The sequence below is a fragment of the Archocentrus centrarchus genome, chromosome 19 (genome assembly GCF_007364275.1).
Source record: "Archocentrus centrarchus isolate MPI-CPG fArcCen1 chromosome 19, fArcCen1, whole genome shotgun sequence".
In the NCBI taxonomy this organism is placed as follows: Eukaryota; Metazoa; Chordata; class Actinopteri; order Cichliformes; family Cichlidae; genus Archocentrus; species Archocentrus centrarchus.
This window is the reverse complement of record NC_044364.1, coordinates 21037904-21169837: the sequence shown is the minus strand read 5'-3', so window position 1 is coordinate 21169837 and position 131934 is coordinate 21037904. Positions and strand designations below refer to the sequence as shown.

The following is a 131934-nucleotide window of genomic DNA, read 5'->3' as shown; positions in this document are numbered from 1 at the left end:
TGAGCAGGTCTCATTGATCTGGGATTAGAGGACCTGATTTCACAGACAGAGCCTGCAGACGTCCTCGAGTGTTTAATCAGGAATCAGGACAGACTGGGGAGGTTTCAGGGGCTCGTTTCCACCTCTGAGTGTTTGTTACCTGGATGTTTCCACCATCAGTTCCACCTGCTCTTCCTTAAAGGAACTTTAAATCTGTCCATTTCTACTGACATTTTTTCCTCAGCCCAGACACCCGAATGCTATTTCTTTCTGAAGTTCTAGGATAAGAAGGGAGAACATTTCTTTTTTAAATAAAGTTCAGTAGGATTTTATAGATCATAACACAGAAAAAGCACTCCATAACAGGCAGCGTTAGAAAGACAAATCATGGTCTGTACATCACGTTTGAATCTGTCAGTGACGTCTAAAGTTTTTAACTGAACGTCTAAATTTCAGCAGGTCTAGATGGTTCTGTTCGTTCTGGAAGCTCCATCAGCTCCAGTTCTTTCCTAATCTGGAATTCCACAGTTGTCCATTTGTGTTTCTTTCCCATTTTTATTTATACAGAGGTGCTAATATCATTTTCTATGCAGATGACTCAGTTATGTTTCTCTTCTGACACTACTGACACCAATCAGTGAACAACTTCCACCTGTGCACATATCAATACCTCATATTATTTCCAGTTTTATCCAAGCTTTGTTTCCACTCATAAATATAAGCAATATCTGCAAACACATTATATGAAGCCAGCATTGCATATTTATGTAGAGATTTTTCTGCAATGTTGCATTAATGTTATTACATTTTACCTTTTTTCAACTTAAATCTGATTGAGACTTTGTTTTTAATGTTGCGCGGTCTTCTTTTTATGCTGCTGTCATGTGATGTCAGATATTAGGTAAACATAATGGACCAATTTGTACACATAAGACTTCTGATTACTGGAGCCTTCCACTTTCTGTGTGTAGTCTGAGCTGACCAACCAGCTTTCAGCACACTTTTGGTGCTCGGACATGATTGAGAGCAGAGGAGAAACCAAAAGATTAGGGTTAGGCTTATCTGCCAACTTGAAACCTGCAGTTTATACAACGAGCCGGTGATGGAACAGGAAGTCTCAGCCTGGACATCCACTGGTTGCTCTGGAAAAACCCTAAAATTATCTGTTAAGCTCATTCAGGAGAACCTCATGGGCTCACAGATCGTCTCTCACGTAAGATTGTTAGTTCCTGTAGAAAACTAATGCCAGACACTTTTATTCCAACCAAATTAAACAGAAATTCCAACATCAGACCTCAGGAACAGTCATCCGTACAGTCACCTGTTTCCTGTTACTCTAACACACTGATCTCCACCTTCACACAACTCAACCCCAGCAAACCTCAGCTGATTCACACAACGTGTAACGACTGGTAACAAACACCATTACAGTTCACCGGGAGTCAGCGCTTACTGTGGGCTTCATCTCCTTCAACAATGGTTTATTCTCTATTTCAGGCTGCAGACAGTTAAAAAAAGTCAAATCCAGGGTTCCTCCAGATGAAGAGAAAGAAGCTCCGCGTGAACAAATCAGAGTTTCATCTAAGCTGACCAGTCTGCTCAGGTCTGAAATCAGTTCAGTGTTGATGACAGCGTTACTGAAACAGCTCTGCTCACAGTCAGGAGTAAAATTCAGTTTGAAAATCTGAATCAAACCAACAGAAAGAATAAAATCAGCCTGAAATCACGAGAGCACACCTTAAATTGGATGAGTTTTAAATCAAGTCTTGTGTGATGTCTCAGCTGATTCAGTCAACCAGAGTCTCAGCTGTCAATCAAACTGCTGACTGCATCTGATTGGATGATGGCTGACAGTTCTCCTTTAGGTCCTCAGCTGCGGTCTACTGACTTCTACTTGACTCCACTGAGTGTCCTGTCATCACTGATGTTAACCCTTTCAGTTTTATTCTTTTATCCTTTGTTTCAGGTTTAATTTTGGGTTTATTTTCACTCTGGCTGAACTCTCCTCTTTCTGCTCTGCTTTATTTCCTCCTCATTGTGTTTCACCTCTCTGCTTTGCTTCTCCTTTCTCCTCACGTCTCTGCGCTGTGTTTTATTTGAATGTGTCTCTATTGTTTGATTCCCCTGCAGGTACTGAGGGAGTCAGACAAAAAGAGGACAAAACAGACGAGAGGCCAGAAAAATGGAAATAAAACGAGAGGAAACAAAGCGCTCGACCTTCAGCTGCAAACAGAAAAACACTATGTGTGTGTGTGTGTGTGTGCGTGCGCTGCTGAGGGATTTCCAGGCGTCCCAGTTCAGGGAATTCCCTCCATCCCAGCAGAGAGTCGGGCGAGCAAGGAAAGAGCGACACCAAAAGGATGGAGAGAGAGAGAGAGATCAGTTTCAGTTTTATTGAGTCTGATAATAAATTAAATGATTCAGCTTCAGGATAAAAGTCAGGAGGTCTGAGTGAAGATGTTTTATTTCTTTAAACTGCAGAAATAAAATCAGAGAAAGTGACAAATGCCGCAAAATGAGGTTTTAATGGGGAAATAACCACACACTGGCAAAGATTTAAAATCATCATCATTAGTTTGTGAGGAAGACTCGTGCTGGTTTTCAGCTGATGAGGAAAAAAAACTGGAGAAAAGAAGCTGAAGCTTCAGAGTGACAACAGGAAAACAGGAAACCCTGACTCAAACATCGAGACGAGACCATTCCCGACATGTTATCAATAAGATCATTGATTCATTTATTGAGTTTAGATAATCAGTCAAACTTTATTCACACAGGATATCAAATTAACCAGAAAATTCTTACATTTTAGACTGCAAAGAAAACCAAAATAACAAGATGACATAAAAAATAATAAAACCACAGGAATCGGGCTGAATGTGATGATGCTAAAGATGCTGCAATCAAACCAGGGGGACACATTCAGCCTCAAACAACAGAAAGAGGCTTCATGCAGAAGAAATATATGAAAACACGGGAATAAAATCAGATTTTTAAACCTGTTTCTTTAAAATGAGTTTAAAAATAATCACCAATCAAACTGTGGAATCATTCAATCATTTGTTTTGTTCAGTGACGTGCGGTGAGGGTCGTGACTGGTGAGGCACTGACGTCATCACATCAGATTTACAAACATATAGCTTATTCACCATTTGATTGGCAACAGTTGTTTTGTTTAACATTAACATAGTCTGAAGCAAACCTTTTAGCTCCGGTGTTGGTCTTCCTTTAATTATTATCTTCTGCTTCGATTGAAAGTCCAGTTTAGAAAATTCTTTCAGTTGAGTTATGTAATCTTCCATGTTGAACATAAGGCCAAGCAACAGGAAAAACTAACTGGCCATGCTACCTGTTTATGGTAGCTTGCCGCTGAGGAGTCGTAGAGTCCCTGGGATCACCAGCGCCCCCTACCATGAGGCACGAGAACTGCGTGCCTCACCTAGTGTCTCTTCGCAGCAGTTTCATGATCGCTCAACACAAGAATGCATTACACACATACAGTTGTTAATGAAAAAAACAACAAAAAAAAACTGTGCATTATATACACCAGCTAAAATATAGAAATTTAGTTCATATAGTAAAAGTGTTAGAACATTTTAATAGCCACATGCAAAGGGAAAGTAATCCGGTCTCACTGCATAGCATGCCAGCACAGTTAGTAGTCATTGGCAATGACTATACTGAGCGGCACCACGGATTGCGCAATCCGTGGTGCGGCTCGCCGGGCTGGTGCCTCACCGTTCGTCTCTTAGTATTTGCAAATTTAAATGCAAAAATTCAGCGATTTTGAAAAAACGAATCTAAAAATGGTGTAGTTAAATGGAAAAGAACTTTAAAATACAAATCACTGAATGAATATAACCATTTAATTTATTTTTTAATTTTATATTTCCACGATGACAGGTGAGGCCGTGCCTCACCTGCCTCCCCTGACTGCACGTCACTGGTTTTGTTCATTTTGATCCTAAATTAGCTGAAAATGTCTCTGAGACGTCACTTTGTTAAAGATTATCAGACTGAAACTTTTAATCATCTCATTTTGCAAAAAAAATGAAACTCAGAAACAATCAAACATGTTTAGTTTTTGTTGTTTTATTTGTGCATTTGTTTGTTTTTGCTCTAAAATCCTGGAAAATATTTTATTAAACACTTAACCAGTATGTGAATGGGATTTAGATCCAGGATGGTGCAAATACGAGCTATTTATTATCATTATTATTACTATATTAATAGTAATAATTATTGAAGGAATTACAAAGGGCTGCAGGGTCCTGGGTTCAAGGCTAAAATGCCCAAGATGTTAAAAAGATTTTTTTTTAAATAGTTGTTTTTGATTTCAAAAACCTAAAACCAAATAAAATATAATTTATTTATAACAATATAATGTGCTCACTCAACATATAAACTAATGGCAAATAGTGATAAAAGAATAGTAATAATATAATAATAATAACATGTTAAAGCTAAAATATGTGTGTTGTATGAACTTCCTGCCAGATTGTTCATTTTATTCAGGTGGTTAAAGATCTCAGCAATACTTTATAATAACCATGGTTAATAAACTATAAATATATATATATATATATATATATATATATATATATATATATATATATATATATATATATATATATATATATATATATATATATATATATATATATATATATATATATATATATATAACTATAAATATATAAATATAACTTAGTATGAGGACATTCAATGTTCACCATTTAAAAGTGAGCAAGAAAAACTGTAACCAACAAACTGCGTCCAGATCCACTTCAGACATGATGTCCTAGTAAATGCAGGAGTCTCACAGAGGAGGAAAATGAGCTGCAAACATGAACACTTTAAACCTGTGGTTCCCAAAGTGTGGGCTAGGCCCCCCCTGGTGGGCCGCAAAGGTACTGCAGGTAGGCCGCAGCGATAACAGAAATTCAGATTGAAATTACAAATATGCATAGTTACATATTCAGATAAATGTATTTGTTTATATAAAAAGTGAATTAAAACGTAATAGGAGGTGTTGTTTTGTGATATTATTCATTATTCTGACCTAAATTTACTGCTCTTGTACTGAAGTTTGGGTCCTTTAGCACTTTACACTGGGCAGCATGACCAATATATAGGCAACAGCTTGTGTTGTTTATGTTTTTTGAATACAATTTTCACTTTCTCTTGTATTTTGATTAGAGTGAAGATTTAAGATGGTGGGCCCACGGGAATTTTCTGGTTTTTAAGTGGGCCGCAGCACTCTTTGACTTTTGGAGTGGCTGCTTTAAACCATGAACCGAATCATCTGGAGTCTCACAGAGGAGGGAGAGGAGCTGCAAACATGAAGAACACTTTAAACCATGAACAGGATCATCTGATGGTTGGCGGGATGAAGAGCAGCAGAAGTGAGGTTCCCGTTTGTTTCCAGTTTTTTCTGGAAAGATTAAACTTGGTGAAACAGATTTAATTAAATCACTGATGTTGGAGAATGTGCTGTTAGATTTTAGTGGTTTTTGGTTTTGCTGTTTCTTCTTCTTGCGCATGAAACAAATGACTGATTTTGATGAAGACTTTCTCTCCAGCCTTCACGGTGAGTTTTTTCCTCTCGTTCTCTCGGTGAAGTCTGATTTTTATCACACTCTTCTTCATGTTTTAAAATGGTTAGTTTCAAACTTTTGCACTGAAAGCGTGAGAACGTTTGTTCGTGTTTTTTCTGCATCGACATAAAAGTGCTGAAAGAACAGATTCATACAAAACAAAGATTTAGAAATATAACCACATTGAATCTGGAAACATCTGTTTCCTGCACTTTTCCTGAATAAACAGATCAGTCTACAAGAATAAATTGTCAGTTTCAAAGTTTGAAGCTGACAGTTTCTAATCATGTGATCAGCTTCAGGAGCCAGTCACTTCCTCTTTTCTTCTTCACCTGAGAACATGAAAAGCTAATCATCTGACAACAGTGATTATTGTTTTCAGCAGTTTAAAAGTCAGTAAAAGTTTCCCCCTTCACAATAAAAGCCCTTCTCTCTACCCTGATGAAGCGGACGAGGAGACGTTCAAAGGACGAGTCAGCAGATTACAACCTGAGGACGCTCTGGTTTGGACATCTGGAGCCGCCAGTCACAGCTGTATTCATTAACCTCGCTGTTTATTAATTAAAGACACGTCAGCTTCTATTAGCAGCAATTAAAGCGCTTCGTATGCTTTAATCAACCCTGATGGGCCCCCACAGCATGCCTGTTAGACCAGACTGAGGGATCAGTGACCTGTTAGACCAAGTGGAGGTAATTTAAAAAAAATTAAAGTTATTTTTTTAATGACTTTTAGATTTTTGGTTCTTTGTGTTTTTAACTTCAGACTCTCTGAGGCCTAAACAATAACAACAATAATTATTATTATTTAAAGATTTTGCTATGGAGCATTTAAAGGTGTTGTGAGTGGTGTTTGTGTGGAGACATTACGCCCCCTGCTTGACAAAAACTATATTTCTTCTTCCCCAACATAGGTGAAAAAGATTAAACATGCATTTAAATAAAATATTTACATAAAAATTTCTCAAATTTTTATTGTTAAATTCAACACAGGATGTAAAACTGGAGAAATTTAGTGTTTAAATAAGGTAAGCCTTTAAATAAAGTTTGTGTTTAAATAAAGTTAGGAAACAGTCTGATTGTAACACATTGTTTATGTGAATCCTTCAACCGTCAGATGAACCAGTGTAGAACTCCAGATTATTAGATCCGGTTTATCACACTGCTCTGAAAAATTAAAGGAAAACTTTGAAAACATCCCCTCCGCAAATGGTCACCTTAACGTGGTGGAGGGGTTTGTGTGTCCCAGGGATCCCAGGGACTATGCTGTCCAGGGGCTTTGCCCCCTGGTAGGGTCTCCCAAGGCAAACTGGTCCTGGGTGAGGGGCCAGACAAAAAGTGATTCCAATGACCCTTATAGCAGAAAAACCAAGGGAACAGTTTACCCTGCCTGGATAGGGTTACCGGGGTCCAACCCTGGAGCCAGGCCTGGGGAAAGTGCTCGAGGGCTTGGCGCAGCCTGAAGAATAAACGCTGGCCTGCCCTCCTGTAAGTCCACCACCCGCAGGAGGCACCATAGTGGTCAGGCGCAGTCTGTGTTGGCCAGAAGCCCTGGCAGACCGACCTCCAGCCATCAAGGCTGGCTACTGGGACATGGGACGTCACCTCTCTGGTTATAGAAGGAGCCTGAGTTAGTGCATGAGGTTGAGAGATATCACCTAGATATATTCGAGCTCACCTCAATGCATGGCCTGGGCTCTGGAACCAGTCTCCTGGAGAGGGCCTGGATTCTGTTCCAGTCTGGAGTTGCCCTTGGTGAGAGGCGACAAGCCAAGGTGTGCATCCTTTTAGCTTGCTGCCTATACATCGGAGTTTTTAACCGGGACGAGAGGGTTGCTTCCCTCTGCCTTCAGGCCAGGGAACGAGTTCTGGCTGTTGTTTGCACTTATCCATCAAATGACATTTCAGAGAACCCAGCCTTCTTAGATTTGGGGTGCTCAAGGGTGCTCCATCCGGTGAATCCATCTCCTACTGGGAGATTTCAAAGCCCATGTGGACAGTGAGACCTGGAGGGGCGTGATTAGGAGGAATGGCCTGAACCCAAGTGGTGTTTTGTTATTAGACTTCCACAGTTTGTCCATAATGAACACTATGTTTGAACATAAGGATGTCCACGTGGCACCAGGACATCATAGGTCCCAGGTCGATGATTGAATTTGTAATCATATCATCAGATCTGCAGTTGTATATTCTGGACTCTCGGGTGAAGAGAGGAGCTGAGCTGTCAGCTGATCACCACTTGGTAGTGAATTGAATCAGGTGGAAGGGGGGGGGGGGTCCTGGACAGACCTGGCACACCTAAACGTATAGAGAGGATCAGCTAGGAACACCTGGCAAAGACCCCCAGTCAACTCCCACCTCCAGCAGAACTTTGACAGCATTCAAAGGCTGCCCCTGCAACCCAGCCCCAGATAACGAGAAGAAAATGGATGGACTTTGAAAACATTTCAGTTCTCAATGGAAAAATCATGCTGGATATCTATACTGATATGAACTGGATAATGTGTTAGGAATGAAAGGATGGCACAGCATTTGATGGAAATGAAAATTATCAACCTACAAAGGCTGAATTCAATCCAAAAATCAAAGTGAAAAAATGATACAGCAGACTAGAACATTTTGCCGAAATTTGAATGCTTAACGTCGGATAGACCAAAACATAATGTCCCAGAGGATTTAGGTCAAGTCAATGTGGGGTCCAGTCGGTGATATCAATTCCTTCATCCTCCAGGAACTGCCTGCATACTCTCACCACATGAGGTGGGGCATTGTCATGCACCTGGAGAAAACCAGGACCCACTGCACCAGTGTAGGGTCTGACAGTGGGTCCAAGAATTTCATCCTGATACCTGATGGCAGTCAGGGTGCTGTTGCCTAGCCTGTAGAGGTCTGTGCATTCCTCCATGAATATGCTTCCCCAGACCATCACTGACCCACCATCAAAGCAGTCATGCTGAACGGCATTACAGGTAGCATAACGTTCTCCACAGCTTCATCAGACCCTTTCACGTCTGTCACATGTGCTCAGGGTGAACCTGCTCTCATCTGTGAAAAAACACAGAGTGGCAGTGGTGGACCTGCCAATTCTGGTATTCTATGGCAAATGCCAGACGGGCTCTACAGTGCCGGGCAGTGAGCACAGGGCCCACTAGAGCATGTCGGGCTCTCAGTCCACCCTTGTGAAGTCTGTTTCTGTTTAGTCAGAGACATTCACACCAGTGGAGGTCATTTTGTACCTCTGGCAGTACTCATCCTGTTCCTCCTTGCACAGAGGAGCAGATACCGGTCCTGCTGATGGGTTAAGGACCTTCTATGGCCCTGTCCAGCTCTCCTAGAGTACCTGCCTGTCTCCTGAAACCTCCTCCATGCTCTTGAGACTGTGCTGAGAGACACAGCAAATTTTCTGACAGTGGCATGTATTGATGTGCCATCCTGGAGGAGTTGGACTACCTGTGCAACCTCTGTGGGGTCCAGGTATGGCCTCATGTTACCAGCACTGATACTGACCCTAGCCAAATGCAAAACTAGTGAAAACACAGTCAGAAAAGATGAGGACGGAAAAATGTGAGTGGCCTTCACCTGTAAAACCCTTCCTGTTTTGGGGGTTGTCTCATTGTTACTCCTCTAGTGCACCTGCTGTTAATTTCACTAACACCAAAGAAGCTGAAACTGATTAACAACCCCCTCTGCTACTTACCTGACCAGATCAATATCCCAGACGTTTAACTGACTTGATGCTTAACTCCAACTAAAAAGTGTTCCTTTAATTTTTTCTTTTTTTGAGCAGTATATATGCTAAGCTTCTTTTTGATGATGACTGTTAGCACACCTGATGTTTTCAGGCTGAGTTCAAACCGTCTTATGGACTCTGTCTCCATCTAGTGGACAGAGGAATAATTACAAGGGGAGTACAGACAGAGACGTCATTAAAACTGGTTTCTAAAGCAGAACGCATTACAGACATGAAACAATATATGCAATAGAGTGACAGAAAACACAATTAAAATAAATATGAAGAGGAGAAATATTCATATAAGACTATGAATGACACCTACATCATAGTGTTGTAGTACTCGAGATCGGTCTTGGTCTCGAGACCGATCTCGAGACCGCTTTTTGATGGTCTCGGTCTTGTCATGGACTCGACCGCATTTGGTCTCGGTCTTGTCATGGACTCGGACCTTGCGGACTCGGGATTTTATTTCAAGACCAGTCAAGACCACAGCTGTGGAAATATCCCTAAATTGCCAGAATACTGTCCAATTTATTTGTTAACATCTTTGCTTTTATTGGATGCAAAACGTACTGATTCAAATCCCACAAAGATTGCGCTCCTCTGCCTCTCAAAGGAGCGCACCTCACAGACTCCGCCCCGGCTAGGTCGCTGCTATTATCGCTGCTTACGCCTGTATCATTTCACCGCGGTTTGCAATCTACCACAGAGCACGGACAGTTTCATTCACAGTGTGTACGTTTGATCTCACTATGGTCACGCGTGTGCTGCATAAATCGAAATAACAACCGGCATGAACACGAAGAGAAGTAAGAGGGAAAATGAAGATCAAAGGAAAATTTCAGGCTTCCGATTCAACAAAAAAATCCCAGCATGAAAGGTAAATACCAACCTTCATGTATTTTGATACACAAACTAAAAATTTAATGCAAGTTTTAGGGCTGCAACGATTCTTGGAATAACGCAATTCGATTATTAAAAATCCTCGACACAAATTTGTTGCTTTGATGTTTGGTTTCAGCTCTGCAGCTCAGGTGTCTCTGTGTAAGCGGAGCATTTCCCAAAAAACAAAAACGAGCCTTTAACGCGAGTGGATCGCTGAGATGTTTTTTCACGCCCCCACTTCTCTGTGCTGTGAGTGCGCATGTTTGAATGTGCGCGTGTTGTGCAGAGGATGTCAGCTGTTATTTTTTTCTTTACGTCAGCTGTAGCCACCAGAACAGATCTATAACCACAGTGTACTGGGGAAAGGGGGGCTGCCATTAGCACTAGCAATCGTTCGGTGCCCCCCCACCCCCTTCAGTACAGAGGGGATCCGTCAAAATGTTTTTATCAACCACCTGATCAGTAACATGAAGAACAGAGAACTTTGTAGCTGCTCCATCCACCCTGTTTGTTTCACACAGAGAAACATCTGCAGTACGGAAGTTAAAATATGCTGATGAATTGTTAAAATGAAAAATTATTTCTTATCCAATTACTTGATTAATTGACGGAGTAATCAATTGAATACTTGTTTACTAAAATAATTGATAGTTGCAGCCCTACTTGTATTCAGAAAGCCATAGTCAAACATTAGTTTTCAGCACCAGTAGAGCTATGAGAGGCCTTCAAGAATAAAATACTACAGTTCCCAGCAAGATGATGTCACTTCCTATTGTTGCATTAAAAAAGTGATAGTTTATGCTCACAATATAGAATAGAATAGAATAGAATGCCTTTATTGTCATTATACAGGATGTACAATGAGATTGGAGATATGGTGGCTGATATTCAAATGTAGGAAATGCTATTAGCAGCCGAGGAATCTGGATTATGTTTTTGTTGTATATTTTTTTATGTGATTTCTGCAAACACAGTGGAAGGAAACGGCACTCTGGGACACATTAAATGCTTGTTGTATAAATGTAACTTTTCTGGATTATATGCAAAAATGATCATTCTATCGATCTAATAAGGCCTGATTTAGAGTTCTGCATTGATCCTTTGTGTATAACTGAAAATCCTCTTGAAGCAAACCTGACATGCACCTCAAGAAATGTAACTACACGTCCAAAAAAACTGATTACTGCTTTCTGGTTATGTCTTAGGCCCCATCACTCAATTAACAAGTGGGAGCGGCATTTGGTGGTTAGTATTAGCTTACTAATTAGCATTAGCATTAGTGCTGGGGTGAGGAATATTTCTTGCTAGAACCCGGAAGTTACCATGGCCACCACCAATGGTAACAGCAGAGAAGTAAGTAAGTTGTTTCTCCGCCATTAGTACATTGAGCTAGTGGTGGGCAGATTGATCCTAATATCGATAATATGGATGCCAACGTTGTATTGGTATTGATCAATATCAGTGTGATGAGATCGATACTTTGGCTTCAGTTTCTCTCCTGTATGCAGTGCTGCGGTTTCATCAAAGATGCGAGCTGACTGTCTAAGTGTCGCTCCTGTCACAGCACAGAGCACTTTGCTCCTCCCCTCCCCACAGTGTTTTGTTATACTGTCATGTGATGTATAACATATTTTATTTGGGGAAAAAAAAGGATTTTGCTATGAAACATTTAAATCAATTTAAATGTAAATTTGTAGAAAATTAGTGAATGAAGGGACATTTTTTATTAAATTTTTTTATTATACTTTCTGAAAAATCTACCTGGAAAAAAGTTTGCATTTGTTCTTGAGTGATGATTTTGTACACTTAATTTATGAAAAAAAAAATCCAGACATCAATTTATGGGGAAAATTGTTTTATTCTATTGTTTCAGAACAATAACTTTTATTTTGATAAAGTATTTTCTACTTACATATAAACTTTGCCCAATTCTATTCTGGGTTTTAACTAATTAATGATCCAAAGGAAAAAAATCTCAAACCAGTTAAACTTCATGGAAATTCTTCATAATTATTAAAAAGTATTGGTATCAGTATCGGTGATAATGGCCCTGTGTTTACTTGGCATAGGATCGATACCAAATCTTGAAGTGTTGCACACAACTACATTGAGCAGCATACACCAGGAGTGATTGACAGTGCTAAGACCCTCCTCCTGGCTCTGACTGGTTGTTTTTGACTGGGAGCGGTTCAGGGAGGAGGTGGAGGAGCTCCATTTTTTTCGCAGATTATCGGTCTCATACTGTCTGACATGGTGACAGTTTTAACAAATATGTAAAAACCAGATTTTTTATAAAAGTTACATCCTGCAGCTTTAATCTGTATAAGATTAAAGGCTTTAGTTCTTACTGTTGATGAGTGTTTGCCATTTTTTCAGTTTTACACATTTAGCTATGTGGTTTTGAAAAAGCACCCATTTTTACAAAGGTTGTTGGTTTAAAAACAACACAACTTTATGCATAGTTTATGAAAGGCAGAGAAAAGTTAAGACTATTGTGATGAACTATGAATAATTGTTTTACATTCTGTGATAAATGATGGAAGTCACCCAGGAGTATTAAATAAAGATGGTTATATTTATTTGAGCTGTGAGTTTTTAATATCAGGGTAATTTTATGGGAATGCGGATCTTTCAGATCAATTTGAGAAGTGATTTTGATCATGTTTCACATTTTATTGTGTCATGTAGTGTCAGGCACTGGTCTTGGTCTTGTCTCGGTCTCGCCCCCCCTCGGTCTTGGTCTCGACTGGTCTCGGACCCTAAAAGTCTTGGTCTTGTCTCGGTCTCGATACCCTCTGGTCTTGGTCTTGTCTCGGTCTCGGGTTAGGTGGTCTTGACTACAACACTACTACATCATGACTGTGATTAAGAGAGTGTCAAATATGAAGGCTAAAAACAAAAACAGAGCTCAGAGCCCTGCATATGAAGCAACCTCAGCATACCCAGGATAGCTCTCTGTTATCTGGATTAATTTAAACTAACATCAACTCGCTAAGTTAACCCAGGTTCACACGAAAGGGGTGGAGCTGGCAGCATCTGTCCAATCACAAACATGTACAGCTCCATCATTCATGACAGAGGAGAATCTGATGGATTATAACAGAGTATTTCATTAAATTCATGTTCAAAGACAGTTTTAGTGTCTATTGTCTCAGCTGCAGCCTTGGTGGAGTTTATCGCTCTGAGAGGAAAGAATAAAAACAGAATTCAAACATAGGATTAGGCCACCTGCAGATTTGATCTGAGGTCAGCAAGTGTAAACAGCTGCTCTGTCTTAAGATCAGATATTACTGCTTATAGAACAATAAAAGTGTAAAATTGTTTGCAGCCAATGGAGAAAAACTCTATTAATGAAGAAGAATCTATATTTCTTACTGATCATTGGTGAAACACAAAGACTTCAGACACCTTCAAACTCCCCTCCTGTCCACATGCAGAGCTGTGAGGGATCATCCAGGAACGGGGACACTATTTTCCGAGTGGTACCTTGCCTACCTCTGAGTGGAAACATGACTGTGAGAAGTTCAATCTTTCTTCCTCATGATGGAGATGCTAAAGGAGGAAGAAGAGGAGATGAGCGGCTCACCCACACCGAGCTGACACCTCAGCTCAGCGTGACATCACCATCACAGAACTTCCTGTCTGCATCTCACATGGGAAAGCTCACTCAGACAACAAACTTCTTGGTTCTTATATTGTAAGGTAAAGACCCTACAATAATACAGAGAAGACCCAACTGTCAAGACGATCCCCTGTGAGCAAGCACTTGGTGACAGTGGGAAGGAAAAACTCCCCTTTGAACAGGAAGAAACCTCCAGCAGTGGTTTGAACCCTTTAATATCTATGCCATGCTCTAATGTCTGCAATAAAATATTATGGTCAGCAGTATTGAACGCTGCACTGAGGTCTAGCAGGACAAGCACAGAGATGACTGTCAGAGGCCATAAGAAGGTTATTAGTAACCTTCAAACCAAACTAACATTAAAAATAGAAACCAGAGGATGCGTGCAGGACAAAGCTGATCCAGCTTCCCTTGACTGACCTGCACCTCACTTCACCTTCATCGTCTTTTTTTTTTTTTTTTGGTGAACAAACTTTCCTCTCCCCACAGCAGAGGGCGCACACTGCACATGCAAAGTAGTGCAAAGTAGAACAACCCTAATGACATGTTTTGTAATGTGCAGTATTATTTGATGTTTACTTTTTATATTTTAATACATCGCAGGAATTACAGATCAGTGCAGGGCAGCCTGGTGGTGCAGTTTTTTAGTTTTTTGCACTGCTGCCTCACAGCAAGAAGGTCCTGGGTTTGATTCCACCAGTAGGCCAAGGCCAGTGTGGAGTTTGATGTTTTCCCTGTTGGGTAGGTTAATTGGTGATTCTAAACTGGCTGTGAATGTGAATGGTTGTCTGTCTCTCTGTGTTAGCCCTGTGATAGACTGGCGACCTGTCCAGGTGTACTCTGCCTCTCACCCCATGACCCTGACCCTGAACTGGATAAGTGGAAGACGATGGATGGGGTGTTACCCTCATTACCTGGACCAAACTATGCCTGTCAACATGACTGTTAAGAATTACTTTCTAAAGGTCTTCATGTCCTAAAATCAGTTGAACTGAAGAGAAACTGAGTACTTTGTTTTGGAGTGTGTGAGTGGAACTGCACTTCCCATGATGCCCCGGTGCACCTCTCCCTGTTTCCCTGCAGAGGGAGGAGAGTGGGAGGAGGAACATGGGGCGGAGAGGGGGCGAAGGGGGAGTTTGGGAAAGAATGTGAGGAATTCATTTCCTGTAGAGCAGCTCTGAGAACGAAGGAGGAGACGAGGAGTTTGAGGAGAAGGAGCACTAACTCCTGCCTCTCCTGCTGGATTACTGACTCCACTCTCCTCCCAGCACCTCCCAACTCAGGAGGAGGAGGAGGAGGAGAGGGAGGTACACCATGGCTGAGCCCCTGCTGAAGAGGACCTTCTCCAGGCTGAGAGGCAAAGACAGAAGCCGCAGGAAGACTGACCCCAAACTAAGCGGTGAGCAGCTGAGTCTCACTTTTACATCACTTACAGGCGTCTGTAAATGCCTCACATTACCTTTAATTTCAGGGTAAAGTTTATGAAGTGAGGGCTGTGAACCCCTCACGATACCTTCAGGTGATGAAGCTGCTGCAGGGTGAGCGTGCTGCTGATCAAACATCTGAGTAACACTAACTGCTTCCTGCTGGAGATTAAAGGAACGTTACGCTGTTTATCTTTAACGTGTCTCTGTGGGCCACGCTCACTCAGAATAAGCTTCCTGCAACAATCCAAAAACCTGATTTTAAAGTTGCACTCATCTCTAAAGCAGACAGGATTCTTTGTATGAAAGATATAATTTAAATAAAGTTCTGCTGTTTGAATCAGCAATTACCTGACGAGCTCAGTGAATCTGAGGTCAGATCTGATTGGTCGAACAGCGTCTCTGAATCAGAGCTGAAGCAGAGGACAGATAGAGTCGTGACCTCTCTGTCGTCCTCGCAGTCACCAGCATGTCACATGACCCTGAGCTTTGTGTTTATATTCCCAGCAGAGGGTGGCGGTCAGTGTGTGGAGTTAGAATGCCACCTGTGGATGTGTGGAGGACACAACAGACCTTCAGAGCTAGGTACTGACACGGTAACGTCCATGCAGAGGGTGAAGTCAGAGTCTACGTCTCTGAGAGCTCGGCAGGAGAGACGTGGACTCCAGCGCAGGGGTCAGGACTCTCTCAGTCAAGAATATCGTGCTTGTTTTATTTCATTCTAATCAATAAAACACTATTTTTAAAAAAATTCAGTCAGCTGATGCTGAGGTTACCTCTCTGACATCAGCCCAACTTTTATTTTGGAACTATTTTTCAGTGAAGAGAAGAGGCGCCTGCTGTTTGCTGCGTTCTTTCAGCGCAGGTTTGATGTCTGCATGCAGGAAACTGTCAGCTTGTGGGAAACAGTTCTGCCAGCCAGAGAGGAGTTTGAAATCATCAAGCTTGTTGTGCTTTGTTGTGTGTTGGAAAGTTTTGCTGAAGCTGGAACTTTAGCTTGATGACCTTTGACCTTTCTAAGAAGGCGGAGCTTGTTTACCTGCTTGTACCATAAGAAACACATAAATGTGCTCTCTGTAAATGATCTGAGCCACTGTGTTCAAACAGCGGAGGTTCGGGCACTCCATAATACAGCCTGAGAAGGTGACGTTACACCTGTAACATCTGTAACATCTGCACGTTTAAGTACACTGCAAACATTCTGCATGAGCGTAGTATCACAGTAAAACATATAAAGAGTTTCAAAGTCTTTTATAGACTTTCTGTTTACATCATTTTTGTCAAAGAAAATTACCAAAAAAAAAATCAGAAAACAGGAACAATTAGAAACCTTTTCCGTGCACCACAGCGTGAATTATTGAGCCAATCAGCTGTCACGTTAAGGCCACGGCTCCTAAATAGGAACCTGGGATTCAAACACACTGAGGGGAATAAGTCAGATCTGATCTCTGAAGGAGAACTGAGAGTTTGGTGTTGCTGTCTTGTTGAAACTTTAACAAAAATGTACATTTTTTTAACTGTTAAGGATAAAATGATCTTGGCCTTGGTGTGTGCGTGTGTGTGTGTGTGTGTGTGTGTGTGTGTGTGTGTGTGTGTGTGTGTGTGTGTGTGTGTGTGTGTGTGTGCAGATCATGAACTGTGTGGCTGCTGAAAGCTTCGAGCTGCTCTGTGTTGCAGGCACTCAGCTCAGAGTTACTGTATGTTTGTATATCAGAGACTGTCGAGAGGAAAAATCTTACCACGTGACCCCGCATCGCTAAGAGACTCCTCACTGTGCCTCTGCACAGTCCAGACTCAGACCTCCTCCTCACTTTATTTTTAGACCAGGTCTGCTCTGGATCAGCACTCCGGGCTCACAGCCGAGCACTCTCAAACGCAGACAAACAGCGGTGACGTCTTCTGTATCTGTAACGACAGCCAATCGACAGCCAGCAGGCTCGTAATGTCACCGTGATGTCACTGCTCAGTGTCAGATGAACACATGACGTCTGAGGTTCAGACTGAAACTGTCTCACAGTTTCCTCTCACTCCCAGACTGACATCCAAGATCAGATCCAGGATCAGAATCATGTTCAGGTTTCTGGGGGGATTCAATTCAATTTAATTCAATTTTTATTTCCATAGCACCAACTCACAGCAGCTGTTGCCTCAAGGCGTTTTATTTTGTACGGTAAAGAGCCTGAAGACTCAGATTCAGGATCAGATTCAGGTCCAGATCTTGGGGACCGTCACACGTGTTTGGTTTCCTGTACAAAAACTGGGTCAGTTTACCACTTCCTGTCATTAGGCCTCCGTGTGTGTGTGCACGTGTGTGTGTACATGTGTGTGCACTTGTATGTGTGTGTGTGTGTTTGTGAGAGAGAGAGAGAGAGAGTGTGGTTTCTTCCTGTTTATCTCTCTCTGGGATGTTGCAGTAAGTTGAGTAAAGATTTCAGATATGAAGCTCAGTGAACATCACAACTTTATTTCATGTTGTTTTAAATTTCTTTAATTATTAGCAGTAACTTCATTTCTATATCACTTTTAAACCCACACAGGTAAAAAGTGCTTCACAGTTTGGACAAACACATTAAAGCAGTGAACTCGTCCCAGCGCACACAGTGATGGGTTCTTCCTTCAGTTCATACAGGCTCACATACAAGGCGGAGGTTTGATGGTTTAAAGCTCGTCCTGTCAGTAGTTGAGTTTTTTAGTTTCTAATGTAAATGCGTAAACATGCATGGGTCAAAGGTCAGGGCTGAAGCAGACAGATTTTCATAGGAGGATTTTCAGGGAACTGTCCCTTTAAAAGCCTTTAAATGAAAGCATCTAAAACACATCAGTTTGTTTAGAGTGTGTGTGTGTGTGTGACAGCAGTCCTTGTATGTACTTTCAGACTGTAATGAATAGTGAATAGACAGCAGTGTGTTTGGTTTTAAACACAGAGACTTCATTCACATCTGCACAGTCACAGCTGTTTATTCACCCCCCCACCCCCACCCCCCGCCTCAACTCCTCCGCCCCCTCCCTCAGCCCCTCCCCTCAGTGATCACTGTTTGTCGGGCTGTTGAAAATGAAAAACAGATGCACTATTATTAGTGCTCACACTCTCCATCCTGCCTCAGCTCCTCTGTGGCCTCACTCTGATGACAGGAAGTGAAGGCCAATCTCTGCAGAGTGTCACTTCCTGTCTGGGCCTGTTCTCAGTCCAAAGTGGCTGACTATGCAGAGATGGTCAGAGACGAGCTAAGAGGAGAACAGGTAGCCTCCGTGTCACTACAGTCGGCTCGTTCTGATTCAGTCACAGTAAGAAGCAGATGAATCCACCTGGCAGGTTTCTTTAAAGTGCAAAATCTTTAACATAAATGGAGTCAAACAGCAACAAAAACATTTAAAGGATCCCACTGCGCATGAGCGTGACAATGTTTTAAACTCTGCAGAGTGAAAAAAGCGACCACAGCACAATGCAGCCTCCAGTGGGGATTTCTCTGTTAATTTTCTTCACAAAGCTGCTTTAGACATGTTCCTGACACCCTTAAGCACGTCCAAACCTTTAGTAGTGACCTTCACTACTTTGTTTAACAACAGTTTAACTACAGGAAACCACACCAACTGATAACTGACCCTCAAGAGCACCATCCAAACCACTTAAAAACAGTTTGAAAGCAGTCTGAGGGTTCCTGAATGCTCCCCTGGTGAAAAGTCATGAGTGCCAGCATGATTGGAGGCTTCAGAGGAGTTCAGTTTCTCTTTGTGGTGGTGCCTTAAAGCAGCCTGAACCCTGCTGCTACAGAGTGGAACACAGGTTAAACTGTTGACTTGACCCATGATGGTGGCATTTATAGCATTCAACAGTTTCACACAAACGAGTTTAATACATGAATTCAGAACAAACGTCACATTTACAGAACGAACGCCAACAGATGCAGAAACACACACACAGAGTCTATTCATGCAGCTCAGACAGACACTGTGCAGACTGTCACGAGGATCACACACACACACAAACACAAAAACACACACAGAGGAACACTCTCAGAAACACACACAGAAACACATGCACAAGGAGAAACACACACATACACATATACTCATTTTGGGCAAAGGGCTGGAAGAGAGAAATCCAGATGTTCAGGATCTGAGAAAAACTTTAAGAAAAGCTTTAATTTTCCACTTTCCTTCAGCAGCTGATGATTACAGACAATCAATAATAAAACTTGCTAAACCTTTGATTATTTATAAAGCTTCAATTCACAACAGCAGTCAGCTCAGTGTGCTTTACATTATAAGGTAAAAACCCTATTAGATCAACATTCAGATGTCCCTGACTGAGCAATACTTAGTGACAGTGGGAAGGAAGAACTCCCTTTTAACAGGAAGAAACCTCCAACAGAACCAGGCTCAGGGAGGGGCAGCCATCTGAGCTGTTTCATCTGATCTGATCTGGACTGATCTGTATGGAAGCTTGTTTCTACGACAGAGTATTAGGGCCACATTTAGAAAAAAATAAATCGTGCATTTTGAGAATAAAGTCAAAATTTCGAGAAAAACGTCGAAATAGTATTTTGAGAATAAAGTCGAAATACTATTTCGAGAAAAAAGTCGAAGTCGTCATTTCAAGTCAAATAATGGCTGCAGCTGCTATACCCTCTACAAAATGAAACAACTTGATCAGCTGTCTTAGGGGCTCTACACACGGGGAGCGACGTTGCTCCCTCTCCATTCATGGAACTTCTGCGAAGCGATTGTGGCATCCTTGCACAAGTTCCATGGGAACTGAATGGAGAGCGAGCGACGTCGCTCCCTGTGAGGCGAGCCCCTTATTGTGACTTGTGATTCTGAAAATCCCCTCTGTACTGCACGAAGGTGCATTCATCGAAATCCTTGCATCTAACCATTGCCAGTTTGTGTGGTTTTCCTTCTGAGCCGATGCAGCTTTCTGCACATCTCATTACCATCCTCATAGTTATCACTCCATTGTGTTTGTGTACTAAAAGAGAAATAAGTTCCGATTCTTAAGTATAGTTTCACTAACTCATAATACAAGACATTCTGGAGGTTATAGTAGACGTTGCATGGCAGGTGTTTGACTTGAAACGACTTAAATCTGCACATTTCGACTTTTTTCTCAAAATTTCAACTTTTTTTCTTGAAATTTTGACTTTATTCTGGAAATTTGACTTTATTCTAGAAATAGTATTTCAACTTTTTTTTCTTGAAATTTTGACTTTTTTTCTCAAAATTTTGACTTTATTCTCGAAATAGATTTTCGACTTTATTCTCGAAATTTTGACTTTATTCTCAAAATGCACAATTCAATTTTTTTTTCTCAATGTGGCCCTAATACTCCTTCGTATGTTTCCGCCACAAAAAAAAAAAAAAAATTGCCATCCATAACTCGAAATTCCGAGTTGTTTTCTCAAAATTTCAAGTCAGTAACTCGAAATTTTGAGTTACATATCTCAAATTTTCACATTAATAACTTGAAATTTTGACTTAACACTGCCAATCAGGAAGCTCCATGATCCGTACATCATTTCCTTGTTAACTGGAAGCAGGAAACTGAAGGTATCAGCTGTCCAACAGATCGACATGAAAACAGTGATTCCTTACCTTTTATGCAGCTGAAGACATTTTGTCCATTGACTGTAAAAAAGTTGCTGACAATTTGTTCATGTTTACTAGAAACTGCTAGCTCACTGATACTGTTGCTACCCCACTTTGAGTGCACATGTGCTGGTGGCCTCTGTTTCTGGGTAACAAGGAAATGACCTCTGTCTCGTAACTTCCTGATTGGTAGCGGTAGGCCGAAATTTCGAGTTATTAACACAAATATTTGAGAGACGTAACTTGAAATTTCGAGAAAAAACTCAAAATTTCAAGTTACGGATGGCGATTATTTTGTTTTTAGTGGTGGAAACAAGCTTCCATAGATCTGTGCAGGAACCGTGAGAGATGAAAAGGTGGCATCAGAGCATGGTTCCATAACCCTGCCTCATCACTTCGATGATGCCAAACACTCTGATCCAGCCCATAATATCAGCTGTTTGTTTACCACAGAAGCTCCGGTCCGGCCTGACACCGCCTTCCAATCTTCTTCATCACCATCATCACCAACACTGACAGACCCTGACCCCCCATCGCCTCCTCGCAACCACATCACAGTGGCCAAGAAACAACAGTGGGCACGTCAGGGGTCTGCAGCTCCACCCCGTTTCCTGACCCCGAGCTCCACCTTCAGATCCTCAGACCAGGAGAGACCCACAGGGATATCCCAGGATGCATTTGGGCAAGCCTGGAGCCAGAGGCTGGTGCAAGACAAGGTAAAGGACGGTGGAGATGTCATAGTAGGTTTCTGACCAAACCTTTACACTGCTCGTCTCCTTCATCCCTCCTTTCCCTGATAGTATAACCTTTACTTTATTTTTGCTTCAATTTTTGTTTTTTCCTACCTCTTTGTTCTTTTCCTGATTGTCGTCTGTTTTTCTTCCCAACCGGGTAGACCCTCCTTTTTTGTTCCCCCTCCTGGCAGACATCAGTCTTGGTCCTCTGGGTAGTCCTCCATCTCTGTCCTGAGCCTAACAGACCTCTATCTTTGTCTCGATCCTGGCAGTCCTAACTCTTTCTTTTTTTTCTTGTTTTGGACCTTTCCTCTGATGTCTCTGGTGGTTGGAGCCCTTGTTCTTGTTCTGCTGCTGGTGACTGAACCCTTTCCTGTGTCCCGATTCAGGTACTTTTTATTAGTACACTGCCACTTATACAAACAGTACACAGTGCATACTTATTTGTGTAGTGCATGGATTTTGTGATTTGGTGCTATATAAATAACATTGAATTGAATTGAATTTTATCAGGGTAGTACTGAACACAGAAAGTCGTGCATTTCCCACAAATAACAGTTGCAAGGATTGTAGACAGAGCCCTTGATTGTGCTGCTGGCAGATGAATACCTCCTTCTCGTTCTGATGATGGTTTGAGTCCTCGCTCTGCTCTGTCTGTCCTTTCAGTGATTTGGCCACTGTTTATTGTCATTGTTTGTAGGTGCAGCAGTGTGCTGACAGGATGTGCACAGCTCTGGCCTGGGATAAGACCAGTACCTCCTGTGTTAGTACAACAATACATCAGGAAGCCTCCCAGACAGTAGGGGGCCCCACTGAGTCTTCCTCCACCTCCGTCAGTGTCAAGCTGTCTGGCCAGCGTGCCTACCTCCAGAGCCTAGATCGCAGCAGCCGAGCCTGGGTGCTGTCCTCAGGAAAGACTACAGATGAGGTGTGCGACCCTCAGGCAGACAGTGGCGGCAACATCTGGTACAACCCGATCCCTGAGGAAGAGGACTCAGGAGGTCCACGTCGGGAAGAGGATGTATGGAAGAGGAGGGCCAAAAAAGATGAGACAGGACCTGGAGCAGATTTTGGAGGAGGTTGTAACAATGACAGTCCACTGGAGGACTGTCATTGTTACAACCTCACCAATCCAAGTGTCAGTCACCATGTCGATGACATCAAAGCAGAAAGTACAGGTAAGACTTCCTGTTTCACTTGGTCATCACATTTCCTCAGGTTTGTCCTTCACTGGCCTTCTCCATCTCATCCTCCTTCAGACTCCCCTCCAGACTCTAGCCCTGCTTCCCAAAAGAAAGGGGGCATGTCCAGCAGTGTGATTGACAGGTTGAGGTCTCCTGGTACGGTGAGAAAACTCTCTCTCAAGATGAAGAAACTTCCTGAGCTGCGCCGCAAACTCAGCCTCCGCTCATCATCTCGGGCTCATCGCCAGGGAAACGACAGTAGAGGGGGCTTAGACGAGTCAATTGTTAAGAACACAGCATCATCATCGGCACTGTCCAACCAGAACGTGATCAGCAAGTATCACCTGGACAGCACCACCTCTCCAGCCCGACCACAGCGGCGCGCATCGAGAGGACGCTCGGCCAGTAAAGGAGGTAAGCCGCTCAGAGAGGGAGAGGAGGGTAGCTCAGATGAAGATTTGAATATTTCAGTGGCTCAGGGTAGAACTTCAAAGAGTAAACTGACAACGGACATGAGCATACAGTAACGACAAAGAGTCTGTGACCTTATTTCACAGTAATATGTGTATTTTCCTGATATTTCAGACTTTCTCAGAACCAAATGTCCATGAATTTTAAAGCAGGGATTCCATCTTCATCTTTTTTCAAAGACTCTGGGGTTGTCAGGGCCTCACAGTGAAGTCCAGTGAAACTACCATAATATAAAATGTCTACCTTCCTGTCAGGACATCTTAGTGACGGGGACTCCCCTGAGCTACTGCCACGACAACAGCCCTCTCAACATGTGACCTCACAGGATGTGCCCTGCAACGTCAGTTCATTCCAGTTGTACGTGGGCTCCGACCCGCCGCGATGCAGCCAGCGGGTGACGGGTTTACTGACAGTCCACTTGCTGGGTCTGGAGGAGATGAAGACCAGCAGGTACAAACATGCCTTCAAGTATTTAATTTGAGAACTGATTGGCTCTCTGATGAGATGCTACAGTTATTCATGGCTGTAGAGTATAAACTGGCAGGTCTGAGTGGAGATCTTTAATTTGAAACATTTTTCATCATCTGATCCTTTGGACATTTTTAATGCAATTATCTGACTAGTAATATGACTGCTTCATTGGACTAACAGTTTGTCCAAGAAGGCTGAGCTCCAGCTGAGCTTTGCTGAAATTCTACGATTTTATTCGGATGTTACTGAGCGCTGATTAGCAGGTATTTGTCTCTGTGTGATGCTCCCATACAATCACTGGCTGCACAATGATAACCAAGCTAACTAGCATTAGCTGATAGCTTAGCACTCCAACCGCTCAGTCACTTCTGGCTCCAGGAAACCAACAAGGTGAGGAAATTATTTGTTTTCAGTGAAATAAGTTTCCGTAATGCTGAAAGGTTTTTACCGGATGTGTTTTTATCTTCACTGGGATCATTCTTCTGTGACCGTTGTGTTCAGGATCATCCTCTGCTGGACGGTTGGGTTCAGTCATAGAGTCATTTTCTCTCCTTGTGTGGATGTCTGGTCTCAGGTCAGAGGGCAGTAAGGAGGTCTTCCTGGCCATACAGATTGATGGGGTAACGAGAGCTAGGACTGCCCTCCTGACGCTGCGAGGCTCCGCCCTCTCCTTAAACCACACCTTCCACCTGGAGCTGGAGAGAGCTCGGCAGCTCCGCATAGTGGTGTTAACACCAGGTAATACACCAAAGCCCCATTCAGGCAGGACTAACATGAAACGGGGAGGTGGGGGTGAAATATTCTCTGTAAAAACGCCTCCACAGTTACAGGAAATGTATTTATTTACTCATTTAGTGGTTCATTTTTAAGACAGGCTGTGTAATGCACATGTGTTTATAAGACTAATCTGATCAGTCCCTTTATGGGCATTAATACACATAACTGTTTAAAGTTAATGTTGTGTCTAATTAGCTAAAGGCTAGTACTCAACATAGAATGTAATAATATACAGTACAGATTTTAACCAGGACTTCACTGCTGTGCAGTGCTTTAACAGTTCTACGGTTATAGCAGTCCTATGTCCATTCATTCTTTCATTTCCATTTTATTTACAGTAATGTAAAAAACTACAAAATCAGAGAGAAAACCTTAACAATGACCCTGGATTCATTAGTTGTGCGTCCAAGATGATTCAAACATGCTGTATGATCTGTAATGCATTATCAGTCTTTGTAGCTGTTCAACCAGTGGACTACATATTTACACAGTGCTATCACCATAAATGTATAGTCCAATCCCTGTGCAGCACTCATAAATCTCATTAAAATATAAGCTAGTAAAGGTCAAAACGTTGAACCTTGTGAAAAACCTACTTTACTTTCAGTACTCTCAGATTTAGAGGGAACAATGATGAGTTTCTGACTCTTATTTCTAATGCAAGAGAGGTTAGATTTAGTTAATTTAGACAACAGTATGTTATAACTGACAGTATGAAAGTGCTTTTTAAAGTCTAAAAAGACTGCACTAAACTAATTTCTCCATCCAAAAACAATGTTTTCAAGCAAATAGTAACTGGTTTAGTGGATTATTTCAGTCTCAAGCCAAATTAGTGGTTCTTCCAAATATATCATTAGTGAAATGTGATGGTTCAAACCATTCAGACCCAGAAAAGAGCTAAACCACCAGGAATCATGATGACGAATCATGATGTCCTCTCCAGAAGATGAACCATGAGGACAGACTGCCTTTCGTGGCTCCCCCTGCTGGCTGTTTGGGTTTCTGTTTAAATCTGACTCATGCTGATGAGACTTCTAGAAACTCCTCAGTCTAACGCTTTTTCCTCTTTTAGTCTGTGCAGCCAATCCTCCAGCAGCAGGTGGAGTCAAACCAGCATTTGAGCAGAGTCCCACTTCAGGTGGTTCAACTAGAAACCGAGTGTGTGGTCTGGGCGGGGTCTCCATCCCTCCGCTCTTTAAAGGTTCATTGCACCAAATGTGCTGATTTATCTGATTATATATTGATGCCTGAATGATGCTGAGGGTGTGTTTGGTTTCTCAGGGAGTCGCAGTCAGCAGCTCTGTGTGAAACTGGAGCCCAGAGGACTTCTTTATATCAAACTGTCTCTGCAGGAGAAATGGGACACGCAGGTACGCAACTCCACTGCTGCTGCTGATACATGGAATAACTAAAACAGAGTTCAATATAACTGGAAGCAGCAGGCACATTAACAGTCTCAGCAGATCACAGGGTTAGGGTCACATATGCGCTTTTATATGGACTCTTTGCCAAATGGCACAACTCAAAAAATTAGAATATAGTGAAAAAGTTTTTTGTATATAATTTAACTGACAAACGTCCGTCCATCCATCCATCCATCCATCCATCCATCCATCCATCCATCCATCCATTTTTTTCCACTTATCTGGGTCCAGGTCATTGGATATTTAGTACTTGCTTTGGGCTCCTTCGCCATGAATTCCTGCTTCAGTGCAGCGTGGCATGGAGGCAATCAACTTGTAGCAGCTGGGGTGTTATTGAAGCCCAGGTTGCCTTGAGCTTTCAGCTTGTCTGGATTATTGGGTTGGGTGTTTCTCATCTTCTGCAGATATGGGGTTCAGGTCAGGTGAACTGGCTTGCCAATCAAGCACATCATGGTCAGTAAACCATCTGGCAGGAGTTCTGGCACTGTGAGGAGGTGCTAAGTCCCACCGAAAAAAAGAAATCAGCATCTCCATAAAGCTTGTCACCACATGGAAGCATGAAGTTCTCTGAAATCTCCTGGCAGACGCTGTGTGAACTTCGGACCACACGGTGGACCAACCACCACCAACACCAGCAGATGACTTCAAACACCTTGGATTCAAGCTCCTCCGTTCTTCCTTCAGACTCAAGAACTTTATATGTACTTTGATCTGAAAAGAGAACTTCAGAACATGGAGCAACAGTCTAGTTATGTTTTTTTTTTTTTGTAGCCCAAGTGAGACGTTCTGAAGACGGCTCTGATTCAGGAGAAATCAGCAGCGTGACAGCAACCTTCACTGTGATGGTGTTTGTGTGTTCTGAACTAAATCAAAACAAATACAGCATTTATAGTGTGTTTGTACTCAAACTACAAATTGAATGTAATAATTTGAGATATTGGATTTCTGATTTTCATGAGCTGTAAGCCATATTCATCAAAAATTAAAACCTGACGATTCAGTTTTGAATATAGAATAGATGGCAGTTTACATTTTAAATTAACTTACAAAAATGCCCCAAATACTTATAAGAGAGTTAATTTGAAAGGAAGCATCTTCTAGTTTCTAAAACTAAAATGCAAGCCTAACCCCTGTAGATGGTAGCAGGTTAATGTCCTTCTCAGATTTAGTGCAATATTTACAACCACAGAAACACTGTTACCTGTTTTCCACCAACAGCGTGGTGGTGCCCAGTCTAGGACAGATTTTCTACCAAAAAAGACACAAATAAGACAGAACTGCCTGCACTGATGGAGAGAGGTACGTACATGTGTTCCTACAGACTGAAAGATGAACTGTCTGTCTGCAGCCCAACAGTGACACAGCCACACCTTCCTCTGTGTTTGGGGTCGAGCTGCACCACCTGGTGGAGAAAGAGGGCTCTGCAACTCCAGTCCCCCTGCTGATCCAGAAAACTGTGGCAGAGATCGAGCGACGAGGACTGAAGGTTAGTGTTCCATTTGGCTGCGACAAACAGGCTGCGGCCTCACCATCAACTGACCGTGTGTGTGTGTTTGTGTGTGTGTGTGTCAGGTGGTGGGTCTGTACAGGCTCTGTGGTTCTGCTGCCGTGAAGAAGGAGCTCAGGGATTGGTTTGAGAGGAACAGTTCAGCAGTGTGTCTGTCTGAGGACCTTTACCCTGACATCAATGTCATCACAGGTGAGCACAGCCAAGAAACCAGAACCTGTACCTGAACCTGCTCCAGAATATGAACCTGACCTTTGACCCCCCTCATACTCATCTTGACTGTACTCACCTGCGTCTCCTCAGGTATTCTGAAGGACTACCTGCGGGAGCTGCCGTCCCCCCTCATCACCAGGACTTTGTACCAGGTGGTCCGGGAGGCCATGACTCTACAACCCCCACCTGTCCCACCTGCGACCCCTGACCCCCAACTGTCCCGGAGCACCATGGAGCTGCTGTCTTGCCTACCACCTCCAGAAAGGGTAACACCTAGTACTCCTGCAGTACCCATGCAGTACTCCTGCAGTACTCTTGTAGTACAGCTTTTTGCAGTGACCTTCTTGTGTATTTCAGACATGTTTCTGTGTTTAGGAAACAGATTTGGAGTTTTATACTTACAGTCAACAAGAACTTGGATCAGTTTGTTTGATGTGACACTGCAGAGATTTGAATCTTTTCGACTGACAGAAACACTTTTCCTCACACTCGCATGCATCTTCTGTCTGCAGGCCTGTTTTTGGTCCTACTTTTTCCCAGTCTTCATTAACCATTTGTCTGTGACCCCTCTGTGACCTTTTTAGTGTAATGAGCAGGTGTGGAGACAGATGATGAGCACTTTCACTCGTACACACAGTTCATTGTTGAGTCAACAAATAAAGGTTTGAGAGTCCAGGACTCGTCTGATCGAGCGCTTCACACTGTGAGATTGGTTCGAGAGGAACAGTTCAGCTGTGTGAACGTAGACTTTATAGATAAGTGGAAAAGTTTCTGGGGAAAACCTGGTTTTGTTAGGGGAGACAGAATCCATCCCACTTTGGGTGGAGCAGCTCTCATTTCTAGAAATCTTGCTGAATTTACACGCCTCTCTGCAGCTTCTCTCCTCCTGCCATCTTCCCAAAACGCCATCCACATATAGCCTGATTATTTCAAACCTTGTATGTAAGATTCAATTCTGGATTTAACAGGGAGCCGGTTATTTTTGCTTCTAAAAACATTCCAGCAGGTGTTATCCACAGATCAACATGAGGTAAATTTCACTTGGAATTTGGTCTGAAAACAACTTCAGAGAAGTTTCTCAAGTTAGTGAAGAAACATCTGCTGAAAGATTAACAGCTGTTGCGGGTCCTAGTGCACTGTGGGTAATGTAGGCAGGAGCTTCTAAACAGGAAGAAGAGTGTGTGAGATAAGAAACCATGCTTTCTGTTTACTCCTCGTATAAACACCTGCTCTTACAGAGGGTCTACAAGCTTCCTTTGTACCGTGACCTTTGACCTCTTGTGATCTGCAACCTTTGAAGTAAAAAAAAAGGGTTTTCAACTTTGAGTTAAATGTGTGGAAAACATTTGAAATCTGACATCAAGTCAGGAGCTGCTCCCTGCTGGTCGGATCGCTGAGTGATTGATTTTCTGATCATTTTTCATGAGTATTGTTTATTATTGATCATTATTGATGGAGAGGCTCTGTTGGATTGTGCGCATTTAACTGTCCTCACCATCTCTCCCTCTCAAGGCCACCCTGTCGCTCCTGCTCGACCATCTCAGCCTCGTGGCGTCTTTCAGTGCCGCCAACAGGATGACGCATCAGAACCTCGCCGTGTGCTTCGGCCCCGTGCTCCTCACGCCAACCCAGGAGGCATGGAGGATGGGAGGAGGAGGAGGAGGAGGAAGATCAGGAAGAGGAACAGCAAAGGGTTTCAGTCACGGCGAGGAAATGGCGAGTGCCGTGGACTTCAAACGGCACATCGAAGCGCTGCACTACCTGCTGCAGCTGTGGCCAGGTGAGACCTGACGCCCCACCCACTCTCGTACCTTACGTTGCCATAGAACCCATCGTGCCTAATTTTTCTTTGTCCTCAGTGCCAACCCATCGAGCGCCAGTCAATGAAAATGCTGATGCCTCCCCTCCCCCTTCCCCGACCCTTGCCCAGCATCCTTTGGGCCAGCAGCATCGGCGTCCTGCGCTGCGACTGGCTCTGCCACAAAGCCCCGAAGAGGAGGTGGTGGTGTCACGACGGGGGCGCGGTGGATTGGCCCGGCTGGAGAGTCCACCACCAATCAACAGGTACGCAGGAGACTGGAGCGTGTGCGGACAAGAGCTTCTGACCGGACAGGATGCCGACTATGACGAGGTGGCAGGAAGTGAGAGTGACGCAGGTAAGGGAACAATTTTCTTTGAAATGAGTCAGCTGATCATCTACCTGTACAGACGGCAGGTGTGTCTCTAACCTTCACAGGTGTTACCTCACTAAACTCACACCAGTTTATTTTCCTGCTGGTTCACATTATGGCCTGACTGTAGAACTGACAGATGTTAGCACATCCTCCTCTTTGACTCCTCCTGCTTGTTCTTGTTGTTTCAGGCAGCGATGATGAAGATGAGGCGGTGAAGAAGGGGGCGTGGCCACCAGGAGGCGGTGGCGCTCTATACATGGATGACTTCCTGGACTTTGATGCTCCGTTTAACTGTCGACTCAGCCTGAAGGACTTTGACACACTCATCCGTGACCTGGACCGCGAGCTCGCCAAACAGATCTGTCTGTAGACGAGGGGAAGGAGGAGGAGGATGTGACTCATCTGATCTGAAATTTATCAGATGAGTTTTAAAATGAAAATGAAACTGTGTGGGAAAGTAGATCAGCTCGTAGTTTGACCTCTGACCTTTCACTCCACAACTGTTTTCAGCAACTTTTCACGGCAACACGGATGAGCAGCATTGCATTAATAATGGAGAGATTAACAAAGCTCAGAGTTCATCAAAGAAACTGAGGGTTTTATTTAAAAATCATTTGTTTTATAATTTTATGATTTAATTTTAAAATGTTATTTAATTTTATGAGAAAACAAAACCTCTTCATCGCATTTATTTTCAGTCTGAAAATTTTTTAGACTGAAAAAATTTAATGTGTGGCAGTGAAACTTTGTTTCACTGCCACACATTTAAAAATGCCAGCGTATTAAAATAAAAAGTTAAAAATTTATTCTAAAAATGAAAGTAAAAGAAAAAACAGCTGTAATCCTCAGTATTGATAAAATATGAATTTTCTATTGATCTTCTTTGGGGATTAAAAAAATTTTTTTTTTAAAAATAAAATAAAATTTGTTATCCTGGAAAAAAGTATTTTCAATTTTTACAATTTTTTTGTTACAAATTTCAAAAAACAAAACAATTAAATTTGTGATCTTAAAGTCATCGAAACTCATACAAACGCTTCTTCTTCTCACCGTCATAATAAAGCTATCCTCATAAGTCATAAAATGATAGAACAGAGTCTTTAAATATGGAGAAACTCATTATAGAGTTTAATATAATCTTGAAAACTGTTTTCCTGCATAAAAACAAAGATGATCAGCACCATGAGGACGAGAAAACTCTTCATCTGATTTGTAACTAAAGTTTTGATCAAAGAAACAAAGATCAGACGTGAGCGCATTTTCATTTGAATCAAACGTTTCTTTGGTGAAGTCTGCAGGTGAGGCTGGCATGTCGCTCTTTAACGTGATGCAATCAGCTGCTCAGGACATCCTGAAGGAAGCGCTGTGATAAAACCAAACACATGAATTTATTCCTCTGATCCAAAGATAGACTCACAGTCAGCTCAGTTTTTTCCTCCGTGCATGAGGGCGTGTCTGAAGCTTTAATTCGAGTCTGGAATTGAAATATTTATTTAAATGTGCTGTATGTAATTTGTAAAGTGAGACCTTCCCTGACCCTTAACAGCCTGTGGACTGTGAAGGACTCAGGACAAGCCTTCCACTAAAATCCAAAGGATGAACCTCAAATCCTTCGTGAGCAACACCAGCTAACGTTAGCTTCACTAATCAGTAAACTCACCAAACGAGCACCACACAGACTCGAACACAAACTCCACATGGGGTTTCAGAAAGGGTGTAGATAGAGCGCGGACTGAAGTTAGAAAGCATGCATGCTGGGGTCATTAATAACAACAGTTCTCTGAGGTCATGGAGCTCCTTTAGGGGTCTGCAGCCAGAGTTAAGGTGTCTGGAGACACAAACTGTCCACATACTTTGGACATGACTGTAGCTTCAGTGTTAAAGACGACGCCTCCAAGGTGTCGCTGTGGAGGAGGTGCAGGAACCTCCCATCACAGCACCTCACGTGTGAGGAGAGCTGGGTTCTGGGTATCAGGGTGGGACCTCGGGGGTCCCGGTGGACCGAGTTGGACTGTTTGCACTGTTGAAGCCATAATTTCTATTTTGATGGTACAGAGTTTCTCACTGTGAGTTTGTGAAGTTTGAAGCTCTTTTCTCTTTGTTGATTATGACAGTATTATTATTATTGTTGTTATTATTGTTGTTGTTACTCTGTTTTGCACATCTTCAATAAGCACTTGTGTTTTTTTTTACTATAAAGACGATGTTTGTCTGCAGATGAAGTAACCAAAGTGATGAAGCACAGTTCCTGTTGGAACAGACCACAGTCTGTATGTCTTATTACCCCAAACAGCTATTAAACACCTTATTAATGAAACAACCTGTCTGTCTCTTGTCATTGCCATAGTCATCTTCATCATAACCATCATCAATATCAGCAGCAGCAGCTCAGAGTTTAGTGTTACAAAGGTTAAACCTACATCACATTTTTCCCTGACTCCTCCTCAGCTGCTTCTTTACAGCACACAAATCATCAGACTTGTTTTCTAAAGCGCCACGTGCTGCCCCTCTGCAAGCTTCCTAAAGTCAGCCAATCAGAACAAAGCTGATTTAAAGGGCATGTATGCCCTTAAAAGGGGAGGGGCTAAAACAGCTTGTTTCAAGGAAAAGATGAGCTGAGGAGATGCACTAAGGCCTAGCATCTGATAAAGATGGATTATTCTGATCTGTGAATCAAATCAAAGCTGCTGCAAGAGAGGCTAAAAGTCTAATCCTCTCCTGAGAGTCTAGCAGAATAAAAACATGGAGCTGAGGATGAGTAAAGAAGGTCAAAGGTCATCAAACAAAATAATGAACAATCAGTCAGTTGATCTGCACATGCTGTGAAACTCCAGGTTGTCTATGAAGCGGCTCAGGATGAAGGTTCCTCTGCATTACCTCTGCAGCCTCTTGTTCACGGTGGGAACATTTGGCCCTCAGTTTGTTTGACAGGACTCATCTTTAAAGCCTTTTTCCTAAGCTCTCTGCAGCCATAACCAGAGCTGGGTGAATTCTCTAAATAATAAGGAAAGGCACTTCAGTGCTTCCTTTATTGCCTCCTTTAGCAAGAGACACTGATGTGGTGAAGTCTGTAGGATGATCTATTTGTAGTCCATCTTCAGAATGCTGTAGTTTCATCACAGCAGCCCCGCAGTCAAACTTCCTCATTCCTATCTATCCATGAAGCCAGATGACACACCAATTATTTCAACTGCAGGAACGTCTTAAAGACATAAAGGCCTGGATGACCTCTAACTTCCTGCTTCTAAATTCAGATAAAACTGAGGATATTGTACTCAGACTTTGGACTTCAGTACTGTCTTGGAGTCCAGGATTTGTCCTTCAATGCACATATTAAACAAATATGTAGGACCGCTTTTTTGCATTTGTGCAATATTTCTAAAATCAGAAACATCCTGTCTCAGAGTGATGCTGAAAAGCTAATTCCTGCATTTATTACTTTGAGGCTGGACTATTGTAATTCCTTATTATCAGGTTGTCCTAAAAGCTCCCTGAAAAGCCTTCAGCTGATCCAAAATGCTGCAGCTAGAGTACTGACAGGGACTAGAAAGAGAGAGCAGATTTCTCCTATATTAGCTTTACTTCATTGGCTTCCTGTTAAATCTAGAATATAATTTAAAATCTTTCTTCTCACATACACAGTTTTGAAAAATCAGGCCTCATCTTATCTTAATGACCTCATAGTACCATATCACCCCAATCGAGCACTTTGCTGTCAGACTGCTGGTTTAGAGTAGAATGGGAGGCAGAGCCTTCAGTTTGGATTCGGGCCACAGACACCCTCTCTATTTTTAAGATTAGGCTTAAAACTTTTCTTTTTATCAAGCCTATAGTTAGGGCTGGATCAGGTGACCCTGAACTGCTGCAATAGGCCTAGGCTGCTGGGGGGGGGGGGGGGGGGGGGGGGGGGGGGGGGGGGTCCCATGATGCACTGAGTGTTTCTTTTTCATTCACCTCTTTTTACTCTGTTTATACACCACACTACATTTAATCATTAGTTATTATAGTTATTATTAATCTCTGGCTCTCTTCCACAGTTTTGTCCTGTCTCTCTCCCCTCACCTCCAACATGTCACGGCAGATCACTGCCATCCCTGAGCCTGGTTCTGCTGGAGGTTTCTTCCTGTTAAAGGGGAGTTTTTCCTTCCCACTGTCGCCAAGCACTTTGCTCATAGGGGGTCATACTGTTTTCTCTGTATTATTGTAGGGTCTTTAATCTACACGGCTGTTTGTTGTTGTGTGGTGCTAATTAAATAAAATTAAATTGAATTCATCACTGACCCTTCGCATCTTTTCTTCGTCATTTCTCATTAACAGTCTCTGGCCAGGATCTGATGTCACAGCTTCAAAAACAGAATAACAAAAAAGAAGACAGAGAAACTGGGGATGTGAACGATCAGGGACACATGAAACAGATCGAAGGAAGAGGAGTCAGAGAGTTTAGTGTTAGGCGGAGGTGGACGCTCTGCTGCACAGCAAAAACACTTTTTTATCTGGTAACCTTTAGAGACAGCGTCTTCTGCTTCAGGCACTTTGAATGTTTTTAAGATAAGATAAGATAAAACTTTAATGATCCCACGACGGGGAAATTTACGCATTACAGCAGCTCAGTACAGAGAAAAAAAGAAAAAGATGAGTAAGAACAAATAACTAAACTAAAATTAAAATAGAATAGAATAGAATAAAATAAAATAGCAAAAAAAAAAACAAACTATACACATATACATAAGCACTATATACATAAATATATATATCAATGTCAATACACACATTTACATATACACACACATCAAAAACACTAGAGACCAATGGATGATGCACAGAAGTGTTTAAAGTAACTATATCAAGAAAAAGTTATTGCGGTGACATTTGTTTTTCACATACGCACAGACAGCATATCTAAATCTGAATATTTTTCCAAACACCTGCATTTCTTCACGTTTATGCGTGAAATAGGTTTCTGCCTGTCAGTCAAACCTCAGGGCACAGTTCGCCTCAGGCTCCTCCTGCACCGCCCCCTGCTACGTCACTGCTAAATCCTCTCTCTCTCTCGCTCTCGTTCGCTCGCTCTCTTTGGCGCCTCTCTGATTGGAGGTCACAGTGACCAGCTGACGGCGCTGAGTGCTGATTGGTTGCTCTCTCTCCACCGTTCTCGGAGAGTCAGGGGGGCGTGTCGGGGCGCGCGGACAGGCAGCGACCGGACTTTAAAATGGCGGAAAAATAAACGAAGAAAAAAGTTAAAAAAAAAAAAAAAAAAAAAAGTCGAAACGGAGGAAAAATCCGCTGCTGCTGTCCGAGGCGGTCTAAACCGGACCAAGTCGGGCCAAGCTGCGGGAGTGTGTCCCATGAACTGCACCAGGTGAGATGTTCAGATATTGAACTGCGCCACAGCCTTCATCCTCCTCCTCATCCTGTGTCTGTGTGAGTTACAGTTTCCATTCAGCGTGCGAGTGATCAATAATTAATAAGTATGCTTGTTGTTACTTGATACACTCTATATCAGCACCTGAAGCATCGATCAGGAAATTTATCACTTTTTCAGGTTGAAACCCGGTGAGTCTGCGGCAGATTGTCAATCAGTCAATCAATCATCAGCTTTGACTCTCCGTAATCACATTACTTTCTCAGCACCCCTCAGGTGTTTGTCCTGCTAGTTCAGGGGAAACCGGAAGCAGAGATAGATGCATATGTGTTTTAAGAAAACTTTTCAGATTAATAAAAGTCAGATGGGAAACACACACACACACACTACTTGAGGTCCTGTCTGTCTATTATTTCCTCCACCGTTACGTGACCGCGCCTAGAGCAAGGTGCGATTTGGTTCGCGGGTTTGGAGTCGATACACCTTGTTTTTTTTTGTTTTTTTTCTTCCAGCAGCGTGACATCTGCAGCCTTTCGATCGATTTCTATTTACAACTTTTATTCTGAAGGAACCTGACAGCATGAAGTTAACCTATTGTTACTGCCACCTGCAGGACGTTTGGAGCACTGACTCAGGTGTGAGGCACTCAGGTGTCTGTCTCTTGACGCAGTTTTAGACGCGTAATGTTTGTGTGTCTGGCTGCTGATTCTGTGGAGAATTCAAAATCTAAGACTGGACTCTTCGATCCACCGTGATCCTCAGTGAACCTCTGACATTTAAATTTGTATCTTTCATTTGCATTCATGATCATGTGAGCTTTTATTCGTGTTTTATTTGTATCTAACAGGACGTTCTGTCTTGGAAAACGTAATGTGTATTAGCCAGAGAAGAGCCTCAGAGGGTCGAGGCTCTGAGCCTTCAGCCCACAGAAGATTTTAACCGGGCAGTAGATGACCTTTTAACCCTTTAGTGGTCCCAAATGGTATTGTATTAGGCGCCACACATCTCTTTCCTCGTTTCCTTGTAACCTAGTAACCACCATCAGCACAGCACAGTGACCAATGAACACAAGAGAAGTACCTCTGTTCACCACCAGAGGCATCTTAGATATTTGGCCTGTGCTTTCTGCTCCTTCTTGCGTTCAGCTGTTTTCCATGGAGGAGTGAGGCCGTTCAGACGCCACTTCTTCTGGAGGGGATGAGGATCCTGCTCGCTCTGCACGCTGACCTCATGGTTGCGTTAGTCGTCGTGCTTCATGCAAACAGGAACATACTTTTCCATGGGTCAGTTTGTTTGCGGCCATTTCTTATTTATTTTTACATAAAAAAATTATTTCCAGGCATCTGATGGTGAGAGGCATTGTTAACCCTGGCAGCGATGCTACGGTGCAAAGAAGCTCAAAGTCCTACGAAGAAAAAATCATCTTGATTGACAAGAAGTGCTGATCAGTTTGTCTCGTCTCGTCCCCGACGTCATTGTCTCTTGGCGCAAACTTGGGGGATATTGTACCACGAGCCCTTGAATCTCCAACTCAGGGTTTATGTGTGTTTTCACTGAGGGGCCTGTTTGAAGTTCAGAGCTACGGTTTAGTGTTACAGAGAATCTGGATCTCTATTTACTTTATTAAACTTAATGCAGTTTTCTGCTTTGGCGCCCTGTCTGAATACTAAACCTTTCTGTTCGTCCTCAGGGTCCTCCACGTCTTGAACCCTCACCCCGGGGGGCCGTCTCCCATCATGCCCGTCGACGTGGCTGTGAGGATCTGCCTGGCCAGCTCGCCTCCTCTGAGCTCCTTCCTCAGGAACTGCAACAAGCGCTCCTCATCCTCAGCCACTCTCCTGCCGCACTGCCAACCGCTACGACCCTGCCTGACGTCTGCCATGGCAACCGCGCCATTAGGGGGCACAGACAGCAGCAGTGGCAGTCCGGCAAGGATGAGGAGGAAGAAGAGGAAGACTGTGGTTTTCGCTGACTCACAGGGTTTTGCACTCACCACCATCCACGTCTATAACGAGTCCGAGGACGAGGGGCTGAGTGAGCTGCTGACCGAGATCGAGGGTGCCGCCGCAGGACTACACCTGGCAGACATCAAAGGTAATGTAGAGGTCATTGATGGAATACTGATTGGTTTGTTGGGTGTTTTATGAATGCATTGTGCTAAAAGCTTCTTTCAGCTGTTCGCTTATTCAAAGCAGTCGCCGCATGTTTTATTTGGCAGATTTTTAAACTCTTCCTACTGCACCCCTGAAACGATTTCTGTTATGTTAAATCGGTAACTGAGTAGAGAAATAATTAGAACATTTAAATGTTTCTTATCCTGAGTGATTTGAGGTGAGCTTCATGTTGTTTCTTCATCTCTTCCTTCCAGATTCGGCAGACTGTGGTTCTGGTCTGATTCTAGACTTCACTCAGCCGGTCGCAGACTATCTGGACCTGAGGAATCGTCTCAAAGCCCAGCACGTGTGCCTGGAGACCTGTTCTGTCCAGGAACGCCTGCTCTCAGGTACTGTCCAGGTCCGAAACATTAGCTTTGAGAAGTCCGTCTGGGTGCGGATCACCTTCGACTCGTGGCGCTCCTTCCAGGATGTTCGCTGTCAGTACCTGAACAACGTCTACGGCTGCCCTGACACCGACACCTTCTCATTCTCCATCGCAGTGCCAGAGCTCCTCGAACCCTCCAGCAAAGTGGAGTTCTGCATCTGGTACCAGACTCAGAACCAGACGTTCTGGGACAATAATCTCGGGAACAACTACCAACTGGCAGTGGTGGATCCAAACAGTCGGAGCCGGGCCATAGAGAGTCCAGCGGGGCTGCTGATCCAGAGAGACCACAGTGGAGAGAAAAGGGATGAGATCCATTTGGATTTTGATCCGTTTGGAAGCCCCCGGACATCGGCAGGTATCTTCCCTGAATGGCAGAGCTGGGGCCACATAGAGACCACCCCCTACTGGTGAGAACACCACAGGACACGTTTTTAGGTCACGCTCACTGGCTTTTATGATATACAAGATCCACTCGAGCACTAAAGAGACACTCTCTCCTCCAGATGTGATCCAGATGTTTGTAGGACACACTGTGCACTTCCTCACTTCCTCACTTTACCTCATAGAAGTTCTCAGATGGATGTTTACCTCTGGATCCAGTCTGTCTCATGCTGTTTTATTGCATGCACCCAAAAACTGAACCTTTAAACCTGGTGGTCCCCACGAAGCCAGCGCTCACCCAGGGCCTCCTTCAAACTTTACCAGCACAGATAAAAAGTCAGGAGGAACCAGGAGTCATAAAGGGCTTTGAACCAGCACCCAAAGGAGACTTTAAGGGTCCATGAGATGAGCTGATGGCTTTAGATTCATAAGTGCTTTCTCAGAAGCTCCCAAAGATCCACAATCAGTTCAGCGCCTTACAGACATTTCTTCTGGTCTACAGAACTACTTCTTCATCTTTAGGGTTTCACAAAAGTTGGATCATCTTCACATCATGAGGCACAGTAGTCTTCATGAGGCCACAGTGACCGGGTCCTCCTTTGGAGGACTCTGAAACATCGGCACGGTTCATGTAAGGGTTCCTGAGGATGTGGTGCAGGTCCCTCTTTATGAGTTTATGTCTCATGCGTTCTTATGACTTGAACTAAATTTGTTTTTGTCCTCAGGAAGCAGCTCTGAGTTAACTCGGTCAAAGAACTCGGTATCACTGTGAGGAGTGATGATGTGCTTAACAGGTCTGTTTAAGGAAAGCGTTTTAACTGTTATCAAAGACAGGTGTATTTATGAGTCACTGCTAGTTGTTATCATGATGATAAGGTTTATGAAGTCAGGGCTGTAGGCCACCTGACCTCCTGGTGGTTTACCTGGTAAATCTGTGGCTGATCTCCTGTCAGACTTGGACTTGTTGTCTCTTATCGGAGACTTGATTTGGACTTGTCGCAGTCGCTCATGGCTGTGTCAACTTAGACTCGTAGTTATGTCGGTGAGTTCAGACTAACCTGATATCTCGCAGTCTGAGTTTGGACTTGTTTTGGTGCAGAAATGTTGCAATAATCTGACCTTTGACCTGTGACTCGGACCCTGCAGGGACTTGGACTTGTGTTGCACTCCTGGACCGGCTTCAGACAGAGCTGTGCCTTCATGTCTCGTGTTGATCCTGAGTCCCTGAAGCTGTTTCACAAGATGTTCTTGAGTGTCTGTGATGTTCAGACTTTAACTCTGCAGTTAGCTTGAGAAGCTAATCCTCAGGCTAAAGTCTCATGACCTCATGCACTTTTTCACGTTAATGAGGTTTAAACAATCAGGTGAAGGTCAGCCTAGAGTCTGAATGACACAAACGTCTCTGATGGGTCGATGTTAGCGCTGTGGCTCATCTGTTACTGGGCAGATTTCAGCCATGTGTTTTTCCTCTTATAGATTTAGCATTAAAAGGTCAAAGGTCAGGAAAACCTTGTCACATTTAGTTGTTAGTTTTACTCTGACCCACTGCAGTGGGCGGAGCCACGTGAACCTTCACTTCCTTTTTGCTCCTGAAGCCTTTACTGAACACTCCAGTGCTCTTACCTGTGTGTGTGTGTGTGTGTGTGTGTCTGTGTCTGTGTGTGTGTGTGTGTGTGTGTGTGTGTGTGTGTGTGTGTGCGCATGTGTGCGTGCAAGCACGCGTGTGTGTATGCACGTGTGTGTCTGTTGCATGCCATGTGACAGGAAGTTGGAGGGAAATGTGTTTAAAGTGAATGTGGATGATGATGTCAACACTGGGACCTGAAATGTTTCCTGAAGGCCCCGTGCTGTGTTCAGGTGCCATCAGTCTTGAAGCTTGGAGCTTTCGCAACTGCCTCGGGGGGGGGCAGAGAAGAGTTCTGATGGCCCCTGAACACAGCACGCCGTCCTCAGCTATGGTATTTAACTTGGTTAGCTCGTGAGCTAACTGGCTGCTGACCTGTAGTGAGGCTGTGATGTGATGTGCAGTGCAACAATGATGTCACAATGTACTGCTTAACCAGGAAGTGATGTAAGCAGGGAGTGTTTGTCTGTTCCTATTTGTGTATCCTTTCATAATAAAAGTGTTACATTTGTAAAGTCTGATTCTCGTTTTTTCTGTTCTGACAAACTGATGTGACACGTGATGATCAAAGATAAATGATCAATAATTCTTTAATATTTGTATATTTTCACTTGTGTGCAACTGTCCTTCTCCAGAAAGCAGGTTCAACAAACTGGGTCAGAGGTTAAAGTAGTTTCATCTCAGGTTCAACAAATTCAGAGTTTTAGTAAACCTGTTTTCTGAAACCGGAGCTGATGACGTTTGTTCAGAGAAATGCTGGAGTAGGAGGAGGAGGCCTCCACACAGCAGTGTTTGGGATGAGAGGAGGAGGCTGGTGTGATGAGATGTGAGCTGACGGCTGCAGAAATGATTAACATTCCTGGTTTTGTCTGATTAGAATCCAGCTGACTGAACAGTCAGGGGGTAGGGTGGAGCGAATCAGCCATCTGATTGATCAGAATAGGATCAATAATCTAATAGGAAGTGGGGCAGATGTTTGTATACGTTAGTAAGTAATAAACTATTGATCCAAAGTGAGTGTGGATAATTTCCCCTGGAGCAGATTTATGCTTATGTAAGTGTGTGTGTGTGTGTGTATGCGCGCTCAGACAGGAAGTTAAATCCGGTGCTGTCTGGTCTGATGCAGATTAAACGGCTGATGTCACATGAACTCTCAGACGTTATGGTGAAGCTGTTTCTGAGCTCTTGGACTCTTTGACTCTCTATGGATCCGGTGTTGTGCCAAAAAGTGATTTTGTGTTTCTGTATGTGTTTGATGTCCAGTATCTTTGCTTATGTAGGTAAATAGACTGTAGTCAGCAGGATTTATGAAAGGCTTCTATATAAAACAAAGAAATGACCCAGAATCTTTATGGCTCTGCGTTATTGGATCTACATTATAATCAATCCAGTCTGTTTTGGCCACTTCAAATATCTTTATAGAGCTGTGATGTTATACTTGTTATTTCAGCAGCTGTCTTTACCAGATCTGTCTTTAAAAAGGCATTTTTAATGTCAGTGATAGTTTTTACCCTGATAAATAAAGAATATATAGAAGTCACTTTGTCAAAAATCATCGCAGCTTCTACCTTGTGAGAGGAATGGTGTTTCCGGCTCGAATGATTTTATGTAATTTATGAAAGATTTGTACATCTCACAGATTATAGGCCAAAAAAAGTAATTTACAACAGTTTAAATGAAGCCAATTTGTTTTTGCATACAATAATTTTTTTGGCACAACACTGGTGTAGCTGCACATCCTCCTCTTCAGCCCGTCTCCACAGGTTTCTGCAGTTAGCTTCAGAGGCTAATCCTCAGGCTTAAGTCACATGACCCATGTTCCTCATCAGTTTAATGAGGTTTAAATAATAAACAGCATAAAGCTCCAGGCGTGGCCTGAAGCAGCGATTAGACTTCATTTAAAGCCTTCTCTCAGCTCAGAGCGGGTTTCCTCGGTTTACTTTGAAAAGTTGTAGCTCTGTGGTGTTTGTGAGGTCTGGACAATGAAACAGCAGATCGAAGCCTCCTCAGGCTGCAGTGGTCTGTAAATTTACTATAAAAAAACATTTACTGTTTTCCCCTCTTTTATCACAGAAACTAAAATGATTTCTATGATTTTTATTCTTAGTTTTAACTGAAAACTGACTGAACCGGTTTTATTTTCGTTTTTAGATCCGGCCTCCTCTGATTGATTAATATCAGTGTTGATGGCACTCATGTTGCTTGACAGATTTCAGCCATGCTGAGCTCTGATGTGTGCCTGTTATAATGCTGCAGTTCGAACCTCACAGTAAACAGATGCTGACCTTCCAGATGTTCCTGGGCTTCTGACTTCAGATTATTCACTTATATAAAAGAGGATTAACCATCGTCATGATTTAGGCATCCGATTGGCTGCATTTTAGATCAGCTGATCTTTTTAAATAAATTGGCTCAATAACAACCAATGATCTGAAGGCATTAAATGGTTTCTGCTCTGTCAGATGTCTTCATCATGAGGTATGGTGCATCAAGGGACAAAAATCATAAAACCACAGAGAGGTGTAAGGAGTCTTGTTTCTGTTCTGAGCTATGAGAGGCCGGCGGTGGGAAGGCATGACTGTGATCAAGATCGATCCATGAACCACATGGTCACTAACCTATGACCTCTGACCTCATGAGACAGTGCAGTACCTCGGGGTGTCACTGCTGCCTCTGAAGTTTAGATATCCTCAATCTGAAACATGGAGCCTTTTCCATTAAAAATCAATGATTATCAATGATTATAGAATATTTCATATTTTTAAGTTTTTATACAATGGCCGATAATCAAGCAAATCAATAAGTCTGTTTGGTGTACCTGACCTTCTCAAGCTTTACCTTCTGTAAATGTTCTCAGTTAAAAACTCATTTTGAGTTTGGCTGTAATGAGATTCACACAGCTGACTGATCCAGCACAGAATCACTGATCAATGAATCTGATCAGCTGGTTTATCTGTGACCTCTGCTGCAACACATTCACCACAGGCTCAGTGAAAAAGAGTTTGTTTTTTTCAGATGTTGATCATTTTACATCAGAACGCGTTCAGACTTTAACAGGTTAATATTTCAAACTCTCACTTTTCTTTCACATTTTATTGATCACTGCAAACAAAATTTGGAGGCTAACGGACAGAAGAAAATACAAACTGATCGTCTGTGTTGTTTCCATGTTCTGGCTTCAATCTCATGAACAGTTGGAAGAATGACTTTCAGCAGGTCTGAGAAGCAGGTTCTGGAGATCCTGCAGCTGAGGCTCCTGGGTAATGTAGGACATTCAGGCTCATCAAAGAAAAACACACACATTCTCAGTAACATCACTTCCTCTTGCTCTGCTCGTGTGAGGAACAGCTTTGTGTTTTGCCAATCCATCACGCCATCCAGAAGGCAGAGACCATCCTGGGGGGGACATACGTGTCTCATGACCAGTGTAAACATGAATTCAGCTGTTCATCCAATAACAGGTGTGTGTGTGTGTGTTACCTGGTTCCTGGTGTATATGTTGCTGCCGTGCTGTGTCAGCAGTTGGATTATTTTTGAATTTGTTCAGTCATGCAGCAGAGTGTCTCCTTCCTGCAACATATCAGACTCCTGTTGTCTGTAGGAGAGCTCCACCTGCTGGAGGGGGAAGCAACTCCAGTCAGTGCTGTGGACTCATCGACACAAATAAGTTAAATGTCTGAATCTGTTGTGAATAAAGTCAGAGAAACATCCTCACATGTCCACAAGTGTGTTGAGCCTCACCTTGTCCTGCATATTAAGCTCTGCCCTGCAGTGAATCAGGTGTTCCACACAGTCCAGGTGATCAGACATGAAGAGGGGTGCTGTTCAGCTGGGGGACGTGTTAAAAAAGGAACACACCTTCATATGGGGACATCGCACAGACATGGCAGGAAACCTGCTATCCTTTATGTCCTGCATGTAGTCTCACCTTGTCTGCAGCAGTGATGTCCGCTCTATGGTTCAACAGCATTTTAAAGACAGACAAAAGAACCAAAAACTTTGAGCGGGTCTGCTTTCTTACCATCATCATCATCCCCTTCTCTTCCTCCCAGCTGATGGAGCTTCAGTCTGACAGAAAAAACAGACTCAGTGTTTCTGGCCTTCGTCACTCACAGATATTTCTTTTTCTTTCTGATGAGCTTTTTGTTTCTGGTCACTGATCATCACAAAGTACATCAATCAATCAATCAATCAATCAATCAATCAAAAACTGATGGTTTGGGGTCATAACTCCATGTTCACAGAAGAAGAACCAGCAAGCGGCACATGATCAGCTCCATTCTCCTTATATAGACACACCAGTGACGTGCGGTGAGGGTCGTGACTGGTGAGGCACTGACGTCATCACATCAGATTTACAAACATATAGCTTATTCACCATTTGATTGGCAACAGTTGTTTTGTTTAACATTAACATAGTCTGAAGCAAACCTTTTAGCTCCGGTGTTGGTCTTCCTTTAATTATTATCTTCTGCTTCGATTGAAAGTCCAGTTTAGAAAATTCTTTCAGTTGAGTTATGTAATCTTCCATGTTGAACATAAGGCCAAGCAACAGGAAAAACTAACTGGCCTTGCTAACTGTTTATGGTAGCTTGCCGCCGAGGAGTCGTAGAGTCCCTGGGATCACCAGCGCCCCCTACCATGAGGCACGAGAACTGCGTGCCTCACCTAGTGTCTCTTCGCAGCAGTTTCATGATCGCTCAACACAAGAATGCATTACACACACATACAGTTGTTAATGAAAAAAACAAAAAATAAACTGTGCATTATATACACCAGCTAAAATATGGAAATTTAGTTCATATAGTAAAAGTGCAGTGAGACCGGAAAGTAATCCGGTCTCACTGCATAGCATGCCAGCACAGTTAGTAGTCATTGGCAATGACTATACTGAGCCGCACCACGGATTGCGCAATCCGTGGTGCGGCTCGCCGGGCTGGTGCCTCACCGTTCGTCTCTTAGTATTTGACCGGCAAATGCGAAAATTCAGCGATTTTGAAAAAACTAATCTAAAAATGGTGTAGTTAAATGGAAAAGAACTTTAAAATACAAATCACTGAATGAATATAACCATTTAATTTATTTTTTAATTTTATATTTCCACGATGACAGGTGAGGCCGTGCCTCACCTGCCTCCCCTGACTGCACGTCACTGAGACACACACACACACTCAGCTTTGACCGTGCTGGTTGAAGTTGCAGGTTGGTGGCAGGTGACCTTGTGATCTTTCAGAAACCAGAAAAGGCAGTGACCTGCCAGCATGAAGGGCGTTAAAGGTTTTGGTTTTTTGTTTGGTCTCTGTGGTGCGTCCTGTCATTCAATCTTCTGTTTCAAAATGTTTATAAAAAATTTAACTTTGAAACAAATGATCTGAGGCTGTCTGTATTGTAGCCTTTCCACTGATTCCCCTGGTTCATTGATACAGCCGATTGATTAGTTTCTGGTAATTTAAGTAAACCGCCTGTCAGTCTTGTCAAGTCTTTGGAAACTGCTGCTCTCTGAACTGTGGTTGGAGGACAGGTTTGTAGCATCAGTCTTTGGAACTTTTTTCAGTTTCATTATTAAGCACTTTTCAACACTTGTGAGAAAAAAAAAACCTCTGAAAAACTGCAACAGGAAGTGATGTCGCACGGCATGGCACATTTTTCTTTGACGATCTTGAATGTCCTAATTACTCATGAGGCCCAGCTGCTGCAGGATCTCCAGAATCTGCATCCACCTGCTCCTCAGACCTGCTGAAAGTTGTTCCTCCAACTTTGATGTGTTCATGAGATTTAAGCTAGAACATGGAAACAACACGACAATCAGTTTATGTCTTATTGATTAGTTTGTATCATTTCCAGAAGGTAAAACTCAAGAAGCTTTTAGCTATTAAAAATAGGAAATTATTTTATAAGTCATCACTGATTTGAAAGGAACAGACTCCATGTTTCATATTAAAGAAATGTAAACTTCAGAGGCAGCAGAGCTACTACCGAGGTCACAGTTTAGCGAACCCACAGTTCGTGGACTGATCATTGCAGTCATCTGACATGGTGATGCCATCAGAGCTTCCTGCTGATGACTTGAAAGATCTCCTTCACGAGATCTTTGTTAAACCTTCAGCAGTGCAAACACAGACAGTGAATCCTCTCCATCAAACCGGACCCTCAACTGAAAGCCTCCAGATTCAAACTGTTACAGACCAACAGTTTTCATCTGCTGAGAAAACTCCTCGGCTTCCAACTGATCAATATATCCAACCATCAAACTTTCTTTCAGCAGCTCCACAAACTGATTTCTCCCTGCCGGACAAAGACAGTGAGTCAAACTTGACTGAAACCTGAAACCCTGACGTCATCTCTCCAGCTAAAAACTGTTCACAACACAATGCTAAAAACTGAACCGGAGATGGACAGATGTTTCCACACCAGTCGAATGAAACCATCTCTCAAAGTGAGAAATGCAGATGTGATTTTTAAAGAGAAGGATTTCAATGCATTTTTTTTTAAAAACAATGACAAATAATATAGTTAGTGCTTAGTTGAGAACAGACAAATGGCTTTCTTGACAAACACAGACCAGTGTTACCAGCCTTTATGTAAAACACTTTTATGGTTTGGTAAATCTAAATTCTATTTCATTTGTAGAACAGTGAACTCACAATTTTCCCTCCCTATCCACGATGTCTGCATCATAAACACCATCATTCTAATCAGTCAGTGCTGTAGGGTTACTGGAGGACCAAGTGTGGGGTCCTGAGTTTGAGTAGAAAATTCTTGAAGACAAACAGGAAAACAATCAGCTGTTTTACAGGGAATAAAACCAGAAGTCACCGGCAGGACATGGCATTGTATTTCAACATTTTATTTATTTTTAAAGTGTCTCCACAACAAACATCATGCCATCAGCATGAAGTCAAATCTGCATAAAACTGACCATCAGTGCACTCTGTAGCATTAGCACGTGGTTGGACAGCTAAGGGTTTTGAGCCAGTTAGCTGGGAGATGTGAAGAACTTCCTTGCCAGCTCAGGTCGACCTCTGAGGACAAAACACACCAACCATGAAGAGAGGTCAAAGAAAAATAAACAGAATAAAGATTTTTGTTTGCAGCATGTAAAAAATTATGAACAACAAGATAACAAAAGCAACAATGATCTCTCTCTGATGTCTAACTGCATTAAAGGGGCAGCAGGTTTGTTCTAATACTAGAACAGATGGAAAAGAAATGTTTACAAGTTTGTCAAACTTCTGAGGAAACAGATGCTTATGATGCAACTTTGGTTCATTTACCAAAAAAAAAAGAAAAACATATAAAGCTTTATTAACAGTTTGTGATGCCTCTATCACATAAATCAGATTTCCACTGTCTTAGAATTATAATTATGAATTTAATTTGTCTAACACACACCATCCCCATCGTCTTCCTCAGTATTTGCTCAGAGTTTGTCTTACATGTTGGCCGCGTTCCTGACTCGGCCTCTCACAGATCTTCTGTTGGTGGTTCGGCAGTAGCTGTTCAACTCTGGAGACGTCAGTGGCTGAAAAAAACGACCTGAAAAGAAAAACCATTTAAGAATAAGTCGACGGGTTTTAGAGGTTCCTCCTCTGTCTAAAGAAAGTCCGGTCCTCCTATGAGAGGAAACTTTCCCATCCGCAGAAACGGACAACCTGAAAGAGTTTTTCTGAGACTGCAGCAGCCAGAAGATTCAAAAGATTCAAAAGATGCAAACTCACAGTTTCCTTCATTCTGGTTGATCTTGCTAGTGGAGGATGAGGAGGGGATTTGGCCCATGAGGATGCCCCTCCAGTAGTCTTCAGGGATGGACAACAGGCGGCAGACGACCTAGCAGGAGAGCAACAAGAATACTCCACATTAGTGGTGTGCAATGCTGCCAGTTTTGGTTATCCGATCCAATACCGAGTAAATGCAGGGCCAGTAATGCCAATACCAACACTTATAAAAAGTGAGAGGAGATTAGTCATCAATTTATCAAATCTGAACACATTTTAATGACCACTAAATCACTGATTTTTACTTTCCACAATAAAACACACCTTTCAGTTTTGTCATACTTTGAAATTGGGTTTTTTGAAAATCTGGAATGCAAATGTGCCTCTTAAAAGCACTTTGGCTGTGGAAATGTACCATATAAATAAAACAGACTTGATAGTCTGGTTATTATATTCAGAGATTTTTCATAGTCAAATCTGAGCCATATTTTTTCAGTTCCAATAAGAAAACTTAAACCAGTTCAGTGAGCTGAACATATCTATAGGTAATCAGTGTGATGAAGTAACAGCTATCACCAGTAACACTAACATGAACTAATGCTGAAGAACTGACAGTCATAATTGAAACATCACTTTCACCACTATGAGCACCCTCATTGTCTTCTGCCTGACTGACAGTAACCTTTGACCTCTGTGTTGGGGTCTGGGTCTGTCTGAGGGATTTCCTTCCTCTTTTTCTTTTGCGGCTCATAACGGACATAACGTGATGTGAACATTATAGAGTTTCACCTTCCCTAAGCCCCCCAACATAAGATTACTTAGGTTATACATTTAGTTTGTTGTTTAGCTTAAAAGGAAATGTGCTAGATTAGTCTATGCTACTACTAACACTAGTACTACAACTATACAGGTCCAGCAAAAGATGGCCACACTGATGTCCATGAAGTTTTATTTCTTTCTCTCCAGAGACTGAAAAAAAATTATAATGTAAATATCTCAGACCTTTCAAAGTCTCATCTTGGCATCCATAAACAGTCTCAAGCTACCACAACAAAAACATGCCAACATTAAAATGACTGAAAATCTCATTGTTCATAATGTCCGAAGGCATGAAACAAGATTACATACAATCATGTGTGCACCTCTTGGGCCACATGGAGAATCAGGTCATCTTTCCTCTGCATCCATGCTAGTTCTGGCCCATAATGCTATGGTAGTGCTCTGAGCTAGACTCTGGTCATGTGACCATTATACTCTGCATTTGCATGAAGGTTTACAGCACCCATTTCCTTAATTCACTGACTGGAGTGAAGACAGTGACCTGGTTCAGCCAAATCACACCAGTCTGGTCATTTGAATCTGTCATTAGCCCGGTTCAGCTCAGTCAGCGGTCTTTCCGGTGGATCTGCTTTCACTCACAAGCCTTTTGTACTTTTAGCAGCAGCAGCTGGTCAGGACTGGCTCTCTTCCACAATGTGTCTTTGTCTCTCGCCCCTCTGCCCCAACAGGTTGTGGCAGATGACTGCCCCCTCCCTGAGCCTGGTTCTGCTGGAGGTTTCTTCCTGTTAAAAGGGAGTTTTTTCTTCCCACTGTCAACAAGTACTTGCTCATAGGGGGTCGTTTTGAATGTGGGGGTTTCTCTGCAATTAATGTAGGGATTTTACCTTACAATATAAAGCACCTTGGGGTGACTTGTGATTTGGCTCTATATAAAAATCAAATTGAACATGATTAGAGTTAACAGAGACTATTGGTTTCACTTCTTCCATACCATTCTACTAGAGGGCTCCACACTTTGATTCTGAATGTCAAGGAAGAAACTATAAGTGGCTTTTCGGCTTTACGAGAACCAAACAAACTCAAGAAGTCAAAATTTAAAACCCCTTATTTAAAATCTAAATTTATTGCCCCAACGTCGCTGTGTATAATCAATAACAACAACAACAAAAACCACAACAGGTCTTTATTGACAATAGACCTCAGATTCGTGATTCATAAATCACTAGGAATATTCGACTCATTAACCCGGTGATTCAGGAACAGACCAGCACTGGCCACTGAGCATGTCATTTTGACCCAAAAGGAATTAATGTTGTAAAATGCTGCGCTCAACATTTGCCTGTCAGGTGATCTAACAAAACTTAATGTTTTCACATATTTTGATATGAAGGCTGCTGTAACATGAGCCAGAGCTAGCTAGATGAGACTGAAAATATATACAGGACTGTAGTTAGATAAAAGATGATTATTCCAGGGACAAACAGGTTGGGGATGGAACACTGAGCTGGGTCAGTGCGGGGTCAGAGCAGCAGTGGAACCACATCTGAACTGAGCAGAGTCCAGAGTGTGGAGAACTAATCAGAGCAAATAAATCCAGTGAAATCCAGAACAGAGCGGCCGAATTGAACGGGTTTCAACCCTGAAGAGCAGAGCTGAGGAGGGCTGCAGGTCCAGCTGTGATACCACACATTATCAAAATTCATTTTTGACTTTTCTATAATGTTGATCTTCAACAACAATTAAATTATCCATAAATGTTAGCTATTGTGTTTGTTGTACCCTTTGTAAAGTTAAAATATATATTAGAATCCAATCTGCAATGAAAAGTTAAATTTGTAAAAAACCTTACTAATTAGAAAAATTAGATGAAAACTACCTTCAAAGAACGAAGTCTTTGCCTTTGCTGCTGTTTCAGGACGGGGTCAAAATAGTGCCCCCTGGCAATTCTAATGTTAATGCAACTTTCAGTCAAGCACGTCCATCTCAGACCTTAATTTCATATTTAGAAAGGCTGACCTTCGGCTGAGTGTTGGTGTCTCTCATGATGGTGCTGGGTGACGGCTCAGACGTTCCATGACCCACTATGGTGGGTCCGAACACCCGGGCCAAGTTATTCTGGTCCATCTGGCACTGAGGACTCCTCATCACCCTCAAAAATTAAGATCAGTACAGTGTATAATTTACTTTAGTGATGCATTTGATACTTGGAGATCACTGGTGGTTGCCTCCAGAGAAAATAAATAAAAAACCCAGAAAAAACCAGAGAGCAAAAAGAAGCACCAAAAAGAAACAGTTTCAAATCAGAGCCTAAATGCTGCTCTTCAGCTCCACAGGAGTTTGTTTCTACGTGGAGACTTCATTGAGCAGCTGAAGGGTCTTACTTGTGTAAATGAATCATGAGGAAGGCAAGTGTGTCTCTGTTGGCCTTTGGCAGCTCTGCTATGGCCTGGTACATGATGGCCAAGCAGTTGTCTTCATCAGCCAGCTCTGAAACACACAGTGATGTTGGGCACTAGACTCAGGTCTGGAATTTAACAATGTGAACATACCTGATGACTCCATGAAGGTCTTGTGCAGCCTGAAGGTGATCACAGGTTCCTTCTGCTTCCTCAAGAAGTCCTTCAGAAGTCCACAGACCACATGGACATCCTGGACTTTACTGAGCATCAGAGCAGGTTTCCCCTGAAGGAAGCAGTCTCTGAGCTCCTTCACCAGACGCTCACCTCCAGGAATTCTGTACAGGCCTCTCTGCAGACACAGGTCACTGTCATTGATTGGATGCGAAGCAAAAGCCAGAAAATTGACACAGGAAGTGTATGCTGGGGAAGGGCTTCCAATTAGGTTTCCTTATCCATATCCCAGCATGCAAATTGTTCCTCTATAGAAGGCTCTTACTCTATTTTATGGCCCGTGTATTGGAGCAAACAGTTCTCTTCATTATTGATCAAAACCAAAGAGTAAACAGGTCAGAGCTCACCTCCTGCAGCCCTCTCCTTTCAATCTCTGCCACACAGTCCACGATCAGCTGAGGCACTCGGGGATGAGTCTGTGGAGCAAAGTCCTCCAACGAGTCCTGAGCAGAAGCAGAGCTTCATTCAGACACGTTGACCAGCTGTTTCTCCTCAGGTTTTCTTCCTGCTGCATTTTAGCAGTTTCTCTCCAACAGTAACACATTAACACCAACTTTAACACACATTCAGTATTAAACCTGTCAGGTTGGTGGTTTAATCTCCAGCTACTCCATATTGTATGAGTAGATGATGCTCTAGGCCTCCAGAGCTACAGCTGACTCCAACTATAACTTGGCTGTAGCTCAGGAGGTAGAGGTGGTCACCTACTGATCGAAAGGTCAGCGGTTCATGCACCCTGGAGCGGCTGCTCCAGGGTGCATGCCAAAGTATCATTGGGCAAGATACTGAACCCCAAGTTGCTCTCCGATGCAAGCGGAGTGTGAATGTGTGTGTGAATGTTAGATAATAAAGGAACTAAGCTTAGTTAATCATTGAAGTGCTTGCATGAATGGGTGTGAAGTGCTTATATAACATGTAAACATGTTGTATAAGTGCTTTCAGTGCTCAGAGTAGGAAAGCGCTATATAAAAACTAGTCCATTTACCATTTACCTGACTTGCCATATATAGGCTACACAGTCTGATCAGGTGTTTATCAATTTAAGCACCATTCTAAACATCAGAACCCCCCCCCCCCCCCCCCAAAAAAAAATCATCATGATGTCACAGTGAAGCCCCTCACCCTGCAGCACTGATACCTTAGCTGCCATTTGAGTTGCACTTCCTGCCATGGTGTTGGAGCCTGAGCAGCCATTGGCAAGCTTCTGTCGGCATTCTGGATGAGCAACTATGCGACAGTTCCTGCACTTCACCACCATCTTCCCAAAGCGGATCCTCTTCCCACATGGCATGCAGGTCTCTGGACGGATAACCTGGAGGAAAGCGATGCATTACTCCATCAGAATGGACATCAGAGCCTGAATGTGAATCTTGGGAAGGTCATACCGTCTTTGACACAAAGATGTGTTTGAAGGTTTTTGGATCTCTGCTGATGTTCACAACTTTCTCCTCGACCAGAGCTTCAGGTTCAGGCTCGACGATGGAGTATTCGCAGGGAAACCACACCGAGGTTTGGTCTGAGGGACAGAATCCAATACAGTCTTTTTACTCACTTAATCTGACAGGCAGGTGACAGAATAAAGGAGCAGACCAACAGAGTGTCTCGGTGAGGTTTTCAAAGCTCCTCTGCATTGATCACCACTCCTCTAAAATGCGTTCCCTCATTTAGTGTTTGGATGATTTAGTGTTTGTCTAACATGTTGCTCCAAGATCTTCCCTAGGCATAAAACTGAAGGTGAGAGCACCTTAATCATCTTCAGTCCATCAGCAAGCTGTCCTACAGATGAAGACAGTACTCCCCATCAGGATGGAAGTGCTTCAGAAGATGAAGAACTACCATTTATTGAGCTGCATTGAACTTTCAAGAATTTTAAAAAATTCCTGAGTTTTTCCAAAGGTTGTGGGCACTCCCATTACCTTGACCGTTTGGTGCACCATCACCAAGAATTTGAATCAAACCCACCTTCTTTCAGTTTTTCCTTCATAAAAGTCCAACAGGTTTAATATCAGAATTTTTATTTATTTTTTGCTTTAGTTGAATCCCGTAAGCACTGTCACTAGCCAATCAGAGGTCAGGTCTCTGAGCCAGCATCGTGTCCATGTTGTAATGTACTGAGCATTCATACAGTGCTTTTCTAGTTTGACTAGACTACACATCGCATTTTAACGACACATTCATGTAACACTTTGTACACTTCAAGCACTTCATTTCCCTCCAATTCAGGATCACCAATTAACATAAAACGCTTCATTCTTCAACAGTTTGTCCTGTCACTCCAGGAGCATGATGGGAAATCTTTCAAAAGCAGTCTTGTTGTAGTGGTGCAAACAAGACCTCGAAAGATCCCTGCTCTTTGTAAAATTTTGAATCTTTGGCACACTGTCAAAGACATAAAAAAGAGCCAGAGTTGAGTTTCTAAGCCTTTTCTAAGAGACGTGGACCTAAACCAGAAGAACAGAGCCAGCAGGTCCCCTCATTGCAGAGAATCAGAGGGTTTTTCTTTAATCTGTCACTGGTCTGTATGCATGTTTGGACTTGATGCTGAAATGAACTGACTGTAGAGCTCACCTCCTCCTGAAACAGTGCACTCCTGGTTGATGGTTTGAGGAGGGTTTTCAGGGGTCTCCTGAGTGATTCCCACCACCATGTGAACCTGACCTCCACTGTCATTAGAAATGATGGATGCCTTCACAATGGTCTCCACCTCCTAAGTCAAACACATAAACATTAACAGTTCTGCTCGAACAAAGTCACTAATGAACATTTTTGTTCATTAGTGACTTTGATTTTGTTATGCTGCAAACATGTTAGTGACTGTATGCATGCAAATCAATGCATTTAGGCATCTAGACATAGACAAGATGCCACTCTGAAGTTCAAACTGAGCATCAGAATAGAATAAGTGATTTAAGTGACTCTGAACTGGTTGTTGGTCTGAATATTTCAGAAACTGCTGATCTGCTGGGAGTTTTCCACACAACCATCTCCAGGTTTTACAGAGAAAGTCTGAAAGAGAGAAAATATCCAGTGAGCAGCAGTTGCCTTGCTGATGTCAGAGGTCAGAAATGAATGACCAGACTGCTTTGAACTGATAAGAAGGCAACAGTAACTCAAATAACCACTCATTACAACCAAGGTATGCAGAAGAGCATCTCTGAACACACAGCACATTGAACCTTGAAAGAGATGGACTACAGCAGCAGCAGAAGACCACACCGGGTGCCACTCCTGTCAGCTAAGAACAGAAAACTGAGGTTCTCTGTTGTAAACAACATGAAAGCATGGATCCATCCTACTTTTTATCAGCAGTTCAGGCTGCTGGTGGTGTGGTGGATATTTTCTTGGCACACTTTGGGTCCCCGTGTACCAACTCTTTCAGCTGCTCCCTTTAGGGGTCTCCACAATAGATCATCTGCCTCTATCTGACCCTATCCCAGCATCCTCCTCTGTCACACCAGCCCTCTGCATGTCCTCCTTCACTACATCTTCTCTGATATCTTCCTCTTTTCCTCCTGCCTGACAGCTCCATCTTCAACATCCTTTGTCCAATATTCACAGTGCCTCCTCTGCACATGTCCAAACCATCTCAGCCTTGCCTCTCCAACTATGAACTGTCCCTCTGATGTCCTCACTTCTAACTCTGTCCATCCTGGTCACTCCCAATGAAGATATGAACATCTTCAGCTCTGCCACCTCCAACTCTGCTCCTGTCTTTTTGTCAGTGCCACCATCTCCAAACCATACATCATAGCAGGTCTCACTACCATCTTGTAAACCTTCCCTTTCAAATCACTCCTGACATTCATCTCCACCCATTCTACCCTGCCTGCACTCATTTTCACTTCTTTTGTGCACTGTCCAGGTATTTAAACTCATCCACCTTCACTCCCTCTGCACCTTATATGTTTACTTTTCCACCTGTCTCCCTCTCATTCACACATGTATTCTGTCCAGCTTCTACTGACTTTCATTCCACTACCAATTATAATTATACCAATTATAATGTCTGCAAAAATCATAGTCCACAGAGACTCCTGCCTGACCTCATCTGTCAGTCTGTCCATCACCACTGCAAACATGAAGGGGCTAAGAGCAGATCCCTGAGGAATTCCCATCGTCACCTTGAACCCATCTGTCACTCCTACTGTACACCTCACCACTGTCTTGCTGTGATAAGGTGTGCAATAGGCCCCATTGGGAAACTTTCAGGGGAAAACCTGGTCTTGTTAGGAGAGATGGCATCTATCCTACTTTGGATGGAGCAGCTCTGATTTCTAGAAATCTGGCCAAATTTTTAACCCCCCCCTAAAATGTAACTACCCAGGGTTAAGACCAGGAAGTGGAGTTGCACTTTTACACACCTCTCTGCAGCTTCTTTTCTCCTGCCATCCCCCCAAAACCCCATCCCCATAGAGATGGTGTTGAATCTGAGTCATGAAAAATTAAAGCAGCTCTGAAGGAAAAAGTGTCCAACCAGGTACTAGCAAGATGTACTGAATGAAGTGTCTAATAAAGGTGAGTGTGTAATATCTCAGTTGCTTTTTCATTTCTCTTTTGTTCACCTTCTCCATGGTTTTCCTTTCCAGAAGCTCTGAAGATATGTTCCCACCTCTGCTTCGCTTCCTGACTGGAGCGCCAACAGGCAGACCCATCGAGGAGCGCTGTGGAGAACCAGCAGAGGAACAAAACCTGAACCCGTCTCATGGACTACTGAAAGGTTCATATGTAGAACTCTGATGGCAATGGGTGATCAGTGCTGAACAAACAGGAACGAATAAAGATGATGGGTGGTCTGACACTCTTACCCTCCTCTCTCTGGCTCGAGATCTCAGTGGTTTGATCACAGTTGTGTCCAAATCCTGAAACACCATGAAAACAAACGGCATTAGTCCTCAGCTCTTTGATACTCGGAGAGAAAACTGACTTTTTACATGTTCTCACAGTGGAGCTCTGTATGTATCATATGTATGGTGTATGTTACTGCTGCCGTCATTAATGTTCGTACCACATCATCATCTGTGCGATCGTAGCTGATGTCAGAGTGAGACAGGAAGGATGACTCGTCGATCACCGACAGCCTGACAGAAAAGATTTTATCAGATTTTTCTTTGATAATGACTCACTTTGAGGAAAACTCATTTTTAAAATCACAGACTTTACAAAGAATGATGCAGCTCCTTTAATCTGCATTCTCTCTAATGTCCAGCAGGGGGCAACTCCTCTGGTCCGATTGTATAGCAGTCTGAGAAAACAAGCCTCGTGCTCAGTGATCTCTGCGTTCATGAGGAGTTTATGTCTCAGTCACTGGTTTTGGGACTTACATCAATACAATTTTGGAAAAGATGGGCCTATTAGAGTCAGAGAGGAGCAGGAAGGATTCAGGACAGGGCTACCTGTGGTTGATAAGTTGCTGCTGTGTGAGAGCGCACGTGTCCTCAGATGGAACTACAGCTCACCACATCTGGTTTCAAAACACTTTTTTTTTTGTTGATGTCAAAAGCACTCAGGTCAAAGACTCAAAAGTGGGGCTTCACAAATCAGTGGGTGATGTTTCTGGTTGCGAGTGTCACAATAGCCACATCCATCTTTGATATACAGTCTGTGGTTTTCATCCTCTATTTGTTCTCAGTGTTGTGTTTTAATGATAAGACTCGTGTACACATTGTGTAAAAACTGGACCTCAGCCTATAAACCTGCAGAACACTCAATGACTGGTCACTAGTGTCTGACCCTTCAGCGAGGGCTGTGATTGGCTGGTGTCTCACCGCCTGTTACTTCTCTGCAGCGTTGTGTTGGCCCCTTTGTGCTCAAACGTGGCTAAGAGAGACTTCTGCTCGTCGTTCAGACAGGCGCTGGATTTACTGTCATGGACGAGGATGTCGCACATCAGCTGCATCTGCCGCTGCTGGAAAAACAAGATACAGGTCTGTGAGCGCCCTCGCATAGGCTGCACAGGTCATTACAAAAAGATGTCAGGTATTGTTCCATCCTAAGGGTGGCACCATGGGACATGAGCAGACTGTACATCACAAAATACTAAATCAGCTGTCTTAATAAATTAATCTTTGTGTTTCAAACACCACATTAACATTTGACTTAAAGTCTGAAGTGAGCATGAAAATAATCTTCATCTGGTGCCATAATTACAATAATCCTGGTCAGGATCATTTTCAGCAGGAAATGCTCTGGTTTAGGTGAGGGGCGGAGCCTGTTGCCTGCTCCATTCAAACTTGAAGTCCCAAGACATCACAGGCCTTGTTCCAAAGATCTGTAGGTTAAATATGTGTCAGCTGACCAGTTTATTTGTACTCAGAGTTCGGCAACAGTTAGGTGCAGACCTGCATACCAATAATTACCCGATCAAACAACGTGGATTGATCAGCTGCAGAAACTGGACGGTTTTATATGAAACACTCACATGTGATGTTACAACCTATAACATAGTATGTGTCACAAAGCTCTGATCTGAATCCTTGTGGTTTTCCTCTCACCAGGTACTGGTAGTCGGCTTCCACCTTGTAGCGTTTCTTCATCTCGACGTCGAGCTGGTTGCGAGCGTGTTTCAGTTTCACTTCCAGAGCAGCTTTGGCCACATCAGACTTCACCAGCAGCTCTTTGTACGTCTTCAGCTCCAGTTCGGCATGCAGCCATTTCTTTCTGACCTCCTCAAAGTTTTTCACCACCTTGATCATCTCTGAAAAGGCAGAGTCAGATTAAAGAACCAGGAAGCAGCATCAGCAGTCAGAGCTCATAGATTCTGGATTAAAACTGAGGAGCTCTTGTTCTTGTTTAGTAACAGGGTCATGTAAGGAGGTCAGAATTACTTCAGTTTAACCAGGTTTACTTCTAGGTTAGTGTTCTGGATATTCTCTTCTATAAAAGCTGTTTTAACAGGGCACTGAGCTCTGGGCTCTTTTCTACCAGTGCTCCAATCTAGAAGCAGTTCAACCCACCTGTCTGTCTCAGAAATGTGACAGCAGCACGTCACCACAAACCTACCCAAAACTGGACCCACTGACCTTGGCAGATGTGGGAGGTGCTACTGCAGGAAACTGAGTGACAGATTCTGATTTAAAAGCAGCGAGGCAGAGCTCAGTGTGTGCTGGAAAGGTGTGAGGAGAAGTAACTTCACCGTCAGCCAATCACATTGCTCCTCTCAGGGCCAGAGACAGTACAGCTGACAAAGGTTTCAGGTTTATCTTGCAATGTATCGTGTGGCCCAACATTGCTCTTGTTGACAAACAGAAAATTAATTTTTAAAGCAGGACACAGAATATCTATGAGGTCATAGATATCTGCACATAGAGTCCTTGTCTGTTGCTGTTCAAAGGTGCAACATATCAGCACTCATACAATTCAGGTGTGTCTGTGGAGGCAGAGGTCTGTACACCTTCCTCAAAAAAAACAACAAAAAAAAACAACTCTGAATTTACAGCTGATTTTCAGTTTGAGCTGTGTTTATGAGGCAGGCTCATTAGCTCAGTTTAAACTACAGCTTTTCATCCCAGCATGGTGTTTGATGCTAAACTGCAGGTGCAGTTTGAGACGATCTGCTGTACAAACTGAGTTAAAGTGACGGACTCCTTCATTTAAACCAGCTCACTGTCAGCATGTGGCACCCTGTAGTTATCAAACATTTAACTTCCATTCAGGATGATCAGAAGCTTCTCTGAAACGAGCAGCACAAAGTCAGATTAAAGGAGGATTACTGACTACGGAAGCAGGTCAGAAGACAGCAGAGAGCGTCTACATTTGATTTATCTATGTTTACGTCACATGATGTTCTGACAGCATACGGGTGGGGTGGTGTGTTCGGCCTCACCCTGCTCAACACTCAGACTGTTTTCCTCCATGGTGATCCTCTGGAGACACAGAGCCAACAGCTCCTCCATGATGACCCGGGACTCCGCCATAAACGTCTGGACCCGACTCCGCCTCCACCTGTCAGAGAGGGTGGGGAGCTTTAATGCAGCAACATGCATCTCAGAGAAAATCAGGAGGAGATCACAGAAAAGATTTGAACCTTTGTTCCCACAAACATCTCACAGGAGATCCCACTGAGTGCAGCATCTTTTCTGGAGACCCGAGCACATCAAAGACAACACGAAGAGCAGCGAAAACAGCGTGAAAGCAAGAAGAACTTCATTCCAGCTCAGGCTCAAAACATGTTTGTGTTCACGTCCTTTGAAACTAAATTATTTCAGCATGAAGAAAACTCCAGATGTTCCAGAGCCTTCAGAGGAACCTGGAAACTGAGCTCTGGAATAACTGAGCTTGGATCTTTATCCAAAGCTAACTGTGTGGATTTGAATGAATCCTGTAAGAGACATGAATGACTGACCTGGATTTACTTCAACCTTCAAAAGAGCAAAGTTTCACTTTGTGGACGTGAAACAGCTGACATGAGACGCTCTGATGAGAAATCATGCTGAGGGTCGTTCCATCTCATTTCAAAGATAAACTTCCCACCCGACCAGAGAGATCACCACCACCTGCTCTTTGCAATAAAGTCAATGTGGATTTGATCCATACCTTAGGAAGGTGAATGAAAATGTGTTTTTAATGTGCGTGAAAGCATTCAGCTGGTTTGGACTGAGACTTGAGTCTGAGATCTCACATCCTTCAAGTCTCAGTCTGTCTGCCGTCACCTCAGACCCTCAGCAGCACAGATTCACCCTCAAACATGTGAAGGCGACCTCGAACAGTTTCTATATAGTAGAATTTAAAAATGGAGCCCTAAAAAAAGGAAGAAAAGAAAAGCCCGAACTTCATCCCTCATAGGATAATTTTAAATAAACTAATGACAGCAGGCAGCTGAAGTGTTTCATAATTCATATTAAAGATTTGAATCTTTCATTTTTTCCAGGCAGGTCTGAGAGGGTGGGAAATTTGTTGTTTGTTTTTTTTTTTTATTAAAGTTGATAAACTTACATGGAGCAAACCCACAGGAGGTGAACTCATGTCCAGAAAAAAACCAAATAACAGATTAAACGGTGATTTCAGAGACTGCTGTGTTTTCCTATCATCACACTCCTGAACTCCTAAGTTTGGAGGAACTTAATGATCATAGTTCATAGATTTTATTCTTAATTATTGATTTTACAGTGAAATGCAGAAGGTGTTAATGTGAGTTTGATTACTTCAGCTTCCTGTCAGCAGGTTCGGAGTCTACACATGAAAACAACCTGAGGAGATCGAAAGAAGCAGAAAAACTGACCTGAGTAGTGGAGCGCTTCATGTCCCACCAACCTCCTGAAGACTCAATCAAACCTGAGTGAACATCAGCTGATCACACCTGAGCGGAGCCCACAGGCCGCCACAGCAGCTGTTTCTGATCGCTAATCAATGACCCCGCCCCCACCTGCAGCAACTTAACCTCCGTCACTGCCTGAACTCACCTGTCTTTTGCTATCTATCATATTTAATTTACATAAACCATACCTTACAAATTTTATTTCATTGTCAATGTCAGAACCCACATCGCCATCAACCGGAAGCTGAACTCACCTGTGCAGCTCCGCGCGTCACACAGGTCCCATATCTCACTCACTTTAAGCCCGGGGACGTGACATCACTCTTGTGCGTTTAAAAAAAAAAAAAAAAAAAAGAAGCTGTATTTATCAATCTGTACAGACTGACAAATACTGCACTTGAAATAATAACTTCAACATTTAAAACCAGATTGAAATAGCTCTAAAATGTTGTGTTGGTCTAAAAAAGGCTTTATGTGAGAAAGGACGACTTTTTATTTTGGATATAAAAGGTAGTTTGGAGATAGGCCTGAAATTAGCCAGAACAGTCTGGTCAAGGCTAGGCTTCTTAAGAAGAGGCTGTATCACCGCATGTTAAAAACTCGCAGGGACATCACCTGACAGCAGGCTACTATTTACAATGGTGAGGATAGAGTGCCCAATACTAGGGAAGACATCCTTATTAAAGTAAGGGGGAATAATATCATGAGGAGAGTCTGATGGTTTCATGTGTTCAACTATGTTTTTTAAAAAGGTCAAATCTACTGGCTGAAACCTATCCGGAATGGCCAAACAGGCAGGGTCACTTTCAGGTAACAAAATAAGAGATCCTAGAGCAGCACAGGCCAGCTGATCACAGGAAAAGTCAGCTGATCACAGCCTGCACACAAAGAGAATCTACTGGAGCTCACAAATGACTTTAAGTTTGATTCTTTTCCCCATGCTGAGCCACTCCAACCAAACCTGCAGGACTGTACTATTGTTTTTTTTTTTTGGTTAGATATGGAGGCAAAGTTAAAAAAAAAATGCATTCCCATGTCTGTAATTATTTGTTATATTGATATAGCACGAGGTTCAGTTAGCTTTGCACAGAAATAGAGGAAATGCCCTTCAAAGAGCTGCTTTTTATTGCCTTAATTTGAGTACATTTCAGAGCCTGAAATGTACTCCAAGTAAAGACGTTCAATGAGTATTACAGTTTTTTACAGAGTATTTTTTTAGTACAGGTATCTGTACCACTTAACTTAAAAATGTGTGTACTTTTGCCCCCTCTGCTGGGCCCTGTGCAGAGTCCTGAGCACTGAGACTGAGACTCTGGATTTCTCCAGTGGAGCGCTTCATTGTTCCAAACTGAACTCTGCGTGGAGCAGCTGACTGCACCACAAACAGGATTTACCATCAGGTCAGAGCTGTCACTGTTACTATGGCGCTGTGCCATGTCGCATTTTTAATAGCACTTTGCAATATTCAGGAATTACTCCAACACAGTAATATGGATTAATTAATAGCTGCATTTTCACAGATATTTCATTTCTATTGGCTCCAGATTCACGTGAGGACTCAGTGCAGCGTTTTAGGACAGAGTTTTGGCTCTGCGCTCTCAGCTTTGAGCCGATTACGCACTCGTTCTGATATCGCCTCCCTCTCCTAAACATAAACTCTGCTAGTAGCAGCTGTCACAGCCTCAGCAGGCAGAAGACATAATACACGCTTTTTTGGCAATCTGCGGTAAACTGCGTACCGCAAACTCTGTAAATCACGTTTGCGTGATTCGTTCAAATATTCTCTTACAAATACATCTGGTGCAAAAATCCTCAAGTCCACAGCATTCAGTCCCAAACTAACACTGAGCCTCTTTAGTGAATCCAGTAGCGGAGGTCACTCGAGGCTGGTTATCAACCAGGTGTGTCCACGTGAAAGGGGCGGAGCTGGCAGCATCTGTCCAATCACAAACATGCACAGGTGTACTGGCAGCAGAGCAGCTGATTTTAAAATTAGGATAGAAAAAAATGAAGAAGTTAAACACACGTGTGTGCTGATATGTGTGTGTAACAGGAAAAGCTACATACAGGAGTTTAGAGCTAAGAGCTGTGGATGAAGGTGTGAGCCCCTTCAGCCAGACTGGAAAAGAGCTGCTATATGAATAAAGTTTAGCCTGTTCGGCTCCGGGATGGAAAGCCAGAGAAGTCTTGACTGTGTGAGTCTAATTAAACTCATATTAAAAGAATGAACCTGATCGATTTATTACAAATTAAGATGAGACCTGTGTCTGTCTCTTTTTTACCTGCTAAATCACCATGGTAACTGATGCTGAACACATCACCTGGTCAGGAGCAGGTGATGTTCAGAGTTTCCTTCTAAAATCGGGTGGAAGCGCCACGATTTCACTGATTCTTTTTGCTGCAGCGTGTTCTCAGTGTGATGCAGACACGTCTGATGTGTGCAGTTTGTTACTAAAACCACTGAATGAAGCCCAGCTGTAAGGTTGTAAAAAAATCACTGCAATTCAAATCTTTATTTTACTGCTCTGTGCGCCAACTCACAGATTAATCAGTTTCTGCAGCATTCATCTCTCAGGTTATTTTACTGTTAGATTTTTATGTTCTTTATAGATCGTATAACCATTTTATCATGATAGTGAGGACTCAGTATCAGATGATGGGATCATTTTGTTTGGAAGAAGAATCACATGACTTGCATATGAGTGTAAATGAGTGTGCTCAGAGGCTGAAGTAGAGAGCCCACCTTAACAGAGAAAGCTGATTAGATTAGATTAAACTTTACTAATACCTTACAAAGATTCCGTCAGGGAAATTAAAGATAACCATCATTGTAATACATGTTATGTCTGACTAGAGTTTTTGGTTTGGTCAAGCCAGCCAACACAAAGAAAGCCTGGCTGTGTTGAAATTGATTCATAGTATATCCCTCTGATCTTAAAATAGAGGTTTGCGATATATATTGTCTATGATAATATCATAATTGTTAATGATGTGCAAGCTGACATTAAAAAAACAAAACAAAACAAAACAAAAACAACAATCAAACGCTTCGGCTCCACGCCTTCACTACTTCATGCTTTAGTATAGGCTGCTGCGCGTGCGCATTGAGAGTGGCCATACTGCGCGCTAGCATAGCTGCTTAAACAACACACCTAAAGCTGGAAATGAGTGAACACACTGCGCCAGGGGAAGAAATTCAGACATCGCCCTCGCAGTCTACCGCCTTAATTCCTAGGCGAGGTGGTGGTTTGCAGTTTGTGGACTTTGTAAGAAAGCAGATAGCTCGAACCTGTTCCATCATCAGGGAGTATGAGGACTAAGAAAAAGATTTTATTTTGCTATAATGTAGTGGGAATCCCCCTGAACAGTCTCTTTATAAAAGAAAAAAAAAATCCCCTTCTGTCAAGTCTTCCGTATTGAGCGATTTCTTTTGAAAAAATCGCCCAAGTTTTTCCTGTTTACATTTGTCATCCCCAGGACACTCCTGACAAAGAGATTTTAATCTCAGTGTGTTTTTCCTGGTTAAATAAAATAATAAATTAACATGTCAAAAACAGTCTTACATTTTACCAGCTTGCACTTCTTGTATGAACACATTTTTAAATATTGCAAAATATAGTTTATTATCGTTATTGAAAAAATTACAGAAAATATCCAGATATTTTTTTTTTTGTCAATATCGCACACCCCTAGTTGGTTCACATGACTTTGACTATAATACTGCAGTCCCAGCAGTATTATAAAGGAGCCCAACAATCCAAGGATCCCCTATGAGGGAGCACTCGGCGACAGTGGGAAGGAAAAACTCCCTTTTGAAAGGAAGAAACCTTCGACAGAACCAGGCTCAGGGAGGGGCAGCCATCTGTCGCGACTGGTTGGGTTAATATACTTGGGGCAATTGCTGTTCTATAAAAACTACATCTTAAAATTGAAATAGATTTTATAACACCAATTATATAAATACAAATTCTTCTGGAGCCAACAATCTCTGGATGAGAGCTGCCCTTCTTTGGCAGGCCATGGAAGAAGGTTGTGGAACTGCAGTCCAGCAGTTGATCCTCAGCCAACAGACAGGACAAGAGCTCTGGCTCCAGAATAAACATTTTAAGGAGCATCTTCCTCAGCTAGATAAGAGAAGACTGAAATATCTCCTCCAAAACTTCTGGGAACAAGCATGTGCTCTGTATTTTCTTGTTCTCCTCTTCTTTGCTGCTTTTTTCTTTTTCCTCCTTTCTTCTTCTGACTTCCATCTGTCAGAGAGACCAGGTTTGGTGTGGTGACCTCGCAGTCAGTATTTCCTTGCTCTCCGCTTTCCATCTTCTTTGTCTTTTTTTGTTTTCTTTTTACTTATTTCCTTTTCTGAAATCCATCAGTCAGAGGGAGCGAGGATGTACTCGTAGAGAGCTCCTGTGTCTCACATTTATTTCTCTCTGTTGCAGAGGTGGGCTGGTCTGCCAGGACCTGTGTTTCTCTCTGCTGTTCCAAGCCTCTGGGTTCAGGTTGATCCTCATGTAACTCAGCTTTAGATGGATCATATTTTACCTGCAATTTTTTTAACAGTTTACGGAAACTGTTATGGGATTTATTGGGAAAGTTGTTGAAGACACTTCACTTAGGAGGACCATCAGGACTTTTCCCAACCAGAAGCCGTGGGTGGATAAATCTGTCCGCGACGCCCTGAGGTCCCGCACCGTTGCCTACAACTCCGGCCTCGCCTCTGGGAACATGGAGGACTACAAGGTTGCATCATACAACGTCCGCAGAGCGGTGAAAGAGGCTAAACATCGCTACGGCCGCAGACTGGAACAGCAACTACAACAGTCTGACCCCAGGGGACTGTGGCAGGGACTACGCACCATCACGGACTACAAAGCACCACACACACACCCGGTCAGTGCCGACGCTTCTCTGGCTGATGAACTCAACATCTTCTTTGCGCGCTTTGAGTCGGGAAGCCGACAGCCCGCTGCGCTCCCGGCCGGAGGGGCGGAGACACTCACTGTGACGGAGCGCGACGTGAGGAGGGCGTTTAGACGTGTAAACACCAGGAAAGCGGCTGGACCAGACGGTATTAGTGGACGTGTCCTTAAGACCTGCGCTGACCAGCTGGCACCTGTGTTTACAGTGATATTCAACCTCTCACTGAAACTGTGTGTGATTCCCACCTGCTTTAAAAAGTCCATCATAGTCCCTGTCCCAAAGAAACCACACCCCAGCAGCCCCAATGACTTCAGGCCCATAGCACTCACCTCTGTGGTGATGAAGTGTTTTGAGAGACTCATCAAGACATTCATCACCTCCTCACTGCCCACCACCCTCGACCCACTACAGTTTGCATACCGGCCAGACAGATCCACAGACGACGCCATATCCTTCCTCCTCCACAAGACCCTTTCACACATAGACACTGGTAAGGGGAACTATGTGAGAGTGCTGTTTGTAGATTACAGCTCAGCATTCAACACCATAGTTCCCGCCAGGCTGGTCTCTAAGCTGCTGGACCTGGGCCTGGGCCCATCCCTGTGCAGGTGGGTTCACAGCTTCCTGACCAGCAGACCACAGGTGGTACGAGTGGGTCACCTCACCTCATCCTCCCTCACCCTCAACACTGGATCCCCCCAAGGCTGTGTGCTCAGCCCTCTGCTGTACTCACTGTACACCCATGACTGCGAGGCCACGTCAGAGTCCAACGTCATCATCAAGTTTGCTGACGACACTGCTGTTGTGGGACTAATCTCTCACAATGAGGAGACAGCCTACAGGAGAGAGGTCTCCCGCCTGGAGAACTGGTGCCAGGAGAACCACCTCCTGCTCAACGTCAACAAAACAAAGGAACTGATCGTGGACTTCAGCAGGAAGCAGCAGAGGGACTACCATCCACTTGTCATCAGTGGTGCTGAGGTGGAAAGAGTGGACACCTTCAAATACCTGGGAGTGACCATCTCACAGGACCTGTCCTGGACTCATCACATAAACATCACTGTGAAGAAGGCCAGACAGCGTCTCTACCTCCTCAGGCGGCTGAGAGACTTCAAGCTCCCACTCAAGGTGCTCAGGAACTTTTACACCTGCACCATCGAGAGCATCATGCGTGGGAGCATCACCACCTGGATGGGAAACTGCACCAAGCAGGACTTCATGGCCCTAAAAAGGGTGGTTCGTTCAGCTGAACGGACCATCAGAACCACCCTCCCCAACCTGCAGGACATTTACACCAAGCAGTGCAGGCTGAGGGCCATGAAGATCCTAAAACAGCCCAGCCACCCTGGACACTCTCTCTTCTCCCTGCTCCCATCAGGCCGGCGTTACCGCTGCCTGAGGACTAAGACTGAAAGGTTGAAGAAGAGTTTTTACCCACAAGCCATCCGTCTGCTCAACTCTGAGCCCTAACTGGACCATTATTGCACAGTGTAAATATTATAATTTAAAAAGTGTGTATAGTGTATAGTATATAGAGTATAGTGTACAGTGTGAATTACTTTTTTTTTTTTATTCTTCTTATTTATATGTGTGTGTTTATTAGGTTGCAGGTACAAAATACATTTCACTGTGCATTGTACTGTGTATAACTGTGCATGTGACAAATAAACACTATCTTATCTTATCTTATCAATAACTCAGAGCTCTAAGTCTTTTGTTATGGAGGGAAAAAGCATTCATTTATTTGAATAAAATGTGCCAGTAGTTTATTTTTGAGCAATTTCTCATGTACATCTACAGCTAAATGTTAATAAAAGTGTCTGTGTGACATTTGGGATGTGTAGCTTTGACTCAGAAGTGCCTTTTTTTTATACCCGTTGGGAAGAAAAATATCAAGATTGTATATCGCCATTCAGCTAAAAAATATTGAGATATTATTTTTGGTCCATGTCGCCCAGCCCAATCTTAACCCATTATTTACCATTACATTACTACGGGAACTCGGCCATAAAAGGTGACAGAAACAGCTGGGACCTGGATCCAAACCAGAGGAAGGCTGAATGCTGTTTGGAAGAGACATGTTTTCTATTTCATTTTAAAATAGAGATCTTAAAACTCTAACATTTTTAATCAGACGTTCCTCATGTGTGGTGATGGGAACACAGCAAGTTTACAGGCTTTAAAACCATGTGCTTAAAAACATGGAGGAGCCAGAAAAAGGAAGCTGAGGATCTTCACTGAAAACTCTGGAAAGCCGAGAGCTAATCTTTTAAGCATTAAAAGAGTTTCTGCTGTTTGCACCTGCTCAGATTCAGTTTTAAAATGGTTACATGGTGAAGATTTACACTCATCACACACAGAAAACAGATGTCTCACTCTGCTCAGTGTTTCTCATACTAATTTATTCATGCAGCTCTCATCACATCTGGAAGAAGTTTTTCATTCGCCAACAAGAACAACAACAACAACAACAACAACAACAGAAACACTGTCGCCATGATGATGCTCACTGTGTACACCGGGAGTTCATGTCCTCCATCTTGGCTCCAGTGCACCTATGAGGATGGAAACATGACCAACTGCAACAGAAACAGATTGCAGGACACAGCCGCCATGTTGGAGCCCAGGCTTTATGCTAAGCTAACAGTTTCCCTCCATTTAAAGGCTTTATAGTAAGCAAACCAGCTGCAGTTCAGATGAGGAAGCAATCTGAACTAGGCAACAACATGTTGTTACCACAGCAGTTGTTCGCCACCAACATGGCCACTGTGGGCTGCATGGACACCCAACTGTGAGCTTGTTGATGCTAACACTGATGCTAACACTTCCAGGATACAAAAAGTGTAAAAAATACAAAATGAACTTTGTACAAGTCACATACACTGTTAAAAATCCGAGGTCATCAAAGGACAAAGGTCAGAGGTCATGGTGGGTATTTACAGCAGGATCTGATCATGGAAATAATGGTAGCTGATGACTGCGCCTGGCCTGGTGTTTGACTCTGTCCAAGAAGGATAAAGGTGTTTATGTGATGTTAAGTCCAATGAAGGAGTCAGAAACTGTACTGAGCATATGCAGTCCATGATCAGATCAGACTGTATTTGTTGTGAAGATATCACGTGTAATTGTGTTAACATCCTATAGGAGGCGGGGCTTTGAAGGGATTGCTACCTGCAGGCTATCTCTGGATTTCTTAGCACCATTCACAGTCAGAGGAGAGAAATCTGAGTGAATCTAAAAAAGTTTTTAATTCTGAGACTTTCAGACCTTCTTTAAATGTAGTAAGTACAAGGGCACTCGATAGCATTTCCAAGGCCAATGTTGTATCTAACAAACAATAGAAGAAAAAGCATTTGACATGGCCAGCTGTTAGAGACAGGTAAGAAAAACATCTGGGAACAACCAGAGGAGGTTCCAGCTGAAACAGAAACCTCATCTGAAAGGAGTCCTGGTGCTACGTCATCAGTTTTTCTAATGATGAAGTGACGTGAACGTGTCCTAATGAAAGCGCACTAAATGAAAGCACAAATGTTTGGTTATACTCCTGCTACTACAACTGACACTACAACTACTGCATTTATCAGAGCTGACAGAACAGGTGGAGTGATGAACAATGAGATGAAGATGAGAATACCAAAAACATTCAGTACCATGTTTGCAGCCTGTAGTACTAGTTACACTAACACTGTAGAGTTTCTAGTTGGAGTTCTACTGTGGAAGGATTCAATAGTTGCTGTAGGTTAAAGTGTTATAGGGTTGTAGTTCTAGGTAAAGTACTGTACGAGCTGTACAGTGTAAAACTAGTCTTACGTAGTTTTAGGGCAAAATACTAACAGCTCTACCACTGATGTGGTATTTAGTAACTGTAGGGTTGTTAATGGGTCAAATACTAGCTAAAGTACAAATGTTATAAAATTTTAGAGCCCACCTTTGATCCCAGGTAGTTTTAGTACTCGTAGAAGTACCATGCAGTCTGGTGTAATACTTGCATCATAACTTGCAGTCTTTGTTGTACTTGGTCTTTTTATATACTGGAGTACTGCTATCTTACACATGTGAAGTAGGTCACTGTAAGCAGGGCACAGTAGTATTTATAGAGTTGTACTAACATTGCTCTACAAGCTGGAATACCATTGCTTTAGAATTTAGTACCATTTGTAGAGGAGATGAGTTTGATACTCATAGACATACAATTACTGAGTCAGATGTTTTTCTTTAAGGATTTATATGTTTTAAGACTAGCTGTAGGGTTGTTCGTAGGATTCAGCACTAGTTAAAGTACTACAGCTGCAGGTTTTTTAGGGTTGCATTGGAGTTTATGATGAAGTTACAGGTTGTAGTACTAATTGTAAGGTTACACTTCAGGACTGTTGGACAGACTCAAAGTGAGGGTTTCATTCTTTCCGTTTTAGGATAATGATGTGATGTTGGATCGTCCACCAGGAGGTGCCACAATCCTTTGAGCAGAGCGACGTGGTATGTGGTCATCAATCTGAGCTCCTGGACAGAAGAAGAGGAAAAGGATTTTACTGTAATTTTAGTGTTATGAAGTCTTATTTTTTTATTTGTATCAATGATATAATGATCAGATTATTGATCAGGAAACTGCAGACATGTTTTTGTTTGCCTACCTGCCAGGGTGAATCCTGATTGGTGAAGATTTCGGGGCCCGGTCAAGGTTTTTGGACAAGAAGGGCCCCTGCTGGTTGGAGTGGGTGGGACTGATTTAGTCATACTGATGACATCATGGACTGGACCATCGTAGTTTCCACGAGGGACACCGCGAGCTTCTGCCATCTGATATGGGAAGAATAAACCTCCAGTTTATTGGCCATATGATAGCTGTTAACCTGCACCTGCAACTAACCCATCTTTAAGTGTGCTATGTGGCTAACCAGCTGCTGACTACCTTGCTGCGGGCTTTGATCCTCTTGTACACAAAGTCAGGAAAGGCCTTTCTGGGAACGAAGCGTCCCGAACCTTCAATCACATTGAGTTTTCCGTCCTCCAGAACAACTCGGCCGCCGCTAATCACCACTGATGCTACACCTCGAAATTCCATACCCTCCAAGATATTGACTTCCAGGTTCTGCACACAGGAAATTGATCACGATCAGGAGTTATGAGGTACTTTGACTATAGATGGTAATGACTGATACAGTGGAAGTGTTGTTACCAGGTTATGAGTCGTTGCTGAAACAGTTCGTGTCTCCTTTGGGTTCCAGATGACAATATCAGCATCAGATCCTACAGCAATCCGTCCTGAACGCACAGAAGCATCATTACTTACATCACAGTTAATGTATGTGGAACAAAGTGCTGCAAGAATTTGTATTATTGTGCTTCAGGACTGCCTGAGTGTTTCATGGTCTAAAGAAACAGTGTTTACCTTTTACACCATGTCAAAGGTAAACACTGGGCTATGTAGTACAGGTCTTTAAGGTGGCAGTAATCAAACCATTACTTAAAAAGCCAGCACTTGACACAGCTGTCTTAGCTAGGCCAATCTCCAACTTTCCTTTTCTCTCAAGGATCCTTGAAAGAGTAGTTGTAAAACAGCTGATTATCTGCAGAGAATTGGTTTATTTGAAGAGTTTCAGTCAGGATTCAGAATTCATCACAGTGCAGAAACATCATTAGTGAAGGCTAAAAATGACCTTCTTATGGCCTCTGTCAGTGGACTCCTCTCTGTGTTTGTCCTGCTAGACCTCAGTGTAGCATTTGAAACTGCTGACTATAATATTTTATTACAGAGATTAGAGCATGCTGTAGGTATTAAAATCATCTATCAACTAGACTCCAAGTTCTTCATGTAAATGGGGAGTCTTCACACTACACTTAATTATGGAGTTCCACAGGGTTCTGTGCTAGGACCAATTTTATTTACACTGTACACGCTTCCCTTAGGCGGTATTATTAGAAAGCATTGCATACATTTTCATTGCTATGCAGATGATACCCAGCTTTATCTATCCATGAAGCCAAATGACACACACCAGCTAGTTAAACTGCAGGAATGTTTTAAAGACTTAAAGGCCTGGATGACCCTTAATTTCCTGCTTCTAAATTCAGATTGTCTTATCTCCCTCCCCTCACCCCAACCGGTCATGGCAGATGTCTGCCCATCCCTGAGCCGGGTGCTGCAAGAGGTTTCTTCCTGTTAAGAGGGAGTTTTTTTTCTTCCCACTGTTACCAAGTGCTTGCTCATAGGGGGTCGTGTGATTGTTGGGGTTTTCTCTGTATTATTGTAGGGTCTTTATTGACAATATAAAGCGCCTTGAGGCAACTGTTGTGATTTGGCACTTAACTTTGTCCAGACCTTTGACTGGTACTGTAAATAAAAGTGATTTGAAATTGAATTGAACCATGTCCCATCATACCTTTCCGTGGATACATGCTGAAGAGCTTGGCAGCGTTGGTGCTTGTTACTGCAACAAACTCATTCTCATCCATCTTCCCTGTGGCCTGAGAGACATACAGTGGAAAAAGCATGAATGTCTTCTGAAATACACTGACATTTACGGTGAAGGGCAGATGGAGATCAGGAGGAAACTCAGGGTAGACATTCAGCACATTCACACTGATACTATAGGACTGACATCTGGGTTAGGGGTCTAAGGTCAGGTTTTCTTACCACAGCTCTGTCCCAGACCACTGACATCCTCTCCTCGATGCCGTTGGTTCCCTCTGGGATCAAAGTGAAGTCGTCTTTACCGACGGCTTTCTGAGCAGTGGAAAAGCTGGCCTGAGCACTAGAAGTCACCTGGAGGTCTCCACTAGAAAACACACAGCAAACACCTTTAAGAGCTACCTGTGACCTCTTGAAGGTCCAGGTGAGGGGCAGTCATGCTCACCATGCTAACAGTGAGGTCAGGTACTGCGGAGTTGAAGGGTCAGGGTTAAGGGGCGGACTCGTGACGAAGGCAGCAGCGGTGGCCCAGTCTTTAGACCAATAGTGGGAGCCGGTGGTGGCTAGGCCGGCTGTGATTGGTTCCCCGTACACCACCATGCCTGTGGACAAAGAGGTTCAACTTACAGGGACCAAGTAACTTTCCAAGTGTCTGTACCTGAGCCTGGTGGTGTTGTTTGCATTGATGAGTTACCCCAGAGCTTTGTAAAGTCTGTCAAAGTCAACTAGTCCCAGCTGAGGGGGGTCACAAAGATGACGTCTACCTCCGTATAACTAGAACATGGTGGTTAGTGCACTGAAGGAAAATCTCAGAGAGCTCTACATCCAGTCCAGAGAAAAATTTAATTTGTTTTCCAACATCTAGCTAAAACAAGGCTACAAATATCTTCTAGTCCCATTGCATGGCTGCTTAATTACTATAAAATCATAGTCATAACACTGTACCAAAGCCCTAAAAAAACTGAACAGCATAGTTCACAAAAAGTTCCCTGGATCAGTTGGTGCTGAGACTAAAGGCTCCCTCTCAGAGACAGAAAGTTAAAAACACCCGAGGTCCAACATACCTGAAGGCCATAAATGCACATAACATTTTCTTGAGTTCACATATTTGTTTAAAATGCAGATTTACACAGAGCTCCTGCCCTGATGATCATCATCCACAGAGACTGGAATCTGATATCTCTAAAGGGAAAAAATTCTGGTTTACTGCCTACCAGCTGAGCTTAGCTTTCACCCTCTTACAGCACAATGAATCTGAAGGCTCTGGACCCCAAATGAAAGGGTTCCTGTCTGAATTAAACCTGCTAAATCTGGATTAAAGGCTGAGGGGACGAGGCTGATATTTTCACCTTTCTTCCTGGCTTTGGCGATGACATCAGCAGCAGATTTGCTCATCACCTTTGTAACATACAGCGGGCAGTTGGCCTGTTTGGCGATGGTGATGGCCCGATACACTGCCTCAGTCTCTACCTGAAGCACACACAGCAGAAATACACAACATGCCAACACATTAGCCACAATCAGCACAGGTGTGTCTCGGGTGTGCATACCTCTTCAGGGTGAGATAAAATATGTCCTTCAGGTCCAGTGATGCCAAGACACAGAAGCTTCTTCTGCTCCTGAAACACAAACCAGTTTACACCAGTTAAAACCTGTTCATAGTAGTGTATACTGGGCACAGTCCTTATCATCCAATTTTGGAAAAGTCAAATGATAAAATCAGAGATTATGTGTCTGTTGTGCTAAAATATATCTCTGCTCTTGCTTTTAACGATAGGCTGTAACATGCTACTACTGCCTGAAGGTGACAGTAGTGCCCAGTGAAAACTGATTAATATGTTTGCTTAAAAACTGTTTTTGCTTTTGACTACAACAATTACAGACCAATCTCAAAGTTACTTTTTACAGCAAAATTTTTGGAGATTACTATTTTTCTGCAACTTCTTGAATCCCTATATCAGAACATATTTTTAAAATGTCAGTCAGGTTTTAGGTAGCATCACAGTGCTGAGATTGTGATTATTAGGGTATCAAATGATATTTGAAGAACTGCGGGTGCTGGTGAATGTTCTGTTCTTTTACTGCTCGATTTTAGTGCAGTTTTTGTATCAGTCAACCATGAAATTTGGATGGAGAGGCTGCAGCTCTGGGTTGGTATATCTGGGACGGCTCTACAATATCTGACCAACTGAATTTTTTTTTTATTATCGTCAAATCCCCATCCTCAGTTTAGACCAGTTTAAATAATTCAAACCAACATGAATTTGTTGCGAAACATCAACTTTCAGTTTTCCGCTGTGTTTATTAAATGAAAAGTCAGAGCTCTGCTCTATTACCTCATCAATGATGTCACCGTTCTCAGCATGGACCTGCGCGATAGCTCCAAGATCCCGAAGGACACTGAACGCCTCGTACAGCTGAAGTCATGACAACGGTAAAATGAAACAACAACAACAACATCTCCAAAAAGAAACAAACAATAATAAGTGATGATTTTTGTGCACCTGGGAGTCCGAGCTTTGATATTTATCTTTGTAGGCCATGAAGAAGAGGAAGGAGTTCACACCTGAAACACAGAGGCCTATAGCTTATACTCAGCAGTACTACAGTTTATACTCAGCAGTATCACAGCTTATACTCAGCAGTACTACAGTTTATACTCAGCAGTACCACAGTTTATACTCAGCAGTACCACAGCTTATACTCAGCAGTACCACAGTTTATACTCAGCAGTGCTACAGTTTATACTCAAAAGTACCACAGTTTAGAATCAGAATTACTATAGTTGTCCTCAGCAATGCTACATTTTATACTGAGCATTACTACAGTATGTATTCGGCAATACTACAGCTTATACTCAACAGAACTACAGTTTATACTCAGAATTACTACAGTTTGTACTCAGCAATACTACAGACAATACTTAGCAGTACTACAGATTGTACTCAGCATTACTACAGTTTGTAATCACCAGTACTAAAATTGTTCTCAGCAGTACTACTGTTTGTACTCAGCAGGACTACAGTTTCTTTTGAGCTGTTCTACAGTTTGTATTCAGGACTACAGTTTATTGATGGGAGAGGGATCAGAGAGGGAAATCTAACCCACGTCATAACCTGATGCCCCAAGAAATGTAACTACAGGCTGGATTGATGCAGCCTGCAATGATTGTGATTGCCATGTTCAGGATCATCAATTCCTCCTGTGCATTTCTGGCTACTTTTATACTGCAGTTTTTTAAATTTAGTTAAAATTCAGTTAAAAAAACTGACCACAACAAAGAGTGAGGACCCAAGAGGGAAAAAGTCACGGTATTTTATTTATTTCTATCAGCTGGCACTGCATGCAAAACACCGGGACATGGTGGGACATGATCACAAGGGAATTAACACATAAATAAACACAAATTTGCTACATAGTGGTATCTGCACCATCCGGTAACACGACCGATCTGTTTAACCAGCTAAAGTTCAAACACTGCAGCCCTGCCAGTATAACCAGTATTTGCTATGTTGGTCTGAATAATTCTGATTTAGCCTGAAGCTGAACATGTTTTCTGTTTGCTCTGGGCTGTAATGGACCAGCCTGACTGGAATGAATTGAACACAAATTTTGAACACATGTACAGGATCTTTCAGGATGTTGCGGCAGTGCAGTGAGCAAATTTATCTGGTCTAAATAACTTGGTCCTATTTCTTCTTAGTATATATAACTTTCTATTCATTTCTATTTAATTTATTATGTTTTTATTTATGTTGTAATTTCTTTACTTTTTTTAATATTTTATATATTCTGTATTTTATTTTCAATTTAGTAGTTGTTTATTTCAAAAAGAGATTGTAGAAGTGCAGTACATGCAGCAGTACTACAGTTTGTCTCATCCATCCATCCATCCATCCATCCATCCATCCATCCATCCATCCATCCATCCATCCATCCATCCATCCATCCATCCATCCATCCATCCATTCTCTTCCGCTTATCCGGGGCCGGGTCGCGGGGGCAGGAGCCTAAGCAGAGAAGCCCAGGCTTTCCTCTCCCCAGCAACCTCCTCCAGCTCATCCGGAGGGACCCCAAGGCCTTCCCAGGCCAGCCGAGAGATATAATCTCTCCAGCGTGTCCTGGGTCTACCACGGGGCCTCCTCCCGGTGGGACATGCCCGGAACACCTCACCCAAGAGGCGGCCAGGAGGCATCCTAATCAGATGCCCGAGCCAACTCAACTGACTCCTTTCGATGTGGAGGAGCAGCGGCTCTACTCTGAGCCCCTCCCAGATGGCCGCACTCCTCACCTTATCTCTAAGGGAGAGGCCAGCCACCCTTCGAAGGAAACTCATTTCTGCCGTTTGTATTCACGATCTTATTCTTTTGGTCACTACCCAAAGCTTGTGACCATAGATGAGGGTAGGAACATAGATCGACCGGTAATTAAGAGCTTCGCTTTTACACTAAGCTCCCTCTTCACCACGACAGACCGGTGCAGCGTCCGCATCACTGCAGAAGCAGCCCCGATCCGTCTGTCGATCTCCCGCTCCCTTCTCCCATCACTCGTGAACAAGACCCCGAGATACTTGAACTCCTCCACTTGGAGCAAGAACTCGTTCCTGAGCCGGAGAGGGCACTCCACCCTTTTCCGGCTGAGGACCATGGCCTCAGACTTAGAGGTGCTGATTCTCATGCCGGTCGCTTCACACTCGGCTGCGAACCGTTCCACTGCGAGCTGGAGGCCACCCCCTGATGAAGCCAACAGGACTGCATCATCTGCAAAGAGCAGAGATAAGACTCTGAGGCCACCAAGGAAGAAGCCTTCCGCCACCTGGCTACACCTAGAAATTCTGTCCATAACAATTATGAACAGAATCAGTGACAAAGGGCAGCCCTGATGGAGTCCAACACCCACAGGAAATGAATCCGACTTATTACCGGCTATATGGACCAAGCTCTCACTGCGGTTGTACAGAGATTGTGAATGGCCTGCAACAACGGGCCAGACACCCCATACTCCAGCAGGACCTCCCAAAGGATACCCCGAGGGACATGGTCGAATGCCTTCTCCAAAGCACATGTAGACTGGTTGGGCAAACTCCCATGCACACTCGAATATCCTTGAGAGGATAAAGAGCTGGTCCAGCGTCCCGCGACCAGGACGAAAACCGCATTGTTCCTCCTGAATCCGAGGTTCAACTAACGGACGGACCCTCCTTTCCAGCACCCTGGCATAGACCTTTCCGGGGAGGCTGAGGAGTGTGATCCCCCGAAAGTTGGAGCACACCCTCCAGTCTCCCTTCTTAAAGATGGGGACCACACCCCGGTCTGCCAATCCAATGGCACTGCCCCAGATCTCCACGCAATGTTGCAGAGGCGTGTCAACCAAGACAGCCCTACAACATCCAGACCCTTCAGGAACTCAGGGCGAATCTCGTCCACCCCAGGGGCCCTGCCACTAAGGAGTTGTTTAACTACCTCAGTGACCTCACCCCCAGTGATGTTCAAGTCATCTCCCTCGTCCCCAGACTCTGCTTCCACTACAGAAGGCGTGTCAGTGGGATTCAAGAGGTCCTTGAAGTATTCCTTCCACCGTCTGACTATAGCCTCAGTTGAAGTCAGCAGCACCCCACCCGCACTCTAAACCGTGTGAGTGAAGCACTGCTTTCCCCTCCTGAGTCGGGTGACGGTTTGCTAGAATCGCTACAATGCCGTCCGAAAGTCTTTTTACATAGCCTCACCGAACTCCTCCCACACCCGGGTTTTTGCTTCGGCCACTGCCTGAGCTGCATTCCGCTTGGCCTGCCGATACCTGTCAGCTGCCTCCGGAGTCCCACAGGCTAACCAAGCCCGATAGGACTCTTTCTTCAGCTTGATGGCTCCCTTCACCTCCGGTAGCCAGCATCTGGTTTGGGGGTTACCACCACGACAGGCACCAACCACCTTGCAGCCACAGCTCTGAGCAGCAGCCTCAACAATGGAGGTGCGGAACATGGTCCATTCGGACTCAATGTCCTCAGCCTCCCTCGGAATGTTGTCGAAGTTCTGCCGGAGGTGGGAGTTGAAGATCTCCCGGATTGGGCCTTCTGCCAGGCGTTCCCAGTGCACCCGAGTGTCCAGAACATATGGCCACAGATCTGATGATACCCAGAGGTGGCAAAAGTACTGACATTCTGTACTTAAGTAGAAGTACAAGTACTTATGTTAAAAAATACTTTAGTAAAAGTCGAAGTACTGGTTCAACTTCTCTACTTAAGTAAAAGTAAAAAAGTACAGGCTCTGAAATGTACTCAAAGTAAGAAAGTAAAAGTAATTCTTTGGAGGATGTTTCTACAAGCTATTTTTGTGTAAAACTAACCGAACCTCATTATATATTATTGTAATAATATAAAATAATATTACATGAGAATACAAACGTTATTCCAATCTAAATTTTAATCCTAATGAATGCACTCAGCTTGAATCTGTTATGTAGGACACAAACTGTTAAAGGGAATTTAAACACAGCTCTATTCTCTGTGTCCTCCATAGTAGAGGGTGACTGTGCCTCCACCTAAACACCAACATGAGGATACTCAGGGGTTACAGTGGGATTCAGAAGGTGGAGGAACCCTAAGATCAGCTGTAGTGGCTCTGCATGGGGAGAAGAATCACAGCTTTCTATTGTAGCTGCAGTAAATGATGTTGGTGTGCAGGCTGTGATCAGCTGACCTGCTGCTGCTGCTCTGAGGTTTACTGCTCTGTGTGGATGAACTGAACTCACAAAGATGTAACCCAGTATTTCACAGCTATCTGAGCTGATCTCCATCCCCTACACTGACAGCATACAGGCTGTAGAAATGTTGGATTCAGTGAATGAATCTCAGCATCAGCAGCTTTGATTCAAACTCATCTCTGCTGCACTGATGTAACCTGTAACTCTGACCATGAACACAAACACTGTGCTCCAGTCCAACACAGAGCTTTACTGTAAATACAGTACAACAAGCTAACCTAAACTGCAGTATTTTCATAGAATCTTTGAATTACACGTCAGCATACTTCAGTTTATTTTCCAGTCCTTTCCTTTAATTCTAACCTCTCTTCTTCCTCTCCTGTCCTCTTTCTCCATCTCTGAGTGAACTTCTCTCTCTTTGCTCTCCCTGAAATACAGCAGCTCTTCTTTTAGCTAGCTGTGTGACAAACTGCACACACTTTGTGTGTTTGCTGATATTTGTTGAGCATTTAGAAACGCTGCATTTACCTGCCACACGTTACTCCCTTCATGCTCGCTCCTCTTCAGTAGCGCTAGCTAAGCTGTTTATGTGCCGCAGCGCAACTTACGGACTCGGTCCGGCCCGCTGTAACCCCTGATTATAGCGCTATAAATGATACATTAATTATATGGGTTTGCGTATTTAATCCCTTTGTACGAGATAAGCCCCGATGATGGAGGATACGCCAGTACGATTGTCTCTTATGTGTTATTATTCCTCCGTTTAGGCTCAGATCGTTTGATGTTTGACGGCGCACTGACCGGAAATGCAAACTTCTCTCTGACGTGTTAAAAAGTAACGAGTCTGTTTGAAAATGTAAGAAGTAGAAAGTACAGATACTTGTGTAAAAATGTAGGGAGTAAAAGTAAAAAGTAGTCAGAAAAATAAATACTTAAGTAAAGTACAGATACCTGAAAAATCTACTTAAGTACAGTAACGAAGTATTTGTACTTCGTTACTTCCCACCTCTGATGATACCATTACAAAATCGATCATCGACCTGTGACCTAGGGTGTCCTGGTGCCATGTGCACTTATAGACATCCTTATGTTTGAACATGGTGTTCGTTATGGACAAACTGTGGTTTGCACAGAAGACCAACAACAAAACACCACTCAGGTTCAGATCGGGCAGGCCGTTCCTCCCAATCACGCCCCTCCAGGTCTCAATGTCATTGCCCACATGAGCGTTGAAGTCTCCCAGCAAGACTATGGAGTCACCAGATGGAGCACTCTCCAGCACCCCACCCAGCAACTCCAAAAAGGGGTGGGTACTCTGAACTGTCATTCGGCGCATAAGCGCAAACAACAGTCAGGACCCGTTCCCCAGCACGAAGGCGCAGGGAAACTACCCTCTCGTCCACCGGTGAAAACTCTGACGTACAGGCAGCAAGCCGGGGGGATACAAGAATACCCACCCCAGCTCACCGCCTCTCACCGAGGGCAACTCCAGACTGGAAAAGAGTCCAGCCCTTCTCCAAAAGACTGGTTCCAGAGCCCAGGCCATGCGTTGAGGTGAGCCCAACTATATCTAGCTGGTATCTCTCAACCTCACGCACTAGCTCAGGCTCCTTCCCCACCAGAGAGGTGACATTCCATGTCCCAATAGCCAGTCTCGATAGCCGGGGATCGGTCCGCCAGGGCCTCCGCCCTTGGCCACCGCCCGACATACATTGCACCCGTTTGTCTCAATGTATTATAATATTTTGCCTAAATGTGTGGCAGTACTCAGTAATAATCTTTTGATTATTGATCAGTGAGGGTAACCTTTGTCTTTGACGAGTGTCTCCAGCTCCTCGTACAGCCCATCATGCCAGCGGGTGATGTCCACATGGAGGGAGAAGTCGCAGCATGCCCTCTGCTCTGCCGTCTCCGTCCACTGGTCGAATGCTGTCAGTAAACTAGTCCCTGGTTCCACCAGTGCGTGGTCAACTGCCAACACAATCAGCTTATCGTTAGGGTGTCACACTCAAGATGGACAATACTGATCGATTATTGGTGATTACTGACTGATAGTGGTGGTTCCTCCGGACAGGGCGGCTCTGGTTCCCTGGTAGAAGTCGTCGGCCGGGTTCATGCCTTTCTGTGGAGCATGCAGGTTGGTGTTGGCGTCAATTCCTCCGGGGATCACCAGCTGACCATATGCATCCACCGTCTTCACACCAGAAGGGACAATCAGGTTCTCGCCGATCTGTCTGATCGGGGACCAACAAAAAGTCTTATGTCTGATACTTTACTCGACTTCTGATTATTGGGGCCACCTGATGAAATGTACTTCACATGGCTGTGCTGAAGCTCAGTGATGACTGCTGAAATACTTAGATTAAACTGTTTTGTATATTCTGATGTTCTGTGAGACGTGTGCCGTTTTTTTAGAAAAATGGATAAAGGAGGTGCTTGGTGTGGATGGCTGATTATTCTGGAGAAAGCACCACATCTGGATGAAGAGAGATGCTTATGCCACACTAAGAAAACTAATTAATTTTCTCAAACACAGGGACAAACTGAAGGTGATCTACTCTCACCACAAGAAGAAACACAAGCACTAACGAGTGAAATTTTACTCAAAAATAACCAAAATTAAATAAAGTTAGAAAATATTTAAAGAGCCGAGCTCTCTGAAGTCCAAACAGCTTGAAACCTGTTTTTTAAAAGCTACCTTTAGAGATCTGTATGAGCTAAAGTAATTTCTTTAACTATCTGCAGCTGAGACATCTCATAAAAGCTCATCAGCATCCTTCACTTCCTGTCCCCACAAACAGCTGCTGAGATGATGCTGACAGAGGAGAGTTTATGAAAGGACATCGGCTCAGAGCTGTTTCCATCAGAGAGGTCACATTAGAAGCTTAATGTATGAAGGAAGATTTGGAAAGTGAAATGTGAGCAGAGCAGTGGAAATCAGCTCATGCTGTGACAGTGAATCCACACTAACACACGATAACTGGTTCATGTGAACATCTGAACCTCCTCCAGGTTCAGAGGTTAGAGTAAAGTTCCAGCAGATACACAGAGAAGATGATCAGAGGCTGAAGAAGATGTTTGAAGTCTGAGAGTCAATCAGAAAAGTTTGTTTTAGACATGAAGATGTTTTGTTCCTCTTCAAATATTTGTTCTTCAGTGACTTTGTGAATTTTGTTTGCCGTGCACAGAACACGAGGAACAATGTGTCATTTTGTTTTGTTCCTCTCAAAATCATAATGATTACATCACTGAAAAAAAGATAATATGTTTACTTTATAGTCCCGTCCTCGACATAGACGTCGGCATAGAACGACTGGTCATCATTGACGATCTTTCCTCCTTTGATGATCAGACGGTCACCCTGGAAACAGACAGAGAGGATGCTGGGTAGATCAGCAGCTCATAACAAAGAAACTTCTAACTGAAACCGAAGATCCAACAGAAGAAATCATTGTTACTCCTTTTTAACCAGAATTATCTTCAAAGAGGGGCACGGCCTCAAAGTTCAACAAAGTGAGGCTTTCTCTGCGTTAGAACCTAACACCCCAGTAGAGACAGGAGGTATCACGACGGTGGTTACGAACTTTCTGCATTAAACTGGATTCTCTCCTTCAGGCTCTGAACATGCTCACATAAAAAGGGGTGTTTCACACATCATGTGACTCTTCTTTCGCACAAAATGATCACTTTGGGTGCTGCCTGCTCCAATCAGAGATGTTATCAGATGATGATGGCAATAATCTGTGAGATGAACGCTGCAGAAACTGGTTAATCTGATGATTTCTGGCATGTTTTCTTTTCCTCATTGTGTCTATCTCCCTGTTGTGCCAAGTCTGTGTTCCTGTCTCTGTGTTCAGCTGCTTCCTGTTTTACTTTCATGGACTTTTGTCTCTTGTGCTTTGTTATTAGTTCCTTGTCTCGTCTTCCGTGATTACTTTCAGCTGTGCTCACCCCTGTTGCCTGTTCCCCAATCATCCCTCTCTGTATTTATTGTCTGTCTTCCTTTTCTCTGTGTGTGTGCCTGCTTATAGTTCTGTTCATGGTCCAGTGTTCCTTTATCCTAGTGTGTGCTCCTAGTTTAGGATTCCTAAAGTTTAGTCTTCAGGATGTTTGTGTTTGGTATTTCTGTCAACCTCAATAAAGGCTTACTTTTCTTTACCCCCCATCTACCTGCCTTGTGTTCTGCATTTGGGTCCTCACTCCTCCCACACTCCTCACTGTCTGCCTCTGTGGACTGTAATGTTTTGTTGAGCTTCTTAGTTTCACTTCCTTCTCTAGTTTTGATTGAGATGGAATTTGATTTTCTGTCCTGAGTTTTCAAGTATTAGTTCGTGATTTTTGGAAGCCACGTTTCTGTTCAGTTTTTATTTGATTCCTGATGTTTTAGTTGATTCCTCCCTTCCCAGTATCCTTTTGTATCTTCTTTTCTAGTCTTTGTGTCTGTTAGGTATTTCTGTTATTTCCTGTTTTGATAGTCTTTTGTCTCTTGTGTCTTGTATTTAGTTTGACTTCCCCTGTCTTGTTACCATTGACTGATTTAATCTGTTTCTTGTTTCCTGTTTCTACTCCCCTCATTACAGCCCTCAGTGTGTCTGTGTGCATAAATGGCTTCACTTTCCCTTTGTCACAGTGTCTGTTGTTATTCGTATCTATTAAGGAATATTGTGGATTTAGTTTTCATTTCATTTTATCGACTTTGTATTTCTGATCTGACTCTATATCCGTTTTATTTATATAGCACCAAATCACAACTGTCGCCTCAAGACCCTCACACTGTCATCTATGAAGGAAAATGTACACTGGGTAAAAGAAGACATATTAAAAACAGTCTTCTGTGTTTAAGATGAACCTCATGGTCTTCTAGATTAAAATGGAGGCTCTGCTCTTTATGTACTCATTGCCATGGTGAATCCTTTCATAAGCAGTAACATTTACTGTCTAAATATATGAAAACTTCCAGATCTTTAATGCGTCTGCTCTGATAATGTCTCTGATTGTAGAAGGTGGAGTTCAGCTGGTCCATTTTGTGTAACTCAAAGAAAGCTCGGATATGTTGAACTTGAACTCTGACTTTAGGAAAATAAAAGTAAAACAGTGTGAGTGTGTGTGAGAGGAAAAGCGCTGTACAGGAGTTTAGTGTGAGCACTTTAAACACTTTGTTCAATCAGACTGGAAAAGAGCTGTTATATTAATAAAGTTTTTTTGAAGCAGGAAAAAAAGCCGGTAAAAATGATGACTGTGAATAAACAGCCTGATCAGTATCACAGCTCTGTCATCCAGACACAGGAGAATCTGATGGATTATAATCGAGTATTTCACTAAGGGATCATTCACATTTATCAACATTTTCCAAAGCGTACAAACTGTACGCCAGGGGGAGGGGGTTAACTGCCAACATACGTTTTTCAAATAGTTAGAAAATGTCAGTCAGAACTATGTAAGCGCTGCTGCCTGACCGCCAATGCCCAAGGCATCCTCTCTCGTTCACTTGTGCACCATTGTGTAGTCTGCAGATATGGCCTGTGGTCTGGCAGATCAGTTCAAAGGCCTCATTGAATTCTCTAAAATAGGCTATCATCGATTCACAATATGACTCTACTGACAATATCAGACAGGAGCAAACTGCGAGTACGGCACAGCAGGTGTGGAAAGCAGCCGGAGATAAATTCAACAAGTGGAAGCATTGTTCCAAAAAGCCGAATCAAAAATGGAAACCGTATGTAGTAAACCACAGAAAATGATAATGGATTTTAGTCAGAAGGTACAATAATTCTACATGTTCTTGGTGTGTTTTCATCTATGCTGGCCTGTATATTTCTGCATAATCTGCCAATTGGCAGCTGGCACTGTTGTCAACTTTTGTGTAAGAAAACTGTCAGCTGTCTCAAAAGTCGCTAGAAGTCACTAAGGACAAATCGAGGTCCGGGGGGGCTGGGCTGGGGTGTCCCCCTCAGTGCCGAAGAGAGGTCCGGCAATGCCATAGCATTATATACTGCAATATCTGCAGCCCTCTTGGCAGATCTCTCGGAAAAAAGACATTTTTAATGTCAATGACAGTTTTTACCCTCATTAATAAAGAATATATGAAAGTCCCTTTGCCAAGAAGTGATTGCAGCTTCTAACTTGTGACAGAAGTGTTGTTTCTCACTCAAAATGACGTAATATCATTTTAATCTAAAAATTAATCTACAGCAATTTAAATACATTTAAATACAATTCATTTTTTTATGGCAAATACTAGAAATCACTTTTTGGCACAACACCAGCATATCTCCAAAATGCTACAAAAGTTGCTGATGTCACTGGAAAAAGTTGCTAACTTTGTTGCTAGTCACTTTTTGGAAAAAGAGGCTAGTGGGTCTGAAAAGACCTAGTCACAAAGTCACTTAGTTGGCAACACTGGCTGCCAATGTTGCCAAAAAGTGATTGCAGCTTCTACCATGTGACAGGAATGTTTTTTATGACTCAAAATAAATTGATATAATTTATGAGAGATAATGTTTGAGATATGCTTGACAGATTATAGGTCCTCAAGTCATTTACAACAATATAAATACCAGCAATAATTCTTTTGGCAAATACCAGAAATCACTTTTTTGCACAAGACCGGCTATTCAGATGATAAACCGCTCCACTGCCACTGTGTACAGTATAGCGGCATGTACATTATGCATACATGCAGTGCAGTACACATTCACATTAAAATTCAAATCAGTTTATTGCACCCTATAAATTCTAATATAGATATAGGTATATCTGTTAATTAGAGGGTGTACTCTGCTTCTCGCCCTATGACAGCTGGGATAGACTCCAACCCTCCCCCGACCCTGAACAGGATAAGCAGAAGAAAATGGATGGATGGATTTTTATTTGTGCAACAATGCAAAGTTTTAATACATAGGAAAGAGTATATTTGCCACCAAGATTTCCTGAATTTTTCAACACCAAGATGTGTTTTTAATACTTCCTATTACATTAAAATACCAAATTAAATGTCATGAAAAAAGATCGACATTTTCTATGTGGGGTGGGGGGCAGGGCTGGACTGTGACAAAAAATCGGCCCTGGCATTTTTGGCTTAGACCGGCCCGCAACTATGTCTTAAAAGCATTTGACACTGTTTTACTCTTATTCAGTGTGGGCATACCTTTTGCTAATAATACTTTTTTTTTTTTTAACTTACTTTAGTAATGCTTAAATTGCAAAGCTTTGACGTATCATTTAGTTTTTTAAAATCTGTTATTTCACTTGCTTGAGGGCTTTTTAAAACATGTTTAACTAGCACAGAGGCTACAAATTCAAACTACTGTGCAGCCTTTCAACACACCTTTAACCTAAATATCTAAAATGCTATGATGCAGCCTAAAGTGGACACTTGCTGCTCATCCAACACTTCTCGGCCTTGACCGTTTGCTATTTTATCAGATTAAGGTGCCATGGCTGCCAGATTTGGGGAAGTATGCAAATGTAAATAAATATTGATATTAATCAATCGCCATTGCGCATCACACTGCTGCTGTCTTCACCTACAGCAGAGTCTGCCCAAGCCTTGAAGGGGACGTAAGCAATATTTGATTTGCGGCCCCCTTCATACCACTTCATTGTCCCCTGAACTTAATTGTTATTAATGCTGGAGGGTTAAAGTTGATTTTTTTTTTTTTTTAGGATATATTACAGTTTCATCCTTTTCAATTCAATTTTTCAATTCAATTACATTTTATTTATACAGTGCCAACTCACAACAAACAGACATCTCAAGGCACTTTATAGTGTAAAGTAAAGACCCCACAATAATTACAGAGAAAACCCACCGTTCATCCTAATCTTAAAAATAGAGAGGGTGTCTGTCTCCTGAATCCAAGCTGGGAGCTGGTTCCACAGAAAAGGGGCCTGAAAGCTGAAGGCTCTGCCTCCCATTCTACTCTTAAGTATCCTAGGAACCACAAGTAAGCCAGCAGTCTAAGAGCAAAGTGCTCTATTGGGGCGATACAGTATTATGAGCCAATGAAGAGAAGCCAATATGGGAGAAATCTGCTCTCTCTTTCTAGTCCCTGTCAGTACTCTAGCTGCAGCATTTTGGATCAGCTGAAGGCTTTTCAGGGAGCTTTTAAGACAGCCTGATAATAATGAATTACAATAGTTAATCCTAGAAGTAACAGATGCATGAATTAGCTTTTTAGCATCAGTCTGAGACAGAAATATTAGAGTGTAGCCTACTCATTAAAGTAGTGTTGTTACAAGTGTACAAATCTGGACAGTTAGAATAGTCTCTTCTTTCTTTTAGGAAAGTGTCATTTGTAAAAAAATTAAAACAAACCAAAAAAGCTTCATGACAAATGTGGGCGAGCTTGGGGGGCCCCTGGTGGTCAGGGGGCCCTATGCAGCCACATATGTCGCCTATGCCTCTGGCCGGCTCTGCCTACAGCCTGCTGTTTGCTGCAGCATTACTGTTACAGAGGACATGGAGGCTACAGCAGTGAACATGTCTGTGATCTTTACACATTTTGTAGCATCTACAGTGACACTCTTTAATTTCTTCGCACGTAACTTCTCTGCACCCCCTTTCTGCCGCTTCGGTTTCTCCATATTACCTCTCCTTTAACACACGCGCTCAACACTGAAACTACTAGCGGGAGTAGTTTCAGTGTTCTGCACCACGCAGAGAAAGGGTGGGGCCACTTTCATCCTATATTCTGATTGGTTCTGTCCTCTGTCTATATTGAAGATGGGCCAATGGGCCGCCCCCTCTAAATTGTGGGCCGGTCTGTTATAAAAAAAAAAAAGGGCTTAAAAAAAAAATCCAACGACATCGGCCCTTGAGGACTGTCGGCCCACCGGGCAAATGCCCGGTACGCCCGATTGCCAGTCCAGCCCGAGTGGGGGGGGGGGGGGTCTTGAAAAGAGTAGTCTTTGTACACTTTGGAAAATGCTGATAATTGTGAATGACCCCTAAATTAATGTTTAAAGACAGTTTTAGCTTTTATTTTCTCAGATGCAGCCTCGGTGGAGTTTAGCACACTGAGAGGAATGAATAAAAACTGAATTCAAACGTAGGATTAGACCACCTGTAGATTTAAAATAAGGTTCACAAGTACAGACAGCTGCTCTGTGTTAGGGTTGTAAAAAAGTCGAAGAATAAAATTTCTGTGAGAATCTATATTTCGTATTGATTGATTTTGTTCTGGTGTGCACATCCAAATGAAAATATGCTGCACGGCTCAAAATAGTGCAACAAAGCTTCTGTATGTCAAAGATGTGAAAAAGGGAAGAAATAAGTTTTTAAAAATGATGTAAATAAAAACATCTGTAAAACATATAAAAATTCTACACATTAGATTTGTATTTTGTAAACTTCGTGACATCAGATAAAGACTTCAAAAGCTCCTAAAAACCTTCAGACCCGCTGATGTTCTCCGGGATTTCAGGAAATGTGATGCTATTTTGCAGACATCTGACTGGTCAGTGGAGGTGATTTCATACTTGTTGGCCTCTAATTTCTGATCTGCTCTGGAGTAGGTTAGGCCTGCAGCATCAGTTACCATGACAATATATTCTGGGTTAACCCCTAAGTTACCTGGACAAGTCCAAATCCTGCCCCTCATACTGACACAGGTGAGCAGGACAGGTGACAGACGCTGTAAACTGTTATTGGAAACATGTTTAAAGCATGCATCTTGTCACACGCTGGTCAGCCGACAGGCAAACTGAAACAAACCGGACTGAAACTGGGTCAGGTTTTAACCCGAGATTTTACTGGCCAGCTCAAACGTCCCAGCTCCCCTGAACGCATCATGCAGCACCGGACCTCTACAAACCGAACCGGGCCGGACCGAGCCGAGCCGGGCGGTACCAGGCGTGTTTGCAGCTGCAGTCTGAGCAGCCCCTCCCCGCCCGGCTTGGCTCCGCGGCCCCCGGCCTCAGTCTGCTTCTGAGTGACAGGCGGAGCCGCAGCATCACCGGCCCTTTTATCATCACCGGCTCAGCCCGATTCGGCCCGGCCCGGACCGGCTGAGCATGACTCGGTTCGGGTGGACCTACCGCGGGTCTTGCGCTGCTCTTCTTGGCCTGGAACGACATCCTGATCGATCTGTGATCAGCTGTTTGATTCGCTCACACACACGCGCACAAACACAACCTGCTATTGTTACACCCGTACACACTGACGTCACGTTTCCGACAACACACCCAAACACAGTTTCCGGTAGGGGCTCCGACGTAAAAGCTCCTGAACGAGTGTAATCCTGTGAACACGCGCTGACATAACAGCCTGAACTTTACAATAAACCTTAAATTAATCTTTTCATCCAAATTTCTCATCGTCCCCATTTTAACAACTTTCAGCTCCTTGAATCCGCACTCAGAGCACATTATTGCACGTGAAACAGGCTTTTATTCTGAAAGAAGATCCTGAAACTGTGTTCTTGTCTTGGCCTCTGATTGGTTTTCAGTGTCAGATTTATTGATCTATTGATGTGAGCTGTTATTGATCCGCTGAGGTCTGAAGGATCTGTTTCTCTTCACATTAATCTTATCCACCAAATAAAAATAATAATAATAATAATAAATTTTATTTATAATCACAATATGGACACAATAATAGCTGGAAAACACCATTGAATTAAAAGTCAATACATCATAAAATTAAAATTCAACAGACTAGGCAATTAAAAAAAAAAAAAAGATGTTTTAAGGCTGGTCGGTCTTGGCGCTTAGGATTTTTTTCCATGAGTCCTTTTTTTTTTTCTCAGTGCACTTGCGTGTCTCTTGTGAAGCCTATTTTCATGAGGCCAAATTTTCCAAGGCAAACCAATGACAAAAGCATAACCATACTCATATGCAAAGCTGTGCTGGAGATTTTGTGCTGGAGAAGATGCCTTTAAAACAAAGATGTTTTGAAATAAAGCAATAAAAGAAAGACAGGTGTCTGCTATTTTATATTATTAATAACAACATAACCCACTACTGACGAGCAGCAGAGATACCTTCTTGTTAATATTTCACAAGTCAACAACAAACATGGTGAGGAATCACTGGCAGGATGGAGCGTGAGACAGAGATCCTCTTCCTGTTAAAATCATGCATATAAATAGCAATTCTATTTATAGCAAAGATTTAGATCTAATGACATCCTTCTGAAACACCAGTCAACATATGCATACTTGAACTGTTTTATGTTGGGAAACATGACTGTGTGTCTGAATGATGTGCTGCTGCCATCAGTCTAATATTTACGTTTCTAGACCAGTAACTCCTCTCTAACACCTAAATAAACCACAATACACCTACTGTAAGTTTACCTGCTGAGGCTTGTTTTACATTCTCACTTCTTTTTGTTCTCATACTCTGTATCATGGGTGTTGATTTTGGAAGGCAGGACACCTCTCCTTAATATTTAAAGCACTCCGCTAAAAGGATGAAAGAAGCAGGGAAATAGTTCAGAAAAATACTTCTACCAATACTCAGGGAGGTATTCTTGCACTACACTCAGTAATCACATTATAGTTACTAATCAAATCTTTAATTATGTGTAATGAGCAGATAGGGGAAAAAAGATACATTTTTTTTAATGAATGAAAGGAAGAGACATAAAGATTAAACTCAAAGTTCAACAAAGCAATGAGCTAATGTTATTATGCACAATCAAAGTTCACACCAACTCCATTAAAGCAGCTCTAGCCTGACTTTCAGCAAGAAAGTCCAGTTGATGTAGTTTAAAAAACAGGACACGGTAGAAAAACCATGTGTTTCCACAGTTAGTCTAGGCACCCCTGATTACTCAGCTTCACCCCCGCCTAGGCACCATGTGACGCCGCTGTATTTTAAAACTAGAGCACCCAAATTACAAAATGCAATGAAATAGCCGTTTGAGACAGAAAAGATCGACAGAGAATCAAATTCAATAAAATATACACATCTGTATCAATTAAGCCATTATTTAAACTTTAACACCCAAAGCTTCACTGCCAAATCTGTGTGTCAGGACAATATAAGTGACAGAAATAAAAAATTAGCAAGCATAACCTTGTTGATACATGCCTGGTCCCTGTTGTTTAATCTTAGCAACAACAATCAACAACAATGCAAATCAAATAGCCATGGGGCGAGCAAAGTCTTATGAACAATGACGAATCTGGTCTTTTTTTCTTCTGTCTTTAAAAGTCTCTAGTACTTGACCAACTGCAGGAGGGCACTCTTTATGACTGCCTCATACAGTTTCTAGGAGATGGGTCTATCTAGTTCACCAGTCTTAGTCTTTAGACAAACCTGGCAACCAAGTCTATGTTCATCTGGCTCCGCCTTGTTGACCCTGCCAGTGACCAACAAGTTCCTAGATACAGTCTCATCCACTGGCAAAACAGTGCCCCCTGGGGCTAAGTTATGTGACACCCACGACCACTTCTGGCACACTTGAAGCTCAGGCAAGTACCCTCTCATCCAACATTTCCAGAAGAGGTCTGCCATGTACTGGACAGTTAGTCTAGTACTGGACACCTTGGGCAAGCATAGAGGTCCTCCTTCTGGAAAAGTCCTAGAAGTAGGGATAGCTTAGTCCTCATCAGTAGAACATGATTTGGGTTGAGCGCCTCAAGGTCAGTGTGGTTGCTAGAAGGCATGGTGATAGGTTGCCCACTGATAATGGACTCAGCTGCACAAATAAAGGTTTGAAGGCTCTCCTCATCCAGACTCTGAGTCTTCAGGGTGGCATTGAGGATTTTTCTGATTGACCTGATTAAACACTCTCACATTCCTCCATGGGGAGAGGCAGATGGGGAACTGAACATCCATTAAATGCCTCAGATCCTCTATTTTGGAGGTGTTCCACTCTTGGATACTCAAAGATGCTTTACAATTTCATGCACACCTCAATCATACCTGGTGGTGGTAAGCTACTAATGTAGCCACAGCTGCCCTGGGGCAGTCTGACAGAGGTGTGGCTGCCTATTTGCGTCTACGCCCCCTCCGACTACCACCAAACACCAACCACACAACCACATTCACACTTAGGCAATGTGAGTTATGTGTCTTGCCCAAGGACACAACGACAGCATGCGCTCAAACGAGTACTCGAGCCAGCGACCCTCCAGTTACGAGGTGAGCATCTACACACTGCGCCACTGCCACTCTCAGTGCACAAAGGAAGATGAAGACTTCCTGGGTGCAAAGGAACACCAAAAGCAATGTGTATAAAATGTAATGTGCAACTCTCTTTTACAGCATACAAGAGCTATTTTGTGAAGTTTCACACTCAGAATGACAGCAATGTCTAACAACATGAGTATCAGCATGGCATGACAATGGGCCATACAAACCTGAGCCTATATCAAATCATATGGAAATATGTTTCAGTTCTTTGTTCAATCATTTGTTGACATTTTTTGAAATACTTCTGGTGTTTTTATTGCTCTGTAACAATTGCCTTATGATCTATGAGTTAATAATTTTCTCTGCAGTTTTATACCATTGTTGCACAATGTTGGGGGGGGGGGGGGGGGGGGGGGGGGGGGGGGGGGGGGGGGGGGGTCTGAAATATAAAAAAAATAGTTTTGGCAATTAAATGGCACAAAGTGAATCAGTAAATGATGTTGAATAATTTTCAGCATGTACCATTACAATGTGTGCAGTATGTTTGGACTGTGGTGATTCTGGTGACTCTGCTGAGAGGGGGGGTATCCTCAAAATCACCACACTGTTAGTTTCTTTATCCTTGTTCTAGTGTCTGGATACTGGGTTCCACTGAGATGCATTTTGCTGCCTTTGAACGAATTTGGATACTGGGAAAGATTGCATGCATGTCCTTACATGTCCGCACAGATGCACACATACATGCACACATGCATACATGCACATACACACAAAAGACTAATGATGTATCAAAAAAAAAATATATATATATATACCAGGTGACAGGTGTCTCAACCAGCTGGTAGCACATATGGTCACTCAGCTTTCTACCTGTTTCATCTACAGGATGAACCTGTCAATTTTAGAAAAGAAAAGAAAAGAAAAGAAAAGAAAAGAAAAGAAAAGAAAAGAAAAGAAAAGAAAAGAAAAGAAAAGAAAAGAAAAAACATGCAGCTATAAGGGCTGAATAGGCATCAGACTGCTGTGGCTGCAGGGAGAATATTAAATATTATGTAAAACATAAACACACCATCTGAAGATCACACAGCTCTAATTTGACAACGAAGTTGTTGATTTTTAAAAAGGTGTTGGAGACTTTTAACCAGAGGTTAAAAGTTAAGTTTGAAAGGGTTAATCAGAACACAGAGATTTTTAAATTCATTAGAAATAATATGAACCTCTCTCTTTCCGTAGCTTTCCCGGGCGAGTCCAGATGGAAACACCACTGTCTGTCCTCCTCCTCCTCTGGTGGCATCACCTCCATCTTGGCTGTGGGCGCGAGTGGTTCTGCGTCGCTGTGTCTGAGGACTGAACGACTCGAAGTTCAGAGTTTTGTTCTCGAACGCTCCCTCAACATTACAAAACATCCCACCATACTTCATCCGAGGGCGAGGAGAGTCAGAGCCAAGCCGTGACAGGAGAGAGGAGCAGTCGTCCTCTGGAGAGCACCTCCTCTCAGACATCATGGAGAGATGTGACCTGATCAGAGATGAGCAGGAGAAGAAAAGGAGGAGGAGGGCAAGGCTGGGAGGATGAAGACCTCAGTCAATAAAGGAAGAGACAGGACGACAGGGGTGGGGGGAGAAAGGAGGCCATGTAATCGTGAGCTTTAACTGAGACTGAGAGGGAGGAAAAGGACAACAGAAGCATTTAACCAATCAGACTCACAGGTTGTTGGTTTGAGTCCTCATTTATTTAATGAGATATTTTTTCCATCAGGTGTTTGTCTTTATTGATCAGCAGACACTCGCACCTCCTCAGTCTGCACTGCTCCACTGATCTCTTATTGATTTTATCACCTTTTAAATTGGATAAAGATTGTGCCGAGGTCAGAGTGAAGTCATGTGACCTCGCAGCAAGCGGCCGACTGCTTCAGCTTCAGTGAACACACACACACACACACACACACACACACACACACACACACACACACACACACACACACACACACACACACACACACACGCACGCACACATTGGTCAGTACTCATTACTGTTGATGCTCTAAAGTTACTGCAATTTGAACTGGATTTCTTTGGCTGTCAGATTTACTCCATCTAATCTCACACACACACACACACACACACACACACACACACACACACACACACACACACACACACACACACACACACACACACACACACACACACACACACACACACAGAGTCAGTTGACTGTAACAAAGTCTAGATTTCATATCTACATGAAGCCTTCATGTTTGAAAATGAAGTCTGAATATACATGTTCATATGTGACAGGATTCAGCCAGCGTTACTGAACTGACCCAAATGTAGGACGACCACAGACAGGCGGGAAGTAAATAAAAGATCTGGATGTACTTAACAAAGAAACAGAAAGCGGTGCAGGTAGGTTACAGGATGATCCAAACAGAGTCGACTAAAACAAAGCACAGATAAACAGAAGACAGAGGGACAAGACACTTCATGTTTAAACTGAGTGAAAGTTTCTGATCGTTCTCAAGAAAATAATCTGCATGACCGAGATCTTCATCAGAATCTGAAATAAGAAACTGACTCTTCTTCATCTTCACAAACAGAAATACAAGAGCTGTTCCTGTTCCTGCAGAAAACATGTGCTGTGGAAATCTGTGTTTACTCAGGTTCCTACAGGGACAGGTACCCGCTGGTCTTTGACAGATCATGCGGGAATCTCCAAAGAGTTTCATAGTAAAACAGCAAAGGAATGATCATCTATGGTGCACATAAAGACAGAGGTCAAACAGAGGCCAGAGGGTGCTTTGACACAGACATGGCATGGTGCTACAGTGGTTAGCACTGCCACCTCATAGCAAGAAGGCTTCATGTTTAAATCCTGGTTGGGTTCTTTTCGTGTGCAGTTTGCATGTTCTCCTTGGGCCTGTGTAGGTTTCCTCTGGGCTCACTGATTATTCCAGATTGGATGTGAGGGAGATGAAATGTATATGACTTGTAGTTAAAAGAGCTTTTAGTTCACATGTGCTCTTTGTCATGGTGTCTGTTGTCCAGTCTGCCTGTGAATAACCCTGTAATCTAGTGGTGGTGAGATGAGGCTTCGAAGCTTTCCATTGAATTGGTGCACTTGTGGGCCGAAGCTTCATTTGCTCTACTGCACCATCAGGTGGACAATAAATATAAAACAGGGAGAGTGATTATAATGACACCGTGTCTTTGCTGTATGAAGCTTTGAATAGAATTAACGAATGATGTTTGTGATCCCAATGCATAAATTCTGAATTTATTAACATGGTGTCCATCTTTATGATACAATAGCAGGTTCAAAAGGGAAAGTGGAAACAAACTGGGGAGAGGGTTGGGAAGTGAATGTGCTTGTGTTACTTATTACTTAATTTATGTACGTTAGGAGATCAGCACAAAATATTTGCAGACAGGTGGAAATCTCTTTTCTCCTCTCCTCTGCTGGTTCCATCACAAAAATATGAAGTCAAGTCAAGTCAAGTCAAGTTTATTTATAAAGCACATTTAAAACAACGACGTTGACCAAAGTGCTGTACAAGATCTGTAACCCCAAGGACTATACTAAATAAAAATAAAAATATATAAATAAATAAATAAAATAAAAATAAATAAATAAAAACATTAAGAACAATAAATAACATAAGAAAATTAAAAATTAAAACGTTTAAAACAAGTACCATAAAATACCATAAAACAATCATCTAAAAGGAGGTAGCACTGCAGCCAAATGCCAAGGAAAAGAAATGTGTTTTTAATAGAGATTTAAATGTGTGTATCGTCTGAGCTGTGCGGATATGGAGAGGTAGATCGTTCCATAGCTTTGGTGCTGCTGCTGCAAAAGCTCGATCACCTCTCTGTTTTAGTCTGGTTTTAGGCCTCTGTAAGAGCAGCTGGTTCGATGACCTCAGAGCTCTTACAGGGGTGTGACAGTGAAGCAGCTCAGACAGATACAAAGGTGCCAGTCCGTTTAAGGCTTTAAAAGTAAGCAATAAAATCTTAAAATCGATTCTAAAACGGACAGGGAGCCAGTGAAGGGATGACAGGACTGGGGTAATGTGTTCATGCTTTTTTAAACCGGTTAAAAGACGAGCTGCCGCATTCTGGACTACCTGCAGGCGGCGCACAGATGATTGATCTATGCCAAAGTACAGAGAATTACAGTAGTCCAGGCGGGAAGTAATAAAAGCATGAATAACTTTTTCCAGGTCCTGCTGTGGGAGATAAGGTTTTACCTTGGCAATGACTCTGAGTTGGTAAAAACTGATTTTGGTAACAGCACTTACTTGCTTCTCCATTTTAAAACTACTATCTAAAATGACACCCAGATTTTTCACAGCATCACGACAGTGAGGAGCCAAATGACTCGGAGTGCCAGAGGAGTAGCTTGAGGGGTCAAATTTACCAAAGCATATGACCTCGGTTTTGCTTTCATTAAGATTTAGGAAATTGTTTCTCATCCAGGACTTGATGTCACTTAGACAGTTCAGCAGGGGTTCCCATGGATCTCTGCTGTTCAGTTTGATGGGCATATACACCTGGATGTCGTCAGCAAAACAGTGGAAACAAATATTATGTTTCCTAAAAATCGACCCTAGAGGCAACATATACAATGAGAAAAGAATTGGGCCCAGAATGGACCCCTGAGGCACTCCACAAGAAAGCTTTGCTGTGGTAGAAAAACAGTTTCCTAGATGGACAGAGAAACTTCTATCAGTAAGATAAGATCTGAACCAAGTCAGAACCGTGCCTTTAATGCCAATTTCATGTTCTAGGCGGGATAGAAGGATCTCGTGGTCCACAGTGTCAAAGGCAGCTGACAGATCTAGAAGTACTAAAACTGCAGGACTACCAGAGTCCACAGTTAAAAGCAGATCGTTAAAAACTCTTAAAAGAGCCGTCTCTGTACTGTGACGCATTCTAAAACCTGACTGAAACTTTTCCCACATTCCATGTTCACTTAAAAATGCTTGAAGTTGCTTAAAAACAACTTTTTCAAGAACCTTGGATAAAAATGGTAATTTAGAAATTGGTCTGTAATTTGAAAGAACATCAGGGTCAAGGTTCTTCTTCTTGATTAGAGGCTGTACAACTGCATGTTTAAAGGCAGCTGGAACACAACCAGATGCAAGCGCACTGTTAATCAGAGCGAGGATAGTTGGTCCCACTGAATCAAAAGCCTCTTTAAAAAGGCGAGACGGAACACAGTCTGTGGGAGAGTTTACAGGTCTCATATTTTGAATCACCTCCTTTAGTGTGGAGAGTGAGACAGGCTCAAACTGCTCAAAGACAGCTCTGCTGGGAGGAGGTGCAGATGAGTCTGTTTCAGCCTGAGGTGATGAAGGCCTGAGGGCTGAAATTTTTTCCACAAAAAATTTCTTAAAGTTTTCGCACAGTGCAGGACAGACCTTCGCTTGGTTCACATTACAGCGAGGATCAGCGAGTGAATTAAAAACACTAAAAAGAAAATGAGGCCTGTGACTGTTACTTGAAACAATGTTAGAGAAATAAGCAGACTTTGCATATTTTACTGCTTTCTGGTATTTCAAAACTGAAGCGCAAATCGATTGCAAACAAACATGCAATAAAGTTCAAAGTCCACAAAATGTGATCCATTGTGTTTTACTGCTCATTATATTTCAAAAAGCATGCCAAACCCACAAACCATTTCTTGAATCAGTCACCTGGTACTGTATGTCATTATCACAAGCCTCGATCCGTGCTTCACTAAAATCTTTCTGGATTACTTGGATTATTTGGCACATGCTTCAAAGCCTTGACACAGAAAGACAGATCATTGCTGTAATCTGCCTTACTTTGAGTTTATGTTGGACTGCTTTAGTGGATGTTTTGTCTCACTATGCCTTTTTTATCTTCTCTTTCCCTAACTCCCAGCCAGCCCTTCCTGATGCTGGTTCTGTTGAAGATCTCTTCCTGTTAAACTCAGCAACAAAATACAAGCAGCCACTCATTCAGTCTCGTTTCCATTTTTAATCACACTGAACTGCCAACTCTTCAGATGTTCAGAGTTCAGATTCACAGCAGGGATAGAAAAATATCATCTGAAATAATAAAAGTACAACAGCAGGATGCCACTTTTAAAACAACAGATTTTTCATGTTGATTCTGATTCATTTGAACACTGATGATAACTTGCACAGAGAAATGGTAAATGGTCAAAATGACAAAGTGCCGAACATGAAGTGAAGAATGGTTAATGGTAGAAAATGAAAAGAAACAAAAGCTTTAAAAAAATAGTAAAGTAATGCAAATATTAACCAAAATACAAAGTCTTTAGCTTTTTTATATTTAAACTTTTTTATTTAACAATATCAGGTAACTTCAGTGTCAAGTGAAAAGGTGCATAATTTCATATAATACTAATAAATCATATATATATATATATATATTATGATATAATTTATTTTTAGTCCTGTGACATTATACAGATGTGGATTTAGGAACAGCAACATATTCGGGGTCTTGTCCAGGATCTGAATCCAGGATCTCTAGCACCTCAAGATCAAAAAGTACCACTGTGCTTTTCTCCATCATATTCAACATAATCTGTGACACCACATTTTAATCTGGACCTCCTGAACCTGGTTTGTGTGGACCACCAAAACAAGATCTTCCATGGGACCTGAACCTACTTTGGTCTTCTGGACCTCCTGAACCTGGTTTGTGTGGACCACCAAAACAAGATCTTCCATGGGACCTGAACCTACTTTGGTCTTCTGGACTTCCTGAACCTGGTTTGTCTGGACTACTTTTTGTTCTGTTGTATACCTTTCCAAGTTCACTCTTCACTTTGATTTCTGACAAACCTTCTGACTTTTTGAAGGTGTTTCTACTGTTGTAGATGAACCAGGTGTAACCTCAGCTCTGTGAATGAAAGTGAGGAGGAGCTAAAATCTGATATCACTGTCCACATTTCAGGTAGAACAGCCAATCAGAACAAAGAACAGTGGAAGTGAACTTCTATCGGGCTGGATTCAGATGTTTTCCACGTCATTTTTTTCAGCCTAACTCTGCTGAGCTTGTACCGCTGTCACAGGTTAGTGAAATGACCCAACTTGCCAACGTCAAAATCGGTGAGCTCAGCTAATCATGTAGGACGTCACCTAGTTTAGCTAGCAGGGGTCCAACACCAGTTTGGTTCAGAGTCTTTTACTCAGCTGAACATCAGTGAGCAGACAGGAAGTCATCATTCATCTCTGAGATAGCACTGTGGCATTCTGGGAAGGTGTAACTGACAGCTGGGCTCTGCTGTGATTGGCTGGCAACAGAGACCCTCAGTTGGTGAGCTGCTGGTTCCAGGAATCCTTCTGAGTCCTCCTGGTCTCCTGGACTGAGCTGACCTCGCCACTAAGCTGCTGGACTGTGGTGGTCTGCAGACACCTAAACAAAGCACACATTTTACTACACTGAGACACCACAGGTAAACTCTGTACACCTGGATGAACTGTGACCAACCTGATGCTGTTAGGACCAGAGGATGAAGGCCAAAGAGAAGAACAGGAAGAGGAAAAGAAACTGAAAGAAAAAGAAAGCATTACACAATCTGTAGATCTCAAAGGAAGCTGTTTTTTAAACATGCATGTTTTTTTTTGTGTTTTTTTTACAGTGTACACGTTTCTGTACCGATGGTAAAGTGTTTTAATCAGTTCATTTTTACCTTCTCTTCCAGCTCTTTAATCTGTCGTTTCTGTGCTTCTATAAATTCCTCCAGCTCCTTGTTCCTCTGACAAACACAACATCATTGATTACACAGCACGCAACAGAAACCACAAGGGTGTACCTGTGCTCACCACTGTTTTGGTGGTTTACCTGTTGGGTGAGCTGCAGCAGTTCCATCCTCTCTCGGAGGATCTGGACATCTCTCTCTCTCAGCTCGTACATCACAGTTCGTTTCCATTGGTCCATTGCTCTCCTCAGCTCCTCTCTCTCTTCCTCTGTCAGAGTCTCAGACAGGCGGCCTTCCTCCATCTTTAATCCCGCCATCCTGGATTCCTCTTCCTGTCGCAGAGCCTCAAACAACATGGCCTCCAGCTCCAGGATCCTCTGCATCAAAGAGACAGTTTTGATCTGATCAGAGTTCAGTACTGTCACCGTTATTGGTTGGTGACATCAGAAAGAGCTCAAGGATTCCCTCTGTGTCTTATACGTCCCTGAGGGTGAATGAGTTTACGCTTCATCTTGTCCGATCACCTTTGAAACTCTGAATACGTGAGAGTCCGGTGTCTGGTAGTTACCCTGGTGATCTATTCAGGTTAAAGAAAACTCCAACTTTTGACTCAAAGTTAACCAGTTTACCTCTCCATAGTTCAGGTTTTCACACTGACCTTATGGGCCTGATCCATCGACTGCTTCCTGTAGTCCAGTTCTTCATCCAGGTAACCTTTCTGCTTACTGAAAAGCTCCTAGAAAACAACTGTATCTTTATTATCAGATTTATTCACAGCAGACAACTGTTTTTTTTTTTCTTTCTTTTTAATGATTGAGGTGTCACCATGGCCATGGACTTCTCTGAACAGATATGTGGTACGTTACAAACCACTGAAGCATTTTTATGTGTTCTGTACTGACAGACTCATTAATCTCTGACACATGAAACAGTTTCCACCTTGTAAACAGATGTGAATAAGTGCATCATCAGACTCTCCAAACTGGACCAACTCGCCACAGATCATTTATGTTAGCCTGATCACATGATTTCAACAGGCAGAAATGAAGACAAAAAGACCCAAAAGAGGCCAGATACACTTTGTTGTTCACCTTCTCACTCTCGATGTCCAACATCTTCTGCTGCAGAGCCGATTTTTTCACTTCAATGGACTCCAGCCACTGAAAGAGGGGTAAAGGGACAGGTGAGCAGACAGGTAGATAGAGACGGGCAGGTCGTATAGTTTAGTTATCACTGTGCCCTATCAAACTCTGCTAATTCAAACATGGAGAGATACTCACTGTGGTGACATTTTGTGGCAAGGGAGCAGCTGAAAATAGCTTACTAGCCACAGTCATAATGAAATATATGGCATTAAGATAAAAATTTACATGTAAAGAATGCAAAAATACTAACTGGCTTTAACCCTTTTTAAAAATACTGTAATAGGCATTATCTTATTCATTAAAAAATGCTTCCAGGGTTGCTGGTTTAGCAGGTGACCTGTATGAGGCTAATGCAGAGGGTTTGAATGTGCCTCGTTCTCTCTACCCAGCTTTCCTGTTTTCTCTCCACTATCTTAACACAATAAAGGCTAAAAAGCTCCAAAAACGACTTCCATCCTTCCTGGATGTCATTACTATCCCACAGATGCTGGAGAATCTGGATATTTTTTCAAAAACTGCACTGATTTTCTTGACAACTGCTCCTTGTCCTCCACCTGCTTTCTTATTTTTTAAACCCTTCCTTTTGTGAGTGTGTGGCACAGTGAATGTATCAGGAAAACAATTTTCAGCTCATTGATTTCAGCCCAAGCACCATCTTTCCTTTTTAACCTCATGACCTGGTGGAAACACTTTGGAAAGCTGCACTTCCTCCACGGATCCTATTATTTCAGTTTCTTCACTCGGACTGTCTTGTGCTTTTTCTGCCCGAGCAGTGCAGATTTCTCTCTTACAACATCATCACCATTATCTCCACTTCACCTCAAAATAAACTTGTTTCCTTCTAAAGGGAAATAAAAGCGTGGCAGTATGCTGAAAGTATCAATTCATTAACATGCACATGATGATAAGAGCCAAATTGGCTAGTGTGCATGTTTGAAACATTATCTGCCTCTCGTACTTTTCATGCTACATTTCAGAAATGCTGATCTTCTGTCAGTTACAGTTTTAACACGTGGAGAGCACAAACCAAAACACTTCGAAGAGTTAATGCTCAGGTGTCACTTACCTTTTCTGCCAGAGTTAGCACCGTCCTGGCATGAATCACCACCACCTGCTCCTCATTGGACAGATTCTACAGGAAAACAACATGTCAACAACACATAAACAACATGCTAACAACATGTCAAATTCACACCAAGGACAGGACAACAATATGTAAACAGCATGAAAACAACTCAACATGGAAGTTATTATTTTGAAGCTGTACTGATCATCAGTTTGTCACAAATGAAGCAGTCAGTATTTCATTATGGTCACTAAGCAGCATGTTTACATAATGCACACATTTAAGACACGAAAAGCCACAGACGGATTAAATCTGTCCTCACAAACTGGATCACATGTTTTGGTGACACATACATGTACAAAATAAATTCAACATACACTTACGGCGTTATCTCCCAGAATGTCCAGCTTCTTCATGAGCTCACTCATCACAATATCCTGTTGAACAAGGTAAACAACCATTACACACGTGTGTTCAGGGACCTGCACCACGAAGTAGGATCAGCATGCTCAGGATAACTTGGAGTTATCTGGCTTCACTAAGCTAACAAACACAATGACCCCGAGCAGTCACAGGGAAGTCATTATCAACTCGAGAATCTACCCCAAATTTTCAATCCAGATCTGAACATGTTCAAGTAAAAGGGGCAGGGCGTGAAACAGATAACCAGCTGCTGATGCAGGAAAAAAAAAAAAAATCATGTTTTTAATCCGCTGCTACGTCTCTTTTACACTACTAGCTACCAATCTGAATCTGATCGTTTACATTTCTCTCACTTTGATCTGCAACAAACTGAAGTGATTTCCATGTCTGCTACAAAGCTGAACACTGTGAGCAACCTTTAGTGTTTAAGGCTTCATAGTTCTAACGTGCAAGTGTCACACTGGAAATAAACAAGTTAATTGGTTATTCTAAATTGGCTTGTAGGTATGAATGGTGCACCCTGCCTCTCACCCTGTGGCAGCTGGGATAGGCTCCAGCCCTGCCGTGACCCTGAATTGAATAAGTGAAAGAGAATGGATGGATGGTTTTTGGGATAATACATTTATTTTACTGCTGCTTGATGATAATGAATTCACAAGTTTAACAATTTTACGCAGCACTGCTCTTCTCTTATTTGCAGCAATTTATTTTCTTTTTTATTTCTTATAACCTTTATAGATCCCTAACAGGGAAAGTTGATTAACACTGTTGGGAAACCGATTATCTCTGACTGGGGTTTGGTTAAGCCAGCTAACACAAAGAAAGCCGGACTTTGTTGAACTTGCTTGCTTCAGGTATATTTACAGGTGTATTCAGGTGTACTGAAGCAAGTACTCACAGTGACTCCCTCTGCCTCACAGTAGACCTGAAGAGGACTGAGGCCTTCTGGGAAATGGAGCTGTTGGAAGTTGATGGCAGGTGAACGCCGCTCCCGCTCCTGAACAGCGAACAGAGTTTCCAGTTAAACCAGTCTGACGGTTTGAGATGCTTTTACTGGTGTCTGTGAATTTTTCACCTCTAACTCCAAAATCCTGAACTCCAGGAGCTCGTTCTGGTCTCTGACGTCCTGGATGTCGTTTTTCAGTCGCAGCTCTTCACCTTCCATCTGCCTGACCTGGAAAATATCACCCAGACAACAATACCATAATGATTGTACAGTATGTGTGTTTTTATGGTCCCCATCTCCTCCGTGACGAGTGGACCAATCTTGATGAAACTTTGCATAAATATTGCCCAGGACTGTATGTGCACCAACATCTATATGGCATAAACAAATATTTTATACAAATCCCACACTCATATATATTTACACATTTGACTGATGTATTGCTGATATATAATGTATCACAGCATCATACTATAATGATCATAGCATGTGTATGTTTGTGTGTTTGTACGTTCCCTTTGATAATAACAGGAAATCCTGGCTAATCAAAGTTGTTACAGATACAATTAAGACTATTCTGAGCCTTTTATTAAAAAAATTAAAAAATTCATATGGTGAAAAACATTTTGTAAGTTGGTCTTCCTTCTTGATTTGGGAAAATTAGCGTTTATATTTAGATGTGATGTCACTTTAACACACTGAATATCAAATTCATGTTCAACAAAAGTGATTCACCTTCTCCACAAGCTCCTGATTCCTTTGATACAACGCCTGCTTCTCCTCCACCCACTTCAGGTCCTGAGACACAGACAGGCAGACAGACAGACAGCACTCAGTAGTTTGATCATGTGACCTGTTTTCAGACCTGCTCTTTTCTACACTCTACAGTCTGCATTCTACATCACATATTTTCAGTCATGATCCATAGAGAACCAATGGTTACGCTGTTAACAAAGTTAAATATATTTAGACCACATCTAAAAATGTTTTTAACAATATAAGAGTCAGGTGTGCTGGCAATAAATATCGCTTGATGATCTAACAAAGCATCCAAAGATTTCCTCTCATCTTCATCCATGTTTATCAGTAGAAATGAAAAAAAAAAGAACACACTGTCAGTTCATCCTCTCATCTAGCCAGGTAGATAGGCCCACAGTAAGAGTAGCTTATGCCAGCTTAAAAACAAAATAATAAATGCACAGTTATAAGTTCTCCCTCTGAGAGCTCCTGTTGTTAAATGTTGTAAAAAAAACCCCAAAGATCAGTTATGAGTACAGAATTGTAATACAATAAGATGTTGCAGATTCACCATCTTGAATGCATGTTGGCTGTTTTAACCTGACCACTGAGCATGCAATAAGCCCCTCCCTCTAGCTGAACGGTGAGTGGGGTCTTGGTTCTGATTGGACAAGCTCCAAAACTCACCACCATCTGTGCTACCTTCTCCACTTCCTGCACATCCACCACCTGCAGCAGCTGAACTCCCCCTCCACCACTACCTGAACCCTCTGCACCTCCAGCTACACCACTACCAAAAATAGCAGTTGACGGAGCCAGACACTGTTTCTGGATTGTGCTGCTGATGAAGCTGTAATGTTGTGTAACTTTGGGCATGTGCAGAAGTTTAACCTGTAGGGGAAAAAATAGCTTTGGGGTGGAGTCACCAGACCTTTGAAGTTTTATTAGACATGGAGTTTTGATGACCCTCCAACCACTGAAATGAAAGTTTTGTCTCTTTCTCCAGATGTTTAGATAGGAGTTAGACTCTCACCATGAGTAGTCACTATATCACACCTGTACCACCATCACCTATACAACTGCCATCTTGCTGGCTCTCTATGGAGCATGATTGTTCTACGTTATACGGTTTATTCTACCTCTGTATGGCTCTCATTGGTCCTTTGATCAGCTTGTAGGAACACCCCTTTACTCCAGGATTCTACCCTGGAACCAATCAGAATGCAGATAATATTCTCACCTGGTCTACGGAACCATCATCTCTATTTATCGCTGACTCCTGCCTTCGCTCGGATTTATCATTATGTAATTATTCCACTTTTAATCCAATTTGTTGTATAAACTCTACAGTCTGTTACCAGCCCTTGTTGTTTCAGCGCTGACTCCAGATCTGAAACTCTGCTCTGATATCGACTGATTTCACTCAGCAGCTGCTCTCTGGTCTGAAACACACAGGACACAACCATCAACCTGTTAGTGCCTTGCTTCATTACAAAGAACGCAACCCTCTCTGCTGCTGTTTCTCTCGGGGTCACCTTGATTTCCTTCTCTGCATCGTAGTTTCCTCCACTCGTCTCAGCTAACAGAGCATACGCTCGCTGCAGTGCCTGGTACTCTTGAGTCAGCTGACGGTAACGAAACTCCGCTTCCTCACGCACACACATCTGAAACACACAAAACCCAAATTTTAGACCAGGAGGTCAGAGCAGTAACTGAACCAGTCTGATGTAATATGACCAAGAAAATATGGACCTCCAGCCACGCTGAGTACATAACACAACTTTACTGACCGATGTCATCATAAAACATAATACAAACATCTTCACACATATCAGCCAATCAGACACCTGTAAGCGAGGGTGGGGCGTATAGAAAATAGGTCAACACCGTACTCAATTCAATTCAGTTCAGTTCAATTTTATTTATATAGCACAAAATTACAACAAGTTAGCTCAAGGTGCTTTATACTGTAAGGTAAAGACCCTACAATAATACAGAGAAAACCCAACAATCACAACGACCCCCTATGAGCAAGCACTTGTTGACAGTGGGAAGGAAAAACTCCCTTTTAACAGGAAGAAACCTTCGACAGAACCAGGCTCAGGGAGGGGCGGTCATCTGCTGTGGCCAGTTGGGGGTGAGGGGAGAGAGACAGGACAAAAGACACACTGTGGAAGAGAGCCAGAGATTAATCATAATTAGTGATTAAATGCAGGGTGGGGTATAAACAGAGTAAACGAGGTGAATGAAGAAGAAACACTCAATGGGACCCCCCCCCCCCCCCCCCCCCCCCCCAACAGCAGCCTAGGCCTATTGCAGCATAACTAAGGGAAGGTTCAGTGACACCTGATCCAGCCCTAACTATAAGCTTTATCAAAAAGTAAAGTTTTAAGCCTAATCTTAAAAATAGAGAGGGTGTCTGAAAACTGAAGGCTCTGCCTCCCATTCTACTCTTAAGTATCCTAGGAACCACAAGTATGCTACTCTACAGCTTCATATCTAAAAGATATTTAGGAAACACTATATAAACTCAGTAATGGTGAGGTCAGCATTCATAATGTATGTTAATGTGTGTGCGTGTGTGTGTATACCTCGTCTGGTTCAGTATCCGGAGTTCTGTCAGTGTGAAAGGACAAAGACGAGCCATCAGAATCCACAGATGCCTCTTCATCATAACCATAAAAAGTCTCAATGACCTGTCAACAACATACAGAGACGCATTTCTATAGCACATTTAAAAACAACAGCTGCTGACCAAAGTACTAAAATAATCAAATAATCTAAAACACACAAATGAAATATAAAGTAAAAAACAACACAAATAATTTACTCAGAACTCAGTTTGATTTAAAAGCCAGAAAATAAAAATGGGTTTTCATATGAGTTTTAAAAGCGTCTAATGCTGAAGAGGCCCTGATGTGAAGCAGCAGTTTGTTTCAAAGTTTTTGGAGAAAAGGCAAAGGCCTGATCTCCTCTGTGGTTTAATCTGGACTGCAGCACAGTGACAGACTGACCCCTGAATAAAGACCATTACAGTAGTCAAGTCAAGATAAAATGAAGGCATGGATAGCTCTCTCAAAGTCTCTAAAACAGAGGAATAAAGTCACTTTTGCAAGTAGCCTGAGATGAAAGGAGCTTAATTTTATGACAACATTAACATGTTTGTCAAAAGACAGATTGCTGTCAAAGATCACTCCCACATTCCTCACAAAGGGTTTTTTTTTTTTTATAAGGGTTTAAAGGGCTGAGATTGTAGAGGTCAGGAGCACCAAACACACTGACCTCTGTTCTCTGTTCATGTAAGAAAATTTAAAGCCTTCCATAACTTAACATCCTCCAAATAGTCCAGGAAGGCTGTCAGAGGACTCATCCATTATCCTTTTAGTGGCAGGTGAATCTTTGAGTCATCTGGATAGCAATGAAACAAAATGCCATGTTTTTTTTAAAAAAGAGCCAAGAGTCCAAGAATGGACCCCTGGGGGACCCCATATGAGAGCAGGCTTTTTGATAAATAAAGATTTGTTAAGTAAGATTTACACCATTCAAGTGCAGTCCCTTTGATTCCAACAAAGTGCTCCAGCTGAGATATAAGGATACCACGATCTACGGTATCAAAGGCAGCACTGAGGTCTAATAGTACTGAAATGGCAGAATCTCCTGAGTCAGCAATAGTTGAAAGGTCATTTAAAAACCTCTAAAGTTTCAGTACTTTGATGTGCTTTAAATCCAGACTGAAAAACACAAAGTGGCCAAAAGCAACAGATGTTGATGTGTGACGGGTCAGTGACAGGAGGGGTAGTATGAGATCAGTTATTAGCACGCCTATCAACAAAAAAATCTCAGTAAATTCTCACACACTGCTTTAGATGCTAAATGAGGAGCAGCACTCGGAGGCTTAAGAACAGAGTTAATAACACTGGATAAAAAATGGGGTCTGTGACAGTTGTTAGACATCAAAAGACACCTGAAGTTTCTCCTTTTTCCATTTTCATTCAGCTTTTCTGCAAACTGAGTGCTCTGGTGGCACTATTCAACCAAGGCTCAGTTTTAGGTTTTATACTAGTTATGAGAGGAGCAATGGAGTCAAGGATTTCTGAGCAGGCGGAATTAAACACAGAAAGTAAGAGGTCATTGTTCAGATGACCTACCAAAAAGCAAGGCGTGATTACTGTTTTGATAAGAACAAGCAAAATGATCAGCAGTAACTGAGGTAACTGAGATCAGTGTGCAGGCACATCGGATTTGAAAGACTGACATGAAAGCGAAATCACAAATATTACAGGCATGTGATCAGAAAAATTAATGTCACAGAGAGGCAGGCCACTAGACAGCACAAGATCCAGAGTATGTAAAGTTTGGTGTGTTGGGCCTTTAATTGACTGAACAAGATTAAAAGAGTCATTAAGCCAGCTTGAACTTTTATTTGATGAAGCTGGAATCATAATTTTATATTTGATATAAGTCTAATGATTCAGCTGTAATCTGACAGGACAAAATGTAGGAGACATTCAAGATGGCACTGTGAACGGCAGCCTTGTTACCACGCTCTCTGGTATTTTTCTGGGGGTTTTTTCCAGCTCTCCCTCGCTGTTCTCATACAGCAGACAGGAAATTTTACACATCCATCAATCCGGTTATCAAACTTTTTCACTGCCTTTCATCCATCCAGAGTTTTGCAGAGCTCTTGGTTGGAGGAGCAGCAGCTCTCAAACTGTGATTCTACAGTAGATGTTTCAGAGGAGCTGACTGACAGTCTGACAGCTGACTTACTGTCCAGAGTCTCACTGTTACAAAGAGAGACTAGAGATCCGATCCGGAGCTGATAATCTGTCACTGATGGAATTGCTGTCTCTGTCCTTATATATTGATGACTGATTGATTATTAAAGCGCTCATGTAACAAACTAACGTCTAACTGGGATTTCAGTGTTTGTAAAAACTTGTGCAGATGAATGCTCTGTGCTCTGAGCTGTGACAGCGATTTGCTGAGTGAGGAAATGAAACCGAGTGTCAGTCAGCTGGTTCAGGTGCAGCAGGAGGGGAGGAGTCAGAGGAAACACCTGCCAGCCATCAGGTTATGTTTACAGAGTCTGTTTTCATGGTAACTGACTCAGAGTTTAGGGTTAAAAACCCAGAATTTCATCTCAGGATTAACAGACTCAGAGTTTTCAGCTGAATCTGTTTCCTTTCACTGTGAAGCCGGGCTCTCTGCTTCAGGCTCTGAATTGTGCTCACACAAAAAGGGGTCATGTGACCCTTCCTGTGAGTGCCACCTGCTCCAATCAGAAACGTTACTAGATGAAGATGATAATAAAATTGTGATAAAATCTAAAAATCTAACAGTAAAATAATCTGAGAGATGAATGCTGCAGAAACTGGTTAATCTGGTGATTTCTGGCACAGAGGGTCAAATAAAAATTTGAATTGCAGTGAATGATTTTGTGTCTGAGTCGCTCTCAGTGCTGCTGCTTATTTCTAAAGTGACATCTGCACATCAGAGCTCTGAAACTTTAAACTGGATCCACTGAAGCATTAAAGCTTCCTGTCCCACAGCCTCAGAGGTTCATTCAGAGGTTTTAGTAACAAGCTGCTCATATCAAACGTGTTCCCCAGCAGAGAATCAGTATCAGCCTCAGAACATGCTGGAAATAAAAGCTTCCAGCTGATCCGAAACTGAAACTCTGAACATCACCTGCTCCTGACCAGGTGATGTGTTTCGCATCAGTTACCATGGTGATTTAGCAAGTAAAAAGAAAAAACTCTGACTTTAAGTTTGATACAGCTCACTGATCCATTGATCTACTGTAGTGCATCCCTCTGCATGCATCTTACACACAAGCAAACATTGGAGTAAAGGTCCGGCCTCACCCTGCAGGCTCTGAAGGTCCGTTTCCTCCTCACCGATTCCTGACGCCGGTATCTCAGCAGCATGTCTCTCTCCTGTAGACAGACACAAACCTGTTTCCTGTTTCACTGTTAACAGAATTATTTTACTCTGAGGGTTTCCAGCTGTCGTCTAACTGTGGGCTGGATTTTAGTCACAAAGTTCACAATCTGTCACACAGGAAGTACCAACAGCTGTAGTAATACTGGTAGAAGTACTATTCTATACTTACAATCACATTCTTCACATAACCAGCTGTCTCTAGAGCCTGAAAAAACAAACCGAGTCTCATTAAAGTCCAGTACTGAACTGTAGTACCAATATAAGTGTGTGTAGTACTAGTGGCAGTAGTGATTGCAGTAGTATGAACAGCAGTAGTAATAGTATGACAGGCACCTTGGACAGGTCATCGATGATGTGTTGCTGTTCTAAGACTTGTAACCGTAGAAACTCCATCTCTCGCTCATCTTGGCTGTAACCATGGTAACTGGTGGAGTGGCTGCGGTCCAGGTCATTTAATGAACTCGGCCTTCTCTGTGGACCATAACAAACATGGCTGTCACCGTGGTAATAGTACTCCAAGGTATTTGATTGATTGTTTTCTATGCTTTGATCTGTTCTGGGAGCTCCTCGGGTGGAGCTCAGCTGCAGGGTTCACTGCATGTGGGCCAGGAGACATTCAAAAATGGATGATTAGATTTTTGCTTGTTTCCTCGCATGTCTCACAGCATCAGTATGTCCCTACATAAACGTGTCCAAGTACACGAGCCTCATATTTTGATTTAGCACTTGGAGATATTAAACCTTTGTTTGCATTGGCGCTGTGTGTCGGCTCAACAACATGTTATCATGCTACTTTGAAAAAGAATGAAAAAGGCTAATTTTGCACTACTTTTCAATTGTTGGATATTAGCAGAGCCATTATGCTGCATGTGCTGAAACATGTGAAAGTCAGACGTGTAGGATATTCTGTATGACTTTTATGGCTTTGAAAGTTGTTTTTGGACTTTCATACTAGACTATGGTTTGTAAGTAAGGCAACACCAAATTTTCTGACATTTGAATCAAATTTTCAGGGTAACAGGAGGACTCACATTTAGACATTTGCAGATTGTGTTCTTGTCTTTCTGAAAAGGGTCACAGTTTGTTCCACTCTACAAATTCTGTAGCAGTGTACTTTCCTTCACAGTACTTAATAGCACTTTAGGTTTCTCAGTAGAGTACCTGAAGTCTAAACTGTGAGTGAATCCTGACATCTGCTGGTGAGAATCAGTCACTGCATGTGGAAACTGGACATCAGGTCCACAACTCCTGGTTTAGTTTTATATCACTCGTTTGACTGAGAGAGAAATAAGGCGTTGTTGGAGTCAGGGGTTACCATAGTTACCATCTCCAGGTTCTCCTGGGTGACAAAGCGAAGCTTGTTGTCGAGGCGACGCAGCGCTAGAGCCAGCTCTTCATTTTTGCGACTCAGCCGCTTGTTTTTGTCTAGAAGAGGAAGAAACTGACTCTCTGCCTCTCTCAGACGCTTCAGCTACAGAACACATAAAAAATTCAAACATACAGAAAGGAAGAAGATCGTGATTTCATGAAGTCGTCCACTGGCACCAAGTAACATAACATTCAGGTGACAGTGTCCTCGAGTGGCTGTTGTTGTTATGACTGGAGTGAAAGTGGGTGGGGCTCCTGTGCCTGGGATCACCATATAAGGACATTCCCTCTCTATGACATCATACATATCCAAGAGCAGAAAAAACTGTATATACACTGAGCTCATTAGAAACGTTATGTTTAATATAAACACAACATTTAAAGTGGGGAAAAAGAAACCATAGGTCCAATTTAAGGTTTTTTGTGTGTTTTGTGTGTGTGTGTGTGTGCTTTACCAGTTCATTGCGTTCTTCTGACAGCAGAGCGTTTCTATCTTCTAACTTCCTGACGACAGCACTCAACTCGGCTATTTTCAGCTGGAACCTCCGAGTGTCACGGTCCTCCTGAGACTGAGCACAAGAACAACAGTCCAGACAAAAGGTCAGCCAACCGAAGGCCTGCATTCTGTTAAAAACCTAAAAGAAAACACCTGATCAAACAGCATTCGAGGCTCATTGGCATGATGGCATTCAAACACATCAAAAATACATAATTTCTTTTGTATGCCCATACAAAAGAAATATCTCTAACAACACTGAATTCTGCAACAGACAATAAAATATCAATAAAAAATTCAAACAGAACAAACTGAATTCTATAAGAAATTCAGTAACTGTAAAAATGGTGGTAAAAGTTTCATCTCCAAGGGGAAAAAAAATCTTTTGGTACACAGTCAGCTTTTAAAAAGGCTTTTATCTGATTTTCCAAGTGATTCTATACATCCAATGATTCTTGGAGTGTTACTGATAACTAGTCAGTAATGTTAGACATATTTATGACAAAGATCCATGACACAGTTATGTGCATCTTTCTGCTAGAGTGCAAAATCTGAGTGTAGAGAGTTCCGGTTACCTTGAGAACTTCCGGCTAACTCAAACCCTTTATCTGTGAGTTTTCTTAGATTTTCACTGTCTTCCTTGGCCTTTATGCCTGGGCTGTAGCAGGGATTGCAAAGTCTAGCAGATGGATGCATGTAGCTTGTATAGATGGAAACCAGTTCTGCATTCCTAACATCAAATTTCTTGAAGCGACACAGTGAAAAGTTTGGCTGACGTCAGCCTGTGATTGATCTGACTTTCCAGTCTCAAATTAGCCTGGATGGTTACTCTCAGGATTTTAATTGTGTTATAGACTTCCAGACTGTTGGGATAGCTAAGAAGGCCCTAAAACATTTCCCTGGGCAGCTCAGGTATTCTTTATAAGAAAGGTGCCCCTGGTTGCACACTTTTGACAAGAGTGATGAAGCTTGGGTCGGGCCTCACCACAAAGATTCTTTGTTATTTAAAACATGTTAGATGGGAGCAGTCTTAGATCAGTCAGTCGTTATATCAATTACTGGCTCAGCAGTTTGGAAACTGCAATTTCTGTGGACTGTGTTTAAATGTGTTTTTGCCCACAACAGCAATTACCAAATCAAACAAGTCTGACTTCCTGGTATAAGCTAGAGAGTAAGGGGCATTCCATTATTCTAGAAAACCTTCATTTGGCCGGCAAAAATTATTAAAAAACAAAAAGCCTTCCACAAGCTGCAGACATTTTATTCCTTGTCACTGACTGAGGAAAACAGAAACAACCCCAGGTTTGTTTCCAGCACTGAAGCCAGGCTGACAAAGAGTCAGAGCTCTGCTGAGTCGAGTAGTTCTTTAATACTTTAACCTTAACTAGTAATGACTTCATGAATTTCTTTACCAAACAAAACAATCAACATGACTATTAGACCCCATTCCTACTAGACTGTTCAAAGAAGTCCTCCCATTAATTAATCCTTCGATAACAGGGCATGTACTACAGGATTTTAAGATGGCTGTAATTAAGCCACTACTTAAAAAACCTTTCATTTATCCAGCTGTCTTTGCTAATTACAAACTGATTTCTAATTTTCCTTTTATTTAAAAAATTATCGAGAAACAGAGAATAGCTGTCTTAAAGACATAAAGGCCTCAGTGACCTGCAATTTTGTACTTCTAAATTCAGACAAAACTGAGGTTATTGTTTTTGGCCTCATGGTTTCTAACCAGATATTTACTCTAGAAGACATTCAGAGTATCATGCTGCTCATAGCTGACTGAGAATCGAACATCTGAAAAGAGTACCGACGATGACTAGAAAGACAGCAGATTTCTCCCATACTGGCTTCTCTTCATTGGCTCCCTGTTAAATCTAGAATAGAATTTAAAATCCTTCTCCTCACATACAAAGTGCTGAATAATCAGACTGTATCATATCTCATAGCACTATATTATCCTGACAGAGCACTTTGCTCTCAGACTGCTGGCTTACTTGTGGTTCCTAGGATACTTAAGAGTAGAATGGGAGGCAGAGCCTTCAGCTTTCAGGCCCCTCTTCTGTGGATCCAGCTCCCAGTTTGGCTTCGGGAGACAGACACCCTCTCTATTTTTAAGATTAGGCTTCAGAGATAGCATATGTTAGATTTCTTTTCAAGATAACACTGCAGCACTATCTTGGTATTGGTACTTGCCGTGGTCACTGCTGCTGTTTGTTCTTCATGGGCTCAGTCACCTTAAAACATGACTGCTGCCTACATTTAAACTTGATGACAACCAGTGTACAGTGAGCAATGTGGTAAGGTGTGGGTCCAAGTTTTGGATGGCTCAGTTCATGTCGAGTATTGGTCCTGTGTTTGATGATGTCATGATGAGTCAGAAGTAGGAGGAGCCTGATGTGGGACATTAAAAATATACAGAGTCCCTGAAAGTTGACATTGGGGAATTTTTTTCTGGATTATTTTAGCTTAAAGTGTTGCATTCCTTCTGATCTATATGGACAGCTTTAACAGTGTGTCAGTGAAGGAAACACTGCAGAGATCACAGTAAGGAGATGCTGTGCCAGTTTAATTTATTTCTTATTAGTCCCTTTAAACGGCTGGTCTCTGGCAGCATCCAGCTGCTGGCTGTGAGCACAATTGCAGCTGCTCTGTAGATATTGTTCTGGCTTTGCTGCTTCAATCTGTGGTGCTGTAGATATTTTATTTTTAAACCTGCTGTGCTTCGGTGAATACAGCAGGTTTAGTATCACTAAAGTCAGAATCATGAATCTCAGCCATGATCACAGCCTCAGTCCAAGTGATGCATGTCTGCAGAGATAATCCCTGCTGCAGTCAGCAGAGAGCTGCTGATCTGCTTTTCTTCAAACTGCACTGGTGCAGACTTGTGCCTGGTAGACACAGCTGAGGGTGGTACAGTCACGACTATAACACATGAAATTGCATCATGACACATCTTAGCTGCTCTCTGTAGGTCAGAGGAAATGCAAATGTTATTTCAACAAACAACCAGGAAAGGAATTCCCACTGTGACTCTCTAGGGCTCCATATTTCTGTGACATATAGCAAATGAGATGGGGGTTTTTTTTCATGCAGTTTGAATGAGCAGGAAGAGGCGGAGCTTACAATGTGAGGAGCGTTGTTAGGGTTGGGATTAAGAGTGGGGTGATTTAGCCCCACCCTCTGTGCATCTCTCAGGGCTGCAATTTGCTGTTCAGCAGCCTGAGTCTGCAGCTGGAGGCGGTGGGCATGTCCAGCCTGCAGACCAAGGGCTTTATCCAAAACACTGACAGCTCTGTCCTTCAGCTTTATCTCATCCATCTGCACACAGACAGGTGAGAGACAGACAGGGAGACAGACGGGGAGACAGGTTAAAGGAGGCAGGGTTAGTCAGCTATGTCCTTTAGCGTCATCTCACCAGACAGGTGACAGACAAACAGGTGAGAGGCAGACAGGGAGACAGGTTAGAGTAGGCAGGGTTAGCCAGCTGTGTCCTTCACCTTAATCTCATCCATCTGCACACAGACAGGTGAGAGACAGACAGGTGAGACACAGACAAGGAGAGGAGGTAGGGTTAGTAAGCTACATCTTGGCTTTATCAGAGACAGGTGAGGGGTGGGGTCATTCAGAAAGAACTGAGGGTAGGATTAACTCAGACACACAGGTGAGGGTCAGGTCTAGAAAAGTCTTTTGGATGAAAATTGTCCTGAATGTAAACTCAAACAGGTGGATAGAAACCAGGTGAGCTTCAGGTTCATCCAGAGAAATCTGCCACCTCACACCCTCATAAACAAGCTGCTCTCATAAACAAACTTGATTTAAATGTGGTCGATCTCTCCTAGAAGGTTACCTCCATGTGAACCTCTGGACTGTCCTAGTGCAGCTGCTTTAGTGCTGGATCCAGTTCAAACTCCTTGCATCTGTGATTTCACTGTGGACTTCAAACTTAGTGGGTGATCCAGTCCAGCGTATAGCACTTGGCATATTATATATTTCCAACCCCATCATATGTCAGTGAGCAGTATGCTTTGATCGCACAGGTATTTGTTTCAGTCACTCACCTGGAAGTTGAGATTAGTGTAACCTGGTAACTGTCCACATCAAGACACTATTTCTAATGTTGTGGACATGCAGTTTCCTGGACAGTCTCTGGTCGCCACTTGCTGCTTGTGTGTTCCTGTGTGGAAACCACTGAAGAGTCAGCAGTGTCCGAGACCAAAGGCAGGGCATCAGGCCAGAAGCTTCACCTTCTTCTACTTCTTCTTTTTCATGCTGTTCCTGGGGTTGTGCAGCATGAATTTGCCCCCAGGGTTTCAGACTATACCATGACCTGGATGACTGAGAACCTACACAGACACTTTCAGACTATTCTACCCTCTATCTGAGCGAGGGTTAGGAGGACATCAGCCAAATTTAAAACTGGGACGATTTTGATATTTATGGGCAGACACCTGGAACTTAACTCGCCACTTGCACATGACACTGGTGTCTGGTTACTAACATATATGTGATAATGTCAGAGAGTGTATTTAATTTGGTATCCCTGCAATGTTAACCTGAGCTGACTATAGCTATTGGCCACATTAATTTCTCTCAGTATACTAGGCAATCAACTTCCTGTAAGCTGACTGCCACACACTCAGCACTTTCATCTTTCTCCACAGAAGAATATTTTACTATACAAATGTCTTCCTGATCAAATAAGCAGAATTTGTATCAGCTGTAAATCTACTGGAACCCAAAATGCATAATTTATTTTCAAAAGGAATTACTCGCTCCGCAGGGTACCACAGCACTGCCAGACCTGACTCGAGTCAACACAAAGAGTTCAAATTTCAGTGCAGTCAGCACTTAGTAGCACTGACACACTAACACATAAAACTTGACCCAACATGACAAAAAAAAGAGCCAGGTTCAGACTTTCTTATTTAAAAAAAACATCCATTGCTTCATTCTTAAATTGAACCTCATCTTTCTATAACATGACCTGAACAGAGATTAAATATTTATTTTAATTACAGCCGACTGAGTTCAAAATGTCCAAAGTTTCATATTAGTTTATGTTAAATGAAGATTAAACCAATGAGCTCAGGTCAGTCGTCTGACTCTTTTTTCCTTAGTCTGGTGAAAATGTCAGTTTTAATTCATCGTCCTCCTCCCCAGCGGAGGTGCAGCGAGCCGGTGTTCAGCCTCACAGAGTATGTTCTGTCTGTTGCACCAGTCTGTGTTTGTCTCTTACTGTTGCCGAGCTCTGCTGTACCACTCTGTGTTACTCTCATTGCTCATGTATTCACTTTCATAATAATGCATTCATTTATCAGACTCCATCCCAGGAACACTCTTGGAGTCAGTTTTAGTGGTCCAGTCCTCTGCCACATTCACTTCTCTCATCTATCAACAGACATCTTGTACTTGGTGATGTGTGAGAGATAAATATTCCATTTATAGAAAGATGTTTGAATATTCTTAAGTAACTCTTTATGTATTCAGTGAGGTTCTGAAGGTGGGATTTTTGCAAAGTAAAAGCCTGAATAATGTCAACATGCTTCATCAGTTATTATCCCACAGTGGCTGGGTCAGGTTTGAACGCTTCATCTACAACAGGAACAAGTGAGGAAATTAATTGCTTAATTTGAGTCTAAAGGGTATTTTTCCTTTAATGAATTACTGATGGATTGATGATTCCCAGGTTTCCAGAGTCATGGTACTTGTGTAAATCTGCAGTGTTGTACTGTTTCATCTCGTCACAGCTCGCTCTGTCAGGAGGTTTGGTGAAAAACAGTCAGTTTGAAAGACATCATTGGATTAGGAACAAATCTGAGTTTTTGATGTCTCTTTGAATTAAATAAAGTTGGAGTCACAACAAACACACAGGCGTATGTCACCAAAGGCCTGTACTACGAAGCTTATCTTATCCAAGTCTCTAGAGCTGGGTCATTACAATCAGTGGTTTCAGGTGAAACTATTAAGTGACCTATTGAGGTCACCTGAAGAAAGGTGTGAGTGGGGGTTGAGGCACCTGGGAAGGGAGCTCAGGACTGGATTGTAAATGGGGGACAGTTGGTGTCATAATCCACCTCCTCTGTTCAGTGATGGTCATTCACAGTGGACATAGATGCTTCTTTAACTCCTCTTTCAAACCATCTGTCTTCCTGGTCCAAAATGTGAACATTGGCATCCTCAAAGAGTGCCCTTTCTCCTTTAAATGCAGATGTACAGCTGAGTCTTGTCCTGTCGAGGTGGCTCTTCTATGTTGTGTCATGCATTTGTGAGGAGGCTGTTTTCTCCAGTGTAGAGGTCCGAGCACTCCTTGTTGCACTGGACAGAATACTCTACATTGCTTATCTTGTGTTTGGGAGTTTTGTCATTGGGATGAACCAGTTTTTGCCTTAGAGTGTGACTTGGTTTGAAGTAAACTTCAATGTTGAGGCATCCATCTTCTTCAATAAGCACCGCACAGTCCAGGAATGTAACCTATTATCCCTGATGTCCTCCCTGGTAAAACTTATGTTTTTATCCCATGAGCTGATGTGCTAAATGAAGGCTACTGCATCTTGGGTTTTGAGTTTGACCCAGGTGTCATATTTGTATATAACATATCTGTACCAGCGGCTACGTAACATCCCTTTGAAAGAGCCTAGAGCTTTACTTTCCACTTCCTTCATTTAATTGCAATGGCCCACGCCTTTTTCACACCCTGGCATGGGTCAACAAACACCTCCAGGAGGAACCCCCACTGGGGTTTAACCCTACAATGCCAAACATGCCTTTGGGGACACAACATACTTCAAATGTCCTGCTGTTCGTGGACTTCCGGTCACAATTACCATGATGACCCTATGTTGGGTGTGAAGCTCAATTTCTCAGCTTTCAGAAATCATTTGAATTTTTTCCGATGGGACAAACGGCCGCGTAATTACATTAAATTCAAAGTGTGTTTGATCAGACATCTCAGCGGTGATACACTCAGTGTTAACCAGCTGTTCATGGCAGGTAAGGGCAGGTCATATTTTCAAGCTCCAGAGACTACTATGACCTGGATGACTTAGACCTTACAGAGGCATCTTATCATGTAATTTCAGTGTTAACCCTGAGTTTTCTACAAAGGTGCTTCAGTACTTACCAGGATACATTTTTGTTTTTTTTCTCATTAGCTGCAAACTATTTTTACAACAGGTTTATTGTTCTGTAAGCATTAATATCGGATCCTAAAACAGAGCAGCTGTTTGTACCTGCTGACATTTCAAATCTGCATTTAGTCTAATCCTATGTTTAAATTCTGTTTTTATTATTTCCTCTGTGAGCATTAAACTAAAACTTTCTTTAAATATTAATTTCATGAAATACTTGATTATAATCCATCAGATTCTCCCATGTTCAAATGGTAGACCTGTGATATTGATCAGGCTATTTTTCAATATTTTACCAGTTTTTTTTTCTGGCTTCAAATAGGCTAAATTTTATGGTAAGTGAATCCAGGTAACAGAAAGCGACCTGGTTATGTTGACCTTGTTTCATAGTACAGGGTACAGGCCTGAGTGTAACCATCGTGAATGTGTAAACAGTCTTGTATGCATCACAGGCTCCTACCAGGCGGCGAATCTCCCTCTCGCAGTCTCTCTTGGTCCTGTTCAATTCTTCCTGGTGTTGATGATGAGCTGATCGGAGCTCAGCTGCTCGGGCCTGGCAGGCCTGCTGAGCTGATGTCAGTGCCTCCTCAGCATTCCTCTTTGCCCCTCTCAGCTCCTGAATCTCCTGATGGAGGCGACAACGCTCCGCCTCCCAGCTCTTCCTCACCTCCTCTACCTCCCCCACCAGGGCACTCCTCACCTGAAGAACAAGAGGAAAAAAAGCCTTAAACACAAAGAACTTGACAAAGATCAGCAGTCACAAACTAGAAGTCTTCCAGGCTCAAAAGAATAAACACATCTTTTGGCCAAATACCATTTCCAATGCTGAACTGCACCGAAGACCTTCTACAAAAACTATGAAACAAGAAGTTCAGATTTGCAGATGCAGATGTATTAGAGAAGTGCTGTGCATGTTGTCAGTGTCACTGCAGAGAGTAGCCCTCAGATGGACTCCAGACGGCTGTTGAAATAGTGGGAAACCAAAAAACTTGGACGAGGACAGTGGAGAAGGAGATGAAGGAGCAGGGATGGACCTGGGGCTACCTGGCAAAGTGTGCTTCGGACTGACCACGGTGGTGAGCTCTGGTGATTGCCTATGCACATCCACGCGCGAAAAGGATTAGTTAGTAGTACAAAGAAATTAAGGAAGAGCCAATGGTGTGCTCCAGGGGTTAAAGAATGAAGACAGGTCCTCTAATGACCTCTGAAGGCTCCAAAAGCAAGTCTGTAGCTGCTAGCCTTCACCTCAGCTAACTGGAGTCCCTAAACTGGACCTCTGGACCCGGTTTGTGCTGTTGGAGCCTTTTGGAGCATTTTTTATGGAATTATCTAACCATTAATATGGCTGCTGTGCAGTTAATTGTACTAACAGACCATCCAAGAAGGCCGAGCTCCAGTTCGGTCGTAACCACTAAATGGGATTGCTATTTCATCTGCATTTACTATCCCAATTCCAAAAAAGCTGAGTATGTATGTAAAATGTAAATAAAAACAGAATGCAATGATTTGCAAATCTCATAAACCAATATTCTATTCACAATAGAAACAGAAAATTTTTCTATTTAAACTGAAAAATATGAAAAATTAAGACAAATATGAGCTGATTTTGAAGTTGCTGGTAGCAACAGATCTCAAAGTTGTTACAAGGCCATGCTTCCCACTGTGAAGCATCCACTCTTCTTTTAACAACAGCCTGTAAACATCTGGGAAGTAATGAGAGCAGCTGCTGGACCTTTGGTGAGGAATGTTGTCCCATTCTTGTCTGATAGAAGATTCTAGCTGCTCAACAGTCCTGAGTCTTCATTGTCCCATTTTTGGTTTCATAGTGTGCCAAAGGTCTGGAGTACAGGCAGGCCATTTATATCATGATGTGTTGAACGAGAGGACGAAACTAGAGATGCCACAGACAGACTTAATAAAGAAAGCACACCTTTATTTGAAATATGGAAAGGCCAAAGAATGTAACAAAGTCCAAAAGAAATCCAAATGGTGAAAAGGTCAATTTAATCCAAGAAACAGGCAGAGCACAAACACAGACACCATGACAAAGGACAAAAGAAAACTGAAGCTAATTATACACACAGACACAGTAAAGGGTAATCAGGGGAGGGGTAATGAGACACAGCTGAACTAAATCTAGAAAACAAGACACAGGGAAGTAAAACTGAAAGCAGAGCACAAGAGACAAGGACTTACCAAATAAAACAGGAAGTAACTAACACAGAGACAAGACCCTAAAACACTCAAACATGATTGAAAAAAGAAAAGGAGAAAAGGCTAGGAAAATAACACGGGCGCCCATAGCAAATAAACCATAAACAGAATACAAATGTGAATTAACAGAGACAAAGAACTAAGGCTCAAGATACAAATGAACATGAAAATCAAACAATAAACAAGTCCTAAAATGCAGACGTCTGGGTCCAAGACCCAAGATTATGACAAGTTCAGCACCTGGTCTCCTCTACTGTGAAGCCGTGCTGCTGGAATAGCTGCAGTATGCAGTTTAGCATCATCCTGCTGAAATATGAAGGCCTTCCCTGAAGAAGGTGTCATGTGGAAGGAAGCACATGTTGCTCTAAAACCTGTATATACATTTCAGCATTGATGGAGCCTTTCCAGATGTGCCAGCTGCCAGTTCCTGATGTGCCCCCACACCATTAAGATGCAGGCTTTGAACTGAGCGCTGATAACACGCCGGATGGTCCCTCTGCTCTTTAGTCTGGAGGATACAGCATCCATGTTTGGATTTGTCTGACCTCAGAACACTTTTTCACTTTGCCTCAGTCTATTTTAAACAAGCTTGGTCCAGAGAACACAGCAATGTTTCTGGATCATGTTCACATATGGCTTCTTTGTTGCATAATGGAGCTTTAACCTGCATTTGTGGATGGCACGGTGAGCTGTGCTCACAGACAGTGATTTCTGGAGTGTTCCTGAGGCCATGCAGTGATTTCCATGACAGAATCAGGCTTGTTTTTACTGCAGTGCTGCCTGAGGGCCTGAAGATCAGTACCAGTGTTGATTTACAGCCTCATCCCTGCGCACACAGATTTCTCCAGATTCTCTGAATCTTTTGATGATATTATGTACTGCAGAGAACGAGATATTCAAAGTCTTCACAATTTTATGATGAGGTACTGAAATTGTTCAGTAATTTGTAGACATGTTTTTTTGCAGACTGGTGAACCTCTGCCTGTCTTTCTTTCTCAGGAACTGCCTCTTTAAGAAGCTCTTTTTATACCCAGTCATGTTACTGACCTGTTGCCAATTAACCTGATTAGTTGCAAAATGTTCCTCCAGCTGTTTCTTTTTAGTACCACTTACTTTTATTTTTCAATTAACATTGTACATTTGGCAGGTTTTGGAGCTTCCCAAACTGTGCACATATAGAAAACCAGGCAGAGAGAACAGCAGCAAGACCACCCACCCCTCCCAAAAACTGCCCTACCAGCCAACCTTTCCTGCCTTTACATGTGTACTCTGAAAGCTAACAGGCAGTACCAGCAACTACCAAAATGAATAAATAAGTAAATGAATCAATTAATTGAAAGAAGAAAAAAAAAAGGAGTGGCGCAGTGGGTAAGCGCTTGCCTTGCAGCCGGAAGGTTGCAGGTTCGAGCCCCTGTCTCTGCACTGCGTTGTGTCCTTGGGCAAGACGCTTAAACCACATTGCCTAACGGTAGCGCCGGTCTCTGGCTGCGTGACCGCAGATGCTCGTCTTTGGATGAGTGATCTGGAACGATCATTTCATTGTGTGCCTTGCGCACAATGACAATGAGTTGAATCTAACATCTAATAGGTCCAGTTGAATCTACACAGGTGCGTAGAGTTTTGTGCGTAAGACAGAGAACTACTGATTTAAGTTAAAGGCTGTCTGCTGGGATCCACATCAGCTAATTCAGGGCTAAAGTGGACCCAGAGTGAGCTGATTTTCAGCTACTAAAACTGAAATGAGCAGGTTAATTATATATAACGGATGAAATACTGTTTCTACAGTGAAACTGCAGAGCTAGCAGCAGTATATGACATTTACCAATGGGATGCATTGAAGTGTATCAGCTGATCTGCTGCAAATGTGGCTGACTTCACGGCCTGCCGACTATGCTATGCTCGAGTCTACACAGGAACTGAAGTCTACACTTCTTACCTCTATCAAACTCTTCTCTCATTGGTTTGGTGTGTGATGCATCCATAGTCTATGGATGCATCAAGCTAGCTAGCATTAGCTGATAATGTAGCGCTCCACCCTCTCATCCAAATATGATCATCTCTGGTAACAAAAGCAAACAGACAAAAAAACAACATGGCGGCCATCACACAGGTGAAGGGGAAGCTTCAAAAGGGGACAAACCAATGAATGAATGACTTCATGGTGGCTAAATTCATATCTTATGTGTGAACAGTGGAGGAGGAGCTTAGTGTTGCCACCATAATTGGGCAGATGGATGCAGATGAACAGTTTGATGTTCAGGCAGGTGTAAATGTGACAGGATTGGACGTTTGGACAGGTGTGCATCAGGTGGCTCACCTTGTCTGTGGATCCATCCCTCAAGGTGAGCACCAGCCCGTTAAGGCGTTGGATTTCTCCATCTTTGATCTTTATGACCCTCATCAGCTCCATCTCATGCTGCCTTAGTAATGTCTCCCGGGTGAGTGCAAGCTCCTTCTGCTTCTCCTCATGGAGTTTAGTCTTCAGCTCCGTCACAGCAACCGCCGCTCTGTGATGCTCCGCCTTCAGCTCCTGACTTTTCTCTCTCTCCAGGCGGCTCACCTGCAGTACTCAGTACTCTCATTACATTACTCTCAGTACTGCAAAATATTTGCAGTAATCTCAGCGGTACTCTGGGTTTTGTAGTCCTTACCTTATTCTTCTCCTGTTGTAGTTCAATTTGGATGTCTGTCAGTTTTGCTCTGAGTTCCTCATTGGCTGCTTGTAGAGTTGCCATGGTGTCCAGTCGCTCCCCCTTACCCCGCCCACCTGCTCCTCGCTTTGACATCACCACCTGCAGGCTCTGGGCCCCCCTCCAATGTTTGTCAATCTGAGGTTTGACTACATCTGCAACTGCGCTCACACACACAACCATAAACACACAGTAAGTATCAGTAGAAGAAGTAACACCACTAGGCAGCCATACTGAGATGTCTCCAGGCAGCTACTTATGTAGTTATTTTGAAGCATTATCTACATTAACCTTATTTTCACTGGTCACCAGGATATCCTGTCGGATATTATTAACCATTTGAGGTCTAAGTCATTGTCAGTGATTATCCAAGCCCCAACTAATGAAGAAGACACCAAACATGGGCTAAACTTCAGCCAAGAGAACGTCTGAGATGATCTATCCACAACATGGTTAGTTATTAAAATGTTGCTGCATGGTTTGAAAAGGTCCTGATACAGAGTTTCATGTCCACGCTGAAAGGGATTCTCTTCTGAAGCTTTCAAATATTTGGTGTACATGGGCTGTAGTTATATCGTGAGCTTTTAAAAACTGAGCCTGAAGACATGCTGCACATGAACAGACTTAGTAAAAAGCTGGAGAGGCCAAATATAATGACTGAATAGTTTTATTAAAACAAGAGACCAATATCTGCAGCGCTTTTAAAAGACAAATACATCATCCAACGTAGGAGACACTGAGACCAGAATCACGGTCGATACGTCAGCAGGGAACAGGAGGACAGAATGAGGTGTAAAATCTGAGAAAATCCTGCGAAGGTTTCTGATTTTATCCCAAAATAAGATTAAAGAAGCTTTTTCCCTTGAAGTTAGACTTATAGCCCAGATTTCAGCTCAGGACTCTTTCCTGAGTACACTTCTGTCTAGTAGTACATTAGTACACAGCTGTACACAGGAGCACACAGTACTACACAGCAGTAGTAGCTGTGGCATCAGAGCTACACTCCTCCTGACTCACCTGACACTGATCACATGTTCGATGCCTGACAGGTGATTTCTCTAATAGCACAAATACATGACTGTTTCCACAGCAACAGCACCAACACATGTCATCAACATATTTACACACACACACACACACACCACACACACACACACACACACACACACACACACACACACACGGGCCTAACTGAACACACACTGAGATAATCACTCACCGTCCAATAGGAAGCCTCGAACACTGCATTGCTCTGTGCGTGTGTATGTATGTGTGTGTGTGTGTGTGTGTGTGTGTCAGTAGATTAGCCTCCTCTCCACAGCATGCTAACAGCAGCTAGTCAGTTTAGTGTGTGTCAGAGTGTGTGTGCTGCCAACATCAGCCTGCCTCCACCTGTCTCTCTGTCTGTGTGTGTGTGTGTGTGTGTTTGTGTGTCTGTCTGTCTCTGTCTCTCTGCCTGTGTGTGTGTGTTTTAGCAATTAGCTCCTGTCAGAATATATTTGTGTGTCTGAGCTGTTAGCATCTCTGCAGCCTCTGCTGGCGTCACCTCCTCCTCCTCCTCCTCTTCCTCGTCCCAGCATCCCTCACTCTGACAGGGAGCTGAGCTGAGCTGAGTCTTCTGAGTTCTGTCTCCCTCTGCTGGCTGCTCACATTCATCACACCTCACTGACTGCGCCTCGCTGCTCCTCATGTCCTGATTGGCTGATGAGAGAGTGATTTTTAAATTTTAATTTTCATGAAAATTAATGTGAAACAGGAACAGTATGAAAGAAAGGAAAAGCTGAGGGTACAGACACACAGGTAACAGTGACGTGCAGTCAGGGCAGGCAGGTGAGGGAGTGCCTCCCCTGTCCTCATGACGACTAAAATACTAACAGTGATAAGAGAAAATACGTTTGACCACTTGACTGCTCTATAAAACTGTTTTCTGAATTATTTCAACACAGCACTGCAGGCAGTGCAGTGCTGTGACTCACCTCTGGTGGCGCTGTGACACATACAACAAATGAAGCAGGCGTTTGTGTCATGTCCTGGGCCGGTGGCCCAGTGTTATGTTTTCTTGGTGTTTGTTATTTTCTCGGTTTCTATGTTGTCATCTTGTTCCACATGTTTTCCTGGTGTCTAGTCTGCGTCTGCGTCTTTGTCTCCCCCTTTCTGGCTTCCTGTTTTACTTTGATGGTCGTCTGTTCCTTGTCTTCAGTTTTGCTTTCCCCCCGTTAGGGTAATCATAATCACCTGTGTGCCCACCTGTTTCCTCTTCCCTCATCAGCCCCTCTGTGTATTTAAGTCTTGTGTTTCCCATGCTCCTTGTCGCGGCGTTGACGTTGTGTGTCCGTGTGTTCCTGTGTTCCTGTGTTCCCTGCGCCTGCCCTTCGTCTCCCTGTGCCTCCTTCCAAGGTTTTTGTATTTTTGTGTTTCCCCGGTGGAATAAACGCCCTTTTAAGTTACCTCTGGAGTCCTGCGTTTTTGCCCTTCCTTGCCCGTTTCCTCCCCGGCCATGACAGAACGACGCGACCATAGTAAAGACCCTGCAAGCTCCGGCCGCTACAACGGCACTCGCCTGGCGCTTGGGGGACCAGCTTTTTTGAATGTCCCCGGCGACGCCGCTCACCGCCCCCGCCTAAACCGCAGGTCTGCCGCGTGGGCGGACTGTTTTTGGCGCCGGCCGCTCCCTCACCTGCCTCTCCGTTCGCTCGCCCCTCTTCCCTCTCACAGACGGAGCAGCAAGGGAGGAGGAGGGTTTCCCGGCAGCTGCGGGAGGAGTTTTTTTCCGGCGCCGCGTGGTATAACGCCACGGCTATCCCAGCCGTCTGCACAGGCGAGTCTTCAGCCTGCTTCCGTGGGGTGGAAGTTTGGCTCTCAGCAGCAGAAAGAGCAACTTCAGCCCACCGACACAGTGAGTGAGTCTGTTCTGTTCCCGAAAGTGACTGTTCCTGTTCATGACGTCATGTACTCTGCTGCTTCCTCCCTCTCAGAGGAGAGCAGGAAAATTCTGATCCGAAGAGTGGACCGATTATGCTTGGACTTGTTATCTGACCCGTGTAAGGAGGAACAGGAAGCCATCACCACCAGGCTTCAAGACCTGATTGCCAGTTTCCCTTGGCTGTTGGACTCCTTGCACGGGTTAGTGAAAGACTTTGTAATCACCACCCTTCACCTACAGCCAGCACCACAGACCACTGCTGCAGCCTCTCAGCCACTCCTGTCAGTTCCCTTAGCTTCTTCCCAGTATTCCCAGTCAGCTGTAGCTCCAGCTCCCCCTCAGTCGCAGTGTTCCCAGTCAGCTGTAGCTCCAGCTCCCCCTCAGTCGCAGTGTTCCCAGTCAGCTGTAGCTCCAGCTCCCCCTCAGTCGCAGTCCCAGACCCCTCAGTTAGCTCCAGCTCCCTCTGTTCACCCTGCTCCAGCTCCCTTAGCTCCAGCTTCCCCTGCACCCGTACCTGTTCCGCGGGTGGGGGGCAGCCACGGACGGGCCGACCTCTGCACCCGTACCTGTTCCGCGGGTGGGGGCAGCCACGGACGGGCCGACCTCTGCACCCGTACCTGTTCCGCGGGTGGGGGGCAGCCACGGACGGGCCGACCTCTGCACCCGTACCTGTTCCGCGGGTGGGGGCAGCCAGGTCCAAGCCTTCGCATCGGTTTTCTGTGTTAGCTGCAGCAGCAGGGTCTCAGTCAGCTCTAGCTCCAGTCGCTCTCCCTCGCCTTCAGTCAGCTCCAGTAACTCTTCCTCGGTCCCCAGTGTCAGCTGTTTCAGTGCCCTCTCAGTCAGTTCCCTCAGCCCCTGTCTTAGTTCCTTCGGTTTTGGTCCCAGTTCCCTCAGCTCCTGCTCCTTCTGTAGCTCCAGTAGTGTCAGCTCCCTCTCAGGCCCCAGTGTCAGCTAGCTCTCGGTCTGTTTCCACGCAGCCAGATCTCCCTAGCTCTCGGTCTGTTTCCACGCAGCCAGATCTCCCTAGCTCTCGGTCTGTTTCCACGCAGCCAGATCTCCCTAGCTCTCGGTCTGTTTCCACGCAGCCAGATCTCCCTAGCTCTCGGTCTGTTTCCACGCAGCCAGATCTCCCTAGCTCTCGGTCTGTTTCCACGCAGCCAGATCTCCCTAGCTCTCGGTCTGCTTCCACGCAGTCTGCTCTCTCTCGCTCGCAGTCTGTTTCCACACAGCCAGATCTCCCTAGCTCACAGCCCGCTCTCTCTGGCTCCCGGCCTGCTTCCACGCAGCCAGTCGTCTCCCGGCCTGCTTCCACGCAGCCAGTCGTCTCCCGGCCTGCTTCCACGCAGCCAGTCGTCTCCCGGCCTGCTTCCACGCAGCCAGTCGTCTCCCGGCCTGCTTCCACGCAGCCAGTCGTCTCCCGGCCTGCTTCCACGCAGTCCCCTGCACCTCGGCTATTCCCCGAGCAGCCCCTGCTGCTCAATAAAGCAGCAGTGTGCCCTGTTCCGCGGTCCCAGCCTACGCATCCGGTGCCTCACTATGTAGGCCCCGTTCAGCCCATGGGCTCAGCTCACTCCGAGCCGATGGGGGTCTCCGCTCAGTCCGAGCGCTCCGCGCCAGAGGGCCCCGCTCAGTCCGAGCGCTCCGCGCCAGAGGGCCCCGCTCAGTCCGAGCGCTCCGCGCCAGAGGGTCCCGCTCAGTCCGAGCCGATGGGGTCTCCGCTCAGTCCGAGCCAGGGGGTCCCGCTCAGTCCGAGCGCTCCGCGCCAGAGGGTCCCGCTCAGTCCGAGCCGATGGGGGTCTCCGCTCAGTCCGAGCGCTCCGCGCCAGAGGGTCCCGCTCAGTCCGAGCCGATGGGGGTCTCCGCTCAGTCCGAGCCAGGGGGTCCTGCTCAGTCCGAGCACTCCGCGCCAGAGGGTCCCACTCAGTCCGAGCCGATGGGGGTCTCCGCTCAGTCCGAGCGCTCCGCGCCAGAGGGTCCCGCTCAGTCCGAGCACTACGCGCCAGAGGGTCCCGCTCAGTCCGAGCGCTCCGCGCACGAGGGTCCCGCTCAGTCCGAGCCGATGGGGGTCTCCGCTCAGTCCGAGCCAGGGGGTCCCGCTCAGTCCGAGCACTCCGCGCCAGAGGGTCCCGCTCAGTCCGAGCCGATGGGGGTCTCTGCTCAGTCCGAGCGCTCCGCGCCAGAGGGTCCCGCTCAGTCCGAGCGCTCCGCGCACGAGGGTCCCGCTCAGTCCGAGCCGATGGGGGTCTCCGCTCAGTCCGAGCGCTCCGAGCCAGGGGGTCCCGCTCAGTCCGAGCCGGTGGGGGTCTCTGCTCAGTCCGAGCGCTCCACGTCACCCGAGGGTTCCCCACCAGAGCCCGGGGTCGCCCTTCTCCGCCGCCGCATGCCCCGCGGTCGGCCTCCAGTGTCTGCTCCCTGTCGCCGCTTGCCCCGCGGTCGGCCTCCAGTGACCCCTCCTCGTCGCCGCCGCCGCTGGCAGCGCGGTCGGCCTCCAGTGACCCCTCCTCGTCGCTGCCGCATGCCGCGCGGTCGGCCTCCAGTGTCTTCTCCTCGTCTCCGCCGCCGCCGCCGCTGGAAGCACGGTCAGCCTCCGGTGCCTGCTCCCCGTCGCCGCCGCCGCTGGGAGCGCGGTCGGCCTCCAGTGACTCCCCCTCGTCGTCGCCGCCGCCGCTGGGAGCGCGGTCGGCCTCCAGCGACTCCCCCTCGTCGTCGCCGCCGCCGCTGGGAGCGCGGTCGGCCTCCAGTGACTCCCCCTCGTCGTCGCCGCCGCCGCTGGGAGCGCGGTCGGCCTCCAGTGATTCCTTCTCGTCCTCGTCGCCACCGCCGCTGGGAGCGCGGTCGGCCTCCCTCGTTGGGACTTGCTTTGTGGCCCCTTGGCCTCTGCGGCCTCCTGAACTGTGTGTTTTTTGTTTTGGATTTCCCACTGACTCCCCTGAACTGTGGACTGTTTTTTCCCTTGCTGTTTTTGTTTTGTCATAGCTCCTGGACTGTTCCTTGTTTCGACCCCCTGTTTTGGACATTGGAGCTCTCCGGCCTTGTGCCGTCGCTTTTGTTTCATCCTGTAGGAGTCGGTGGAAGGAGACACGAGCCGGTATGTAGTCTCAGCTTTATTAGGAAAACTCACAACAAACTACAACTCCAAATATAACTCCTCAAAAGGAGGAGTCAAGCCCTTTTATCCTAGGCCTCTCTCTCCCGCCTTTTCCCTATCCATTCCGGTCTCTCTCTTCGCAATAAGAGCTTGGGGCATTCTGGTGTGAAATGTGCATATATGTGGCCACCACACAGGCCCCCCCTGAACACACAGAATGGCAAACAATACAATAATAAAAACAGCAACCATTTTAACTCAACATAGCAAAAATAAATACCACATCAAGAGTATCTCCTAGGGGGTTTAACAAGGCGGCCACTACGGCTGTGCTTGGCGACCACAGGTGGTGAAAACGAGGGAGGGGCATAGCCCCGACTACGGCGAGACTGCCCCCTCGCAGGGGAAAAAAACAGCAGCTGGGGGCAGGTCCTCCGAGTGAGGCATAGAAACGGGAGGACGACCGCGGCGCGGAGGTTGGGCCAACTCAATAGGACCATCCGGAAACATGCGAGCAGGCTTAAGGCGATCCACCGAAACCCGCTCCTGACGACCTCCCAGCTCAACCAAAAAATCCTTAGGTCCCACCTCTAGCACACGGAATGGACCATCATAAGGAGGTCGAAGTGGAGAACGGTGCGCGTCATGGCGGATAAAAATGTACTTGGCAGACATCAGGTCCTTTGGCACATATGACTGTGGAAGGCAGTGATGCGCCGCTACTGGGGCCAAAAACCTATCATTCCCCGGGAAAACCGGCCCGCTCCTTTTGTCGGCCCCCGAAGCAGATGCACCAGGAAGGAATTCCCCTGGAACCCTCAAAGGCTGGCCCAGGACCAGCTCGGCTGAAGAAGACTGCAGGTCCTCCTTAGGTGTCGCACGCAGGCCCAGCAGGACCCAAGGAAGGCGGTCAACCCAGCTGCTGTCCACCAGCGCAGCCCGTAAGGCAGCCTTCATGGTACGGTGGAACCTCTCGCAAAGGCCATTGGACTGCGGGTGGTACGCGGTAGTGCGATGGAGTCTGACGCCAAGGTTCTCCGCCACAGCAGTCCACAGCTCAGACGTGAACTGAGGACCCCTGTCAGATGTCAAGTCAAGCGGTACGCCAAACCGAGATACCCAGGAGGAGACGAACGCACGAGCAACATCTGCTGAGGTGGTTGACGCCAAAGGAACTGCTTCAGGCCACCGAGTCGTCCTGTCCACCATTGTCAGGAGATGGGTGAAACCCCGGGAAGGGGGAAATGGACCTACCAGGTCTACATGGACATGTTCGAACCTTCTCTGTGGTATGGGAAAGTGCTCCAGAGGGGATTTGGTGTGTCGTTGCACTTTGGCGCGCTGACAAGCAACACATGAGGAAGCCCATGCCCTGACCTCTTTCCGGAGGCCGGGCCACACAAACTTGGCCCCTACCAACTTAACTGAGGCTTTAACTCCTGGGTGCGAAAGAGAATGAACTGCCTCAAAAACCCGCCGACGCCAGCAAGCAGGAACCAAGGGGCGAGGCCTGCCCAATGAGACGTCGCAAAGTAGGGTTACGCCACTATCCTGAAATGAGACATCTTCCAAACGCAAACTGGACTCGGCCGCCTTAAAAGCCTGAATCTCCGTATCCGTAAGTTGGTCGGCAGCCATGGCAGAGTAGTCCACTCCCAAATGCACAGAACTAACCTGCGCCCTGGACAGACAGTCAGCCACCCGATTACACTTGCCGGCGACGTGCTGAATGTCAGTGGTAAACTCTGAAATAGCAGAAAGCTGCCGTTGCTGCCGTGCAGTCCATGGTTCTGAAACCTTTGCCATGGCAAATGTGAGAGGTTTGTGGTCTACAAAAGCGGTAAAGTCACGGCCCTCAAGCAGGAACCGGAAATGACGCGTCGCGAGAAAAAGGGCAAGGAGCTCCCTGTCAAACGTACTGTACTTCCTCTCCGCATCCCGAAGCTTCCTGCTAAAAAGGCGAGGGGCTGCCAAGCACCACCCACCCATTGTTCGCACACGGCCCCGACTGCAAAATCGGAGGCATCGGTAGTAAGGGCAACAGGCGCCTCGGGAGACGGGTGGGCCAGCAGGGCAGCGTTGGCAAGAGCAGCTTTGGCACTGTCAAATGCCTGCACCCGCTCAGGTGTCCACTCTATCTCTTGGTTGCCTTTCTTGCCCTTAAGTGCATTGTACAGAGGGTGCATGAGGTGAGCAGCCCGGGGGATGAAACGGTTATAAAAGTTCACCATCCCCAAAAACTCCTGCAGGGGCTTCACTGAGGAAGGGCGCGGAAAAGCAGAAAACCGCCTCCACCTTAGCGGGCAGGGGAAACGCCCCTTGGGGCGAAACGAGGTGTCCCAGAAACTCTATGGCCGGCAGGACCGAACTGGCATTTAGCTGTATTCACAATCAAACCGTGCTCACTGAGACGCTCAAACAACTGGCGGAGGTGCACTGAATGCTCCGCGGCGGAAGGGCTGGCAACCAGTATGTCATCCAGATAGACGAACAAAAATGGCATACCACGCAAAACGGAGTCCATGAGGCGCTGAAACGTCTGTGCCGCGCCCTTCAGACCGAAGGGCATTCGCAAAAACTCGAAAAGGCCAAAAGGAGTGATAACCGCGGTCTTGGGCACATCACGCGGATGGACAGGAACCTGATGGTATCCCCTCACCAAATCCACCTTTGAAAAAATAGTTGCCCCTGCAAGATGAACCGAAAAATCTTGAATGTGGGGAACCGGGTACCTGTCATTAGTCGTCGCATTATTAAGGCGCCTAAAATCCCCACAAGTGCGCCACCCACCGTCAGCTTTAGGGACCATGTGCAACGGGGACGCCCACGGGCTGTTTGAGCGGCGCACAATACCAAGGCGCTCCATGTTTGCAAACTCC

The 131934-nt window shown here is 43.6% G+C and overlaps 5 protein-coding genes across 9 annotated transcripts; 2 read left to right on the top strand and 3 right to left on the bottom strand.

The window, feature by feature from the left end:
- The first annotated feature begins 14986 nt into the window (after positions 1–14986).
- On the top strand, positions 14987–30603 carry syde1 (synapse defective Rho GTPase homolog 1). 2 transcript variants are annotated; one of them, XM_030755905.1, is made up of 14 exons: positions 14987–15209; positions 21274–21536; positions 22255–22732; positions 22814–23152; positions 23464–23659; positions 24255–24418; positions 25530–25658; positions 25739–25827; positions 27230–27367; positions 27454–27580; positions 27692–27867; positions 29114–29381; positions 29461–29757; positions 29964–30603. In XM_030755905.1, exons 1-14 carry the CDS (start codon positions 15125–15127, stop codon positions 30143–30145), a joined length of 2931 nt encoding a protein of 976 aa, XP_030611765.1. In that variant the 5' UTR covers positions 14987–15124; the 3' UTR covers positions 30146–30603. The 2 variants fall into 2 exon arrangements, with proteins under 2 accessions (XP_030611765.1, XP_030611766.1); XM_030755906.1 differs by lacking the exons at positions 14987–15209; positions 21274–21536 and adding an exon at positions 21851–21943.
- A 4393-nt stretch (positions 30604–34996) lies between these two features.
- On the top strand, positions 34997–40201 carry LOC115798912 (protein phosphatase 1 regulatory subunit 3C-B-like). Its single transcript, XM_030755926.1, has 3 exons — positions 34997–35134; positions 36828–37231; positions 37506–40201. Exons 1-3 carry the CDS (start codon positions 35121–35123, stop codon positions 38090–38092), a joined length of 1005 nt encoding a protein of 334 aa, XP_030611786.1. The 5' UTR covers positions 34997–35120; the 3' UTR covers positions 38093–40201.
- A 6391-nt stretch (positions 40202–46592) lies between these two features.
- On the bottom strand, positions 46593–58724 carry LOC115798905 (rac GTPase-activating protein 1). Its single transcript, XM_030755914.1, has 16 exons — positions 58634–58724; positions 57303–57505; positions 56577–56716; positions 55817–55889; positions 55617–55670; positions 55374–55472; positions 53380–53518; positions 52197–52327; positions 51950–52123; positions 51159–51254; positions 50731–50929; positions 50563–50668; positions 50198–50330; positions 47405–47513; positions 47123–47222; positions 46593–46708 (listed from the first exon to the last, which is right to left on the bottom strand). Exons 1-16 carry the CDS (start codon positions 58722–58724, stop codon positions 46663–46665), a joined length of 1893 nt encoding a protein of 630 aa, XP_030611774.1. The 3' UTR covers positions 46593–46662.
- An 8641-nt stretch (positions 58725–67365) lies between these two features.
- Positions 67366–92677, bottom strand: dpysl4 (dihydropyrimidinase like 4). 2 transcript variants are annotated; one of them, XM_030755912.1, is made up of 15 exons: positions 92393–92677; positions 81365–81453; positions 80142–80326; positions 79899–80063; positions 73898–73959; positions 73730–73810; positions 72944–73012; positions 72743–72863; positions 71839–71995; positions 71619–71760; positions 71365–71449; positions 70161–70246; positions 69894–70073; positions 69616–69781; positions 67366–69484 (listed from the first exon to the last, which is right to left on the bottom strand). In XM_030755912.1, the coding sequence occupies exons 1-15, from the start codon at positions 92675–92677 to the stop codon at positions 69393–69395; spliced, it is 1965 nt and encodes a 654-aa protein (XP_030611772.1). In that variant the 3' UTR covers positions 67366–69392. The 2 variants fall into 2 exon arrangements, with proteins under 2 accessions (XP_030611772.1, XP_030611773.1); XM_030755913.1 differs by lacking the exon at positions 92393–92677 and adding an exon at positions 88131–88267.
- Positions 92678–97472: 4795 nt separating this feature from the next.
- On the bottom strand, positions 97473–123140 carry jakmip3 (Janus kinase and microtubule interacting protein 3). 3 transcript variants are annotated; one of them, XR_004021512.1, is made up of 24 exons: positions 123006–123140; positions 122672–122914; positions 118601–118840; positions 114137–114331; positions 110964–111077; positions 110465–110611; positions 109474–109611; positions 109310–109345; positions 109062–109133; positions 105786–105890; positions 104730–104858; positions 104553–104636; positions 103192–103254; positions 102586–102684; positions 102409–102507; positions 101465–101524; positions 101088–101153; positions 99968–100036; positions 99535–99612; positions 99020–99253; positions 98868–98933; positions 98666–98725; positions 97933–98590; positions 97473–97857 (listed from the first exon to the last, which is right to left on the bottom strand). XR_004021512.1 is itself a non-coding variant. In XM_030755907.1 (23 exons), the coding sequence occupies exons 1-22, from the start codon at positions 123138–123140 to the stop codon at positions 98675–98677; spliced, it is 2523 nt and encodes an 840-aa protein (XP_030611767.1). In that variant the 3' UTR covers positions 97473–98590; positions 98666–98674. The 3 variants fall into 3 exon arrangements, 2 of the variants coding, with proteins under 2 accessions (XP_030611767.1, XP_030611768.1); XM_030755907.1 differs by having other exon boundaries at positions 97473–98590; XM_030755908.1 differs by having other exon boundaries at positions 97473–98590; positions 101471–101524.
- Between the last annotated feature and the right edge of the window lie 8794 nt (positions 123141–131934).

Coding starts and splice junctions, on each gene's coding strand:
- syde1 (XM_030755905.1), top strand. CDS start 15,125: ATGGCTGAGCCCCTGCTGAAGAGGACCTTCTCCAGGCTGAGAGGCAAA. Junction 15,210..21,273: donor GACTGACCCCAAACTAAGCG/GTGAGCAGCTGA, acceptor TGTTTACCACAG/AAGCTCCGGTCCGGCCTGAC. Junction 22,733..22,813: donor CATCAAAGCAGAAAGTACAG/GTAAGACTTCCT, acceptor ATCCTCCTTCAG/ACTCCCCTCCAGACTCTAGC.
- LOC115798912 (XM_030755926.1), top strand. Junction 37,232..37,505: donor ACACCTGGCAGACATCAAAG/GTAATGTAGAGG, acceptor TCTTCCTTCCAG/ATTCGGCAGACTGTGGTTCT.
- dpysl4 (XM_030755912.1), bottom strand. CDS start 92,677: ATGTCTGAGAGGAGGTGCTCTCCAGAGGACGACTGCTCCTCTCTCCTG. Junction 73,811..73,897: donor ATCAAAGCTCGGACTCCCAG/GTGCACAAAAAT, acceptor TCATGACTTCAG/CTGTACGAGGCGTTCAGTGT. Junction 69,782..69,893: donor GGATCAAAGCCCGCAGCAAG/GTAGTCAGCAGC, acceptor TTCCCATATCAG/ATGGCAGAAGCTCGCGGTGT.
- LOC115798905 (XM_030755914.1), bottom strand. CDS start 58,724: ATGGCGGAGTCCCGGGTCATCATGGAGGAGCTGTTGGCTCTGTGTCTC. Junction 55,890..56,576: donor CTGCAGAGAAGTAACAGGCG/GTGAGACACCAG, acceptor CTTTTCTGTCAG/GCTGTCGGTGATCGACGAGT. Junction 53,519..55,373: donor AAAGGAAAACCATGGAGAAG/GTGAACAAAAGA, acceptor TGTTTGACTTAG/GAGGTGGAGACCATTGTGAA.
- jakmip3 (XM_030755907.1), bottom strand. CDS start 123,140: ATGTCAAAGCGAGGAGCAGGTGGGCGGGGTAAGGGGGAGCGACTGGAC. Junction 118,841..122,671: donor GGGATGGATCCACAGACAAG/GTGAGCCACCTG, acceptor CTTGTTCTTCAG/GTGAGGAGTGCCCTGGTGGG. Junction 98,934..99,019: donor TGCTGCAGCTCACCCAACAG/GTAAACCACCAA, acceptor TGTGTTTGTCAG/AGGAACAAGGAGCTGGAGGA.